The 144179-nt window shown below is 42.5% G+C and overlaps 4 protein-coding genes across 4 annotated transcripts; 1 reads left to right on the forward strand and 3 right to left on the reverse strand.

The window, feature by feature from the left end:
* Positions 1-5396: 5396 nt before the first annotated feature.
* Positions 5397-17209, reverse strand: LOC124281293. Its single transcript, XM_046717320.1, has 5 exons — positions 17090-17209; positions 15410-15463; positions 14662-14749; positions 13896-14072; positions 5397-5801 (listed from the first exon to the last, which is right to left on the reverse strand). Exons 1-5 carry the CDS (start codon positions 17114-17116, stop codon positions 5548-5550), a joined length of 600 nt encoding a protein of 199 aa, XP_046573276.1. The 5' UTR covers positions 17117-17209; the 3' UTR covers positions 5397-5547.
* A 6980-nt stretch (positions 17210-24189) lies between these two features.
* LOC124281247 lies at positions 24190-28653 on the reverse strand. Its single transcript, XM_046717274.1, has 5 exons — positions 28317-28653; positions 27921-28036; positions 26832-26901; positions 26476-26600; positions 24190-24282 (listed from the first exon to the last, which is right to left on the reverse strand). Exons 1-5 carry the CDS (start codon positions 28651-28653, stop codon positions 24190-24192), a joined length of 741 nt encoding a protein of 246 aa, XP_046573230.1.
* Positions 28654-35928: 7275 nt separating this feature from the next.
* On the reverse strand, positions 35929-81556 carry LOC124281248 (neurogenic locus notch homolog protein 2-like). Its single transcript, XM_046717275.1, has 18 exons — positions 81440-81556; positions 79748-79816; positions 77065-77152; positions 75744-75775; positions 75233-75320; positions 69484-69647; positions 69277-69358; positions 68429-68454; positions 67878-67965; positions 65588-65751; positions 65381-65462; positions 64873-64898; positions 64368-64455; positions 60528-60727; positions 41874-41955; positions 40999-41198; positions 40577-40658; positions 35929-36890 (listed from the first exon to the last, which is right to left on the reverse strand). Exons 1-18 carry the CDS (start codon positions 81554-81556, stop codon positions 36673-36675), a joined length of 1896 nt encoding a protein of 631 aa, XP_046573231.1. The 3' UTR covers positions 35929-36672.
* Positions 81557-107100: 25544 nt separating this feature from the next.
* Positions 107101-126266, forward strand: LOC124281249 (sodium-coupled monocarboxylate transporter 1-like). Its single transcript, XM_046717277.1, has 14 exons — positions 107101-107466; positions 108387-108438; positions 108710-108777; positions 109336-109490; positions 111556-111696; positions 115678-115807; positions 117123-117211; positions 117322-117437; positions 118014-118081; positions 119351-119437; positions 120214-120389; positions 124936-125036; positions 125462-125568; positions 125859-126266. Exons 1-14 carry the CDS (start codon positions 107101-107103, stop codon positions 125886-125888), a joined length of 1686 nt encoding a protein of 561 aa, XP_046573233.1. The 3' UTR covers positions 125889-126266.
* The last annotated feature ends 17913 nt before the right edge of the window (positions 126267-144179 follow it).

A 144179-nucleotide genomic window follows, 5' to 3' on the forward strand; every position in this document is an offset into this window, starting at 1 on the left:
CACAGTTTAATTCACCTGGACATCAGCTTTTCACTTTCCTATTTCTGCCCTTGAGAATGAGTGAACGAGTATTCACTTTTTATCATTTATGTGTTTGTCTATAACTATGTGTGTATGATTTGAAGTGTTCACGGGTATGGTTTGGGTCATACATGATATGTTACCCAGTCTTTCCATAGTATTTATATTTGTATATTTATTTGTATTTAGATGCAGTTGCTATAATCAACTGGTGCAGTCAGTCCGCGCCCCAGTACTAACCACAGGGTACGCTTATAAATATTGTTGTGTATTTATAAAAACTAGTCTTTATGTATATCATATGTATTCATAGTCAGTGTAGTTTATCCTTGAATGTATTTGATAAATGTATGAGTTGACTACATTATACCACGTCATCAGCTTGATTAAATGTGTGAATATATATGAATATAAATATTAATTGTGATTATGATTGTGATTGTAATGTACCTTTACATATGCATGTGTGTACATATCTATGTACTCATTGATGTGTATATGTTTCAGGGCGTTTGTTCTGACGTATACTCCGCCAATAAAGCCTTTAAACTTAAAACCCGACCTGTGTGTCATGACTGAACACCCCCGGTTACACATATGATTCTTAAAGACTCAAAGAGCACAGTTATGTCATGTAATTTCAACTTGAAACTAAAGAAACTAAAAACCTCCAAGTGTTAATATCAGTTATTGTATTAAAAGAAGGGCAGGCTTTCAAGTAAACATGGCCTAGGGGAAACACTAAATAATGTGTTTTGTCCTTGAATTCCTGTCCTTGTCCAGCAGGGAGTATTGGGGCTTCTGTTTACATTGTAATTCACAGCCGTTATAGAAAATCTGGGATATCTTCAACAATATTTCCTTGACCCGGGACAGTCATTATCCCAGAAGCAGAGATACCTAGGAGAACAGTGTGGGGCAGCGTCCGGACACTGGGGGGTGCACGGGCAGAGATACCTAGGAGGACAGTATGGGGCAGCGTCTGGACACTGGGGGGTGCACGGGCAGAGATACCTAGGAGGACAGTATGGGGCAGCGTCCGGACACTGGGGGATGCACGGGCAGAGATACCTAGGAGGACAGTATGGGGCAGCGTCTGGACACTGGGGGGTGCACGGGCAGAGATACCTAGGCGGACAGTATGGGGCAGCGTCCGGACACTGGGGGGTGCACGGGCAGAGATACCTAGGAGGACAGTATGGGGCAGCGTCTGGACACTGGGGGGTGCACGGGCAGAGATACCTAGGAGGACAGTATGGGGCAGCGTCCGGACACTGGGGGGTGCACGGGCAGAGATACCTAGGAGGACAGTATGGGGCAGCGTCCGGACACTGGGGGGTGCACGGGCACATGTCCACCACAACTTCTGGAGCCGCACACTCGCTCGGACAACGGTCACCACACCAGGGATTCAGTTTACAGTCGCAGAACTTGCCCCGTGCTTATCTGGAACCATACATGTGTCGCACACACTGACCAATTTTGAAGCAAGATGGTACAAACGGACAGGTCCGTCCTCACTCACCCCGCAGGGTCACAACTAGTTTACTCTGCGGTGTACAGATTACACAGAGCAGGATTGGTGGCTGAATGTTAGACTGAGCACAACACATTACCAGGAGATTCCAGAATAAATCCACAGACATACCTCGCAGGCACCGTCAACATGGACAGCGTAGTCAGCAGCAGCAACGTTAATACCTCGTCAACAACATAACACTGACGCTGACAGGTGTTATGGGGCGTGTTTTTTTGTAATTTGTAATATCACATTGATTAAGTGATACTTATTATGGGTCACAATGTTTAAACTATTGAGTGTGGGTTTTGGCTCGCATCTCGTATCATATATGTTTCATCATGCCGTGTGTTCCACATGATTCCATAAGACGATAATGGTGGAGCCTACCTTTGCTAGAATGCTCGAGAACTGTGTAAGATCTATATAAATGCTGGTTGTTGTGTTGTGCGACACGGACTTATCACATGACTGGATTTATGTACATCTGTCTACCATCGTCAGCATCGTCAAGACCGATCGTTCTTGCCTATTCGTCTACTGTCATTGTAAACAACCTTCAATCAGTATATCTGCTCTTACTGTAAAAGTCAAGACTCTGGTGAGTTAATATTTTAGATTTGTGACCCAATATTTTAGATTTGTGACCCAATATTTTAGATTTGTTACTCAATTGCATTGTACTAGAAATCTGTATTGTCATTCATTGTAGCTTGCTCATTGTTTGCTCAATATACACACATACACCCCCGGCAGCAATAGAGGCGGGCAATGTGCGACTTACAATAAGCAGGTCCATTTGCATGTGAGAAAAAATAAATCCTCAGAATTTCAAAGATTACCTATTCATTTCGTAATATGTTATTTTGGGATTACAAACCAAAATATTTTCAAGTTAAGTTGTATACATGTATATTTTGAGTTATGATCCGTGCAATATCAGTGTCTGGCAACTCGCGAAGTCACCTTGGAAATGTACGTTACCAGACTCTCTGACCTCTGAAAATACTCATTATCTATAGAAATAAATCAGAATCATATTGTAGTGCTTCAGTGGTTTTAATGCACTCACGGAAAGTCAATAAATGTAGAAAAAACACAAGGGTGAGGTAAGTAGTCAGCACAACATGAATACCTCACTCGAACATGGACAGAACAAAATATAGAACTTGATTATTCGAACTCCGAGGTTTAAAAACAAATAATGTCTCAATACTTAAAGACTTTTCGTGACCATCCGAGTATGGTGTTTGTTCCTATTTCGGATAAAAATAGATACAGTGGTAACACAATCTCTCATATAGGTCAATATTGAATAACAACTCAGAATAAATGTAACATACATTTTGTAAGTGCCAATGCTCTATCTATTGTGGTCTCCTACACGAGATGAATTGTTTGTCCTGTGACTAAAACACTTGTTTGTATTAGTGAGTAAGCAGACAACATAATTAACCTATGGATAGAAGCCTTTCCATTGAAACTGCCTTTTAAGTTACATGAAACGACCTACAGGGAAAGGAAAGAACAAGTAAACAAGTATTCTGTTAAACAACCCATCAATAAATTGCGGCAGTTCATGATTCACTTAACAGTCTAACACACAAATGAGGGATACATAAAACAAATAGAGAAATGCTCCTAGTTTGTGAAGTCAACAACTTAATCTGTTATATAACGTACATTTCAAATCCAGTTACTTTCCCCTGTTAATTTATTTTTGCCAAGTAAATACTATGGTAGCAATGAGGGGGCAACACAGGCTTGAAACCAACAGACAATTGTAAATTCCAACTTTAAAATGATAAAACAATGGGAACTAACAAGGTTTTCTGCCAAATACACGAGGTTTTCAGATGATAACGGACATTTCACTTGTAATTTTCAAACTTCTCTGCAACCAGGTTTAGGTCTCAATGACTCAGTTTGAACATACACTGTGACTTGCCACATGGTAGTGGTTCATGAACCTTGCACAAAACCTCTGTGCAACACTGTCTTCAGTTAGTGTCGTACAAACTGGTAACGTACGTTTCGGTCACGTACATTTCACATTGGATCAATTTATTCATTATCTCACCAGCTAACATCGACGAAACTTGTGATTCTGACAGTCCATGTAAGTTACATGAACATAATCAGCCTTACAAGATTGGTTAAATTATTCTTGAGAAGAAAACATCAGTAACGTACATTCCATTGTTATAATTACTCTCGGATTTGAATTTTTGTACACCGTATAACTGTATATAGCAGTTTTGAAATGATGTGAATTTGTGAATATCCTAAAAGAAATGACTGCCACCTTTATATCTGACAGACAAATGAGTCTGATAGATAGCTAATTTGGCTGTAAACGAATCGCAATGTGAGGGTAGCGGACATTGCTGCAAAGGTTGGGACATAGAAGAGCTGAAGTTTAACTTTGGAAGAAATTCATCAAGATTTAAAACAGTTGCTTGTATGTGAAGTGTACATGATGGTAATAAACGGAAACACTACAAGGAACTTTGAATGCAGCTACAGTAAGACCAGATCATAGTGAAGTTCGAGTACTTTCAGGCTGGGACAGTAACGTACATTTCATTTTCACATACTCAAAGCCTTATTTCAGAATGACTATTGTACTTGGGAAGCTGAATATTTTGGTTGAAGCTGCATAGATCAAACCCTTTATTTACCACACAACATCATGTAAAATAAGTTTATGTTTTTACATATGACAGTGAGACATCATTTGGACCTGCTTATGGGGTTTGAGTGTTGTGTGACATCCCCTACAAGTAACAGCGAGAACCGTCTGACATTACCAGCTGCTGAAGGCATGAGTTTATCTGTATGATTCTACCTCACATTTGCAAGTGGAAAGCTCCGGATCATAAATAACTGCTGTTTGCTACTTGCTTTTGGGAGTTGTGCATAGGCTCCTACCTGACACGACCACACGTGTAATTATCGACTGTCGGCTGGTGACTGGCGATGTTTCACAATCAGGTTTTGTCGTATCGAGTGTAGTCTCATCAGGAATCTGATAAACATGTCAAACAGGACAACTTATATACACGCTTCACACATAAATACAATGCCTGCTCAATGACAATCTTCATCCATGTGTTTCCCCATCTGCCGGCAGTTCTATGGACAGAAAGGGATGCACACGACTTGACCATCCCTAATCCTCCTCATCATCACTGTCTGCATCAGACGTTGAGGTGGAGGCGTTCTTGATGGAGGGCCTAGTTCCAACACATAACCATTTCTGGTGTCCCCGCCGTGATATTGCTGGAATATCGCTAAAAGCGGCGTAAAACCAAACTCATTCAGTCAGTCAGTCCAACACATAACAAACGTGTACACCAAGTTGTTGTCATTCGAGGTCAACACGAGGGTTCTTATCGTCATTAGTTTGCTGGTATATTCTGACCAATCAGGTAATAGCCGATGGGTGACATCCAAACATCTCTTGCAACAACCTCAGTGACATGCCAGCATTCCTCTTTGAATAATTGTCAAATGACGACCCACATTTGCTTCTTTACAGCGAAATCAATTTCCAAATTATTGAGCAGTAAGAATAGTTTACTGAAACGTGAAACCTTTCTTCGAAGTATGTGCATATCTAAAATTTAGAAAGGTAAAAATAATCACACAAACAAACATAATCATGACATGAATATAAATGCCTGTATGACATCATGGTTGTTGCGACACTTTGTCCATGTGTATACATCATATGTAAATACGCGTATGTAGGCAGATACACCGGGCTTGGTACACAGTACTAGGATCTGTACCCAATGTATGTTCTCGGATTGCCTTACACCGACCAGTGATCTGTTAAACACAATATTTTCGCTTTGAAGTCAAGACCAGTTTATTTATGATATGTGTTTCAAAATCAGCAAGACTGTAAGGGTATCAGATACAACGATTATAGCCTGAGATAATTCGTTCAATATTGATAGAGTTAAGTGGTTTGGTACAGTAATCTCGGTACAGCCCATGGTTTAATCTTCACACAGGCCCATGAGTCTATCCAGGAAGGAACACTCTCTCGTGAACCTGGCCAGCAGACACCCCCGCCTCCCACACTTGTCTGTGGAGCAGCACTTGGAGCCGGGGAGACAGTCGCTGTCCTGCTCACACCGGGGAACCATAAAGTCACAGAAGAAAGCAGGAAGGGGGAACGTCTTCGCACAATGACCGTTAAAGTTGCCGAATGGGTTGCTCGTCACAGGCGGTGTAGTGACAGGCCTGGGACCTGTGAAGGCAATATAGAATAATCAACGTCTTCTCCGATCAAAACATTGTATGTCGACTATGGTGATACCAAGCAGTGATACTTACGCGTGTACCTCCAAGGTGATTGTATGATAAATACATACAGGAGTGAATGTGTCTGATGTATACATACAGGTGTGAATGTGTCTGATGTATACATACAGGTGTGTATGTGTGTGTGTCTGATGTATACATACATGTGTGAATGTGTCTGATGTATACATACAGGGTGTGAATGTGTCTGATGTATACATACCAGGTGTGAATGTGTCTGATGTATACATACAGGTGTGAATGTGTCTGATGTATACATACCAGGTGTGTCTGATGTATACATACCAGGTGTGAATGTCTGATGTATACATACCAGGTGTGAATGTGTCTGATGTATACATACAGGTGTGTGTGTGTCTGATGTATACATACCAGGTGTGTGTGTGTGTCTGATGTATACATACCAGGTGTGAATGTGTCTGATGTATACATACCAGGTGTGAATGTGTCTGATGTATACATACAGGTGTGAATGTGTCTGATGTATACATGCAGGTGTGAATGTGTCTGATGTATACATACCAGGTGTGAATGTGTCTGATGTATACATACAGGTGTGAATGTGTCTGATGTATACGTACCAGGTGTGTGTGTGTCTGATGTATACATACCAGGTGTGAATGTGTCTGATGTATACATACAGGTGTGAATGTGTCTGATGTATACATACAGGTGTGTGTGTGTCTGATGTATACATACCAGGTGTGTGTGTGTCCTGATGTATACATACCAGGTGTGAATGTGTCTGATGTATACATACCAGGTGTGAATGTGTCTGATGTATACATACAGGTGTGAATGTGTCTGATGTATACATACAGGTGTGAATGTGTCTGATGTATACATGCAGGTGTGAATGTGTCTGATGTATACATACAGGTGTGTGTGTGTGTCTGATGTATACATACAGGTGTGAATGTGTCTGATGTATACATACAGGTGTGAATGTGTCTGATGTATACATACAGGTGTGAATGTGTCTGATGTATACATTCCAGGTGTGTGTGTGTGTGTGTCTCTGATGTATACATACCAGGTGTGAATGTGTCTGATGTATACATACAGGTGTGTGTGTGTCTGATGTATACATACAGGTGTGTGTGTGTGTCTGATGTATACATACCAGGTGTGAATGTGTCTGATGTATACATACCAGGTGTGAATGTGTCTGATGTATACATACAGGTGTGAATGTGTCTGATGTATACATGCAGGTGTGAATGGTGTATGTGTGTCTGTGAATGTCATGTGCATACATACCAGGTGTGAATGTGTCTGATGTATACATACAGGTGTGAATGTGTCTGATGTATACATACCAGGTGTGAATGTGTCTGATGTATACATACAGGTGTGAATGTGTCTGATGTATACATACCAGGTGTGAATGTGTCTGATGTATACATACAGGTGTGAATGTGTCTGATGTATACATACAGGTGTGAATGTGTCTGATGTATACATACAGGTGTGAATGTGTCTGATGTATACATACCAGGTGTGAATGTGTCTGATGTATACATACAGGTGTGAATGTGTCTGATGTATACATACAGGTGTGTGTCTGATGTATGTGTCTGATGTATACATACAGGTGTGAATGTGTCTGATGTATACATACCAGGTGTGTGTGTGTCTGTCTGATGTATATACATACATACAGGTGTGAATGTGTCTGATGTATACATACAGGTGTGAATGTGTCTGATGTATACATACAGGTGTGAATGTGTGTCTGATGTATACATACCAGGTGTGAATGTGTCTGATGTATACATACCAGGTGTGAATGTGTCTGATGTATACATACCAGGTGTGAATGTGTCTGATGTATACATACCAGTGTGAATGTGTCTGATGTATACATACAGGTGTGAATGTGTCTGATGTATACATACAGGTGTGAATGTGTGTCTGATGTATACATACCAGGTGTGTCTGATGTGCCATATGTGTGTCTGATGTATACATACAGGTGTGGTGTGAATGTCTGATGTATACATACCAGGTGTGAATGTGTCTGATGTATACATACAGGTGTGAATGTGTCTGATGTATACATAAGGTGTGAATGTGTCTGATGTATACATACAGGTGTGAATGTGTCTGATGTGTGTGAATGTGTCTGATGTATATACAGGTGTGTGTGTGTGTCTGATGTATACATACCAGGTGTGAATGTGTCTGATGTATACATACCAGGTGTGAATGTGTCTGATGTATACATACAGGTGTGAATGTGTCTGATGTATACATACCAGGTGTGAATGTGTCTGATGTATACATACAGGTGTGAATGTGTCTGATGTATACATATACCAGGTGTGTCTGTGTACATCTGATGTATACATACCAGATGTGTGTATGTGTCTGATGTATACATACAGGTGTGTGTGTCTGATGTATACATACCAGGTGTGAATGTGTCTGATGTATACATACCAGGTGTGAATGTGTCTGATGTATACATACAGGTGTGAATGTGTCTGATGTATACATACAGGTGTGAATGTGTCTGATGTATACATACAGGTGTGAATGTGTCTGATGTACATGTCTGATGTATACATGCAGGTACAATGTGTCTGATGTGTATGTGTCTGATGTATACATACCAGGTGTGTGTGTGTGTCTGATGTATACATACCAGGTGTGAATGTGTCTGATGTATACATACAGGTGTGAATGTGTCTGATGTATACATACCAGGTGTGTGTGTGTCTGATGTATACATACCAGGTGTGAATGTGTCTGATGTATACATACAGGTGTGAATGTGTCTGATGTATACATACAGGTGTGAATGTGTCTGATGTATACATACAGGTGTGTGAATGTGTCTGATGTATACATACAGGTGTGTAATGTGTCTGATGTATACATACCAGGTGTGAATGTGTCTGATGTATACATACCAGGTGTGTATACATACAGGTGTGAATGTGTCTGATGTATACATACCAGGTGTGAATGTGTCTGATGTATACATACAGGTGTGAATGTGTCTGATGTATACATACCAGGTGTGTGTGTGTCTGATGTATACATACAGGTGTGAATGTGTCTGATGTATACATACCAGGTGAATGTGTCCTGATGATACATACCAGTGTGTGTGTGTGGTATTGTGTCTGATGTATACATACCAGGTGTGAATGTGTCTGATGTATACATACCAGGTGTGAATGTGTCTGATCACACAGGTGGACCTGACACACAGGAACACACAGGAACTGACACATGTGGAATGTCTGACACAGAAACCTGATGGACAGCATGGACACACATGGAATCAAACCTGGAGACACCAGGAATGGACACAGGAACTGGATGTATACATGCAGGTGGAATGGAAACTGATCCCAGACACAGGAACTGACACACAGGTGGAATCAGACCTGACAGCCACACACAAACCTGACACACACACATGTGGACACATGGACAACCCATGGACACACAACTTGAGACAGACATGGACAAGACCCCAGGAACACACATGTGGAATCAGATGGACACACAGGACACATGGACACACACCTGACACACAAGGAATGGACACATGGACACAACTGGATGGACACACCCAGGTGGAATGAAACCTGACACACAAGGACACACACACACACACAACCTGACACCCCACACACACACAACCCGACACACACAGTGGAATGGCCAGACACAACTGATGGACACACACTGGACACACACAGTGGACACAACCTGACACACACCCAGGTGGATCAGGAAACCTGACACACAGGTGTGGACACACACCCAGATGGACACACACCTGACGGACAAGACAAGGACAAATGGATGGACAAGGAATGTAACTGGATGGACACATGTGGAAACGGATGGAACAGGAAATGGACAGAATACATGAATACACAGGTGGAATGGATGTATATAGTGGAATGGAACGGATGGGGACATAACGATAAATAAGGACAATATAAACGGATGGAGGAAAAATAAACATGGACAGAAAATGTATATGTGGAATGTTCTGGATGGGGAATGAATATATATGAATAAACTGAGGAGGTTCTGACAGCATGTGAATGGACTTAGACAAAATGAAAGAAAATGTATATAGGAATGGATAAATGGAATGGATATGGAATGGAAACTTGATGGGGAAGGCATGGTGGAATAAAGATGTATAAATGGATGGAGGCATACAGGTGGAAGGAAACATGGGGAAATAAATGAGTCTGGATGTATAGGAAAGATGTGGATGGGGGCATGAACGGTCCGACTGCACACACACATGCTAAACGTCCGACGTGACACACACACACACACAACCAGGTGCATTATCTTACACAACGTGAACGTGTCCTGGATGCATACACACAGGCGTGAATGTGTCCGAAGACACACACAGGCGTGGAATGTGTCCCAATGGCCACACGCAGGTGAATGTGGTCCGATGCATACTGCAACCAGGTGTGTGTGGTCCTGACACACACACCAGGGTGAATGTGTCCGATGTCTACACACAAAAATGTCCGATGTACACACACCAAGGTGGTGTGGCCTGACGTGACACACAACCAAGTCTAGTGCTGTCCTGATCACACACACCCAGGCGTGGGCGTCCGATCTTACACACAGGAGGGTGTGTCCCATGTCCCACAACCCATGAACGTCCTTGATGCATACACACAGGTGGCATGTCTGATGCATACACACACGCAAGTGAATGTGTCTGACACACACAGGGTGGAATGTGTCTGATGCATCACACATGGAATGTGTCCTGATGGCTCACACACAGATGTCCGATGTGGACATAACAGGTGTGGAGGTCCCATGGCCACACAACCAGTGAAATGGTCTGATCACACAACCAGGTGGAATGTGGATGGAATCAGGTCCCGGAGACACACCCACACATGGAGGGACCTGGACACACACACACACACACAGGTGGACACACCAGGACAGAGAATATGGACTGGACACAGACACACAAACGACACACGTGGAACCCACACACACATGGAAACCCAAGGACACACACTGAACCCGAGAACCTGAGACACCAGACAGAAACACATGGAATGGACAACTGACACAGAAACTGAAATGGAACATGGACACACAGATGAACTGGACACACACACACAGACCCATGTGGACAAACACAACAGACGTGGAAGCCCTGATGGGACACACACCTGATGGAAACCCAGGACAAGACACCTGACACACACATGGAAACCCATGGACACAGGTATACACAACCCCAGGTGGAGACATAATATCAGGAAACATGGACACATACATGGAATGAGAACACATGGATGGAGACACAGGAAAACTGATGGACACACAGATGGACCCACACACAGGAAACCTGACAGAACGGGACACACACAGGAATGGACACATGGAACTTGACACACATGGACACACAGGAACCGGACACACACACACACCTGGACACACACACAGGAACACAGGATGGACAAGGCACCCCAGGTGGACACATACACACACCGAGACACAGACAAACGGACACACACAACCCGAACTTGACAGACACAGACACACAGAGACACAGGAACAGGACAGGACCAGACACACACAGACGTGGACACAGGACAGACACATGGACAGACACACCACACACAGACACAGACACATGTGGAACAAGGACACACACACAGGAAACGGACACAGTATACATGTGAATGTGTCTGACAGGTGTGAATGTGTCTGATGTATACATACAGGTGTGAATGTGTCTGATGTATACATACCAGGTGTGAATGTGTCTGATGTATACATACAGGTGTGAATGTGTCTGATGTATACATACAGGTGTGAATGTGTCTGATGTATACATACAGGTGTGTGTGTCTGAGGTAGACATACAAGGAATGTGAATACAGTGTCTGTCTGATGTATACATACAGGTGTGTGTGTCTGAGGTAGACATACATGTTCTTTTTGTGTCAGATGTATACATACCAAGTGTGTGTGTGTCTGATGTATACATATAGATGTGTGTGTGTCTGATGTATACATACAGGTGTGAATGTGTCTGATGTATTCATACCACTAACTGACTGAGTTTAGTTTTAAGCCGCTTTTAGCAATATTCCAGCAATATCACGTTGGGGGACACCAGAAATGGGCTTCACACATTGTGCACATGTGGGGAAAACGAAACCGGGTCTTCGGCGTGACGAGCCAACGCTTTAACCACTAGGCTACCCCAACGCCCTGTATACATACCAGGTGTGGGCGTTTCTGATGTATACATACCAGGTGTGAGTGTGTCTGATGTATACATACCAGGTGTGGGTGTGTCTGATGTATACATAGAAGTGTGAATGTGTCTGATGTATACATGCAGGTGTGAATGTGTCTGATGTATACGTACCAGGTGTGTGTGTGTGTGTCTGATGTATACATAAAAGGTGTTAATGTGTCTGATGTATACATACAGGTGTGAATGTGTCTGATGTATACATACAGGTGTGAATGTGTCTGATGTATACATACAGGTGTGTGTGTGTCTGATGTATACATACCAGGTGTGTGTGTGTGTGTGTGTATGATGTTTATATAACAGGTGTGAATGTGTCTGATGTATACATACAGGTGTGAATGTGTCTGAAGTATACATACAGGTGTGAATGTGTCTAATGTATACATGCAGGTGTGAATGTGTCTGATGTATACATACCAGGTGTGAATGTGTCTAATGTATACATACAGGTGTGTGTGTCTGATGTATACATACCAGGCGTGTGGGTGTCTGATGTATACATACAGAAGTGAGTGTGTCTGATGTATATATACCAGATGTGAATGTGTCTGATGTATACATACAGGTGGGTATGTCTGATGTATACATACATGTGTGAATGTGTCTGATGTATACATACAGGTGTGAATGTGTCTGATGTATACATACTGATGGGTATGTCTGATGTATACATAACAGGTGTGTGTGTGTCTGATGTGTACATACCAGGTGTGTGTGTGTCTGATGTATACATATAGATGTGTGTGTGTGTCTGATGTATACATACAGGTGTGAATGTGTCTGATGTATTCATACCACTAACTGACTGAGTTTAGTTTTAAGCCGCTTTTAGCAATATTCCAGCAATATCACGTTGGGGGACACCAGAAATGGGCTTCACACATTGTGCACATGTGGGGAAAACGAAACCGGGTCTTCGGCGTGACGAGCCAACGCTTTAACCACTAGGCTACCCCAACGCCCTGTATACATACCAGGTGTGGGCGTTTCTGATGTATACATACCAGGTGTGAGTGTGTCTGATGTATACATACCAGTGGTGGGTGAGTCTGATGTATACATACCAGGTGTGAGTGTGTCTGATGTATACATACCAGGTGTGGGTGTGTCTGATGTATACATAGAAGTGTGAATGTGTACCTACAGTGGTTGGTGTGAGGGAGAGGTGGGTGTGAGGGAGCGTGTACCTACCAGTGGTGGGAGTGAGGAGGGGTGTGTGTACCTGGTGTACCTAGTGGTGGGTGTGAGGGAGGGTGTGAGTGGTGGGTGTACCTACCAGTGGTGGGTGTGAGGGAGGGTGTACCTACCAGTGGTGGGTGGTGGGTGTGAGAGGGAGTTGTACCTACCAGTGGTGGGTGTGAGAGGAGGACCCACCAGTGGTGGGTGTGAGGGGAGAGTGTACCCACCAGTGGTGGGTGTGGAGGGAGAGTGTACCTACCAGTGGTGGGTGTGAGGGAGCTTACCTACCAGTGGTGGGTGTGTACCTACGAGGGAACGTGTACCTACCAGTGGTGGGTGTGAGGGAGCGTGTGTGGTGGGTGTGGAGGGAGTGGTGGGGTGTGAGAGAGTTTACCTACCAGTGGTGGTGGCTGTGAGTGGGTGTGAGTGTACCTACCAGTGGTGGGTGTGAGGGAACGTGTGTGTACCTTCCAGTGGTGGCTGTGATGGAGTGTGGCTGTGATGGAGTGTGTACCTACCAGTGGTGGGTGTGACGGAGTGTGTACCTACCAAGAAATGGGTTCCAGCAGCAGAGGGACTGGATGTCTTGTATTTCGGTGCTGCACTCGGTGGTGTCAGGGCAAAGTTTCTGATCGTTACAGTACGGGGTGTTGTACGTCTGTCCACCTGTCTGCTCCAGCACTGGGCTGCCGTACCGACAGGCTCCGACAAGTCCCTGGCCACTTGCTGAAACAGACCCCAGGAGGAAACATGGGAAGACCTTCCCGCTATGTGACAAACACACCAGGTCATCATCACTTATCTCACAGCATGTATTGCATATTCTTTTATCAACGTTACCTTCGTACACAATGAACTTTTACAAGAGGTAGCCCAAGTTATTCTGTTTCGCTGGAGCTTCCATGTAAACTTCCTGTCTATGCAGACTTGAGTTTTATGGCTAGGACTCATACTGAAACAACACGGACTTATTCTCTGAAGTTCCAAGGTAACATTTATTTAACCTCTACTGACATCAGAAAACGCAAATTTATTCTACATTCGCTCATTTTATCACTCACTAATTTTATCACTCACTCACTCATTTTATCATTCATTTTATCACTCACAGACTCACTCACGCATTTTGTCACTCATTTTATCACTCATTTTATCACTCATTTTATCACTCATTTTATCACTCATTTTATCACTCACTCATTCACACACTCACTCATCTTATCACTCACTCATTTTATCACTTTGTATCACTCACTCACTCATTTTATCACTCACTCACTCACTCACTCACTCTATATGTATATCTGTCACTCACGGACACACTCTGGTTGTGGTGGGCACGGGCTGTCAGGTGCGCAGGACACGACGACAAGGCGACACTCATAGCCTGGCGTCTCACAGACCTGGATACAGACAGATAGTATTGCGAAACATCATACGTCGCCATAACAAACCTATAATCGTCACTATTTGTTCCTACTGTGTACAAAACAGACGAGCATGTGACAGGTGAAGCATATGTTGTCAGCCCATTCAAATGATGATAAAAGAATCGTGCACAGGTTCACCGAATAGCTTCAAACTTTGGGGAAAGTCTTTATCCCCACTGTAACGGGGCTGAACGTTTTATTGACTGATGGTGAAATGCGTGCAGAACGCATCCCAGTGTAGCCATTTTACACATCAGGTGAGTCACATGAAATGTAAGAGGAAGATCAGTGTAATATTGTTGATATCACAGCAATGCCTGCTGTACAAGTAGCCCGACTTTAACAAGCATGTAATAAACGCGGTCATAACTTGCTCGTAGTTCAGTAATCATCTCGGGATTAATTTGAAAATATAATTGCTACTTTAAAGATCAATCGCAAGTTTATATATTTGACTGCTACTCGCTAAATGGTGTGCGTGCGTGTATGTGTATGTGTGTGTGTGTGTGTGTGTGTGTGTGTGTGTTGAGTGAGTGAGTGAGTGAGTGAGTATGTGTGTGTGAGTGTGAGTGTGGTGTTGACCGCAGATGACCACGTGTAACCCAGCAGTGGCCCCTGAGCGGCCTCACTCACATGTCCAGTGCAGGGATCCGACGTCTGCGTCAATACTGAGCTGACCATGCAAGCCTGAAAGTAAAGAAAACGTCGTGTTAGGTATGTCAGGTGTTGGTCGACGTATGGACATGCAGTATATACAGACACACGCACGTCTAACCTAAAACATACAGCAAGCATGTCGACCTACACACACGTGTAACCTAAAACATACAGCAACCACGTCGACCTACACACACATGTAACCTCAAACATACAGGCACGTCGACCTACACACACGTGTAACCTAAAACATACAACAAGCATGTCGACCTACACACACGTGTAACCTAAAACATACAGCAACCACGTCGACCTACACACACGTGTAACCTAAAACATACAGGCACGTCGACCTACACACACGTGTAACCTGAAACATACAACAAACATCTCGACCTACACACACGTGTAACCTAAAACATACAGGCACGTCGACCTACACACACGTGTAACCTGAAACATACAACAAGCATCTCGACCAATACAGACGTGTAACCTAAAACATACAGGCACGTCGACCTACACACACGTGTAACCTAAAACATACAGGCACGTCGACCTACACACACGTGTAACCTGAAACATACAACAAGCATCTCGACCAATACACACGTGTAACCTAAAACATACAGGCACGTCGACCTACACACACGTGTAACCTGAAACATACAACAAGCATCTCGACCTACACACACGTGTAACCTAAAACATACAGGCACGTCGACCTACACACACGTGTAACCTAAAACATACAACAAGCATGTCGACCTACACACACGCGTAACCTAAGACATGCAATAAGCATGTCGACCTACACACACGTGTAACCTGTAACACGCAACAAGCACGTAGACCTACACACACGTGTAACCTAAAACATGCAACAAGCATGTCGACCTACACCGACGTGTAACCTGTAACACGCAACAACCACGTCGACCAAAACACACGTGTAACCTAAAACATACAGGCATCGTCGACCTACACCCACACGTGTAACCTAAAACATACAGGCACGCCGACCTACACACACACGTGTAACCTGAAACATACAACAAGCATCTCGACCAATACACACGTGTAACCTAAAACATACAGGCACGTCGACCTACACACACGTGTAACCTAAAACATACAACAAGCATGTCGACCTACACACACGTGTAACCTGTAACACGCAACAAGCACGTAGACCTACACACACGTGTAACCTAAAACATACAGGCACGTCGACCTACACACACGTGTAACCTGAAACATACAACAAGCTTGTCGACCTGACACAAAAAAGTTCTTATTTCTGGAAAATCTGTCGTTACTCATTGTAGATGCATACCGTATTTATTTGTTATTCTATTGTCATGAATGTACGTGGGGAATATCTGTACACAACCTCCAATAAACCATCTAATTACATGGCATCTCAAATGGGTAACAGTTGAAAACAAACATCTGTATATAAATATTGATGATTCATTAAGATATTTCAGGTGAGTGAATATTGCCTCACTCTGTCGTGCTATTCAAAACAGAATGTCGTTTCAATATATTGCTGATACATTAAGCTAACATAAATGTCAAGTGAACTTTAACTCCGAAACCCCTTTCCACACACCACACACATCCTACACGTCTTTATCAAAGTGAGATACTCACGAAGATACAAGCTCTCAAGAACGTCATATTCGCAATGAGACATCCACTGGTTTGTTGAAACCTTCGACGTGTTCATGTAGGGCCCCAGTAACACCACACACGGTGTGCCTGGTAGGGGCGGAGACTGCGCCCTGACGCTGGATGATCAGCCAGGGTATGTACGGAATGGGTTGTGTGTTGACTTAGTTGGGCTGGTCGGGAGCATGTGAAAGAACTGTACACTTAAAAGTCACTCGAATTTCAACCTTTACCTCAGACCCCCCACCCATCCCTCCACCCAGCCTCCGTGTTAACAGTGGTGGAGACCTGGGGCACCTGTACCGAATATTTCGCTGTGTGTCCCTCACACACTCAAACATCTAAGATATATCATTTCAAGTTTATTTGTATGTAAACATATTAGTGCCACATACAGAAGGACCAGACTGGGTGCTGTATCAGAGGTCAGATACAAAAGAAGTGACACTCCAAACTGGGTATAAATAACGTACAAATTAACTATCGGTTGCACGTATTTAGGTTGTCTGTCCAGATTGGAATAAGTCATTTATGACGATGTTGTATTGGCCACAGAAGGTATAGACAAGGGTATGTGTTGAAAGGTGAGAGCCTTCCATTCTCATCACGTCCCATCTCCGAAACAACAACGTTCATGGCCTGCTTCCCAAGGCTGAATCACAACCGATAAACATACTCAGAAGCATGACATTTTTTAGCCACTGCAGTCCCCATAGAGGACGTCCACCAGTAACGACCCCACGCACCTGCAACAAAGGTTCCAGCCAGCAACCCTTACAGTCCATACCATACCTGGCAACAGAGGTGTTCCTGCGAGAACAGTTCAACGACGTTTAAGCATCACTGCAAGACGTCCCAGTCCTTCGACTAATTCTGACGCCAGACCATCGACATGGAAGTCTCCAGAGGAGCAGACAACACTTGTACGTGAGTGGAGAAGAGTTCTCAGCGCCGATGAGTCGGTGAGTCCCTTGTCATTGTTCAGGGAGCTGACTGCTGGACGTGTGTCTACAGGCCTACAAATGACGTTACATCACGTCGTACACGACCTTGTCCGAATCCTCCAACAACGCTGCAGGAACTCCGTCATCTCCTACCTCAGATATGTTAATAGTTACCATATTCTTGCTTGGGTCAGTGCTGGTAACAGAGGTCCCCACGGTCCCTTGTGAGATTTTCTGCTTCCAAGTTAGTAGCTGTATACCCGTTTCCATAGTAAGGTGTGACCGAGTGAACCAAGCAAAGGAGGGTGTGACTGTGAGTATCTACCAGGAAAGGGTGTGACTGTGAGTATCTAACAGGAAAGGGTGTGACTGTGAGTATCTAGCAGGAAAGTGTGTGACTGTGAGTATCTACCAGGAAAGGGTGTGACTGTGAGTATCTACCAGGAAAGGGTGTGACTGTGAGTATCTACCAGGAAAGGGTGTGACTGTGAGTATCTACCAGGAAAGGGTGTGACTGTGAGTATCTACCAGGAAAGGGTGTGACTGTGAGTATCTACCAGTGACTGAAAGTACCAGTGTGACTGTGAGTATCTACCAGGAAAGGGTGTGACTGTGAGTATCTACCAGGAAAGGTGAGTATCTGTGTGAGTGAGTATCTACCAGACTGTGAGTATCTACCAGGAAAAGGGTGTGACTGTTGAGTATCTAGCAAAGGGTGTGGTCTGTGAGGGAGGGTGTGAGTATCTACTGTGAGTGAGTATCTACCAGGAAAGGGTGTGACTGTGGAAAGGTATCTACCAGGAGGAAGGGTGTGTGAGTATGTGAGCATCTACCAGGAAAGGGGTGTGACTGTGAGTATCTACCAGGAAAGGGTGTGACTATGAGTATCTACCAGGAACTGTGAGGGTGTGACTAGGATGAGTATCTACCAGGAAATCTACCAGGAAAGGGTGTGACTGTGAGTATCTTCCAGGAAAGGGTGTTACTAGGAGTATCTACCAGGAAAGGGTGTGACTGTGAGTATCTACCAGGAAAGGGTGTGACTGTGAGTATCTACCAGGAAAGGGTGTGACTGTGAGTATCTACCAGGAAAGGGTGTGACTGTGAGTATCTGCCAGGAAAGGGTGTGACTGTGAGTATCTAGCAGGAAAGGGTGTGAATGTGAGTATCTTCCAGGAAAGGGTGTTACTAGGAGTATCTACCAGGAAAGGGTGTGACTGTGAGTATCTACCAGGAAAGGGTGTGACTGTGAGTATCTACCAGGAAAGGGTGTGACTGTGAGTATCTACCAGGAAAGGGTGTGACTGTGGATATCTACCAATCAATGGTTTATAGCAACACATGTTCTGGTGGTCCAGCTGTACGATGTTGCACTCAGTGTCCTCAGGGGTACCACGTGTAACAATGGGAGGTGGAGTAAGTTACACTCTAGTCAACACTGGGCTGCCGAACCTGCTGGCCGTCGTCCTACACACTCCTGAGACACAGCGGCAAGTTGTCGACCTACACACGTGTGTCGCCAAGTTGGAGTTGTTGTGAAAGCTGTTGTATTTCCAGACATCCCTTCTCCACGATTATATACCGGAAATTGCACGGATACGTCCATATTGCCTCGTGGGAAGCGAATGTTTGGTACTTCAGTCTCCTCTCCCCCAAGTGAATGGTACCTCCTTTTCCTCTCCTCCAGTTTATGGTACCTCCCTTTCCTCTGCCCCAGTGTATGGTACCGCCCTTTCCTCTCCCCCAGTGTATGGTACCTCCCTACTCTCTCCTCCAGTGTATGGTACCTCCCTTTCCTCTTCCCCAGTGTATGGTACAGCCCTTTCCACCACCCCACTGTATGGTACCTCCATTTCCTCTCCTCCAGTGTATGGTACCTCACAATCCTCTCCCCCAGTGTATGTTACCGCCCTTTCCTCTCCCCCAGTGTATGGTACAGCCCTTTCCTCTCCCCAGTGTATGGTACCTCCCTCTCCCCTCCCCCAGTGTATGGTACCGCCCTTTCCTCTCCCCCAGTGTATGGTACCGCCCTTTCCTCTCCCCCAGTGTATGGTACCTCCCTTTCCTCTCCCCCAGTGTATGGTACCGCCCTTTCCTCTCCCCCAGTGTATGGTACCGCCCTTTCCTCTCCCCAGTGTATGGTACCGCCCTTTCCTCTCCCCCAGTGTATGGTACAGCCCTTTCCTCTCCCCAGTGTATGGTACCTCCCTATCCTCTCTCCTCCAGTGTATGGTACCCTCACAATCCTCTCCCCAGTGTATGGTACCTCCCTCTCCTCTCCCCCAGTGTATGTTACTGCCCTTTCCTCTCACCCAGTGTATGGTACCTCCCTCTCCTCTCTTCCCCATTGTATGGCACTTTCCTCTCCCTCTCTCCCCCAGTGTATGGTACCGCCCTTTCCTCTCCCCCAGTTTATTGTACCTCTCTACCCTCTCCTCCAGTGTATGGTACCTCCATTTCCTCTACCCCAGTGTATGGTACCGCTCTTTCCTCTCATTCAGTTTAAGGTACTTCCATTTCCTCTACCCCAGTGTATGGTACCGCTCTTTCCTCTCATTCAGTTTATGGTACTTCCCTTTCCTCTCTCCCCAGTGTATGGTATCGCCCTTTCCCCCCCCAGTGTATGGGAGAGATTTGGAGGTACTGATACACTGGGGAGAGGGCTTGAGGAGGAGTACCATACACTGGGGAGAGGGATACACTGGGGAGGTACCTCACCTGAGGGAGAGGAGGTAGGTCCATACACTGGGGGAGAGGAGAGGAAATACCACACTGGGGTGAGAGGAGGTTAGTGTACATCAGTGCTTCCCTCTTTCCTCTCCCCCCAGTGTATGGCACCTACAATCCACTGCTGAAGAGAATGGTGCTCTCCTCTCCTCTCCTCTACATCTGTATGCTTCCCTTTCCTCTCCAGCAGTGTATGGTGCCTCCCTTTCCTCTCTCCCCAGTGTATGGTGGTCCCTCTCCTCTCCCCCCAGTGTATGGTACCTCCCTCTCCTCTCTCCCCAGTGTATGGTACCTCCCTTTCCTCTCTCCCCCAGTGTATGGTACCTCCCTCTCTCCTCTCTCCCCCAGTGTATGGTACTTTCCTCTCCTCTCCCCCAGTGTATGGTGCCTCCCTCTCCTCTCCCCAGTGTATGGTGCTTTCCCTTTCCTCTCCCCCCAGTGTATGGTACTTCTCTCTCCTCTCCCCAGTGTATGGTACTTTCCCTCTCCTCCTCCCCCCATTGTATGGTACCTCTCCTCTCCTCTCCCCCAGTGTATGGTACTTTCCTCTCCTCTCCCCCAGTGTATGGTACTTTCCTCTCCTCTCCCCCAGTGTATGGTACTTTCCTCTCCTCTCCCCAGTGTATGGTACTTTCCTCTCCTCTCCTCTCCCCCAGTGTATGGTACTTCCCTCTCCTCTCCCCCAGTGTATGGTACTTTCCTCTTCTCTCCCCCAGTGTATGGTACTTTCCTCTCTTCTCCCCCAGTGTATGGTACCTCCCTCTCCCCAGTGTCTCCCCAGTGTATGGTACTCTCCCTCTTCCTCTCTCCCCCCAGTGTATGGTACCTTCCCTCTCCTCTCCCCCAGTGTATGGTACTTTCCTCTCCTCTCCCCCCAGTGTATGGTACCTCCCTCCTCTCTCCCCCAGTGTATGGTACTTTTCCTCTCCTCTCTCCCCAGTGTATGGTACTTCCCCTCTCCTCTCCCCCAGTGTATGGTACTTTTCCTCTCCTCTCCCCCAGTGTATGGTGCTTTCCTCTGTGTGTACTCTCTCCCCCAGTGTATGGTACTCCTCCTCCCCCAGTGTATGGTACTTCCTCCTCCTCTCCCCAGTGTATGGTACTTCCCTCTCCTCTCCCCAGTGTGTGGTACTTTTCCTCCTCTCCCCCCAGTGTGTGGTGGCTCCTCTCCTCTCCCCCAGTGTGTCCCCTCTCCCCTCTCCCCAGTGTGGTACTTTCCTCTCTCTCTCCCCCAGTGTATGGTACCTTTCCTCTCCTCTCCCCCAGTGTATGGTACTTTCCTCTCCTCTGTATGGTACTCCCTCTTCCTCTCCCCCAGTGTATGGTACCTCCCCTCCTCTCCCCCAGTGTATGGTGCTTTCCTCCCTCCTCTCCCCAGTGTATGGTACTTTCCTCTCCTCTCCCCCAGTGTATGGTACTTCCCTCTCTTCTCCCCCAGTGTATGGTACTTTCCTCTCCTCTCCCCCAGTGTATGGTACCTCCTCTCCTCTCCCCCAGTGTATGGTACTTTCCTCTCCTCTCTCCCCCAGTGTATGGTACTTTCCTCTCCTCCCCCAGTGTATGGTACTTCCCCTCTCTCTCTCCCCCAGTGTATGGTACTTCCCTCTCCTCTCTCCTCTCCTCTCCCCAGTGTATGGTACTTTCCTCCCCTCTCCCCAGTGTATGGTACCTCTCCTCTCCTCCCTCCTCCTCTCCCCAGTGTATGGTGCTTTCCTCTCCTCTCCCCCAGTGTATGGTACTTTCCTCTCCTCTCCCCCAGTGTATGGTACTTTCCTCTCCTCTCCCCCAGTGTATGGTACTTTCCTCTTCTCCCCCAGTGTATGGTACTTTCCTCTCCTCTCCCCCAGTGTATGGTACTTTCCTCTCCTCTCCCCAGTGTATGGTACTTTCCTCTCTCCTCTCCCCAGTGTATGGTACTTTCCTCTCCTCTCCCCCAGTGTATGGTACTTTCCTCCTCTCCTCTCCCCAGTGTATGGTACTTCCCTCTCTCTCCCCCAGTGTATGGTACTTTCCTCTCCTCTCCCCAGTGTATGGTACTTTCCTCTCTCTCTCCCCAGTGTATGGTGCTTTTTCCTCTCTCCCTCCTCCCTCTCCCCAGTGTATGGTACTTTCCTCTCCTCTCCCCCAGTGTATGGTACTTTTCCTCTCTCCTCCCCCAGTGTATGGTACTTCCCTCTCCTCCCCCCAGTGTATGGTACTTTTCCTCTCTCTCTCCCCAGTGTATGGTACTTCCCTCTCCTCTCCCCAGTGTATGTATGGTATTTTCCTCTCTCTCTCCCCAGTGTATGGTATTTTCCTCTTCTCCCCAGTGTATGGTACTTTCCTCTCCTCTCCCCCCAGTGTATGGTGCTTTTCTCTCCTCTCCCCCAGTATGGTGCCTCCCTCTCTCTCCCCCAGTGTATGGTATTTTCCTCTCTCCTTCTCCCCAGTGTATGGTGTTTCCTCCCCTCTCCTCTCCTCTCCCCCAGTGTATGGTACTTTCCTCTTCTCTCCCCCAGTGTATGGTACTTTCCTCTCCTCTCCTCTCCCCAGTGGATGGTACTTTCCTCTCCTCTCCCCCAGTGTATGGTATTTTCCTCTCTTCTCCCCCAGTGTATGGTACTTCCCTCTCCTTCCCCCCTCTTCAATCACCTCATTACATGTCATATAGTTAACAAGGAATATCGGCATGAAAATACTGATGATTCATGGAAAATATTTCAGGTGGATAATTGAAAATTGCCTAACGTCGCAACCCAAGTTATTCAGCTATTGTGGCAATTCATCGTCAGTTCAAGATCTATCATTGACACGCCCATCTAGACGGGAGTTACTCACCAGGATCCAAGGTTCAAGAACTGTGTATGCGCAATGAGACTTCCACGGGTTTGTTTGAGACGTGTGACGTGTTAGTGCTAGTGTAAACGGTCAGTAGAAGACCCGGACAGTGTGATTAGTCGGTTTTTGTCACTCACGGAAATGGGCTATGTGGGTTGTTTTGGTCGGGTCAGGCTTTAGCAAACCTTGACCTTTGAGTGAACACGAAACTTATATGTCACCCGAACTTCTACAAACACTCACCTTTACTGCGGACTCCCTTCAACAGTATTTGCTGTCAGAACACGTGGCTACCATAGCCAAGAGTTTTTCTACATAATACTTTCCACTGTCGTTCCTGGGATCGTACATACATTTATTGTAAACACGTTTCCGGACGGCAGTCTTTACTGGGATGATGGCTTGTGTTTAATGTAAACTTGTCTTTTAGAATTTAGTGAGATGTTTAACAGTTGTTCATATAATTACGACAAGACAACAATTATTTCTTAAGCCTCCGAGAAAATCCACATTTCAAGGATACTATCGACAAGGTATCTGGTGGAATGGTAGTGTATGTTGAAGAACGATGGATGTCTGCAAACATGAGTCGGGCTAGTAGATCAGTATCTGGTCTGTCCGCCATGTTGAGCTGGGCATGCACGACACCTTGAAGGCATCTATCGCCATTCCACAGGAAGAACTACCCTAAAGGTGCGTTCACACGTTGCAACTAGTTGTATAAAACTTGTGGCATGCAACAAATTTCACAGTGTGAACAGGGGAGTTGGACAGATTTTTGTTGCATGCAACAAGTTGCAAGCGAGTTGCAAGGAATAGAACTTGCTCTATTTCCATGCGACAAGTTGTACGGTTCTGGCCAATCAGATCGCGTTTCGTAGTCACGTGATATTTACGCAGACATCAAACATGGCGATACCACAACAACGGAAGACACAACAACGCCAGAAAAATGTTAAAGAAAAATTGACCTCAGCAACCATGACATTGAAAGGTTTATTTCATACTACCATTCCCACGAGTGTCTTTGGAATGTGTGTAGTTCGTTTTATTCAAAACGTGAACACAGACAGGCCGCCTACGTTTCCATTTCCGAACTGATGAACGGTGTTATGACAGGTGAGTGACAGAAATATATTCGACGTGCTTCTATTTGATAAACTAATCTTACTTCTTTGCTTAACAAATTTAGTATGACTTTACCTAAATTTGGTCATGAAGCATCGCCCACATTATCATCGATGGCGAACCAGAGTCACGATCCATAATCTCGATCATTCATCTGAAAGTGAAGTTCAAAACAACCAAAACACAAACATTGAACCACAGCCTGCTATCAGTACAAATTTAGGCAATTTAGAAGCATTGTTGATGTTTTTTTGGTAAATAAAACATATGTACAATATGAAAAGATCCATTTATAAAGGTTTCATTTTATTATAATAACGCAACATTTTACCGAAAACATTGACCGAGTATCTGTCAGTTTACGTGGTTCTCGCAGAATGACCTATATTTGGTGAGGCTTTCAACCGGGGCTAATTAGTTGGTCTTGAATATTTACATTAAATGTTTATTCTAAATTTATTTCTTGTTCATGTTTAATCATGTTAAGTAAATTGGTTTTAAATATGAACATAAGATAACTGGATATTCTTCTGACTGTTTTTCAACCAATGATGACGTTTAAGCCTATAAATTTTCTATAAAAGACGTTTTCCTATTAAACTTAACTATTTTTGAGTATTAACATGATGTATAGCTCCCACCCCCAAAAAACACACAGACAAATCTGAATTTTAATCAACGATAAAAGTGCCTCTGAATCTTTTGGGCAAAAAGTGCTATATATGTATTATTATTATTTTAAAGTTTAACATTTTAGTGATATTTTTATCAGTAGTAGTTGAGCATTACAGCAATATTCATTGGAACATCTACAGTATTTTACATTATCATGATTATTGGAGATCTGTCAGCATGGTCAGGGTAAAAAGTGAAAATATGCATATTTTTGAGGTTACACAAATGTTTGCATTAAAGTATACATTTATCATGATTATATGTCAAATGAAAACATTTTAATTTCATTTTTTTCATTATAGCGGATCAGATCCCAGTTAAGATTTCTGCTCTGCGGACCTACTATTGCAAGGAACTAAGGAAGGAAACCCTCTCCCGGAAAAGTGGGGCTGGTCGAGATGATATCTATGAGTCTACCTGGGAATGGTTTAAGCTGTTGGATCCTTTTCTTAGAAGCCAGGTTCATTAAAAAACAACTATAAGTAACTTGGTTAGTATTGTAAGAATGTAAACTTTTAATAAACCATGTACATCCATTGGTATGGATAGATATATATTACAAAATTTTATTAATTACATAAAACAAGTTACTGTCAGCATTGACATAAGCTGAACATGAATAAAACAAATAATTAGTGCCATTTTACTGTATTGGACTTGGAAAATAGCTGCAGGTATGGCTGAAAATAGCTTGTTCCATATGAACACTTCATTTGACTTCATGCATAGAATCAGACAATGTGATCCCACTGCCAATCAACTTGGCCATTAGAACAGAAATAATCTGCAAATTCTTCCCTAATCTGCCTTGCATTATCGGCACTCCTGTTGCCACCCTGTTGAAGTAGTGATTGGGGCCTGCTTCCATTATCCAGTGGAAAAACTTCTGTTTCTGTGTATTTTTTGTCTTTTGTTGTACACAGAAAGTTGTGTAGAGCAATACATGCAAGAACAACCTTTGTACATGTCTCAGGTGTTAATGATAAGCTCCTTTGAAATACTCCAAAGCGGTTGGTCAGTATACCAAAAGCATTTTTCTGATACACGTCTGGCTCTGGAAAGTCTGTAATTGAATACTTTCCTCTCCATAACTAAGTCCCGGTGGGGATATGGCTTCATGATGTTATCTTTTAGTGGAAAGGCATCGTCCCCAACAATCACATAGGGAGTATCAAGACATCTTCCAGGCAATGGCTTTGGACCTGGAATTTTCAAGGAGTTACTGTTCAGTGCCTGATTCAGTGATGAATTGGTAAATATACCTGCATCACATGACCTACCATTTGCACCAACATCTACATACACAAATCTGTAGTTAGAATCAACAAGAGCTAGGAGTACAATGCTAAACAAGTTTTTATAGTTGTAGTAGAGTGATCCTGATTTGGCAGGTGATTTTATAGATATATGCTTTCCATCCAAAGCACCAATACAGTGTGGAAACTGCCACTTCTCCTCAAATCCCTCTGCAACTTGCAGCCATTCTTCTTCTGACTGTGGCACCTGAAATCAATTTTAAATATTTTAAAAATATATTTTTCGAAATAATACCATATACTTACACTACCAATTTTATCTGACAGGAAACTAACATACTGTCAACTGAGCAGGATGGACCCAGTCAAGTGGAACAAGTGGTTCAAGAGGAGGAAAATGTGGAACCAGACAATGCACAGGCTGAAACCATGGATTGTACTCCACCACCCCCATCTAAAAGAAAGCGACAGGACAGTGTTCTCCTCCAAGTTTTGGCTACTCTTAAGTCAATTGAAAACAGAAGATCACAAAGTGAAAATAATGGAGAACTATGTTTTGCCAAATATTTGGCATCAGAGATGGCCCGAGTTTCCAATCTAAGTAAAAGGAATGAATTGAAAATTAAAGTTCAACAACTTATTTTTGAATATCAAAATGAAGAATAAGATTTTATATGTATTATGCACATGCCATCTGTCCTTAATGATAACTCATTGAGATAATTATATGAAGCTTGACTTGAAATCCTAATATATGCAAAGAATATGTATTTCAGGTCAGCTGCAAAGCTTTTTCCCAAGACATTTGTCAGCCAGTTTAAATAATAAATTATAATTTCCTGTTATTAAGGCTTTTCTGTTGTACTTCAGTGTGAGTGGTGTTCAAATATCATTGGGAGTGTGTTAGCTTTGTTACAGTAATTTATGTAGATTTTTACACCAAGTGATGCAAACCGATTCATTACAAAGCCCTACAGGTGAAAACTTAAGTTATATAATATTATGTTTACACAAGAGTGCTTTGAGATGATGAGTATTAATATTATTATTTCAATAAATCACATGGGATTTATTCGTTTTCCTCATAATGCTTGGACATCTGAAAAAAAGTCATGAAGTCATAATAACAACGTTTACACAGAACTACAGAAGTTAAACCTATAAGTAAATACACATTGTGTTTCATTACAGCTTATTGATTTATTTAGTCATCGTTTAAACATGGGGACAAAATATCAAGAATTCAAGTGTTGACATGCACCTCACCTTCAGAAAGTCCTTCTTGAGAGTTTCATAAATTGCCACACACACTTGAGGGACGAAATTGCAAATTGTGTTCTTTGGTACCCGATACAAGAATTCTAGAGACTTGTAACTGTCACCTAAATAAAAAGAAAACACAGATGATTCTTTCTGAATAATCAAAAAGTTATTGAGCGTATACATGTGGCACACCTTCGGGAGCCTCATACAACTCTTTACAGGGTTAGGGACAGCGGCTTTGCACTCAAGCATTTGGTGCTAACGCAGTCAGGAGTGGTTGGTTTATTTATAGATTGCCACGCTTATTGACAAACACAAAACAGCTGATCGACAAACAGTAGTTGATCTGTGTGATACATTAACTATAATTCATGAAATTATGACTGTTCATAGCCCTACCTGTGGCCAAATATCGAAGTGTGATGGCGAGTTTTTCTCCAGGGGGTATAGAATCACGCATGGGTGTATCAGCTTTGGTTATCATCGGTGACACTCTGCCCAGCAGTTGATCAAAACTCTCTCTGTCCATGCGTAAAAAATTGACAAAACTTTTTGTGTCCTCAGCTTCAAGTTCCCTCATTAAAGCTTTATAAGCTCCTAGATCACTTCGTCTTGCAATCCAGGGACGGACCCAGCACGAACGGTCAGCTTTGCCATGGTTAAAATCAACGAGCATTGCGACAACCGCCGCTTCCAGAACATCGTCATCACTGTCGCTGTTGTATAGGGACGCCATGACCGTATGCTAGTTTCTACAGTGCGTTAACAACATGTAAAACGAGATCTCACGATACCGAAAATTGTATACAACTTGGCCTGTGTGTGAACGCAACTCAAGACGTGCAACTTGTTGTATGCAACATGTTGTAACAAACTAGTTGCAACGTGTGAACGCACCTTAAGCTGGCCCATGTTGAAGTTTGCTGGACCTTTACGCTCTCCTCCCACGAACACACCAGACATGTTGGAGACATGTCACGGCAGTTAGAGGGTTGGTTATATAGCCGTGGGCCATCTAGTTGGACATACTCATTGACGATTTGAGCACGATGTATTGTTGAAAATTACTGCACATAATTCTGGCGACTGACACGACAGGACGCGCAGTTCGTCCCCATTGCGCTGTCCCCACGCGTCTCTTTCAATAGTCAGATTGTGTCATGTGTGATACAGCTCCAACCCAACCCGTTTGATGTTTCCTCTCCCACAGTCAAGAACATACACTTCAGTGTGTCCAGCATTCGGGGAAGCCGGGACAGTGGAACATCTGAGTTAGCAAACACTTCAGAAAGACCATATACTTCAATGTGGCCAGCATTCGGGGAAGCCGGAACAGTGGAACATCTGAGTTAGCAAACACTTCAGAAAGACCATACACTTCAATGTGGCCAGCATTCGGGGAAGCTGGGACAGTGGAACATCTGAGTTAGCAAACACTTCAGAAAGACCATACACTTCAATGTGGCCAGCATTCGGGGAAGCCGGGACAGTGGAACATCTGAGTTAGCAAACACTTCAGAAAGACCATACACTTCAATGTGGCCAGCATTCGGGGAAGCCGGGACAGTGGAACATCCGAGTTAGCAAACACTTCAGAAAGACCATACATTTGAATGTGGCCAGCATTCGGGGAAGCCGGGACAGTGGAACATCTGATTTAGCAAACACTTCAATGTGGCCAGCATTCGGGTAAGCCCGGACAGTGGAACATCTGAGTTAGCAAACATTTCAATGTGGCCAGCATTCGGGGAAGCCGGAACAGTGGAACATCTGAGTTAGCAAACACTTCAATGTGGCCTGCATTCGGGGAAGCCGCGACAGTGGAACATCTGAGTTAGCAAACACTTCAATGTGGCCAGCATTCGGGAAAGCCGGGACAGTGGAACATCTGAGTTAGCAAACACTTCAGAAGGACCATACACTTCAATGTGGCCAGCATTCGGGGAAGCCGGGACAGTGGAACATCTGAGTTAGCAAACATTTCAATGTGGCCAGCATTCGGGGAAGCCGGAACAGTGGAACATCTGAGTTAGCAAACACTTCAATGTGGCCAGCATTCGGGGAAGCCGGGACAGTGGAACATCTGAGTTAGCAAACACTTCAATGTGGCCAGCATTCGGGGAAGCCGGGACAGTGGAACATCTGAGTTAGCAAACACTTCAGAAAGACCATACACTTCAATGTGGCCAGCATTCGGGGAAGCCGGAACAGTGGAACATCTGAGTTAGCAAACACTTCAATGTGGCCAGCATTCGGGGAAGCCGGGACAGTGGAACATCTGAGTTAGCAAACACTTCAGAAAGACCATACACTTCAATGTGGCCAGCATTCGGGAAGCCGGAACAGTGGAACATCTGAGTTAGCAAACACTTCAATGTGGCCAGCATTCGGGGAAGCCGGGACAGTGGAACATCTGAGTTAGCAAACACTTCAATGTGGCCAGCATTCGGGGAAGCCGGGACAGTGGAACATCTGAGTTAGCAAACACATCAGAAAGACCATACACTTCAATGTGGCCAGCATTCGGGGAAGCCGGGACAGTGGAACATCTGAGTTAGCAAACATTTCAATGTGGCCAGCATTCGGGGAAGCCGGGACAGTGGAACATCCGAGTTAGCAAACACTTCAATGTGGCCAGCATTCGGGGAAGCCGGGACAGTGGAACATCTGAGTTAGCAAACACTTCAGAAAGACCATACACTTCAATGTGGCCAGCATTCGGGAAGCTGGGACAGTGGAACATCTGAGTTAGCAAACACTTCAGAAAGACCATACACTTCAATGTGGCCAGCATTCGGGGAAGCCGGGACAGTGGAACATCTGAGTTAGCAAACACTTCAGAAAGACCATACACTTCAATGTGGCCAGCATTCGGGGAAGCCGGGACAGTGGAACATCTGAGTTAGCAAACACTTCAGAAAGACCATACATTTGAATGTGGCCAGCATTCGGGAAGCCGGGACAGTGGAACATCTGATTTAGCAAACACTTCAATGTGGCCAGCATTCGGGTAAGCCCGACAGTGGAACATCTGAGTTAGCAAACACTTCAATGTGGCCAGCATTCGGGAAGCCGGAACAGTGGAACATCTGAGTTAGCAAACACTTCAATGTGGCCTGCATTCGGGGAAGCGGGACAGTGGAACATCTGAGTTAGCAAACACTTCAATGTGGCCAGCATTCGGGGAAGCCGGGACAGTGGAACATCTGAGTTAGCAAACACTTCAGAAAGACCATACACTTCAATGTGGCCAGCATTCGGGGAAGCTGGGACAGTGGAACATCTGATTTAGCAAACACTTCAATGTGGCCAGCATTCGGGGAAGCCGGGACAGTGGAACATCTGAGTTAGCAAACATTTCAATGTGGCCAGCATTTGGGGAAGCCGGAACAGTGGAACATCTCAGTTAGCAAACACTTCAATGTGGCCAGCATTCGGGGAAGCAGGGACAGTGGAACATCTGAGTTAGCAAACACTTCAATGTGGCCTGCATTCGGGGAAGCCGGGACAGTGGAACATCTGAGTTAGCAAACACTTCAATGTGGCCAGCATTCGGGGAAGCCGGGACAGTGGAACATCTGAGTTAGCAAACACTTCAGAAAGACCATACACTTCAATGTGGCCAGCATTCGGGGAAGCCGGGACAGTGGAACATCTGAGTTAGCAAACACTTCAGAAAGACCATACACTTCAATGTGGCCAGCATTCGGGGAAGCCGGAACAGTGGAACATCTGAGTTAGCAAACACTTCAATGTGGCCAGCATTCGGGGAAGCCGGGACAGTGGAACATCTGAGTTAGCAAACACTTCAATGTGGCCAGCATTCGGGGAAGCCGGGACAGTGGAACATCTGAGTTAGCAAACACTTCAGAAAGACCATACACTTCAATGTGGCCAGCATTCGGGGAAGCTGGGACAGTGGAACATCTGATTTAGCAAACACTTCAATGTGGCCAGCATTCGGGGAAGCCGGGACAGTGGAACATCTGAGTTAGCAAACATTTCAATGTGGCCAGCATTCGGGGAAGCCGGAACAGTGGAACATCTGAGTTAGCAAACACTTCAATGTGGCCAGCATTCGGGGAAGCCGGGACAGTGGAACATCTGAGTTAGCAAACACTTCAGAAAGACCATACACTTCAATGTGGCCAGCATTCGGGGAAGCCGGGACAGTGGAACATCTGAGTTAGCAAACACTTCAGAAAGACCATACTCGCTTCAATGTGGCCAGCATTCGGGGAAGCCGGAACAGTGGAACATCTGAGTTAGCAAACACTTCAATGTGGCCAGCATTCGGGGAAGCCGGGACAGTGGAACATCTGAGTTAGCAAACACTTCAATGTGGCCAGCATTCGGGGAAGCCGGGACAGTGGAACATCTGAGTTAGCAAACACTTCAGAAAGACCATACACTTCAATGTGGCCAGCATTCGGGAAGCCGGGACAGTGGAACATCTGAGTTAGCAAACACTTCAGAAAGACCATACACTTCAATGTGGCCAGCATTCGGGAAGCCGGAACAGTGGAACATCTGAGTTAGCAAACACTTCAATGTGGCCAGCATTCGGGGAAGCCGGGACAGTGGAACATCTGAGTTAGCAAACACTTCAGAAAGACCATACACTTCAATGTGGCCAGCATTCGGGGAAGCCGGAACAGTGGAACATCTGAGTTAGCAAACACTTCAATGTGGCCCAGCATTCGGGGAAGCCGGGACAGTGGAACATCTGAGTTAGCAAACACTTCAATGTGGCCAGCATTCGGGGAAGCCGGGACAGTGGAACATCTGAGTTAGCAAACACATCAGAAAGACCATACACTTCAATGTGGCCAGCATTCGGGGAAGCCGGGACAGTGGAACATCTGAGTTAGCAAACATTTCAATGTGGCCAGCATTCGGGGAAGCCGGGACAGTGGAACATCCGAGTTAGCAAACACTTCAATGTGGCCAGCATTCGGGGAAGCCGGGACAGTGGAACATCTGAGTTAGCAAACACTTCAGAAAGACCATACACTTCAATGTGGCCAGCATTCGGGGAAGCTGGGACAGTGGAACATCTGAGTTAGCAAACACTTCAGAAAGACCATACACTTCAATGTGGCCAGCATTCGGGGAAGCCGGGACAGTGGAACATCTGAGTTAGCAAACACTTCAGAAAGACCATACACTTCAATGTGGCCAGCATTCGGGGAAGCCGGGACAGTGGAACATCCGAGTTAGCAAACACTTCAGAAAGACCATACATTTGAATGTGGCCAGCATTCGGGGAAGCCGGGACAGTGGAACATCTGATTTAGCAAACACTTCAATGTGGCCAGCATTCGGGTAAGCCCGGACAGTGGAACATCTGAGTTAGCAAACACTTCAATGTGGCCAGCATTCGGGGAAGCCGGAACAGTGGAACATCTGAGTTAGCAAACACTTCAATGTGGCCTGCATTCGGGGAAGCCGGGACAGTGGAACATCTGAGTTAGCAAACACTTCAATGTGGCCAGCATTCGGGGAAGCCGGGACAGTGGAACATCTGAGTTAGCAAACACTTCAGAAAGACCATACACTTCAATGTGGCCAGCATTCGGGGAAGCTGGGACAGTGGAACATCTGATTTAGCAAACACTTCAATGTGGCCAGCATTCGGGGAAGCCGGGACAGTGGAACATCTGAGTTAGCAAACATTTCAATGTGGCCAGCATTCGGGGAAGCCGGAACAGTGGAACATCTGAGTTAGCAAACACTTCAATGTGGCCAGCATTCGGGGAAGCCGGGACAGTGGAACATCTGAGTTAGCAAACACTTCAATGTGGCCTGCATTCGGGAAGCCGGGACAGTGGAACATCTGAGTTAGCAAACACTTCAATGTGGCCAGCATTCGGGAAGCCGGGACAGTGGAACATCTGAGTTAGCAAACACTTCAGAAAGACCATACACTTCAATGTGGCCAGCATTCGGGGAAGCCGGGACAGTGGAACATCTGAGTTAGCAAACACTTCAGAAAGACCATACACTTCAATGTGGCCAGCATTCGGGGAAGCCGGAACAGTGGAACATCTGAGTTAGCAAACACTTCAATGTGGCCAGCATTCGGGGAAGCCGGGACAGTGGAACATCTGAGTTAGCAAACACTTCAATGTGGCCAGCATTCGGGGAAGCCGGGACAGTGGAACATCTGAGTTAGCAAACACTTCAGAAAGACCATACACTTCAATGTGGCCAGCATTCGGGGAAGCCGGGACAGTGGAACATCTGAGTTAGCAAACACTTCAATGTGGCCAGCATTCGGGGAAGCCGGGACAGTGGAACATCTGAGTTAGCAAACACTTCAGAAAGACCATACACTTCAATGTGGCCAGCATTCGGGGAAGCCGGGACAGTGGAACATCTGAGTTAGCAAACACTTCAGAAAGACCATACACTTCAATGTGGCCAGCATTCGGGGAAGCCGGGACAGTGGAACATCTGAGATAGCAAACACTTCAATGTGGCCAGCATTTGGGGAAGCCGGGACAGTGGAACATCTGAGCAAACACTTAGCAAACATTTCAATGTGGCCAGCATTCGGGGAAGCCGGGACAGTGGAACATCTGAGTTAGCAAACACTTCAATGTATACTTCAATGTGGCCAGCATTCGGGGAAGCCGGGACAGTGGAACATCTGAGTTAGCAAACACTTCAGAAAGACCATACACTTCAATGTGGCCAGCATTCGGGGAAGCCGGGACAGTGGAACATCTGAGTTAGCAAACACTTCAGAAAGACCATACACTTCAATGTGGCCAGCATTCGGGGAAGCCGGGACAGTGGAACATCTGAGATAGCAAACACTTCAATGTGGCCAGCATTTGGGGAAGCCGGGACAGTGGAACATCTGAGTTAGCAAACATTTCAATGTGGCCAGCATTCGGGGAAGCCGGGACAGTGGAACATCTGAGTTAGCAAACACTTCAATGTGGCCAGCATTCGGGGAAGCCGGGACAGTGGAACATCTGAGTTAGCAAACACTTCAATGTGGCCAGCATTCGGGGAAGCCGGGACAGTGGAACATCTGAGTTAGCAAACACTTCAGAAAGACCATACACTTCAATGTGGCCAGCATTCGGGGAAGCCGGGACAGTGGAACATCTGAGTTAGCAAACACTTCAGAAAGAACATACATTGTCATTTCTTGTGATATTACTTTCTCCTCGTACGTTGCCTGGGGTTCATATCTGTGACTCTCTGATCATTTACACATGCACCTTGGTACCAAGTACTTAAGTACGTAACTGTTTAACAGGGACTGGAAAAAACAGCTTATATCCAGGACTGAATTTCTCTCTTGTGAATCTTTGTCATAATGTACTTTCATTTTGTCCTGGGATTCTCATAATCACATATTGCATCTTCACACGCTGCCGAAAGCCTCGAAATGAGGAAACACCTCCATCGAAATCATGTCAGACAATTACACAGAAGCAAAGTCTGTTGAACTAACTAACTAACTGAGTTTGGTTTTACGCCGCTTTTAGCAATATTCCAGCAACATCACGGCGGGGGACACCAGAAATGGGCTTCACACATTGTACCCATGTGGGGATTCGAACCCGGGTCTTCGGCGTGACGAGCCAACGCTTTAACCATTAGGCTACCCCACCGCTCCAAAGTCTGTTGAAACTTCCTAAAGCTCCCTGATATTCAGGATGATGCTCACTACATATAACCCGAGCTGGGCCTAACGGATGTATAGACTGATGGAAAACACCTGGCGTGACATTAGTACCCTGATCTGACTGGTCGGAGGAGCACGTTACCATGGATTCAAATGGTGCGTATGCAAAACGTCATCGACGAAAGCAGGAGACGAAGGACACTGCAGCAATGGTGCAAGCGACAACTTAGTTTAACGAGTGCTGTCGGCAAAGTATTAGTGAGTAGCCTTTGACAGATGTCATGTGACGTGAATAAAAATATAATGATTATACCAGGAGGTAGATCGCCTGAAAGAGTTAAAACCGGCATATAACAAGGCGGAAACTGTCGACAGAGTGCCACTTTATTCGTCATTGAAAACGGTAAAATAAAACAAAATATATAAAAATATATGTAGAATAATCTTCATCATTCTCCACACAATGTAACAAGTAACAACACAAGATAGGTTGGTCCGGCCCAGATCTAGTAGCGAGGCAGGTGTTCAGGGCGTCAGGTGTAGGTGGCACCGATAGGTGTCGGGGGCATGTCTCACAGATAGGTGTTAGCGACAGGTGTCGGTGGACATGTCTCATAGATAGGTGTTAGCGACAGGTGTCGGTGGACATGTCTCATAGATAGGTGTTACCGACAGGTGTCGGTGGACATGTCTCACAGATAGGTGTTAGCGACAGGTGTCGGTGGACATGTCTCACAGATAGGTGTTAGCGACAGGTGTAGGGGATTGGTGTTTGTAGAACTGTTGCAGATCAATACATAATTGTGTAGGACTGTTTTAGTGCAATGTGGGACAGAATATTGGTATTGTTTGGGCCTCGATAATAGACTGACGGTGTTACTAACATTACACTTCTCAGTTCGTCAGATGTTCAACAAGTGGTTGTCTTGAAAGCACAACGTCCTCAGATCATTGTTCAGCAATAGTAGGAGCTAATATTTCAATTCAGTGAAATCTCTGACGCTATACCACATACTGGTAAACGCTAAACATGACACACCCTGACATACATGTCATCTTCCTCCATATGCTATTGTTCTCCCAACTTGTCTTCAAATAACTGTCTTGTCACTACCATCCACCAATATCTCTATACAACTCAGGATGCAGACATGCCCGTCTCCTGCAGCCACTGGCGAAGCAGCACTTGGTACCGGATGGACAGTGGCTGTCGGTGTTGCAGTGTTGTAAGAAGACGTCACAGAAGAGCCACATCATGGGGAAACTTCGGGGGCATCTGCCCGGCCTCGTGGTGGTTGCAACGGGAACAGGAGTTGTAGGAACAGGGCCTAGGAGAAGAAGGAAGTTGTCGGTTAGCAACTCAACTTGACATGATACCACGCTATGGGGAATATATATATCACAGTTATCCTGACACGATGCTTTAGAGCTAATAGTTCAGGAAAGAGATAAAAGTCACCAGAATACTGGGTATTTTTCTCAACGCAATGTTGGAATGGTGGCTCTAATAAACACCTGGAACGTAATCGTTATATTTCTGGCTGGTTCCGGGGTGCAGGGGGACTTGAATCTTTACTTGGTACCTTGGAGTAGAGCAATGTGTATATCGACTTGCTATAAGGGATATGGAAGGTATGGCAACTTAGTACTATGGTATAGGGGAAGACGTATATCGACTTGCTATGAAGGTATATGGAAAGTATGGCAACTTAGTACTAGGTACAGGGGAAGATGTATATCGACTTGCTATGAAGGTATATGGAAGGTATGGCAACTTGGTACTAGGTATAGGGGAAGACGTATATCGACTTGCTATGAAGGTATATGGAAGGTATGGCAACTTAGTACTAGGTATAGGGGAAGACGTATATCGACTTGCTATGAAGGTATATGGAAGGTATGGCAACTTAGTACTAGGTATAGGGAAGACGTATATCGACTTGCTATGAAGGTATATGGAAGGTATGGCAACTTAGTACTAGGTATAGGGGAAGACGTATATTAGACTTGGGGAAGACTATGAAGGGTATATGGAAGGTATGGCAACTTGGTACTAGGTATAGGGAAGACGTATATCGACTTGCTATGAAGGTATATGGAAGGTATGGCAAGTTAGTACTATGGTATAGGGAAGACGTATATCGACTTGCTATGATATGGAATATGGAAGGTATGGCAACTTAGTACTAGGTATGGCAAGTTACAGGGGAAGACGTATATCGACTTGCTTTGAAGGTATATGGAAGGTAAGGCAACTTAGTACTAGGTATAGGGGAAGACGTATATCGACTTGCTATAAGGGATATGGAAGGTATGGCAAGTTAGTACTATGGTATAGGGGAAGACGTATATCGACTTGCTATGAAGGTATATGAAAGGTATGGCAACTTAGTACTAGGTACAGGGGAAGACGTATATCGACTTGCTATGAAGGTATATGGAAGGTATGGCAACTTATTACTAGGTACAGGGGAAGACGTATATCGACTTGCTATGAAGGTATATGGAAGGTATGGCAACTTAGTACTAGGTACAGGGGAAGACGTATATCGACTTGCTATAAGGGATATGGAAGGTATGGCAAGTTAGTACTATGGTATAGGGGAAGACGTATATCGACTTGCTATGAAGGTATATGGAAGGTATGGCAACTTAGTACTAGGTACAGGGGAAGACGTATATCGACTTGCTATGAAGGTATATGGAAGGTATGGCAACTTAGTACTAGGTATAGGGGAAGACGTATATCGACTTGCTATAAGGGATATGGAAGGTATGGCAAGTTAGTACTATGGTATAGGGGAAGACGTATATCGACTTGCTATGAAGGTATATGGAAGGTATGGCAACTTAGTACTAGGTACAGGGGAAGACGTATATCGACTTGCTATGAAGGTATATGGAAGGTATGGCAACTTATTACTAGGTATAGGGGAAGACGTATATCGACTTGCTATAAGGGATATGGAATATGGAAGGTATGGCAACTTAGTACTAGGTATACTTGCTATGGATAGAAGGTATAGACTATATCGACTATAAGGGATATGGAAGGTATGGCAACTTAGTACTATGGTATAGGGGAAGACGTATGTCGACTTGCTATGAAGGTATATGGAAGGTATGGCAACTTGGTACTAGGTATAGGGGAAGACGTATATCGACTTGCTATGAAGGTATATGGAAGGTATGGCAACTTAGTACTAGGTACAGGGGAAGACGTATATCGACTTGCTATGAAGGTATATGGAAGGTATGGCAACTTAGTACTAGGTATAGGGGAAGACGTATATCGACTTGCTACGTAGGTATATGGAAGGTATGGCAACTTAGTACTAGGTATAGGGGAAGACGTATATCGACTTGCTATAAGGGATATGGAAGGTATGGTAAGTTAGTACTATGGTATAAGGGAGGACGTATATCATTAAATGATACTGTGTGACCACAGTACAATAATGATTGACCGTTAGGTGATACTGTATGACCACAGTGTAATAATGATTGACCGTGTAATGATACTGTATGACCACAGTACAATAATGATTGACCGTTAGGTGATACTGTATGACCACAGTGTAATAATGATTGACCGTGTAATGATAATGTATGACCACAGTACAATAATGATTGACCGTTAGGTGATACTGTATGACCACAGTGTAATAATGATTGACCGTGTAATGATACTGTATGACCACAGTACAATAATGATTGACCGTTAGGTGATACTGTATGACCACAGTGTAATAATGATTGACCGTGTAATGATACTGTATGACCACAGTGTAATAATGATTGAACGTTATGTGATACTGTATGACCACATTGTAATAATGACTGACCGTTAGGTGATACTGTAAAGCCAGAGTGTAATAATGATTGAACGTTAGGTGATATTGTATGACCACAGTGTAATAACGATTGACCGTTAGGTGATACTGTATGACCACAATGTAATAATGATTGACCGTGTAATGATACTGTATGACCACAGTGTAATAATGATTGAACGTTATGTGATACTGTATGACCACATTGTAATAATGACTGACCGTTAGGTGATACTGTAAAACCAGAGTGTAATAATGATTGAACGTTAGGTGATATTGTATGACCACAGTGTAATAATGATTGACCGTCAGGTGATACTGTATGATCACAGTGTAATCATGATTGGCCGTTAGGTGATATTGTATGACAAAAGTGTAATAATGATTGACCGATAAATGATACTGTATGACCACGGTGTAATAATGATTGGTCGTTAGGTGATATTGTATGACCACAGTGTAATAATGATTGACCGTCAAATGATACTGTATGACCACAGTACAATAATGATTGACCGTTTGGTGATATTGTATGACCACATTGTAATAATGATTGACCATTAGGTGATACTGTATGACCACTATATAATGCTGTTTGACCATTATGTGATACCGTATGGCCACTGTGTAATGCTGTTTGACCATTATGTGACACTGTATGGCCACTATATAATTCTGTTTGACCACTATGTAATGCTGTTATTATCTGATACTGTATGGCCAATATATAATGCTGTTAGACCATTATGTGATACTGTATGGCCACTATGTAATGCTGTTAGACCATTATGTGATACTGTATGACCACAATGTAATAATGTTTGACCATTATGTGACACTGTATGGCCACTATGTAATGCTGTTTGACCATTATGTGATACTGTATGACCACAATGTAATAATGTTAGACCATTATGTGATACTGTATGGCCACAATGTAATGCTGTTAGACCATTATGTGACACTGTATGGCCACTATGTAATGCTGTTAGACCATTATGTGATACTGTATGACCACAATGTAATAATGTTTGACCATTATGTGATACTGTATGACCACAATGTAATAATGTTAGACCATTATGTGATACTGTATGACCACAATGTAATAATGTTAGACCATTATGTGACACTGTATGGCCACTATGTAATGCTAATATGAAAGGTGTGTGTGTACTTACCGACGCACGTGACTATGGGGTCACAGGGTGCACGGAAGCACTGTACTTGCTGCACCTGGCACTTCAAGCCTCTTGCACACCTCTGAAATGTGCAACACCATGAGTTAGATATTAATGACATCACAGTTAAGTTCAAATATGCCTTTCAAACCGATACTGCCCCGATGTTGTTGTTTTTTCTACATGTGCTTATCTTCCAAACTACTAAGTACAAGTGGATCGAAAACGTTCAGAAGTCATTGTCCTTATGTCAGTTATGTCCGAATCCACTTTTGATAAGGCTGCAAACATAAGCCATAACCCACCCACCAAGTCCCAGACATTTCTACCCTATTCTCTACTTCTACCCCTACCCTTCAGTTGCAATCAAACCTGCGAAAACACACAAAACCTTGAAAATATGCAAATAAGAGCTTGCTCACAATTGTCGCGCAAGGGTCGGAGGGCGGAGTCGGCACGGTTGCCACGGCAGCAGTAGGGATGGTGCAGACGCTGCCACAGCCGTTACTGCAACATTTCCTGTTGCCGTTACAGTCGAAGTCCGTCTCGCATTCCGTGATGCAGATCCCCACACCATTCACTCTTGGACACTCGCCAGACTTCCCTCTTAACGTAGTGTCTCCTGCAACACACAGGCACACTTCAGTGCTCAGTAACAAGCGTACGTGTATGTTGGCGCGTTTGAGTTCGTGTGCGTGTGCATTTGTGTGTGTGTGTGTGTGTGCGCGCGCGTGTGCGGGCGTGTGCGCGCAGGCGCGTTTTGAGTTCATGTACCATTATGTGATACCGTATGACCACTATGTAATGCTGTTTGATCATTATGTGATATTTTATAACCACTGCGTAATATTGTTTGACCCTAAGGTGATACTGTATCACCACTATGTAATGCTGTTTGACCAGTATGTGATACTGTATGGCCACTATGTAGTGCTGTTTGACCATTACGTGACACTGTATGACCACTATGTAATGCTGTTTGACCATTAAGTGACACTGTATGGCCATTATGTAATGCTGTTTGACCATTACGTGACACTGTATGGCCACTATGTAATGCTGTTTGACCATTACGTGACACTGTATGACCACTATGTAATGCTGTTTGACCATTACGTGACACTGTATGGCCACTATGTAATGCTGTTTGACCATTACGTGACACTGTATGACCACTATGTAATGCTGTTTGACCATTAAGTGATACTGTATGGCCACTATGTAATGCTGTTTGACCATTACGTGACACTGTATGGCCACTATGAAATGTTAATATGAAAGGTGTGTGTGTACCCACCGACGCACGTGACTATGGGGTCACAGGGTGCACGAAAGCACTGCACCTGCTGAACATGGCACTTCAAGCCTCTTGCACACCTCTGAAATGTGCAACGCCATCAGTTAGTACTTCATAAAGACATCACAATTATGTTGAAATATGTTTTCAAACCGATACTGCCCAGATGTTACCACATCAACATTTGTTCAGATTCCAAAGGTGCCTAAAACACAAAAATAAACACACGAAAAATGAAAATATGCAAATAAGAGCTTGCTCACAATTGTCGCGCAAGGGTCGGAGGGCGGAGTCGGCACGGTTGCCACGGCAGCAGTAGGGATGGTGCAGACGCTGCCACAGCCGTTACTGCAACACTTCCTGTTGCCGTTACAGTCGAAGTCCGTCTCGCATTCCGTGATGCAGATCCCCACACCAGTCACTCTTGGACACTCGCCAGACTTCCCTGTTAACGTAGTGTCTCCTGCAACACACGGGCACACTTCAGTGCTCAGTAACAAGCGTACGTGTATGTTGGCGCGTTTGAGTTCGTGTGCGTGTGTGTGTACGTGTGTGCGTGTGCGTGTGCGTGTGCATTAATTAACTTTAGACTCCTAGGACCGACATGTACAGATGCACAGTGCCGACATGTACAGTGAGTGAGTGAGTGAGTGGCGGGAATGCGAGGTTGCGGAAGGAGAGATACCTACTGACACAGACAGCTTCACGTCGACAAGGGGGTACCTGGCAGCTGACCTCTCGGCTCTCACAGTAGTGACCTTCCGGACACAGCGCCGCCTACAGACAACAACACAGGTCACAGTTCATCTAAACATGTCACTAGTCTTCGTATGAACAAAACATTCTATCTTGTAAAATTCCCTTCACTGGCATGAAGCAGGGTCGGTACCAACGAAACATTTTCCATTGTCATGAGAAATATCTGCCAAGTCGATTGTGCGAGTTCGACTTTCGTTAAATGGATGATTACCGCCCCATCAGTGGCACTTATCACACACACATGCAAGGGCAAGCCAAACGTGCTCCTGAATAAACACGAGAACATATATGGCTCAATCCCAAACACAAAATTGCGCTGGACATAATTTTCGTCAATGATACGTCAAATATGGAAATAGCCTCTAAATGTCTACAATAAAACCTTTTGATAAGCAACGGTCGCATAGTGTTCTTGGACGTCTTGAAATGAAGAACCTTCTCAATTGTAGCTCAAACGTTGAGAATTGTAAGTCCAACAAAGTCTGAAGTAGCGGATTTATTGTTCGACATGAAGACATTGCGTAGGTGAGACTTCAAATCTGGACATATCATCCCGTGGCTACACTAATAGTTTGTGAAGACATCACTGTGACACTGAGTGTTGTGACCTTGACCTATGATCTGAGCAACAGTCCTTTGGTAGTCTGTAGTGTCTTGGGGAGGAATAACAGAAGTGCATGAATCATGACATACTCACTATACAAGGGTTGGGCAACACGGGCGGGGTGACGTCTGAAACAGGAGAGACAATAGCTGCATCATATGGGATTACAACCATCATGTAATAAGGTGGTGAGGTGAGGTGAAGTTGGGTTTAACGTCGTGCTTGAGAATATTTCGCTCATATGACGACGTGCATGCGTGTGTATGTGAATGTGCGGCTGCTTGTACTAGCCCAGACTTAAGCTGGTTTTATAGTGCTAGCCCACTGAGATACCATGCCGCAGTGAAGCATGAATACCCCACCCAGACACATTATACTGACTCCGAGCCGACCGGTCCTTGTTGTTCCCATTAATGCGGAGCGCCAGGCAGGGACCAACAAGTACCATATTTTAACGTCTTTTGGTATGACGCGGTCGGGGATCGAACCCGCGACCTTCCGCTCTCCGGGCGGACGCTCTTACCACTACACTACGGTGGCGGTCCAGCATGTAATAAGACAAGAGGCACTCACACGTCTCCGGAAAGTATCAAGATTCAGCTGCTGACTCACCTCTGGGCGTCCAGCAGCACGTGGTCTGTGTGTCCATTACCTCAAAGTTACAGGTGGTCTGACTGGGGCAGTCTCGGTCGGACAGACAAGACAGGGCGGACAGGTTCCTGGCCAGCACGGGGTCGCCATAGCGACAGCTGCTCACTCTTAGTCTGGGTTCTGAGAAAATGGAAGTTACACGATGATACAGTTGCAGCCCTGTTGGAGGTACATACCTGTTACACTTACGTGTTACAGATACGTTACATTACATCATGTTACGAATACATCACGTCACAGTAATATTTATCACAGATCTGCTCATCACAACAGAGGGTGTTGTGGGATATGGAGGTAGCTACATACGTGTACACACGGGTTCTGGCGGGCATGTTGTACAGCCGGTCTGCACGAGACGGCATTCCTGTCCTGGAGCACATCCTTGACCCTACAATACAAGGCACATATCTTTACAGTATATTGACACTGTTTGGAATACAAGGTGCAAACATTTACCGTGAACTCGACAGAGTCGGGATTTGCCTCTTTCGAATGTGAGATATAGGGTTTGACTGCACTATACTTGAAAAATGATGGTGGCTGATTTTTAACCGTTTTTAACCGAGATATCATCTCCTCCTCGGGGATAAACTAGCAGAAAGCGACACGATGTAGGCCTTAAAATTTGCTTGCAACTTTAGCCCGACTACTTGAAACACACCAAATGTCAGTTGCCTGAATCGATGACCGTGGCAGAAGAAAAGCTGATTCTCATAGCTGGCAGAGATGTCACATTATACAGTTATAGACACAATCAGCAGGGGTGGGCGATAATACCGGTTAACCGGTATATTTTTCGCGAACTGGTTCTCCCGATACAATCGGTAATTTTCGTGATGTAGTCAAAACTACTAATAACATTTGTATTTCCTTTATATATACAGTATATCATTATACATGAATAGTTTTGAGAATGTTTATTGTTCATATGATTGCATTTGCGAGACTTTCAAACCATATATATAAAAAATAGATTGGTATCAGCAAACCAAAATGTCGGACGCCGCTGCAAACGCTTTTTCTAGAGTTCCAAAGTTTAGAGCGAAGTCTTCAGTTTGGAAACATTTTCAATTGATCTCTTGTACAATCACATCTGAGCCCTGACAGTGGCCAGTGGCATTGTTTCAAAAGAGAGGAAACAGTTATTTAATTACCTTAAACCATGTGTGATACTTTCCCAATATATTGCAATACGTATTGCAATACGTACTGCAATACGCCAACACATATCACAATATATCGCAATACAATAATGTTGGCAATACCCAACCCTAACCATCAGTTGTGAAGCGGATCATTCTTAGCCTGGATTATCAGCCTATTTAGAAGGTTAAACCACCTATGCAATGAAAGGAATATTGCCATCATTGTCTTTGATGCTTTTATCACTGCTTTTGGATTAAACTGTCATTAAATTTGAGTTGATACTCAATTTTGTATTATCACTGTTATACCTTTGCAGTAATAAGCATTAATTTGTAAAGCTAGTTTTGATTTTAGAATACAATGTTAATTACATTCCACCTTATTGCTTCACACCGGGTTCTTTTACGGTCTGATTCCCGGTTCACGTTTCCCGTAACACAAGTACAACGGTTGTAAACAACGTGCTGGTAGAGAACGTGGCTAGTTGCTGGGTCATCCCAGTCTACATCCCGCTCAGTGTAACAACGTCTCGGGCAGATCTTATCTTGCTCTTAACCCGACCTGATCAAGCAAGTCCACAACACTTACCTGACATCAGTGTCGTTTATAGTTTAATTAGTGATGGCTATACCGAATACTCCGACCTGTATAAAGTATGGTAATGTATGATTCACTGCTGGGGAGTGGAAACGGAAATATGTAAATGAATATTATACAGCCTCGCTTAGTGAAGCATTGTGATTGGTTTGTTGTCATATTGCTGACTTCTGATTGGTTAGATATAACACACACCTCTGCCTCTTTCTGCCTGCAAGGATCTCTGTACTGTTGCTGGGCAACCGCTGTCAGCGCGAGACACACCTGAAAGGATAACGTCATTACAAGTTCAGTAGAACACACCTCAACAGATACAATGACTCGGTATAGTTGTGTGTTGTATGTGTTTGTGTGTGTGTTGTGTATCGTCACACACATCAATAATCAGGTCTGTGTGTGTGTGACATGTTGGGTACAGTCAAAATACCCACAGAACTAAACATCACAACATCCACGTCAACTAAACAACTGTATGACGCATCTACCAAACAATGTCGTCATCAACCAAACAATGTCGTCATCAACCAAACAATGTCGTCATCGACAAAAACAATGTCGTCACCAACCAAACAATGTCGTCATCGACAAAACAATGCTCTTGGACGTCATAAAACCCTGCGTCGATGTGCAGATGTAGCAGGAAGACGACGGGGACGTTTATAGAAGTGTCTTCGTGTAAATTCAGATTCATGTAACATTTGAAGAGATAGTACAGGCCGGCAGTTGTGTGATTAAAATCAAATAGTCTTGTTCTTAGTTTTGTCCGCAGTTACGAATCTTTTGAAAGATGTTTGCTGGTGGGATGTCATAAACATTTATTTTGTCTACGGAAATAACGTCGGTGTCATAATTGGCGCTGGTCCATGGACACGCACTGACTAAAGACAAATCTGTTCGGGATACTAGCTCACTCCCTTTGAAAAGATAGCGTTTTAGTAACTGAAATACGATATCTTTTCGACACTCATATCTTTCAAATACATTTAATCAGGTTTATTTTGTAAGATGTGCAGTAGTAATAGAAATGAAGATGAAGTCCACTTCCTGTTTGACTATGACAGATATGCAACATTACAAAGGTTAATCAGGTTTAACTCGACGCTGGAACATACGCCCCGGCCGACTGAATGACACCTTCCTAGCAGTGCCTGGTGTTACCACCTGACTGGTGTCCCGTATGTCAGCCAGAGGCGTTACTGTGACGGAAGCAGGAACAACGTCTCCGTCATCAGTAGACGGGAGTGTCAGCCCATAATCCCTGTAATTGTGACAGGAGTGACTGACACAATCCCCCATGTTCTTTATAGATTAAACTTCAAGTATTCCAGCTCACATTTACCGTTGTTTTGTACGAATACACATACGGTGGGAGGCTACAGATTCTGACAGACTTCAAGACGAACCAGTAGGTGTTATACGTCATACACAAACACACTACAGCAACATTCAGCAACAATATCATACAGTAATAGCGTGTACATGTTGTATGCTGACGTTAACCAAGTGATGGCCCGAGCTAACTTCTAGGGCTTCATCCTAATACTACACACATCACGCGCATCTCACTCAATAAACCACGATATACTGACCAGCAAGGTAGATACTGTTATAAAGCCCATGCTGAAGATGATACTGTCCACTAGTTTCCTTGACGGCTGACCACAGTTTGTTGTATGTCATGTACTCACGACATTTATAGGGCGGCACAGCTGACGTCACACACGACCAATGAGGGTCACTGACGTACATGTCACTGGAGGTCATAAAGGGCAAATCTCAACTAAGACACCAGGATGTTCTGGACTGATAGTTTGGTGCGGCTAGTTGACTAGCGCTAGTAGCCTGTGTTACACAGTAAACACGTTGTTGACGACAACCCTGCAGTAGGAGGCCGCATACACACACGTCGGGGTCTGACACTCTGGGTGAACGGCTTCCTGACAGCCCGGCCCTCCTGTCTGGTGAGAACATACCTCTCTATATCACGTACAGATTGGATGAAAACAACAGATTAGGATATGGACATGTTCCGTGGTGTAACTCATTATTCAAAATAATTATCCAGCTCAGTTGTGAAACCGATAAAGTGTCTTCATGTTACCGTTAACACTTACAAAAATAAACAACGTTCAACCGTGTCGACTCTCTATACAACCGTCATGCTAAGTACAACCTTGTTTTCACGATATTGTAGAGGGTTGATTGAAAAGTTTCTAGTCTCACTTGGAACTTGGTAATCGTGAACGCTGTTATTGTGGTCGTTACATGTATACAGACAAATACTTGAGAAAATTACTACGCTGTAAAGATTCAGTAAGACAAGCAATGATCCTTGCAAGAAAGCAATGTGCTCAAAACAACATACCTTAACGTCCACAACAAACGAATCGAAACATAGACAATGTTTAGTGGGTTTACTGAAACATCACGTGACCGACGATTCACTAGCTACCCAAGGGGCTGTATTCCTCTTTGCTGAAGTACCTCAAGTGTAAGATATATAGCACGGTAGCACAGTGCTGTTTTCAGATGGGCACAGGTGGGAAGTGGTTTCCACGTGCACGTGCTGGTCTTGACTGTGAGATGAGACATGCACTCGCTGGCGCTCTATCCAAATACTATATAGTATGACCAGAAATTATTGAGAATTTAAGGAATATGTTTAATTGGATTTCTAGTATAAACAACCTTGACTAGCTATCAAGTACTTGGTTTCATTCAAGAGAGACAACTCCGTTAATCCTTTTTCATTAGTTTGTGAAGAGTTATCCCCTTTGTTTACTTGCTAGCAGACGACATTTTCAGTGATCCTCAGTATGGATGATTTAGAGAAGAGGAAGTTGATTTTAGAGTATTATAACAAGGACATCAGATCAGCTAAAGTGATTTCAAGTAGAACAGGCATCCCTTTGTCCACTGTTTATCGTGTTTTGAAAAATATTGCAAATGGATATGGCATTGAGCACCAGGGTGGCCCAGAAAATTGATTGTCGGTGACAGGAGGCGGCTTGGTATTCTTGTTTCTAAAAACAAACGAAGGAGTTTAGAAAACTTAAGGCTGGATATGATTGATAGAGGAACTGTGGCTGTCTGTAAGGAGACAATTGGAACTGAGCTGCATGCAATGGGTTGGCAGAAAAGTCGAGGAATTCCATCACCGATCATGAAACCTGAACAAAAGGAGCGAAGGTTGAACTGGTGCTTACAGCATAAAATTTTTAACTGGGACAATGTGATACGGAAATTTAACAAAGTTTTTGTCAACTTTTTAAATCACTAAAATATAGTAATGTTGAATGTGACGCTATGGACACTTTATTTACAAAACTGAAGAGAAACAGGACCACGGCATGTTGACAAGAAATCCTATTTGGTCGAACGAGGGACCACATTGTGTAGAATTGCAAGCCTGACACTGAGAAGTATGGACATAAGTTTGAAGCTTACTACAATAGGGGGTTGATGCACTACATCCTGATATCAAATTTTCAAGATTAGACTCATAGTGACGAAAAACAATTATGTACCAAAGTCTATTTGTCTCCCCTCGCCGCCATCTTTGACGATTTGTATGCCGTTTCGGGATGCTATGAATGCCGTTTTGTACGCTCGGCGACCGTTCTCGCGCGCTCTTGTAGCTGATACGCGAGTTTTGTTTCCATTTCAAACGATTTGTCTTCCATTACAGATGTATTGTTTCGGTTTTAGAGGATATTGTTGCAGTTTTGGATGTTTTTGTTCTGTTTTGGTGCATATGAGATCAGTTTTGATGATTTGTTCACCGTTTCCATGGTATGGTAGGCCTGAATATATGCACCTCGAGAACAGCAGCAGGTGAGAACACAATCGGGTCAATGATGCCACCATCGCGCGATGACAACAGCATAAGTTGGAATACAACAAAGGTTGGAATACAACAAAGGCTGAAATACAACAAAGGTTGGAATGAAGTACCAAGAGTACAAACGTTACCAAGACGTTAGTAGCCTCAAGCAGTTATTGACACAGGGCAAACCTAATGTTCAAAATACGACAAGGATGTCGGTATCCACTGCGCCATCAAATAAAGTTTCTTGTTTGTTTCAGGTTTACCCAAGGATTTTTATATCTTTTACCCAGCTGTTTACGTTCCTGGCCAATTGGAGATGTAGGAAGAAGTGGTGTGTTATATGTCGATATATAGATGTAGGAAGAAGTGGTGTGTTATATGTCGATATATAGATGCATCGTGTACATCATTTGGGCGGGGAATGATATTGGCTGACTGTTTACATAATCTCCAATCACGGCTGTGTTAACACAGTTAACACAATTAACATAGATCATCACTACCACCTGTAGCCGTCTATCATTGTTGTGTTAACACAATTAACATAGATCATCACTACCCCCTGTATCCGTCTATCATTGTTGTGTTAACACAATTAACATAGATCATCACTACCACCTGTAGCCGTCTATCATTGTTGTGTTAACACAATTAACATAGATCATCACTACCCCCTGTATCCGTCTATCATTGTTGTGTTAACACAATTAACATAGATCATCACTACCCCCTGTATCCGTCTATCATTGTTGTGTTAACACAATTAACATAGATCATCACTACCACCTGTAGCCGTCTATCATTGTTGTGTTAACACGTTTTAACTTATATCTGTTATCGTCTGTTACAGCTTTTATAACATATCTTACGGGGTTCGAGCCAACACCTGTCTCTGTACACCACAAGTGATTAAACAGCATGTTAGTTTGTACCTGTCGTTCGTTTTGCTTTATAATTGTCCCCAGAGTTGCGGTTGTACTGACGTGACGCCTCTATATTTGCCAGCCATTTCATTGATATTTTCGCTAGCACTTCACCTTTTCCAGCGGGGCTGATCGAATCATGGGTCCCTAAATATGTGGATATTAACAATATTTTGAGGAAATATTCATGGAATTATTTTTGGGAACAAGCGGTTGATACGTGTGTGCAAATAATCTGTGAATCGTAAAAGATAAACTCACTCAAATACGTCCCTGCTGTTTTAACCAATGGAGTGCCATTTCTAAAGTTTCAGTACTATTCTTTCTAAAGGACGTATCTAAATATTTGCCAGGTCATTAAGGTTAGGAATATAATATTAAAGTAAATATATACTGTTACTGCACAAACACCTCATTGTTAACAAAAGAACAGATGAAGAATGTCGCCCTATACTTCAGGATTGTGTTTATACAATGTCCGACGTGCGAGTGACAGAGAGAAGCCATTAGCGGCCTGACGTCTTGACACCACGACTACCGCGGTAACGACCAGGGGTTGCACGGTGAACATTCCTCACTACTCACAGCAGAATGTCCCGGGTTTACGCATGAGTAACCTGCGGTGACCTTACCTGTTAGCTATTGGTTGAATACCGTGACGTCACGGTAAACATGGACGAATGACAACGCTGGGCCGTCACAGACATTCTTCTCACATCCGCAGATGACGCCTGCATCACGTAAATATGGCAACTAATAGGCGGGGAAGGCTGTGGTCGTCGTATGTCGTGACGTCTTCACAATAAACGCAGTAGTATTAGTAATAAGTAGAGCTACTCTGAAACAACAACTTATATTAACTTCTTTGAGGGGTATTTAGAAGTTGGATTCATGGATGAACTCTCTGTTTATTACAGTTTTTGACGTTTCGATGCAGCATATTGTTATCCTTCCTTCACAACACATAATGTCTTATGTTTCACTTTACTATTTGTTTTCGTTCCGAACCAATCCTCAGACAATCTGTATCCAGCAGCCATATGATGTACGTTACACTACGGTTGTGCACGTAGCAAGGCTGTACCAGGAGAATGTGGAAACATGGAAGCAAATGTCATCTGAAGTCTGAGATGTCTGAGAAAACAGTATGTGAAATGCTTTAAAACATTTAGACAAGAAGTAATTGTTCCCCTCCTTGGGAATATTTTTATGGCTGGCCAAATCAAAACAAGGTAATTTGTTCAAGAACTTTTGAACAGCGTTAATGTGCTACACTAGCTCGCGTTAGATTCCCCTGATGTTTCACTGAACAAGTCTGGGATCAAATGAACGGGTGTTTATGCAAAATGTCCTGTTTACACCAATCAGAATTTGTTCCTTGTGATAGTTAGGAGATAAACATCCTGTGTTGGAAGATCAGAGGTATATAACGACATTATAATAGCTGGGAATTGGATTTCATACTGAACGCGTAGCGTGAGACCCGGGTTTGATTTCGCACATGGCTACAATGTGTGAAGCCCATTCCTGGTGTCCCCGCTGTGATATTGCTGGAATATATGAAAACAAATCACTGCACATGAAAACCATTTCAGTGTGATTGAGTTAATATTTATCGTCACATCGGCAATATTGCAGCCGTGGGACACCAGAAATGGGCTTCACATATTTCCATGTGAGGAATCGAACCCGGGTCTTCGGCGTAACAAAAATCTTGGCCTTGATAAGGTGAGTCACCCCATACAGAATTCTCATTGGTCACTTCGACACCTCATGTAATAAAACAATCAATACGAGGCTTCCATAGAATGTGAGATATGTATCTGCACGTTATGTGCAGTTAGTACTTTTCATCAAAATACCCTCCCGTGCGCCTGTACGTCTCACACCTAGTGTCAGTTAACTGCCCAGTGTGATCAGTGGAGTGTCCCTAGGTGTCCCTAGGTGGCATCGATACAATTTCACATGCCCGGAGCGGCCACTCCCGGTGTGTCCCTCAGTGGTCATCGATACAATTTCACATGCCCGGAGCGATCTTCAATCATGCTTAGCTTCTACTATGCCTTGGGGCTTGGCATCACCGGATCCTGTTAGAAGTTTCTTGCGCTCCTCTTCATCAAGCCGTGGTATACTGGTCAGTTCATCACGAGCTCTTTTCCTCATTATGTCCTCGATGGCAGTTACTGCAGTCTTCCCTGTATCTGCCGAATTCATTCAGATATTTCATGGGAATATTGCCTATCTGGGTTCTGACATATAATCTTCTGTGCCATATTTGTTGGCAACTACTTTTCAAACGTTGCGATAATATTGGCGTAAATAACCGTTGATTGTGAGAACCAGAGTTAGAGAGCAAATAAAGGTGTTGTGATCTTAGTTACCCAATTCGTCTTTGCTTGATTGTCTTAGAAATATAATATATCGAAACACTCATTAAACGTAGCCAGTGTTTGAAAGGCGCTATCATTGCAGTTGTCTATAGAGAAAATCTGATACATTCACCCAAACACGACTTGATGTACATTGTTTAACATTCTATAACTAGTTACACACATACACATGAACTTTGTCAACTTCTTCTGGAATGCCCATATGTCGGACCCATACAATAACAGAGGTGTATATCTTTCGAACGATTGGGTCGATACACCGCCTCAGCGTGATGACGATAATCGCCACGTCACACACGATAAACAACAAACACGTCACTCAAGACATACAACAAACACGTCACTCAAGACATACAACAAACACGTCATACAAGACAAACAACAAACACGTCACTCAAGACATACAACAAACACGTCACTCAAGATATTCAACAAACACGTCACACAAGACATACAACAAATACGCCACTCAAAACACATAACAAACACGTAACTCAAGACACACAACAAACACATCACACACGATACATAACAAACACGTCATACAAGACATACAACAAACACGTCACTCAAAACACATAACAACCACTCCACACAATACAAACAACAAACAAGTCACTGACGATACATAACAAACACGTCACACACGATACACAACAGACACGCCATACAAGACAAACAACAAACACGTCACTCAAGACACACAACAAACACGTCACAAAAGACACACAACAAACACGTCATACAAGACAAACAACAAACACGTCACACAAGACAAACAACAAACACGTCATACAAGACACACAACAAACACGTCATATAAGACATACAACAAACACGTCACACAAGACACACAACAAACACGTCACTCAAGATACACAACAAACACGTCACACAAGACACACAACAAACACGTCACACACGATACACAGCAACACGTCATACAAGATAAACAACAAACACGTCACACAAGACACACAACAAACACGTCACACACGATACACAGCAAACACATCATACAAGACAAACAACAAACAAACACGTCACACAGGTTATACACGACAAACAACAAACTCGTCACACAAGACATACAAGACATCCGTTGGTTTGTGGTAGACCTACGACGTGTTGATGTCAATGCAAAAGGTCAGCAGACGGACGGCACCAAGAGTGTATTTTGTTACTGGCGGTTTTTGCTACATCACTCAAGACACACAACAAACACGTCGTACAAGACGCACGACAGACACGTCACACAAGACATACAACAAACACGTCACTCAAAACACATAACAAACACGTCACACAAGACAAACAACAAACACGTCATACAAGACAAACAACAAACACGTCACACAAGACACAACAAACACGTCGTACAAGACGCACAACAGACACGTCACACAAGACATACAACAAATACGTCATACAAGACACACAACAAACACGTCATACAAGACACACAACAAACACGCCATACAAGACGCACAACAAACACGTCACACAAGACACACAACAAACACGTCACTCAATACACACAACAAAACACGTCATACAAGACAAACAACAAACACGTCACTCAAGATACACAACAAACACGTCACTCAAAACAAACACGTCATAACAAACACGTCACACAAGACAAACAACAAACACGTCATACAAGACAAACAACAAACACGTCATACAAGACGCACAACAAACACGTCATACAAGACACACAACAAACACGTCATACAAGACACATAACAAACACGCTAAACAAGACAAACAACAAAAACGTCATACAAGATACACAACAAACACGTCACTCAAGACATACAACAAACACGTCACTCAAGACACACAGCAAACACGTCATACAAGACAAACAACAGACACGTCACACAAGACATACAACAAACACGTCACTCAAAACATATAACAAACACGTCACTCAAGACAAACAACAAACACGTCATACAAGACAAACAACAAACACGTCATACAAGACACACAGCAAACACGTCATACAAGACACACAACAAACACGTCATACAAGACATACAACAAAAACGTCAAACAAGATACACAACAAACACGTCATACAAGACAAACAACAAACACGTCATACAAGACACACAGCAAACACGTCATACAAGACACACAACAAACACGTCATACAAGACACACAACTACAGTTTTGTAGTTTGTTCATTCCATTTATCATCTTTTTCTCGAACATACAAAACCCATTTTAACAGCACCTCGCACAAACTACACCTCCTTGTGAAAGTCAGATACTGACCAGGATCCAAGCTTTTAAGAACATCATACTCGCTTTCAGACATCCGTTGGTTTGTGGCAGACCTACGACGTGTTGGTGCCAATGCAAGAGGTCAGTAGACGGACGGCACCAAGAGTCGCCAGCAGAGTGTATTTTGTTACTGGCGGTTTTTGCTACATACAGAATGAACTGTGTGTGTGCATTTAGTCAGCTCCGGCTGGGGCAGCCTTTGGCCTTTGAAAGAACTCTGCACTCATATGTCATTCTAATTTCCACAAACACGCAACTTTACTTCGGACGTCTTTCGCCAGTGGTCGCTGCACATGGTGTTCGGGCACCACAGTCAGTGGTATTTCTACATAACTTACCATTGCGGTCAGTGTACACTCGAACAATAATCTAATTGTTGCAATGCTGACTACAGCGCAAGAATGTCTTTATCTGTTGTCCAACACTTCTGATGTGTGGCATATTTATCTTCTATAACAAACAAGATGATCATAATCTGATACATATTCATGCAACAGGACAGGTCCACCGATGCCACGGGTATCTACGACTTGGAAACCAGGAACGCTCCTGAGGATGTCTCCACGTTTCTCAACAGAATCCCGACATGTGCTGCCCAAACAAAAGCGTATCAGTGAGAATATCAGGTTCTGCTCCAGCTGGTTCTGAAGATGCTTCAGGAATTTCGTCAGAGATTTACAATCGACTTAGCTTTAAGCAGCGATATTTTATGGACGTGGAAAGGGTTTTATCGCTTCTGTTGTAGATATTGCAGTGAGCCAGGACATATCATTTCTGAGTGGAGAAACTTCACTTTAAAACACAGTCATTCACCCCCCAATAGAGTACTTGTGAATGTGAAGTCCCAGCCTTGTTGTGGTTTACGTGATACAGAGTAAGACTTTGTCGACCAGATGCTTGATGGGCATTTTAGAAGTTGGATGGTAACATAACAACATATGATATGGATTTACAACTTCTTTATTATTTACAACACGACGTTTCTGGCCTACTTGTTGCCCCTTGATCAGGTAAATGACAGGATATGATTTGCAAGCATAATGTATAGTGCGTAGAGGAGACCATTGACATTATACTAAAGAAGATGTAAATCCATGCTGTTTGTTGTTATCTTTGTCGGCCAGTCATCAAAGATGTCTGTTGTAAGAGAGGAGTACTGATCTTTCGTGAGTAAGGGTTTTGTGTCAACTGAAGGTGACAGTGTTAAGTCCGTTACTGTTGTGATGGAATCTGGTGGCCTTCGCGCTCTGCCGTGTGGTGATATTTGACACTTGCGTCAAGTGCTTGTTGTTTGGTCATGTTGACCTGTGTGGGCTTTTCAGCATTTGTTTTGCAGAACGAACTTCTTTATGACTAAACGCCGTGGATTGTTGGTTTCACACAGTGTTAAACAATATATAGTATTCCCAGAAATTATTGAGAAGGTTGTTTCGGCAAATATATAATACACGTATATATCTATAGAAGTTTTACTTGAAATGAGATATGATTCTCTTACAGCCTAAGTGTCTTTTCAGTACTTTGTGAGACCTCCTTACCCTGCAATACACGACTGAATGCGCCCAGGTACACTACCGATCAAAGTTTGTAGGAAATCATGCGATAGCGTATCCCAATATTCGACCACTTTTTCCTTCATATCCTCAATATTTCTGAGCCCTTTTAGGTTAAATCTGTCCTTCATTAGTCTCCACACATTCTCAATAGGGTTTGTGCTGTAGCTGGGCCAGTCTAAAACTTGAACATTTTCGTCCGACAACCAATATAATGTGTAGCCCGCAGTGTGTTTTGGGTCGTTATCATGCTGGAAAATCCCATTATCTTCATACAGTGTTCGTGCCGTTGGAAGGAGGTGACCATGTAAGATGTCAACATATCGTTCCTTCGTCATATTCCCAGTGACAATACACAACGGCGTCACTCAACGTGATGATATTCCACTCGACATGTGTAATTTCGGGCTATGTTTTGTTGGGGCGTTGGTAGATAGGTTTCACGGTATCTCTTGTCCAAATTTTCACACAGTTTGGAAAAAACAGACAGAACGTTCAACACAAAGAAAACATTATCCCAATCTTGATTTTCGTTAGCCCCACATCAGTTTAAACGTCTTTCTTTTTTTTTACCTTTCATCAATAATGATGGAATTCCGCGCTTTTTCACCCAGTTTAGTCTTTGTAATTCTTGTCTAATGGTTCATTACATTTCCTAGGACCTCCTCTATTAATCGTCTCATTCCTGACATCCTCAACGCTTATCAATTGTCCGCTACTCACAATCTGACCACGTCGCCGGCGATCCGTAGTACTGAACTTCCTTGGCCTCCCTGTCCCTGTCTTGTGCTCAATCCCAACTCCTGACTGAATATTCTTCAAAGTTCTGTATAATATGGACAGAGGAATGTCATGTCTACTAGCTAACTCTTTTGCAATTAGTCACGCCCCTTTCAAACTCATCTAGAACCAGCCTTTTGTTCTCTTCTGCTGTCACACCTGCCATGTCAACAAAGGAAGCCGTCTGCTACACCAGGGGGAGATAACTCTTGATGTAATAAGGCTCATTCTTAAGACTACAAGAGTTGCCTACCATATTGAGTACCTTACTTCGTAATCTAACATCCATTTAAAAAATTCTATTAACAGTATTAGGAAACAAAGATGTTCAACTGTATATACCTGTGAAAACTGTATATACAATGTCATATAACAGACGTTATATGATGTCGGAGTATGCTTACGATATATGTAGTTTTGAAGTGGGCGTTGTTTCGGTATATATCGTTGTTGGAGTGAGACAGGTGGCTGTCACAGAACAGGTTTCCTCAAGATCTGTTTCCTCCTTTGTGCACTCGACCGACTACAATATCACGACTTTACCCACTCTGAAGTACACTCAACAGATTCCTCTTCTCTGTGGCCAAATTGTTTGCACATGTGTCAACAGCATGGTTTTATAATTGTAATGAGGGTTGGTAGGAGGCTGCTTGCAACATTTTGTGCTGTATGTAATCCGAGGGGAAGAAACTTATTGTGACAGATAGGAGTCACCTGGGATGGCCTACCGGTTCCCAGCTGTATAACGAGTCTTGGCAGCGACAACCATTGCTGTCGATGAGCTGTCACTTCTCCATCTCGTTCCTACAATTGATCAACCGTGTGAGGTTCTGTTCGTATTTGAAAAGGTCCTTCAATGGGAAATATTTTGGGACGTTTTTGTCTCTAATGTTACTAAAATCTAAAATCCAAAATACAGTCGAACCCAATGATTTGCTCTTGACATTCTGTAATTTTGACAGAATTTAAAGTAAACAACATGCAACGTTTTGCTTCGTTACTGGGTGTAAGGGATTTATTGCCCCACCCAGACATTTGTTTATATATACCAAGACCTCGTGAACCAATCACATTCCAACAATCTGACATAGAGACACGACGACAGGACAGATACCAGTGCGATCTGTTGTTGCTTTGTATCAGAACTGTATAACACGGCGTGGAATGGCAACAGATTGCCAGTTTATTCAACTGTTGACCGGAACAAGGAAAATAAAACAAGACTGAACAATTAACTTGAAATAATCTTCACCGTTGATATATCTTCAGATCATAACAACAAACACCAGATCTTCTCGATTCGATGGATATGTTGTCTTCAAACCAATAAGTATTAACAAGAAACATGATATTTCCATTTGTTTCAGTAAAACTCGGACACCATACTACATACTACGCTAGACGATAGGTTTATTGTTCTCCGAGCTTGTCTTCAAATAGCTGTCTTGTCACCACCATCCACCAATGCGTCTATTCATCTGAGGACGCAGACATGCCCGTCTCCTGCAGCCACTGGCGAAGCAGCACTTGGTGCCGGATGGACAGTCGTTGTCGGTGTTGCAGCGCCACAGGAAGAAGTCGCAGAGGAACCATAGCATGGGGAATCTTCGGGGGCATCTGGCCGGCCTCGTGGTGGTGGCAACGGGAACAGGAGTTGTAGGAACAGGGCCTAGGAGAAGAAGGAAGTTGTCGGTTAGCAACTCAACTTGACATGATACCACGTTATGGGGAATATGTATATCACAGTTATTCTGACACGATGCTTAAGAGCTAATAGTTCACGAAAGAGATAAAAGTCACCAGAATACTGGGTACTTTTCTCAACGTAATGTTGGAATGGTGGCTGTAATAAACACCTGGAACGTAATCGCTATATTTCTGGCTGGTTCCGGGGTGCAGGGGAACTTGAATCTTTACTTGGTACCTTGGAATAGAGGAATACGTATATCGACTTGCTATGAAGGTATATGGAAAGTATCGCAACTTAGTACTATGGTATAAGGGAAGACGTATGGAGGCTCGGTATGTTGTGAAGTGAAGGCCTATGGCGATTTGGTATTCGCGAACATCGACTTTCTCTTATGGTGTAGGGTAACCACTTATTCCGCTTACATGATATGGCGATGTAAATGAAAGCGGATCTGCACATCACATAACGGTTTGACCGTTAAATGATACTGTATGACCACAGTGTAATAATGATTGATCGCTATGTGATACTGAATGACCACAGTGTAATAATGATTGACCGTTAAATGATACCGTATGACCACAGTGTAATAATGATTGATTGCTATGTGATACTGTATGACCACAGTGTAATAATGATTGACCGTTAAATGATACTGTATGACCACAGTGTAAGAACGATTGACCGTTAAATGATACCGTATGACCACAGTGTAATAATGATTGACCGTTAGGTGATACTGTATGACCACAATGTAATAATGTTAGACCATTATGTGATACTGTATGACCACAATGTAATAATGTTAGACCATTATGTGATACTGTATAACCACAATGTAATAATGTTAGACCATTATGTGATACTGTATGACCACAATGTAATAATGTTAGACCATTATGTGATACTGTATGACCACAATGTAATAATGTTAGACCATTATGTGATACTGTATGACCACAATGTAATAATGTTAGACCATTCCCAACTGATACTGTATGGCCACTATGTACCTACCGACACACGTGACTATGGGGTCACACGGTGCACGGAAGCACTGCACTTGCTGCACCTGGCACTTCAAGCCTCTTGCACACCTCTGAAATGTGCAACACCATGAGTTAGATATTAATGACATCACAGTTAAGTTCAAATATGCCTTTCAAACCGATACTGCCCCGATGTTGTTGTTTTTTCTACATGTGCTTATCTTCCAAACTACTAAGTACAAGTGGATCGAAAACGTTCAGAAGTCATTGTCCTTATGTCAGTTATGTCCGAATACACTTTTGATAAGGCTGCAAACATAACCCATAACCCACCCACCCAGTCCCAGACATTTCTACCCTATTCTCTACTTCTACCCCTTCAGTTGCAGTCAAAAGTGCGAAAACTAACAAAAACAAAAGAAAATATGCAAATAATAGCTTGCTCACAATTCTCGCGCAAGGGTCGGAGGGCGGAGTCGGCACGGTTGCCACGGCAGCAGTAGGGATGGTGCAGACGCTGCCACAGCCGTTACTGCAACACTTCCTGTTGCCGTTACAGTCGAAGTCCGTCTCGCATTCCGTGATGCAGATCCCCGCACCAGTCACTCTTGGACACTCGCCAGACTTCCCTGTTAACGTAGTGTCTCCTGCAACACACCGGCACACTTCAGTGCTCAGTAACAAGGGTACGTGTATGTTGGCGCGTTTGTGTTCCTGTGCGTGTGCATTTGTGTGTGTGTGCGTGCGTGCGTGCGTGCGTGTGCGCGCGTAGGCGCGTTTTGAGTTCATGTACCGTTAAGTGACACTGTATGCCCACTATGTGATGCTGTATGGCCACTATGTAATGCTGTTTGACCATTACGTGACACTGTATGGCCACTATGTAATGCTGTTTGACCATTACGTGACACTGTATGGCCACTATGTAATGCTGTTTGACCATTATGACACTGTATGGCCACTATGTAATGATTACGTGACACTGTATGGTTTGACCATTATGTGATTCTATGGCCACTATGTAATGCTGTTTGACCATTACGTGACACTGTATGGCCACTATGTAATGCTGTTTGACCATTACGTGACACTGTATGGCCACTATGTAATGCTGTTTGACCATTATGTGATTCCGTATGGCCACTATGTAATGCTGTTTGACCATTATGATACTGATACTTACGTGACACTTACGTATGGCCACTATGTAATGCTGTTTGACCATTATGTGATACTGTATGGCCACTATGTAATGCTGTTTGACCATTATGTGATACTGTATGGCCACTATGTAATGCTGTTTGACCATTATGTGACACTGTATGGCCACTATGTAATGCTGTTTGACCATTATGTGATACTGTATGGCCACTATGTAATGCTGTTTGACCATTATGTGATACTGTATGGCCACTATGTAATGCCATGTTTGACCATTATGCTGTTTGACCATTACGTGACACTGTATGGCCACTATGTAATGCTGTTTGACCATTATGTGATACTGTATGACCACTATGTAATGCTGTTTGACCATTATGTGATACTGTATGGCCACTATGTAATGCTGTTTGACCATTATGTGACACTGTATGGCCACTATGTAATGCTGTTTGACCATTATGTGATACTGTATGGCCACTATGTAATGCTGTTTGACCATTATGTGATACTGTATGGCCACTATGTAATGCTGTTGACCATTATGTGATACTGTATGGCCACTATGTAATGCTGTTTGACCATTACGTGACACTGTATGGCCACTATGTAATGCTGTTTGACCATTATGTGATACTGTATGGCCACTATGTAATGCTGTTGACCATTATGTGACACTGTATAACCACTATGTAATGCTGTTTGACCATTATGTGACACTGTTTGGACACTATGTAATGCTGTTTGACCATTACGTGACACTGTATGGCCACTCAACATGACATGCTATGACATGATTGGGAATATACTAGTATACTGAACATCATTGAAAACGCACCAGTCTAAAATTATCCATATTTTCATCAAGATGGATTTCAGCATGACAATGATCAATGAATATAACTAACATGAAGTCGAAGGGCATGTCCAGTTGAAAAAAATGCTTTAGAAACAAATTCCTGTCCGCAGCATGACTCTTAATTCTAAAATGCATCAATATGCAGCCACGCCATGAAAAAAGCGCGAATTTCATTCTGAAATCATACTGACTGTGGCGTTAAAAGCAGGTGTATGAGAACCAATTCTCATTGCTTCACTAACGATTGTTAAACGAGGACAGAGATGCCGAGGTTAACACCTCACGAAAGAGAACGTGCACTATAGTTTGGCATGAAATGCACGTGGACCCGTTTTTTTGTAAATATCTCTTCATCCAATGATCCAATCGATCTCAAACTGTGCAAAGACAACCTAATCACATTGTAAATCAATGATTTTATGCATTTGTTTAGCATCATCTGAATAAGCTTTCATGATGACAGCTAGAAGTAGTCAATGTGAATGATCCAAACGGTCTATCACTGTGCAGTGCATAGGTAACTATCATGAACTGCACGTGCATTTACCTTTATGACCCAACACTGCCGCTGTTACAGGTCATTGGCTCCCTCCCTCTGCAAACATTCTGCGTTCTGCTGTTTATTTTGTTGACAGTTACATAGACAGATTCTTTAATACAAATGCATAAAATCGGTGATTTACAATGTGATTAGGTTGTCTGACAAAACATCCACTTGCACAGTTTGAGATCGATTGGGACATTGGATGAAGAGATATTTACAAATAACCGGGTCCACATGCATTTCATGCCAAACTATAGGCAAGATTCAGGTTGGCACCAGCAGCAGGACATTGCTCGACAACTTGGACTTGGCCACTCCACCATCGTTAGGCTTCATAGACGACATCAGTAGACAGGCAGCACCCGTGACCTTCAATGACCTTGGCAACAAGGTGTTACGACGCTTCATCAGGATCGCCATATTGACCTTGTCCATATCAGTGATTGAACACTGCCGACTGGCAGGACTGCTGCACTAGTTCAAGGTTGACGTGGGGGTTATCAGCGCTGACTCCATGCGACGCCGTCTACACGCTACAGGGCTCCATGCTCGACGTCCTTACGTTGGACCAATTCTGACTGACAGACACCGTAATGAGCGTATACAATGGGCTAGCAGGCATTGTCAGTAAAGGTTACAACAATGGCATGGTGTCGTAGTCACTGACGAGTCTTCATCTACGTAATGCTGACGGCCGATTACGTATTTGGCGTAGACGTGGTGAACGTTATGCTAATGAGTGTGTGGTTTAGACAGACCTTGGTCATGGTGGGAGTAGTCATGGACTCTGGGGTGAGAATAAATTCTTCTGAACAATCGTATCTGTCTTCAGTCACAGGACTGCCTTCATGTCTGTCAAGGGTGAGTTAATGCCCTTTATTACCGTAAGCAGATTCTTCCGAATCACATCGTATCTGTCTTCAGTAAAAGACTTTCGCGGCGACAACAAATGCGAAGAACTATGTCCACTGGCTACCTTGGGTTAAGGGAATACATATCACCAGTTAATACCTCGTCGGAACGTCAGATAGCGATGTGAAGGGACAAGGATATGCACTGTAGAGCAACGTCAGCTACTGATATGACGGGGAACTACATTCCATTACTTACTGTCAGGAACGTCAGGTACCGATATGACGGGGAAAGGATCTACATTCCATTACTTACTGCATTGTAGAGGAACGTCAGGTACCGATATGACGGGGAAAGGATCTACATTCCATTACTTACTGCATTGTAGAGGAACGTCAGGTACCGATATGACGGGGAAAGGATCTACATTCCATTACTTACTGCATTGTAGAGGAACGTCAGGTACCGATATGACGGGGAAAGGATCTACATTCCATTACTTACTGCATTGTAGAGCAACGTCAGGTACCGATATGACGGGGAAAGGATCTGCACTCCATTACTTACTGCATTGTAGAGGTCAGGTACGATATGACGGGGAAGGTCTGCATTGATTGTATGACGAAGGATCTTACACTCCATTACTTACTGCATTGTAGAGGAACGTCAGGTACCGATATGACGGGGAAGGGATCTGCACTCCATTACTTACTGCATTGTAGAGCAACGTCAGGTATTGATATGACGGGGAAGGGATCTGCACTCCATTACTTACTGCATTGTAGAGGAACGTCAGGTACCGATATGACGGGGAAAGGATCTGCACTCCATTAGGAGAAAGGGGGAGGAGGGGAGAGTAAGGGTCACTTACGGACACAGACAGCTTCACGCCGGCAAGGGGGTTCCTCGCAACTGACCTCTCGGTTCTCACAGTGGTAGCCTGCCGAACACCGCGCCGCCTACAGACAGAACAACACAGGTCACAGTTCATCTGACCAGGTCAACACCAGAGATTTCTGGGTATATACGGCGTGATTACCAGCCTCCGTATTAACAGAGCATTATACATTCCAGATGTGAAATCTGTGCCAACAACAAGGTTGATTGTACTAATACGACATTATCAGCAATGTGGTGAGCAAACACATGCAAGGGCAAGCCAATTGTTCTCCTGAGAATATATGGCTCAAACCCAAAACAGGAAATTGCGTGGGACAAAATTTTCGTCAATGATTCGACAATACTGGACATGACCTCTACATGTCTACCAAAACACATTTAAAAAAACAACGATCATATGGCGCGTTGTAAAATGTAAAGCCACCAAAGGCTGAAGCAGTAGATATATTGCTCCACATACACCCTGGCATACTCACTATACAAGGGTTGGCCAGGATTGCGTCTGAAATAGGATAGACACAATAACTATTCCATTTACAAATAACAATCAACATCTTCCTTCATCAACTCGAGTTGATTTACCAAATCTTTTCCCTCATCATTTACACACCTCAATCCTCTCTTTGCTAAGGGTGTCTGCATGGGTGATCCTCTCTGTCACATCAACCATCTACATGTAACTGATGTACTACCAGGTTGGAGGAAACTGTATGCCGCATATCAAACACGAGTAACAATGTTTTTGTATGATTCTCTTTTCGACCATTGCCATTGGCATTAACCATACATTTGTGGCTGTAATCACATTAATATATACATAATACATCGTGATATCGTGATGTCCGTACTACACAGTGACGTGTACAAATATTACCACTTTACATTGTAGCATACACTTCTAGTGAGAGAGCTTAGTTAAACCAGCGTGCGATCCCGTTAGACAAACAACTCCGTTAGATGTCTGCATCGTTTTGTTCCAGTTACCTTCACAAATTGCTTCGCGTGGACATGGCGCTCTGAAGCAGACGACTTCCTGCACCCTACACACCTGGTTCAGGCCACACGTCTGGAACATAGTGAACAAATCTCAGTCTGTCCCGACTGCACGTCTGTGTTCAGTTACACGCCTTCTATGTGACCTATCTTCAGTCAGTGAATTTAACTATTATTTTATATGCAAAATCAACCTACTTTATTTTGACATGGGTCCAGTAGGACAGGGTTCTGGCAGGTGTGTCCACACCCATTGCTACAACACTTCTGACTTCCGGGACAACTTGAGTCGGTACTGCAACGTTCCACACATGTGCCGACCACACCCTCGGTGCTGGGACACGACCCGTCCTTGTCAATCTCTGGCAACAAGGCTTGACATATTACTGGTCATACATCTGATGATAGCAGCTTAACACATACAGGTACAACAATCAGGTGGCCATGCATACACATATTACTGGTCATACATCTGATGATAGCAGCTTAACACATACAGGTACAACAATCGGGTGGCCCTGCATACACATATTACTGGTCATACATCTGATGATAGCAGCTTAACACATACAGGTACAACAATCAGGTGGCCATGCATACACATATTACTGGTCATACATCTGATGATAGCAGCGCAACACATATGGGAACAACAATCAGGTGGCCATGCATACACATATTACTTGTCATACATCTGATGATAGCAGTGTAACATATACATGTACAACAATCCGGTGGCCATGCAAAGACACATTACTGGTCATACATCTGATGATAGCAGTGTAACACATACAGGTACAACAATCAGGTGGCCATGCAAACACACATTACTGGTCATACATCTGATGATGGCAGTGTGAACACATATAGGAACAACAATCAGGTGGCCATGCATACACATATTACTGGTCATACATCTGATGATAGCAGCTGAACACATAAAAGGACAACAATCAGGTGGCCATGCATACGCACATTACTGGTCATACATCTGATGATAGCAGTGTAACACATACAGGTACACCAATCAGGTGGCCATGCATACACACATTACTGGTCATACATCTGATGATAGCAGCTTAACACATACAGGTATAACAATCAGGTGGCCATGCATACACATATTACCAGTCATACATCTGATGATAGCAGCTTAACACATAACGGTAGAACAATCAGGTGGCCATGCATACACATATTACTGGTCATAAATCTGATGATAGCAGTGTAACACATATAGGTACAACAATCAGGTGGCCATGCATGCAGTACGTTACACCCCAGAACACCCAGAACAGAACTACGTCTCCTGTAGATCTCACAATAACGTTACAGGAAGGCTGTGCTTGAATTTGCATATATATATATGTGTGTCAGTGGTTAAAACACTTCAGTGATCTGATACTTTATGACGATTTTGTACAGTAACTATGTGATACTAAACAGCTACTTCGTGACACTGTATGACACATTTCTGATGCAGTGTGACAATGTGTGACAATTACGTGATTACGCCCCAAAAGTGATACTGTCTGAAACTATGTGACATGTGTGACACCTATTCGATATGTGTGACAACTACTTGATACTGTGTGACAACTACTTGAGACTGTGTGACAACTACTTGATACTGTGTGACAACTACTTGATACTGTGTGACACCTATTTGATACTGTGTGACAACCACTTGTTACTTTATTACAAACACGTGATACTTTGTGACAACTACTTCATAATATGTTACAACTGTGTGTGTTTTGTTGTTTTTGTATGTGTATTATGTTGTTTGTATGTGTATTTGTGTGTATGTGTGACTATATTTTGTTTGTATTTGTGTGTATGTGTGTGTTATGGTGGACGGGTCAGTGACATATGAAATGTCACGACCATTTTCCATGATGGTCCCAGGTAAAGCGGGACTCGACCTGATGGAACGTGATAGAGAAATGATTATCGACTTGGTATTGCGGTGTGGGGGAAGAACTATGTCCACTGGCTACCTTGGGTTAAAGGAATATATATCACCAGTTAATACCTCGTCGGAACGTCAGATAGCGATGTGAAGGGACAAGGATCTGAACTGTAGAGGAACGTCAGGTACTGATATGACGGGGAAAGGATCTGCATTCCATTACTGCTGCATTGTAGAGGAACGTCAGGTACCGATATGACGGGGGAAAGGATCTGCATTCCATTACTTACTTCACTGTAGAGGAACGTCAGGTACCGATATGACGGGAAAAGGATCTGCATTCCATATACTAACTGCATTGTAGAGGAACGTCAGGTACCGATATGACGGGGAAAGGATCTGCATTCCATTACTTACTGCATTGTAGAGGAACGTCAGGTACCGATATGACGGGGAAAGGATCTGCATTCCATTACTAACTGCACTGTAGAGGAACGTCAGGTACCGATATGACGGGGAAAAGATCTGCATTCCATTAGGAGAAAGGGGGAGGAAGGGAGAGTTAGGGTTACTTACGGACACAGACAGCTTCACGCCGGCAAGGGGGTTCCTCGCAACTGACCTCTCGGTTCTCACAGTGGTAGCCTTTCGCACACCGCGCCGCCTACAGACAGAACAACACAGGTCACAGTTCATCTGACCAGGTCAACACCAGAGATTTCTGGGTATATATGGCATGATTACCAGCCTCCGTATTAACAGAGCATTATACATTCCAGATGTGAAATCTATGCCAACAACAAGGTTGATTGTACTAATACGACATTGTCAGCAATGTGGTGAGCAAACACATGCAAGGGCAAGCCAATTGTTCTCCTGAGAATATATGGCTCAAACCCAAAACAGGAAATTGCGTGGGACAAAATTTTCGTCAATGATTCGACAATACTGGACATGACCTCTACATGTCTACCAAAACACCTTTCAAAAAGCAACGATCATATGGCGCGTTTGGGTGTCATGGAAGGAAGAATATTCTCACTTGAACCTCAAGCGTTGTAAAATGTAAAGTCACCAAAGGCTGAAGCAGTAGATATATTGCTCCACATACACCCTGGCATACTCACTATACAAGGGTTGGCCAGGATTGCGTCTGAAATAGGATAGACACAATAACTATTCCATTTACAAATAACAATCAACATCTTCCTTCATCAACTCGAGTTGATTTACCAAATCTTTTCCCTCATCATTTACACACCTCAATCCTCTCTTTGCTAAGGGTGTCTGCACGGGTGATCCTCTCTGTCACATCAACCATCTACAGGTAACTGATGTACTACCAGGTTGGAGGAAACTGTATGCCGCATATCAAACACGAGTAACAATGTTTTTGTATGATTCTCTTTTCGACCATTGCCATTAACAGTGTTGTAAATTCCCAAAAATTTCAGCCAGACAACTGGTCTGGTAACTCTCAAAAAGTTACCAGACCGGCTGGAAAGTTGCCAGTCCAGAATTTTATGGATTAAGAAAAATAAAAAGAAGTTTACTAATAAGAGGAGGGCACTGTTTAATATCAGGTTATTGTCACAATAACACGTTTTCAAATGTTTTTCAGTCGAGGCTTTAGTCATTATATACATTACAAAATTACACTGATTTTACAGCCAGACCATCGGGCGTGCAACTTTGTAAAAACTGACCGTCCGGTCGCAAAACAGACCGTCCCGGACGGTCGGGCAGGTGGGAGTTTGCAACGCTGCCATTAACCATACATTTGTGGCTGTAATCACATTAATATATACATAATACATCGTGATATCGTGATGTCCGTACTACACAGTGACGTGTACAAATATTACCACTTTACATTGTAGCATACACTTCTAGTGAGAGAGCTTAGTTAAACCAGCGTGCGATCCCGTTAGACAAACAACTCCGTTAGATGTCTGCATCGTTTTGTTCCAGTTACCTTCACAAATTGCTTCGCGTGGACATGGCGCTCTGAAGCAGACGACTTCCTGCACCCTACACACCTGGTTCAGGCCACACGTCTGGAACATAGTGAACAAATCTCAGTCTGTCCCGACTGCACGTCTGTGTTCAGTTACACGCCTTCTATGTGACCTATCTTCATTCAGTGAATTTAACTATTATTTTATATGCAAAATCAACCTACTTTATTTTGACATGGGTCCAGTAGGACAGGGTTCTGGCAGGTGTGTCCACACCCATTGCTACAACACTTCTGACTTCCGGGACAACTTGAGTCGGTACTGCAACGTTCCACACATGTGCCGACCACACCCTCGGTGCTGGGACACGACCCGTCCTTGTCAATCTCTGGCAACAAGGCTTGACATATTACTGGTCATACATCTGATGATAGCAGCTTAACACATACAGGTACAACAATCAGGTGGCCCTGCATACACATATTACTGGTCATACATCTGATGATAGCAGTGTAACAAATACAGGTACAACAATCAGGTGACCATGCATACACATATTACTGGTCATACATCTGATGAAAACAGCTTAACACGTACAGGTGGCCATGCATACACACATTACTGGTCATACATCTGATGTTAGCAGCTTAACACATACAGGTAAAAAAATCAGGTTGCCCTGCATACACATATTACTGGTCATACATCTGATGATGGCAGTGTAACACATATAGGAACAACAATCAGGTTGGCCATGCATACACATATTACTGGTAAAACATCTGATGATAGCAGCTTAACACATACAGGTACAACAATCAGGTGGCCATGCATACACATATTACTGGTCATACATCTGATGATAGCAGCTAAACATATAAAGGTAAAATAATCAGGTGGCCATGCATACACACATTACTGGTCATACATCTGATGAGAGCAGTGTAAAACATACAGGAACAACAATCAGGTGGCCATGCATACACACATTACCGATCATACATCTGATGATAGCAGTGTTACACATATAGGTACAACAATCAGGTGGCCATGCATACACACATTACTGGTCATACATCTGATGATAGCAGCTTAACACATACAGGAAGAAAAATCTGGAGGAACATGCATACACATATCACTGGTCATACATCTGATGATAGCAGTCACGTTACATATACATACATCTGATGATAGCAACAATCACGTGGTGACCATACATACACACATTACTGGTCATACATCTGATGATAGCAGTGTTACACATACAGGTACAACAATCACATGGCCATGCATACACATATATACTGGTCATACATCTGATGATAACAGCATCTGAACACATACAGGTACAACAATCAGGTTGCCATGCATACACACATTACTGGTCATACATCTGATGATAGCAGTGTAACACATACAGGAACAACAATCAGGTTGCCATGCATACACACATTACTGGTCATACATCTGATGATAGCAGCTTAACACATACAGGTACAACAATCAGGTGGCCATGCATACACATATTACTGGTCATACATCTGATGATAGCAGCTTAACACATACAGGAACAAAAATCAGGTGGCCATGCATACACACATTACTGGTCATACATCTAATGTTAGCAGCATTATACACATACAGGTACAACAATCAGGTGGCCATTACACATTACTGGTAAATGCATACACATATTACTTACTGGTCATACATCTGATGATAGCAGTGTGACACATACAGGTACAACACAGGTGGCCATGCATACACATATTACTGGTCATACATCTGATGAAAGCAGCTTAACAGATACAGGAACAACAATCACGTTTCTATGCATACACATATCACTGGTTATACATCTGATGATAGCAGCTTAACACATACAGGAACAACAATCAGGTTTCTATGCATTCGCATATCACTGGTCATACATCTGATGATAGCAGTGTTACACATACAGGTACAACAATTACGTTGCCATGCATACACACATTACTGGTCATACATCTGATGATAGCAGTATGACACATACAGATACAACAATCAGGTGGCCATGCATACACACATTACTGGTCATACATCTGATGATAGCAGCTAAACATATATAGGTACAACAATCAGGTGGCCATGCATACACATATTACTGGTCATACATCTGATGATAGCAGTGTAAACACATATAGGAACAACAATCAGGTGGCCATGCATACACACATTACTGGTCATACATCTGATGATAGCAGTGTAACACATACAGGAACAACAATCAGGTGGCCATGCATTCACCCATTACTGGTCATACATCTGATGATAGCACTGTTACACATATAGGTACAACAATCAGTTGGTCCATGCATACACATCACTGGTCATACATCTGATGATAGCAGCTTATCAAATACAGGAACAACAATCAGGTGGCCATTCATACACACATTACTGGTCATACATCTGATGATAGCAGCTTAACAAATACAGGAACAACAATCAGGTGGCCATGCATATACACATTACTGGTCATATATCTGATGATAGCACCTTAACACATACAGGTTACAACAATCTGGTGGCCATGCATACACACATTACTGGTCATACATCTGATGATAGCACCTTAACACATACAGGAACAACAATCAGGTGGCCATGCATACACACATTACTGGTCATACATCTGATGATAGCACCTTAACACATACAGGAACAACAATCAGGTGGCCATGCATATACATGCTATTACTGGTCATACATCTGATGATAGCAGTGTAACACATACAGGTACAACAATCAGGGGCCATGCATACATATATTACAAATCATACATCTGATGATATCAGCTTAACACATACAGGAGCAACAATCAGGTGGCCATGCTTACACATATCACTGGTCATACATCTGATGATAGCACCTTAAGAGATACAGGAACAACAGTCACGTGGCCATGCATACACATATCACTGGTCATACATCTGATGATAGCAGTATAACACATACAGGTACAACAATCAGGTGGCCATGCATACACATATTACTGGTCATACATCTGATGAAAGCAGCTTAACAGATACATTAACAACAGTCACGTTTCTATGCATACACATATCACTGGTTATACATCTGATGATAGCAGCTTAACACATACAGGAACAACAATCAGGTTTCTATGCATTCGCATATCACTGGTCATACATCTGATGATAGCAGTGTTACACATACAGGTACAACAATTACGTTGCCATGCATACACACATTACTGGTCTTACATCTGATGATAGCAGTATGACACATACAGGAACAACAATCAGGTGGCCATGCATACACACATTACTGGTCATACATCTGATGATAGCAGTGTTACACATACAGGTACAACAATCACGTGGCCATGCATACACACATAACTGGTCATACATCTGATGATAGCAGCTTAACACATATAGGTACAACAATCAGGTGGCCATGCATACACATATTACTGGTCATACATCTGATGATAGCAGCTAAACACATATAGGAACAACAATCAGGTGGCCATGCATACACACATTATTGGTCATACATCTGATGAGAGCAGTGTAAAACATACATGAACAACAATCAGGTGGCCATGCATTCACCCATTACCAGTCATACATCTGATGATAGCAGTGTTACACATATAGGTACAACAATCAGTTGGCCATGCATACACACATCACTGGTCATACATCTGATGATAGCAGCTTATCACATACAGGAACAACAATCAGGTGGCCATGCATACACATATTACTGGTCATACATCTGATGATAGCAGCTTATCAAATACAGGAACAACAATCAGGTGGCCATGCATATACACATTACTGGTCATACATCTGATGATAGCACCTTAACACATACAGGTACAACAATCAGGTGGCCATGCATACACACATTACTGGTCATACATCTGATGATAGCAGTGTAACACATACAGGTACAACAATCAGGTGGCCATGCATACACACATTACTGGTCATACATCTGATGATAGCAGTGTTAACACATACAGGAACAACAATCAGGTGGCCATGCTTACACATATTACTGGTCATACATCTGATGATAGCACCTTAACACATACAGGAACAACAATCAGGTGGCCATGCATACACACATTACTGGTCATACATCTGATGAAAGCAGCTTAACAGATACAGGAACAACAGTCACGTGGCCATGCATACACATATCACTGGTTATACATCTGATGATAGCAGTGTTACACATACAGGTACAACAATCAGGTGGCCATGCATACACATATTACTGGTCATACATCTGATGATAGCAGTATAACACATAAAGGTACAACAATCAGGTGGCCATGCATACACATATTACTGGTCATACATCTGATGATAGCAGCTTAACAGATACAGGAACAACAGTCACGTGGCCATGCATACACATATCACTGGTTATACATCTGATGATAGCAGTGTTACACATACAGGTACAACAATCAGGTGGCCATGCATACACATATTACTGGTCATACATCTGATGATCTGAGCTTAACAGATACAGTAACAACAATCACGTGGCCATGCATACACATATTACTGATTATACATCTGATGATAGCAGTATAACACATACAGGTACAACAATCAGGTGGCCATGCATACATATTACTGGTCATACATCTGATGATAGCAGCTTAACATATACAGCTACACAACAATCAGGTGGCCATGCATACACACATATTACTGGTCATACATCTGATGATAGCAGTGTAACACATACAGGTACAACAATCAGGTGGCCATGCATACACATATTACTGGTCATACATCTGATGATAGCAGCTTAACACATATAGGTACAACAATCAGGTGGCCATGCATACACATATTACTGGTCATACATCTGATGATAGCAGCTAAACACATATAGGTACAACAATCAGGTGGCCATGCATACACATATACTGGTCATACATCTGATGATAGCAGTGTAACACATACAGGTACAACAATCAGGTGGCCATGAATACACATTTCACCGGTCATACATCTGATGATAGCAGCTTAACACATATAGGTACAACAATCAGGTGGCCATGCATACACACATTACTGGTCATACATCTGATGATAGCAGCTTAACACATACAGGTACAACAATCAGGTGGCCATGCATACACATATTACTGGTCATACATCTGATGATAGCAGCTTAACACATATAGGTACAACAATCAGGTGGCCATGCATGCTGTACGTGACACCCCAGAACACCCAGAACAGAACAACGTCTCCTGTAGATCTCGCAATAACGTTACAAGAAGGCTGTGCTTGAATTCGCATGTATATATATGTGTCAGTTGTTAAAACACTTCAGTGATCTGATACTTTATGACGATTTTGTACAGTAACTATGTGATACTAAACAGCTACTTCGTGACACTGTATGACACATTTCTGATGCAGTGTGACAATGTGTGACAATTACGTGATTACGCCCAAAAAGTGATACTGTCTGAAACTCTGAAACTATGTGATATGTGTGACACCTATTTGATGCTGTGTGACAACTACTTGATACTGTGTGACACCTACTTGATACTGTGTGACACCTATTTGATACTGTGTGACAACCACTTGTTACTTTCTTACAAACACGTGAGACAACTACTTCATACTATGTGACAACTATGTGTGTTTTGTTGTTCTTGTATGTGTATTACGTTGTTTGTATGGGTATTTATGTGTATGTGTGACTATATTTTGTTTGTATTTGTGTGTATGTGTGTGTTATGGTGGACGGGCCAGTGACATGGTAGGTCCCAACTTGGAATCACCCAGCCCTCGCTGTAGCTCCTCCCTCCGTCGTGTGACTCTTCCTTGAATACCCTCTTCCGTCTTACGCTCTATGCATGTGCACGTGCGTGTGCGTGTGTGTGTGTGTGTTGGACTTGGAGGATGGAAGGCTACTTACGGACACAGACAGCTTCACGTCGACAAGGGGGTTCCTCGCAACTGACCTCTCGGTTCTCACAGTAGTGGCCTTGCAAACACAGCGCCGCCTACAGACATAACAACACAGGTCACAGTTCATCTGCACACGTCAGAGTAGAGGTGTTTGTGTACACAGCACACGAGATTCCTAGCTCTCGTGTCAACAGATCATTCTATACCTGTAGTATCAAGAAGCAGTGTTGTTAGTTGTCGAACTAAACGCAACAAAACCTTGCCAAAAAAGCATGAGGGAGGTGAATGTATGCTGCCCCACCGGTGACCTCTGACAAAATACATGATAAATCAAGGCAATTGTTCACCTAAATGAGCACGCGAACATATGGTTAAAGTCAAATAAGAGCAACAGTCGCGTGGCACTCTCTGAAGTCTGGGCAGAAATAACTACCTCCATTGTACGTCAAAGCTGAAATGTTTAACCAATACAGGAGCAGCAAGACTATATCTCGGCATCAAGCATGGCATATACTCACTATACAGGGGTTGGTCAACACGGGGGAGGTGGCTGAAACAGGAACGATAACTACATCATTCAGGTTACAACCAACATCTTCAACATGAGCTGATCGACGAAAACATGTTGTGCTCTTCATTCACACACCACAACCCAGCCCCGGTACAAACAGTCTGTACAGGCCAGACGGACATACAGTGGGTAACCACAAAGATACCCAACTGCCCACCTGGATTTAAAGCAATGATATATTAGAGATAAACAATAACAATAGTGAGGGTAAACCGCAAACCGAAAATAGTAATACGCCACACCACAAAGGGGCATGCTATAAGAGCACAACAGTATTACCCCGGATAACCCTGTATGTAAGGCGCTAAAGTTCCAGTCATATGACTTATCCCACCGGGTACCCATTTTCTGCTGGGCGAACAGAGGCATTTTTAACAAACTCACTTGCCTAAAGTGAGACCACTAACATGTGTTTCGTTGTGGAAACTGGAAACTCTCAGGAGTCAAGCTGCCAAACACGGTCATCCATCCATGGACATCCGCGCCCAGCGTTGCTTAATTCCACCTGGTTTGTGTATCTATCCCGGTCTACACCCGGTAACATGAATCGGTTTAAGCTGCATCTATCCCTCTACACCCGGTAACATGAGTCAGTTTTAACTGCATCTATCCCTCTACACCCGGTAACATGAGTCAGTTTTAACTGCATCTATCCCTCTACATCCGGTAACATGAGTCGGTTTTAACTGCATCTATCCCTCTACATCCGGTAACATGAGTTTTAAGTTTTAACTGCACCCATCCCTCTACACCCGGTAACATGAGTCGGTTTTAGCTGCACCTACATCCCTCTACACCCGGTTACATGAGTCAGTTTTGAGTCGGTGCATCTATCCCTCTACACCCGGTAACATGAATCGGTTTTAGCTGCACCCATCCCTCTACACCCGGTAACATGAGTAAGTTTTAGCTGCATCTATCCCTCTACACCCGGTAACATGAGTCGGTTTTAGCTGCATCTATCCCTCTACACCCGGTAATATGAGTCAGTTTTAGCTGCATCTATCCCTCTACACCCGGTAACATTAGTCGGTTTAAGCTGCATCTATCCCTCTACACCCGGTAACATGAGTAAGTTTTAACTGCATCTATCCCTCTACACCCGGTAACATTAGTCGGTTTTAGCTCCACCCACCCCTCTACACCCGGTAACATGAGTCAGGTGTAGATGAACCCATCTGTCTCCACCGCCAACATGATTCTGTGTTAGTTCTACCCGCCAAAGAGGGTAACATGTTTACAATCTGAGGTGGTGAAATATTACATACGTATACACTGGGGTTTGGGTGGACATGGCAACGTGTCACAGGCGGTCTGCACGAGGCGACATTCCTCACCAGGACTGCATCCTCTACCCTACAATACAAGGTGCATATATTGACATGATGTTGACAGGATACCGACGCTGCCTTGAATACAAGGGTCATGTAAACACAGGCTATTGATAAGATATTGACACTGTGTTAAATACAAGGCGCATATATTGACATGATATTGACAGGATACTGACGCTGCCTTGAATACAAGGGTCATGTAAACACAGGCTATTGATAAGATATTGACACTGTGTTAAATACAAGGTGCATATATTGACATGATGTTGACAGGATACTGAACGCTGCCTTGAATACAAGGGCAGTAAATACAGGCTATTGATAAGATATTGACACTGTGTTAAATACAAGGTGCATGTATTGACATGTTGTTGACAGGATACTGACGCTGCCTTGAATACGAGGTGCATGTATTGTCAGGATATTGATACTGTGATGAATACAAGGTGCATGTATTGACATGATATTGACACTGTGATGAATACAAGGTGCATGTATTGACGGATATTGATACTTGATGAATACAAGGTGCATGTATTGACAGGATATTGATACTGTGATGAATACAAGGTGCATGTATTGTCAGGATATTGATACTGTGATGAATACAAGGTGCATGTATTGTCAGGATATTGATACTGTGATGAATACAAGGTGCATGTATTGTCAGGATATTGACACTGTGATGAAATACAAGGTGCATGTATTGACAGGATATTGACACTGTGATACAAGATATACAAGGTGCATGTATTGTATTGTCAGGATATTGACACTGTGATGAATACAAGGTGCATGTATTGACAGGATATTGATACTGTGATTAAATACAAGGTGCATGTATTGTCAGGATATTGACACTGTGATGAATACAAGGTGCATGTATTGACAGGATATTGACACTGTGATGAATACAAGGTGCATGTATTGTCAGGATATTGATACTGTGATGAATACAAAGGTGCATGTATATTGGTGCATGTGATTATATTGACACTGTGATTACAAGATATATTGACAGGATGACTACAAGGTGCATGTATTGTCAGGATATTGACACTGTGATGAATACAAGGTGCATGTATTGACAGGATATTGACACTGTGATGAATACAAGGTGCATATATTGACAGGATATTGACACTGTGATGAATACAAGGTGCAAGGTTGACATATACTGACACTGACAGGATATTGACACTGTGATGAATACAAGGTGCATGTATTGACAGGATATTGACACTGTGTTAAATACAAGGTGCATGTATTGACAGGATATTGACACTGTGTTAAATACAAGGTGCATGTATTGACAGGATATTGACACTGTGTTAAATACAAGGTGTGTGTATTGACAGGATATTGACACTGTGATGAATACAAGGTGCATATATTGACAGGATATTGACACTGTGTTAAATACAAGGTGTGTGTATTGACAGGATATTGACACTGTGTTAAATACAAGGTGTGTGTATTGACAGGATATTGACACTGTTAGGCACGTTGGCGCTTGTCGACTTCCAAAGTGAGACAGTACAATAACCCGGAAACACATAACCAAAGGATTTTAACAAGTATACCTAACAAGATATAGGAAAAACACGTTGTACAATTTACATGTGTAGCATGAAATTAACACGGTTTAGAATTGCCATGAACTGACTGTAAAGTAACAGCAACACACACAGGAGTGGAGATGCAGTGGCAGTGCAGGTACAGTATGGCATTACATGCAATGAGGTGCATCGAGAGGCCGTATCTTGACAGTGGGTAAATGTTAACTTATCTTACATCAACTGGTAATGTCAAACATCCTCTGTGACACCACCGTGTAAACACTAGGAAGTATGGTAAGGGATTCCGGAACCATACCATGAGTTCCTCAATGCTGGGTATTTGACATATTTGAATTGTAAATGACGTCTAACTTTGTTAGATATGCTTGAAAACGACGGCGGTGGTTGTATTTCGATTCAAGCGGCCACCGCAGTACTACTTCCTCATCTATGATGGACTGAATAAAACTATGCAAACATTAAAGTTTGCTTGCGACTTTAAGCCGCCTACTTGCAAAACACTTAGACCGTGTGGAGGGATGAACTGGCACACCCTGTACTGACAGGCCACAAAGCTTGAGCTACCACTCACAGAAAGTCTGTGAATATGTGGATACAAATAACTGAGGCCTTACAATGTTCGGATATATACCTGTTACAGGAAATAGACGTGATGTGAACAGACAAATATACTTGTTACAGGAAATAGACGTGATGTGAACAGACAAATATACCTGTTCCAGGAAATATACGTGATGTGAACAGACAAATATACCAGTTCCAGGAAATATACGTGATGTTAACAGACAACTTTACACTGACACTCTTTTGTCGTGAGTTCTGTGTTCAAAGTGAACTTTGCGATCCGTCAGATTTCACTCGGGTTACATTGCGCTAGACATGACCGATCAATGTATAATATGGTAATTTAAGATTCATTAATTAGGAGAGAAAACGGAATTATTAAAATGAATATCACGCATTCTCAGTGAGTGGACCATTGTGATTGGTTTTGTTGTCATATTGCTGACTTCTGATTGGCTCAGCCTGGCACTTACCTCAGCCTCTTGCTGTCTGCAAGGGTCACTGAGTTGTTGCTGTGCAGCCACTGTCAGCGCTAGACACACCTGGAAAGGTAATAGACTATTACTGAAATATGGAACACAGCTCAGCCGATACTACGTATACATTCGTTATTCCGCGGCAGAGAATATGTAGACCCGCTCCACAAGCCTTCCATGTCGAGTTGATGACTCTACGAGTTAACGATCCGCTGCTGATACCGATGCTCATGGTGGGCACACAAAATATCAAGTATGTGATGTTGCTTCCTGACTCCTACTTTCTTTTGGACTATCGTATTTGTGACCTCAATGGCATGGACATTACATGTCTTGTACTGCCGCCTTCGTAAGAACACAATTAAAGTATTCATAATTTGTCACTGTTGTATATTTTCAAATGTTAAAAGCGTTTGAACGATGCACAGTTTCTAAAATGGCTGGTATATATCGTCCCAGATCAAATATAAACGTTTAGTTTGAAAACTTTATAGCCGTAGCTGTATGCTACTTCCAGATTCAGGAGATAACCATCATGTGTTGCCCAATGCCCGGATGTTATTGAGTATATATTTGAAGCACGGGAATTCATTTGGAAGCGACGGCGTTAGCCGGAGGTTTCAAATGAAATATTCCCGTGCTTCAAATACTCAATTTACTCTAGTTACAGTTGTGCAGCTATCTGGCATTGTTTTACAAATAGCTAACATTGCCATGCATGGTTTTTCTTCAATGCTTTTTCACTGACCAAACAAACCAAAACAACCGATTAATAACACATAAACCTCTTCCAGGAACTTACTCCATAGTCGTTCTTCTAGTCACTTGTCACAGGAGACACATCCGTTAATTGCGCTGATGGATGAAACTTGTACATGGTTCAAAATGTGGACACATTATCTTTTTGCATCCATTAAAAACGATACAAAATACCTTTACGACATATATTCATATCAAAGTTCATATATCCTTCACAAAATATATCACAAACATCATTATTTCTGCTACATTCGCTATAACCAAACCACCTTGCTTAAATGACTAATTGCACACTACTTGCAACAACAATCAGTTATAAACGGATTTAGTGAGAGCGGATGTATACCACACAAACATACAGCCAAGCTGGCTGCAGGTTCACGTGGACCAAGTGGTGTTACATAGCATTTATACCACAACATGCTATCGATAATTGAAAAAGTGTTCACTGAAACACTGGCTGGAAGACTACAGTGGTCCAGTGACAATGGTATTACACATGAAAATCAAACTGGATTCAGGAAAGGACGTTATGCAACTGCAGACAAAATCAGGAATCATCTGTCAAAGTCGGGTGAACGATTCTTTGCTTTTTATCATATTTCTAAAAGTTTATGACCGTGTTCAATATTCACATTTATAACATTTGAGTTGAGAGAGAGAGCGAGACCCAGAAAAGAGTATAGGGACACTTGCACTTTCGCACATACACACACGCACTCACTACAGTGTTCCTGTCACTCAGCATTAGACAATGATTTACTGACCGTCAAAGTAGAGGCTCTGATGAAGCCCATGCTGAAGACGACTGCGACCACAGGTTTGTATGACGGACACTTTACAACAGACGATTCTAACAGTACACCAAGTACTTCTGTTCGCTCTACCTGCACTTCTCCCACGTTTATAGGGGTGGCCTGCACAGCTCACGTCGTACACGGCCAATGAGAGACTGACATTCACGTCGCTGTAGGTCAAGGGGCCATTCTCAACTATGACATTTGGATCTTCTTGAATGGAGGTTTTGTCCTGGTAGTTGACAAGCATTTATACCCTGTGGGGTAGCGTATACACGGTGTTGACGACCGACTCTGGTCTATGTACCCGGGACCTGACGCCCGAGATTACCAGCCTCATGACATTGTCAGTACAGGCTAGTTGTGTGTGTGCGTGCGTGCGTGCGTGCGTGCGTTTGTGCGTGCGTACGTGCTTGGATGACAACAGGACACAATACTGTCTTGTACAATGGTGTAAGTGATAATACAAAATAATTATCCTCATCCACTGTGACACCGATGGAAGTGTCACTTTGTCTTCATGTCGTCATTAACACTAACAAACACAATAACAGTATTCAATCATGTCGTCTCACAAACTGTCATGCTCGTTTGTTCACACGATTATATTCGAGGATTGGCTGAAATGTTTTAGTCCCATATGATTAAATAACAATGAAACATTGGTTAGCCAAGTGGTCAACCCCACAGCATGCACCGTTACACATTGTCTTACAGACATATTCACGAGGACTTGTGTCAGCTAAGTAAATTGTTTCGATCTGAAATTTCAGTAAAAGGGGCACAAATCATCACACAGAAACAATTCCATCAATATGACTCTATCATAATGTACTCTCCTCAACAAACGACTGGAAAGAGACTGTTAACGGAAAATACTGAAGCACCATGTGACCCGTGATTCACTGCATCTACTGCGCTTTGCAGAAAGACACCCAGTTACCAAAATAATATAGTATACAGCGCTTTATTGTTTTTAGATGTACACAGTATTTACCAGATGTGACCATGGTTACATTTTTGGTGAAGTACACGAAGAGAAAATATGTACATCTTCAAGGAGCATCCTCCTGAAAGTCACTGCATAAACCCTCAGCACCTTCTGTATCCCAGATGTGTTACATCCAATGCGGAGTGTTGGAAGTGTTTTCATTGCGCAGCGATCACTGCCAAATACTCTTGTAGTCCAAGTGTGATTTGAATGAAAATTACAATACAATGGTGCCTTAGCTGACGAAAATGTGCCCATCTTAGAATGTACAGTTTATTAACCTTTGCATGAAACGGTGTGCAGATACACATCTCCTGTCATCTTCCTACGAAGATGTCACTGTTACACGCATTCCTTCTACGTGAGGCTTGTAATTCTCACTCTACCTTTGAGTGTAGCCATGGAGAAGAGAGAACAACTACATCGAGGAAGAAATACAATTTGCTTACTTTATTGACCGCTTACATTTATACGATGTACATTTGGATCTCTGTGCACAGTGAAGCAGGTTCCCCACTGTACACTCGATACATGCATTGCCAGTCGCTGAGAAAGTACTTCAACAACACATACATGTTTTCTAACTGTATTATGCATCAACAAACATGCCCTGTACAGCGTCAACAGAGTAGCAATGGTTAAGACAATAAAGTCAGTGATGATAATATTGACCAAGCAACAATGGGAGGCTTCCAAAAGAGGCCTAAGTTCCATAGTGTGGCGTGAGCCAAGTACTTGACACTAAGTATACTGGAGGCAGAAATAGCTTAACTCGTCACAGATAGACATCATCTTGGCATCTTCTGCAGGTAGGTTAGAGGTGATGGGAAAGTCCACCATCAGCACCAACAGGTAGTTATGCCAGCAGTGTACCGCCAGTTACTTCATCTCCTTATATTTAACATTGACTGATCGAACATGAGACGTGATTCTTACCTTCATTCAGCGGACATTTGTAGATATTGATAGAGTGTGGCCGGAAACCAGGGACAGAGGCTCTCGCGAGGCTCTCACTCCCGCCGGCCATGTAGTATGTTCGGTCACATAATATTATATATACATGTGACAAATTAGATTTCAATAATCTCAGAATACGGTGTAAGCGACTGACTAGATTTGATAGGCTTTCCAATATAGGGAGTGTTTGTCTCAAATACGCCTCACATCAATGTTTATAATGTGGAAGTCAGTAAAACATCGATGTTTATAATGTGGAAGTCAGTAAAACATCGATGTTTATAATGTCTGACTGACTGAGTTTGGTTTTACGCCGCTTTTAGTGTTTATAATGTGGAAGTCAGTAAAACATAAATGTTTATAATGTGGAAGTCAGTAAAACATCGATGTTTATAATGTGGAAGTCAGTAAAACATCGATGTTTATAATGTTGAAGTCAGTAAAACATCAATGTTTATAATGTGGAAGTCAGTAAAACATCAATGTTTATAATGTGGAAGTCAGTAAAAACCAATGTTTATAATGTGGAAGTCAGTAAAACATCAGTGTTTATAATGTGGAAGTCAGTAAAACATCAGTGTTTATAATGTGGAAGTCAGTAAAACATGTGTAAAGCAAATTCAACACTGAACTCATCACGTCAAGAATGAGACGCAGTCTCACCATAAAGGTGCTGTGTTTATGTAGATAGATGGACGGACGGACGGATGGATGGATGCACGTCGTGAAGTTTGCTTTACATTTTCTCCCTGAGCTGCGGGTGTACTGACGTTTAACCTCCATATTTTCCAGCGGAACTGAATGTATTAGGGGACTTTATATAAATGTTTTAAGAAATTATTTCAAGGAAATAATTTTGAACATCTGTTTTTGCATGTTGTATGTGGCATCAGCTGTCACCTATAAACGATGAACACACTCCAACTCTCACTCGTTTGAGGCCATACACCAACAGTTCCATTCCTGGAGCTTCATCACGTCTGTTTCTACAACGGTCTTTTCTTAATACTTATCAGTGCCATTTCGGAATATAAAAGCAAACTAAACATATATAGCTATTATTTGTACATGCACGTCATCGGTAACTGAGTGCGGCGTTAAATAACAAATAAACAAACATTGTTAAATCATGAACAGTGGATGTCGCCGATGCTTCAGTATTCTGTTCAGGCAAGATAAGAGTGAGTGAGTGAGTTTAGTTTTACGCCGCTTTTAGCAATATTCCAGCAATATCACGGCGGGGGACACCAGAAATGGGCTTCACACATAGTACCCATGTGGGGAATCGAACCCGGGTTTTCAGCATGACGAGCCAACGCTTTAACCTTGGCTACCCCGCAGCCCCGGGCAAGATAAGTAGAGTGAGTGACAGGGAGAAGCTAATAACGGATTGAGAACTTTTTCCCGCGACGACAACGACAAAGCCCAGGGTTTACACTGTACAAATACAATTCCCGACTAATTACTGCTGAAGTTCCGGGTTTACGTATGAGTAACCTTAGGTGACCTTGTCTGTTAGCCATTGGTTGAAAACCGTGACGTCACGGTAACCATGGGCGAATCACAAGACATGGACGGCCATTGACATTCTTCCCACATATCAACAGATGACGACAGCCGGACGTAACGGTGGGGTGGTGGGGGACGTGCTACACAATTGTTCACCTGGAACAACTGGGGTATATGGGATCAGTCAGGAAAGGGACTTGCACCGGAATAATTCATATGTATAAAGAAACAGGGATGCCTACCTCTTTTTTGAATGGTTTACCGCCATCCAAAACATGTCATGTTGCAATCAGACATCGCCAAGTTTGGTATATGGATGAAGTATTGAGAGGCAAATTAGACGCAATCAGCTATCAGTTTACAAACAGCTGGACTCAACACAAAGTGATGCTGTGAATTTCTATCAGTGTTCGATATTCGCGTCCACGGTCTGTATTGCAGTTTTATAGTGGCGTTTTGACGTGAACGACTTGTGCCCAATACATTAGACCGTTTATGTCAACAAAATATGCTTCAAAACTTTATAAACAAAACAGTGGGTTCACTGGAACGGAAGCATCTGTACAGAGACCGGGACATCCTGGAAGGAGGCAGGAGAGGCACCTCGTTAACCTCGATCTGTTCAAGCTCTAGGACGTGACCTTTATAGCATCCAGTGTACACTGTAGTGAAAGCGAAGCAATACGAACCTTACTGCGGTCTGCTGGCCCCAGACGAGCAGATTCAGTCTTTTATTCCATCTTTCATGGCCGTAGACGTGTTCCGGAAGGCAAACTGAAGGTTTTAAAGATGCCACTGCGGTTGCTCATAGTGGAGGTTCCATTCTGATGTCAGGCGGCAGATTAGCGACGGACGGATGGTCAGCGACGGACGGATGGTCAGCGACGGACGGATGGTCAGCGACGGACGGATCGTCAGTGCACAATCTAACAAGATTTTAACCCCATTGTGGTGAGATAGGACGCAGTGAACGTGAGGGGTTCGACCTCCCCCACCCCCTCTCCCCAAGACGGCATTGAAATTAATGCTGCCGTATTGCCGGAGCGCACCAGCCCACCAGTGCTATCATGAAACTGCTCCCAACTACCTCAATGAGTTGGTGACCAAAGAGAGCCTTACGATCAGCTGATCAACATATATTGGTCGTCCCAAGACGTAAACTAAACGCCTTTGGTTTCCGCTCCTTTAGTTGCCAGCTGCCACGCGAACTCAGACAAACAACATCCATTGATTCCTTCCAATGTGCCTTAAAAACACTTCTCTGTAGAAAATACTACACTGACTAACAAACATACAAACCTCAAAAGATTCAACTATTTTATGTACAAATGTTTTATGTCTTGTAGCCCTCCAATCACCTTTATATGTAGCGCTTTGAGCATACATTTTTGTATGGAATCCAGCGCGGTATATATACACATAATTATTATTATTACTTTCTGTACTGTTGCCTTTTCCTAACCTCACCGTTATCATTGCGCTATTTACTGATTACTGACAGCTTGCAGCAGTTTGTAGTAAGCCTCTGTTGTCAACAAGCCGCGGAAACGAGCGCAAACCGATGAATAGAAATACCACCTTCAATGTCAATCAATGAAGTTTGAAGATAACGTCGATATCTTGCAATTTATTCCCATGTCACATCACGACATATTTCAGAAGGAAACAAAAGTCTTTCGAACTTAGAAGACAAACTAAATCAAGATCTATCTCGGAAAAGCAAAATAATTGAAGAAAAAAATAAACATATTCAGGACTTAAATCAGCGCTTACAAGATTCAGAAGCTAGAAGGGCTGAATTAAGAGCGGAAATCAAGCTGAGTTCCCAAGACAACAAGATATTGAAAGATAAAGTCCATGACCTTGAAGACAAAATCATTCGCCTTAACTATCAGGTGGACAATAAACTCAAATCGATCAGTAGTAAGCTGGATAACGTTGGTAAGCAGAAGTCAACGTATGCGAGTATTGTTAAATCACCAGTATCATCGTACAATTCTGGCAAACAGAACACTGACACTCCAGCTTCACCTGTAACCATCACTGACTCATCCAGTAACACTCGTACCTGTGCTGTGAACAGTACTGAACAGAACTGTAATAATGGTACAACCGATACCGTGTCTACTCAAACCACCAACAGCTGTAAGGAGACTGTGTCAAATAAGAGCGTTAACAGTGCCAGTGACAGAAACAATATTCTCACAAACAAACAGTCTAACATGGTTGATCTCTCCGACAGGGATAAACTGAGGAAGTACTATGCAGATAATGACCACGGTCTTGTGTTTCAAGGGGACATGGATATGACCCAAGAAGTACAGCCTCATCATCCTGTACAACATACAGCACAAGCTCACCACACTCTCCAGGATCAACGCGCAGACAAACCACAGACAACTACAACATACCAGATAAAATCCCTGGCGAAAACCTACTCTACGCTGGAAGGTGTACCAAGGATAAAGACTAAACGTGTAGTCTTATCTAACATCAAGGCCGATAAACCGTTTGACAGTGTGAAACAGCTCATTCACGACTATGCACATGCTCGCTATGTGCGTGTGACGTACACAAGACTGCTACTCAAGCGCTCATACTATGACGGAACAGATACCTACACAGTGCCGGTCAATATGGCGTGTGACGACTACACTGGTGATATGAACGATAACTTCTGGCCAGCTGACATCACATGTCGTGACTATGAACAACGACAGAGGAAACGGGATAATTATGGGCAATATAGTGATAATGGATATTCATATCAAAATGAGTAAGTTTCTCCTTGTTTCCCTATATATCATGGCTTTAAGCTTAATATCATGGAATATTCGTGGCTTAACACATGATTGTCAAGATATTGTCAATAATATTCCAGATGATGTTGATATTGTTGCTGTGCAAGAACATTGGCTCAATCCAGATAATGTCCGCAGTCTCAATGATATTAATGGTTTTTCATTCATTTCATCTATATGTAACAAAACAACTTCTTCTCGAGGTGCTGGCGGTGTTGCCATACTGCGTAACAATAAGTCCACCTGGAGGCTGCGCAGAATTGCAACCAAGACAGAACTTTTTGTTGCTGTAGTTGTATATGCACATGGATATCCTGATATGTATGTAATATCTTCCCGACTACCTTCTACTAATGTTCTGCTCTCTGTGTATGTAGATGCAGTTGAACAACTCTTTGATATGTATGATATCCTTAGTCAAAAGGGTGATACTTTTATACTGGGTGACCTCAATGCAGATATCTGTAAAAACATATTATCCCCACGTGATAGTGTGCTTTATAACTATATCACAGAACGGCATCTTATACATGCTGTTAGTACATTACGCAACCATGGGCCTGACCATACATTTAGAAGTAAGGACAGCAGATTTAAATCGCTCATTGATTACATACTCCTCCCGTCACACCTGGCCGATCAGCTTGCCTATTGTTGTGTAAGGGATGATTGTAGCTACGCTGTATCTGACCATTACCCATGTCTTGTTACTGTATCTAGACAACAGGAACATGTACGCAAATCTGATAGCCTCTATTTTCCAAAATGGCATAAAGCTGACCAATGTGACATTAACGTATACAGCGAGGAGAGTTCCTGACTTCTCTCAGAAATTACTATCCCCCCTCATCCCCTTCCTCCCCATGAAATTGAATCATACACATGTAATGTTATAAATGCTTTACAATCGGCCAGTTCCCGGTGTATTCCTTCGGGTGTTTTTAAAGCACATTTAAAGCCATACTGGAAATCAGACGGACTAAACGATTTGCATTACAATATGCGTGTAGCTAGACGCGAGTGGTTGGTTGATGGTAAACCAAGGACAGGTAACTCGCCTTTGTATATTAATTACAAATCAGCTAAGCGGGAATTTAGACGATTACATCGTAAGTCTAAACGGAAACAGCGGTCAGACTTAAGTAGCGAATTAGAAAGGTGTTCCGTTGCTGATATAGGTACTTTCTTTAAATCAGTTCGCAAAATGAGGCGACAGAGTCCAGTTGTTAAAGAGCTAGTATTTAGTGATAAATGTGCAAACACAGCAGAAGATATTTGTGAACTATGGGGTGATTACTTTGCAGATCTCGCCAAACCTCATTACTCTCCATTATTTGATAGCAACTTTCTAATAACAGTTGACAGGAAGGTTAGAAATATAAGCCAGAAACAATCCTCATGCAAAAAAGATACTTTATGTAAACATATTGAAAGTGATGAAGTAAAGGAACATATCAGTAATCTCCACAAAAATAAATCCCCTGGCCCGGACTGTATTCACAATGAACATCTTATTTATGCTGGTGATGACATCGTAAATACATTAACGGCACTTTTTAACTCTTTTTTAGGATCTGCATATGTCCCTAGCACTTTCAGAAGCGGTGTAATTATCCCAATATATAAAGGTAAAAAGGCGAAAAATGATCCAAAAAATTATAGAGGAATAACTCTAACTTCTTGTATTGGTTAACCTTTTAAAAATTCTTATTGGCTAGACTAGAAATCTGGGTACAAGAATACATACCCTCATTTCCAGACAAGCTCCAATTTGGGTTTAGAAAGGAACATGGAGCAACCACTTCAGTCTTTACTCTAAACGAAAGCTTATCATATTATCTAAGCAGAGGTTCTCCAGTTTATACAGCCTTTATGGACAATGAGAAGGCGTTTGATCGCATATGGCATAATGGACTCTTTTTAAAGCTACATCAAATGGGTATAAAGGGCAAAATGTGGCAGCTCCTATATCAAAGTTATACATCAAGCTCTGCTTTTGTGCAATATTGTGGTCTGAGATCAAATGAATATGTTATCAAGCAAGGTGTTGGGCAAGGTAGAGTCTTGTCTTCCTGGTTTTTCCTTGTTTTTATTAATGATTTGATATGTGAACTTAGAGATTTGAACAATGGCATTTGTGTAAGTGGCATTAATATCCCATGTATTCTACTGGCTGACGACACAACACTTGCTTCCACCTCTCCAAAAGGTCTTCAATCATCACTTGATACTATTTATAGCTATGCTTGTAAGTGGCGTCTAACGTATAACGGTTCTAAAAGCAAATATAAGAAACGTCTGGGTAATTATTCTTTCAAATTTGGTGATTCAGAAATACCAATAAGTGATTGTGTTAAGTATGGAGGCATTTTACTTTCGTCTGATCTATCCCCAAAATCTAGAGTATATTCATACTGCCAGAAAGCACGACAATCTGTAAATTCTCTAAAAAGTCTTGGTTTAAATGGTAAAGATCTCCACCCTACTTCTTCTGTTAAAATATGGAAAAGAATGATACTTCCAACGAGCTTTTACGGTTGTGAACTTTTACCCATTCTTCGAGGTAAAGATTATGACTTGGTAGAAAGTACACAGAGATATTTTGCCAGATGCATTCAGGGTTTCGGTAAGCGCTTTTCCTCTGCTTCAGTGCTAGGTAACCTTGGATTGTGGAGCATGGATGGTTATATAGATAAATGTAGACTATTATTTCTCGGCAAGCTGTGCAACAGCAAGTGTAACTCTTCATTTAAGGATATTTTCTGTGTACATTTAGCCACCTTTCAAAACAGAACAGCTGTCTTAGACAGTATATGTGACACACTTATTCAAACCAGTTTAAAATACAATCTCTTCAATTATCTTAGTGACTATCTCGATTTTGGAAGGTTTCCATGTAAATCGTCATGGCGAAGAATAACTATTAATTGCATAAATAGATCTGAAACTGAACGATGGATTTCTCACGTTTGTGTAAGGCACGATATGAATAGATATCGCTTGACCCACAATTTCTTTGGTGTACATAGATTGTATTGTTTGATGTATTTTTTACCCACAGTTTAAAGATTTATTACAGTTTTGTGTACAAATCAGCTCAAGGGGAAAATTCTCAAAACATTGTGAACTCTGCAAAAGATATTGTAATGATTATGACGGCCATATAATTTTACACTGTGAACACTATATGTACAGCAGAAATAATTTCTTTTCAAAACTTATAGATCTCTTTGATGTGGATGTTTATGTACAAATAGAATTATTATCTGAAGATGAAATGTTATCACTATTTTCTGGGGGTGAACTACTAGTTACTAACGATATTGATGAAATGTCATGGAGATGTATGATTGTCCTCTTCTGTAAATACCTATATTCCTTGCTTCCCTCACTAAACTGTGCATTCTAGACCTTTCATCTTTTCTTTGTACATATATATGACTATATGAATGTGTTGTGAATATATTGCTGTGATTATGTTGCTGTAAATATTTCATGTACATGTTTATAATGATCTTCGGAATATAATCTGGAGGAAATAAAGAGATTCATTCATTCATTCATTCATTCATTCATTCATTCATTCATTCATTCATTCATTCATTCATTCATTCATTCATTCATTCATTCATAACTCGAATACTGATCAAAGATGCGTTCGACTCGACTGGCTCACTCAATTACTTGTGTGACAAACAAATATATGTTTATGGCGCATGTAAAAGGGAATGATAAGTGTCAGTATTTGTGATTTTACGAATGTTTCAAGAACATAGCATGACGGATCGACGGATCTGACCATGTATCTTCATTAATAAGGTGAAAGTGATGTGCTGAATGTAACTGCCCAGTCCCTTCAGTTACCAATAAGACATTATGTTGATCAAACTGACCATGTATCTTCATTAATAAGGTGAAAGTGATGTGCTGAATGTAACTGCCCAGTCCCTTCAGTTACCAATAAGACATTATGTTGATCAAACTGACCATGTATCTTCATTAATAAGGTGAAAGTGATGTGCTGAATGTAACTGCCCAGTCCCTTCAGTTACCAATAAGACATTATGTTGATCAAACTGACCATGTATCTTCATTAATAAGGTGAAAGTGATGTGCTGAATGTAACTGCCCAGTCCCTTCAGTTACCAATAAGACATTATGTTGATCAAACTGACCATGTATATTCATTAATAAGGTGAAAGTGATGTGCTGAATGTAACTGCCCAGTCCCTTCAGTTACCAATAAGACATTATGTTGATCAAACTGACCATGTATCTTCATTAATAAGGTGAAAGTGATGTGCTGAATGTAACTGCCCAGTCCCTTCAGTTACCAATAAGACATTATGTTGATCAAACTGACCATGTATCTTCATTAATAAGGTGAAAGTGATGTGCTGAATGTAACTGCCCAGTCCCTTCAGTTACCAATAAGACATTATGTTGATCAAACTGACCATGTATCTTCATTAAAAACGTGAACAAGCAAACAAATCTTTGTTTATATTTTATTCTTGATCAGATCATAATTTCAGTGAATATGTATAATGAATCAGTGTAGATTTCAGCAAATATTCATAATCCCCGACGGAATCACTAAATATGCATAAATTATGGCAAAATCTGTAAATATACATATATATTTATTTACTGATCATACATATTTACTGATTATGCAGATTTACTGATCATACATATTTACTGATTATGCAGATTTACTGATCATACAGATTTACTGATCATATAGATTTCCTGATTATACTGATTTACTGATCATACAGATTTACTGATCATACAGATTTCCTGATCATACAGATTTACTGATTATACAGATTTACTGATTATGCAGATTTACTGATTATACTGATTTACTGATTATGCAGATTTACTGATTATACAGATTTACTGATTATACAGATTTACGGATTATACTGATTTACTGATTATACAGATTTACGGATTATACAGATTTCCTGATTATACAGATTTACTGATCATACATAACATATACACCTAGAAATAACATCGCACAAAACATCTCCCCTTAGAAACAGTCATATCATTCTTTTCGAAATTTTCGTAGTTAAGCATTCCAGAGTATCATAGATTGTCCCCTACATGAAATGATCACACCAAAGAACGGAGCAGCTGGCTGTTGGAAACTGGAAATCCGGCCTCCTGACATACTGTGATGTGGGGAGTTTTTGTCACTCTTAATCTGTATGCATGGATCCAAATACATGTATGAGACATTGTTTGTCTCCTTATTTCCAGGACAGGTGGGTAACTCAGTGGGAGGGAATTGACTCCTCCGAAATGGACTTACCGCCTTAGTCATTTAAATACACTATCATGTGACTCGAGCTAAGGTCCAAACCATCACAGTGTAATGAGACAAGTCGAGGCGAGTAAGACCCTCAAAACGTGTATTTGGTACGTCTGGAGACCCGCTGTATCAAACACATATCCAAGTTATTTTTGTTGTCAAAGTTATGGGTCATCCGGTGTAAGGAATGCAGTAGAAAGTGTTTAGATTTGTTATTATTCTCTTTTGCTATGAACAAGGTCATTAACATTGGTCATGACCCTGAGATCTTCAGATCCACGAATTACACGATCAGTATGAAGACTTAAGCGAAGTAATAGGGACCTCAAACCGAAATGTTGCCCTTTTCACACCTGGTCATGATCAGTTCCCTGACAACCGCTAACCAAATACCGCTGGTGTTGACGTCACTATACCAAAATGTTTTAATGTCACAATATGCAGCTTCACAATTAGTTGGAGTTTTATTTTCTTCTTATGGACAACTTCAAAAACAAAACGTTATGTTGGAAAGTAAATTTATCGAAAACAGCTACATGAATTGTTTTGTTAAATATAGCACACCTAACTAACATAACGAGGATGACTGTGGTGGCAACATGGGCCCCGTGTCAGTGTAATTAGAAGATCTACCCCTTCTGGTATCGAATATAATACAGCGTGAGATAGGCAACATCTGGGCTATAAATCATTGCGTGGTATTTCCCAGTGTTTTCAGTGGTGATTTCCTCACCTTTTGTCCAGTAGAACATGTCTGAAAAGGTATTTTCTCGTGCAATGACGCTGTATATTTATTTGAACGTGGTCGATGTTTATGCATGTCCGGATTAAACTGATTGCAAAGCTGTTATTGAGAACTTTAGCGGCGTTATTTCAACCGAATTATTCAATTTAGTGTGACCTAAGCAATGACGATAAATGAATATAATAGCCGACCCGCTGTGAATATGCCACGAATATACCGTGGGACGCGCGAGATTGGACCAACTAGGAATATAAACAATATTAAACATAGCCGTAAATACTGGACCTGCCGGTTTAGCTCTATCTGACCAGTACAATAAGACATACTAGTCTTGGCTTGTGTCCGATGCTTGTTATTAGGTCTAATATAGGTAGGTCCAGTAAATAAGATACTAGTTAACTCTATCTGACCAGTACAATATAGTTAACTCTACTGATACAATAAGACATACTAGTCTTGGCTTGTGTCCGATGCTTGTTATCAGGTAGGTCTAATATAGTTAACTCTATCTGACCAGTACAATAAGACATACTAGTCTTGGCTTGTGTCCGATGCTTGTTATCAGGTAGGTCTAATATAGTTAACTCTATCTGGCCAGTACAATAAGACATACTAGTCTTGGCTTGTGTCCGATGCTTGTTATAAGGTAGGTCTACTATAGTTAACTCTATCTGACCAGTACAATAAGACATACTAGTCTTGGCTTATCTGTGTCCTTGATGCTTGTTATCAGGTAGGTCTACTATAGTTAACTCTATCTGACCAGTACAATAAGACATACTAGTCTTGGCTTGTGTCCGATGCTTGTTATCAGGTAGGTCTACTATAGTTAACTCTATCTGGCCACCAGTCTTGGCTTGTGTCAATAAGACATACTAGTCTTGGCTTGTGTCCGATGCTTGTTATCAGGTAGGTCTACTATAGTTAAATGCGGTCGGTTAGTCTGTAATGTTTACAATTTCCAAATCACCTATAACGTCAAACATATTTCTAAAACTTTGTTCAGTCTTTTGAAACTCTGCTTTTATACACGTGTACATACTTCAAAATGTACACAAAATTTTCATTCGAATCATTTCAATGTACTCTGTAGAAGCACATGCCTGTAGTTTTTATTCACTGATCATTGTGTCCGTTTACAATGCATGAGTAGTAAGTACTTACCTTTCTATGCAAATTACGTCCTTGATATGTTGTCGCGAACACTTGTTGTCATCACTGACTTTCAGTGGTCTATGTATATAGGTTTCAGAGACAAACAGCCACAGATCCGTCTGAAGACTGGTTATTATCTGAAATGTTTTCATTTCGCCTGTCGTGCAATCACTGAACAGGCTGCTCTGTTGTTGAAATGTACGTAGACAGAAAATCTCACGACTTGATAAAATCTTGACCTCGAGCTCGTGCTCGATAGCAAGTCCTGGGTTTCCTTTCAGACGTGAGGACCAGCGGTTCCGTGAATGACATATTTTCTACCTGGATGTCCAGCCTAGGCTTATTTTGGACGTTTGTCCATTATTGCTGATATCAGAAATATTGCAAATGTTGTTTGATTTTGTGCTGTCATTATATTTACACTGCCGCAGAATTTTAAACGGCTTCTCTTTTGTGTCCGCCGTTTGTAATTATTTTGCAGTGAGTTGTATAGATTTGTAAACTTTGGTAATTTATGATATAAGTGTACATTGTATGTTATTTCTTTGATGATTATTTGTTTCTCATTGGATTACTTTGAGATTACATTTCAGGATTAACATATTGTTTCAGTTTGGAAATCAATGCATAACATAGCAGCACGGCCACACAGCAGTCATGCCTCAGAACCTATGCAGTCCGGGTTAGAACCAACCAAGTCATGCTTGTCGTAAGAGGAGACTAACGGGATCGGGTGGTCAGGCTCGCTGACTTAGTTGACACATGTCATCGGTTCCCAATTGCGTAGATCGACGTTCATGCTGTTGATCACTGGATTGTCTGGTCCAGACTCGATTATTTACAGACCGCCGCCATATAGCTGGAATATTGCTGAGTGCGGCGTAAAACAAGAAACAAATCATCCCTCAGACCTGATACACGCGACACGTGCAGTGACGGCCGGCGGGTGGACTTGGTGCGACTGGCTAACTGAACAGCATGTGATCCCCAGCTCGTAGAACGACGTGACTGTTCGGTTCGTCACCTCTCTTGTCTATTGAACAAGCACCGAACAACATGCCCCAAGCTGCAAACAACCGGTCATAAACTGGGACTTCAAAGGGCAATGTAAAGGTACAGAGAGAAGGTTGCAACAAAATACCACATACCTCGTGGCTGAGGTGTTGCAGGAAAGAACAACTTGATGTATTGTCTGATGTATGGTGCTGTAATTAAAACACCGTGCGTGACACATAATGTATCAGATATAGAAATAAAGGATAGGCTCAGTGTCAGGGTTCTGAGGAAACTGTTAACATGTCGTTACTCAACCTAGTTTAGAACAGTTCCCTATAGCATTCATCCCGGAATCAAGGTTACGCGTCCTCCAATAAGATGGAGAGGACGATGAATGATTCCACTACAGCATAGAATGTGTGTCACTTGTCACTGGCATACAGGGGGCCGGTCACTTGCCCGCTAAAGTGTAGAGGCGTGTCACTTGTACACTAAGGCGTAGAGGCGTGTATCTTGTCCACTAAGGTTTCGAAGGCGTGTCACTTGTACACTAAAGTGTAGAGGCGTGTCACTTGTACACTAAAGTGTAGAGGAGTGTCACTTGTACACTAAAGTGTAGAGGCGTGTCACTTGTCCACTAAGGTGTAGAGGCGTGTATCTTGTCCACTAAGGTTCCGAAGGCGTGTCACTTGTACACTAAAGTGTAGAGGCGTGTCACTTGTACACTAAAGTGTAGAGGCGTGTCACTTGTACACTAAAGTGTAGAGGCGTGTCACTTGTCCACTGAGGTGTAGAGGCGAGTCACTTGTCCACTAAGGTTCCGAAGACGTGTCACTTGTACACTAAAGTGTAGAGGCGTGTCACTTGTTCACGAAAGTGTAGAAGCGTGTCACTTGTCCTCTAAGGTGTAGAGGCGTGTCACTTGTCCACAATGGTGTAGAGGCGTGTCACTTGTCCACTAAGGTGTAGAGGCGTGTCACTTGTCCACTAAGGTTTAGAAAGCGTGTCACTTGTCCAGTAAGGTGTAGAGGCGTGTCACTTGTCCTCTGAGGTGTAGAGGCGTGTCACTTGTCCAATAAAGTGTAGAGGCGTGTCACTTGCCCACTAAGGTGTAGAGGCGTGTCACTTGTCCACTAAGGTTTAGACTGACTGACTGACTGAGTTTTGTTTTACGCCGCTTTTAGCAATATTCAAGCAATATCACGGCGGGGGACACCAGAAATGGGCTTCACTCATTGTACTCATGTGGGGATTCGAACCCGGGTCTTCGGCGTGATGAGCCAACGCTTTAACCATTAGGCTACCCCACCGCCCCTCTAAGGTTTAAAAGGCGTGCTACTTGTGCGCTATGGTTCACAAGGCGTGTCACTTATGCGCTATGGTTGACAAACGTGTCACTTTCCCACTAAGGTGTAGAGGCATGATACTTGTCCACTAAGTTGCAAGAGACGTGTCTCTTGTCCACTAAGGTTTAGAAGGCGTATCACTTGCCACATTGGTGTAGAGGCGTGTCTCTTGTCCACCAAGGTTTAGAAGGCGTGCTACTTGCCCACTAAGGTTTAGAAGGCGTGTCACTTTTTCATTAAGGTGTAAAGGCGTGTCACTTGTCCACCAAGGTTTGGAAGGCGTGTTACGTGTACACTAAGGTGTAGAGGCGTGTCACTTGTTCACAAAGGCATAGAAGGCATGTCACTTGTTTACTAAGGTTTACTTGTCCACTAAGGTGAAGAAGTGTGTCGCTTATATTCAGCACGCGTTTTCCCCCTTACATACAGGACGTACGCGTGTTACTTGTACAAGCAAACAATGCACCTGTCTGACCTTCACCTTCATATCAAAAATGACATGCACATGTGCAAGGCCGTCTTAGGTAACCGTGATACACCATGCCAAACTGAAGACGTTACACGATGCCAAACTGAGGACGTTCCATTCACGGGAAGGACTTATTTTCAAGACTTAGCATAGTAAGTGTATACTTTCTGTCATTTCTTTATGAAAAATGTGTACCTTGTTGAGATTCAAGGGAAGGGTCGCTGGCAATATGCATGTTAAGTCGGGGTCAGTTCTATCTTTGGTTGGAAGTATTGTTCTGACTGGCTGCTTGTTTCTGGGGATGGTCGAGGTGTTTCCCGCATCACATGCAGCTTGCTTTGTCAACACGCTGATGTCAGATGTTGATGTCAGTTGCGACATTGCCTGTATTATTTGATTCAAGGCAATTCTGGCAACTACATGTGTTGTCCCTGACCGCCATACCACGTGGTACAGCGGACATGCCTACAGGCATGACACATACATTGGTAATGTCAACCAGAGAATGGGACAGTTTCAGAGCTAAATGTTAGACACAGCAATAGGGTACATGTACAGTTATATGTTCGTCATGTTCGGCAGCATCGAGGAGGTTAAAACGTGTATTCTACATGTACCTCTAGCATTAAGGAGGTTAAGACGTGTGTTCTACATGTACTTATAGCAACGAAGGCGTTAAGACGTGTGTTCTACATGTTCTTATTAAGGCAAAGAGGTTAAGACGTGTGTTCTACATGTTCTTATAAAGGCAAAGAGGTTAAGACGTGTGCTCTACGTGTACCTCTAGCATTAAGGTTAAGACGTTTGTTCTACATGTAGTTATAGCAACGAAGGCGTTAAGACATGCATTGTACATGTACCTCTATCATTAAGGTTAAGACTTGTGTTCTACATGTACCTCTATCATTAAGGTTAAGACTTGTGTTCTACATGTACCTCTATCATTAAGGTTAAGTCGTGTGTTCTACATGTACTTATAGCAACGAAGGGGTTAAGACGTGTACTGTACATGTACCTCTATCATTAAGGTTAAGACGTGTGTTCTACATGTACTTATAGCAACGAAGGGGTTAAGACGTGTATTGTACATGTACCTCTATCATTAAGGTTAAGACGTGTACTGTACATGTACCTCTATCATTAAGGTTAAGTCGTGTGTTCTACATGTACTTATAGCAACGAAGGGGTTAAGACGTGTATTGTACATGTACCTCTAGCATTAAGGAGGTTAAGACGTGTGTTCTACATGTACTTATAGCAACGAAGGGGTTAAGACGTGTACTGTACATGTACCTCTATCATTAAGGTTAAGACGTGTGTTCTACATGTACTTATAGCAACGAAGGGGTTAAGACGTGTATTGTACATGTACCTCTAGCATTAAGGAGGTTAAGACGTGTGTTCTACATGTACTTATAGCAGCGAAGGGGTTAAGACGTGTACTGTACATGTACCTCTATCATTAAGGTTAAGTCGTGTGTTCTACATGTACTTATAGCAACGAAGGGGTTAAGACGTGTATTGTACATGTACCTCTAGCATTAAGGAGGTTAAGACGTGTGTTCTACATGTACTTATAGCAACGAAGGGGTTAAGACGTGTACTGTACATGTACCTCTATCATTAAGGTTAAGACGTGTACTGTACATGTACCTCTATCATTAAGGTTAAGACGTGTACTGTACATGTACCTCTATCATTAAGGTTAAGACGTGTGTTCTTCATTTTCTTATAAAGGCAAAGAGGTTAAGTCGTGTGTTCTTCGTGTACATCTAGCGTTAAGGTTAAGAAAAAAAATTTGAATGCCATACAGGCGCCAACGGTGTGACGTAATGTGTTCTATGTTTACTGGAGGCATAATTCGGTCAATTGAAATGGGCTGAAAGGACACAGGGAGACAGGAGGAACATACTCCGCGCACCGCGCTGTCGAACATTCCCTGGATGGAGCTGTCAACCCGAATATCTCATAACAAATGTCTGAATACAACTACAGTCATAGAATGCACATTATACGCCGTGTTTTCTGGGTCTATTGTGCTTCCAACGTTCGCACGTTACGCGTGTGGCCATATATATGTTTCTGCAGCTGTGCGAGTCCACTGGCGGTTTGACAAGCCCTACAGGTATTTGCCGTCGTCTTCAGTACAGCGACCCCGACACGGGGCACACTGATCCACGGTAGACATCGTTGTGCCGGTATTAGGTCCGATACACCAAGTACATGGCGTGCGATACTGATCAAAATGGGATGAAAATAACATATGAGATCACTTGTCCATGTTGGAATGCATGTTGATTGAATGTGAGTGTATTTATAGTGTACGTGTGTTGCTTGCCTGACACACGTGCCCGCATCCCTACTCGGTGGTACTTCTCACAGTGCGCGTGAACGAGAAAACCTACATTCACAGACATTTTACACACGGGATACTGAGTCGCAGATCGTCGTCAAGGATTATTAAAGCTTACAGTTTCATACTAACTTTGACCATTCAAATCTGTAGCCGTTTGTGACCAGCTGGGGTCATCACTAATTTTCACAGATCCAATTAAACTACAATTAGTACATATATCGTGTTTTGTCCCTATTGGGAAACACGGACTGGTTATTCTCCAGTATTGATGTGTTATATACTGACTGACTCTAAGTATTGATGTGTTATATACTGACTGACTATAAGTAATATAAATGACTGACATTGATGTTATATAATGACTTACTATAAGTATTGATGTGTTATATAATGACTGACTATAAGTATTGATGTGTTATATATATAATGACTGACTATAAGTATTGATGTGTTATATAATGACTGACTATAATGTGTTATATAATGGCTTAAGTATTGATGGCATCTCTCAGTAACAAGTAAGTCAAAGTGTGGTATAAAACGATTGGTACAGGAAGCAGTCATATTCGATAACCCATACAGGGCCACAGTTTCATAAATAAATTGGACCGAGACATACAGATAATACACGATGTGCACCAGGAAGTTTAACCCTGTGTTTGGATGCATCGTGTCAGAATCGTTGCACACCAATAAATATAAAACAATTTATAATGTTATAGGTTTTTTAGCAGCGTATTTGTTGTACGACTTGTGACTTACATATCAGCGTACGATAAAATCTGTTCCGTTATCATAAGTGATTTAAGCAATAACATTGTCCATTGTAGGATTATATTTGTTAAAATGTTACATCGGTTTAATGCAATACGTCGATAACGTCTGGGTTAAAATTTCCTGAGCCAAACAGGAAACTTCCGTCTTGGGTAAAGCGGATCCCTTCTCCATAATGTGTTCATGTGTGTTGGTGTGCAAGTCACTCTAAGCAAAAACTGTGTTTACTGACGCTTGCTTACAAATCCAGTTTGTGCATTTTAAGCAGATATCCAACCGTCTGAAGGTCTGGAGAAGTATGAATACATTACATGTTGTACAGAGACCTACTCTCCTTTCTGTTTCCACTGCCCCATTGGTTAATTGAAGAATTTAATCCTAAAAAGACATGGACATACATGGACATATACTGACGTTTTATGGTAGCCTTTGCACATTACATGTAGTTTTGATCAGCATACAGTGCAAACAGTATAAAACAAATAACCTTAGATAATGAAGGATCAAAGGCGTATGTACGTCTTTGTGAAGGATCTATCAATACGATAACATGTTTCAAAATAACGGGACGCCCATCTTTACCTCACTCAGTAAAATATGCAAATATGATTCTGGGGAACAAAAGTCGCCACCTGCGGCGTTACACAATGATCACTTAGTCACTATTAAGATATGGTTATGTTGAATTTTTACAATGCGAGCATGAAAGGAAAGCGACATACGGTTGGTGACGTTCTAATGCCCGTTGCAGCTTTGCAGTTCCTTAGTCCTGTCAAAATAACAAGAACGTGCATTAGAATACATTTTGTTCAAATGTGGGTTTGGAAACCCGATGACCCCCAAGTTGACAAGTGGGTTCAACAATTGTACACCTTCTTGTTCTGCATTTACTGGGACACATTTTATGTATTGTCCACTTGTCCAAGAAAAAATGAGTGACGCATGGTAGGCAAAGACACCAAAGTTGTTTTGTACTGACAGTTCATGAAGCTACAAGAGGTCCAAAGTGTTAGCTTACAATAACACAGTCATCTGAATGATTTTGCTGTGACGACCAGTTGTATAATTCAGCCTACAAGACAACACCATGCTGACGCTCACAACACACAACACATGTGTTTACCTAAGAATACAGTGGCACACATTTTCAAATCAGCGTTTTGTTTGGTTTAAATGGTCAAGCATTGGAAAGCAAACGGAAATGGAAAAGTAGAACGGGGAAATATGTTATAACTTTGTGGACGTGTAGACATGTTTCTAGTGCAGTAAACGGTTTTACCTTCGTAAACGGTTCTAGTGTAGTAAACGGTAGTAGTGCAGTAAACGGTTCTAGTGTAGTAAACGGTTCTAGTGCAGTAAACTGTTCTAGTGCAGTAAACGGTGGTAGTGCAGTAAACGGTGCTAGTGTAGTAAACGGTAGTAGTGCAGTAAACGGTTCTAGTGCAGTCAGCGGTTCTAGTGCAGTAAACGGTTCTAGTGCAGTAAAAGCAGTTTCTGTTGTAAACGGTAGTAAACGGTAGTAGTGCAGTAAACGGTTCTAGTGCAGTAAACGGTAGTAGTGCAGTAAACGGTTCTAGTGCAGTAAGCGGTTCTAGTGCAGTAAACGGTTCTAGTGCAGTAAACGGTAGTAGTGCAGTAAACGGTTCTAGTGTAGTAAACGGTTCTAGTGCAGTAAGCGGTTCTAGTGTAGTAAACGGTAGTAGTGCAGTAAACGGTTCTACTGTAGTGCAGTAAACGGTAGTAGTGCAGTAAACGGTTCTAGTGCAGTAAACGGTTCTAGTGCAGTAAACGGTTCTAGTGCAGTAAACGGTAGTAGTGCAGTAAACGGTTCTAGTGCAGTAAACGGTTCTAGTGCAGTAAACGGTGGTAGTGCAGTAAACGGTGGTAGTGCAGTAAACGGTTCTAGTGTAAACAGTAAACGGTTCTAGTGCATTAAACGGTAGTAGTGCAGTAAACGGTTCTAGTGCAGTAAACGGTTGTAGTGCAGTAAATGGCAGTAGTGTAGTAAACGGTCCTAGTGCAGTAAACGGTTCTAGTGCAGTAAACTGTTCCAGTGCATTAAACGGTGGTAGTGCAGTAAACTGTTCTAGTGCAGTAAACGGTTCTAGTGCACTAAACGTTGCTAGTGCAGTAAACGGTGCTAGTGCAGTAAACGGTTCTAGTGCAGTAAACGGTTCTAGTGCAGTAAACGGTTCTAGTGCAGTAAACGGTAGTAGTGCAGTAAACGGTTCTAGTGCAGTAAACGGTTCTAGTGCAGTAAACGGTTCTAGTGCAGTAAACGGTTCTAGTGCAGTAAATGGCAGTAGTGTAGTAAACGGTCCTAGTGCAGTAAACGGTTCTAGTGCAGTAAACGGTTCCAGTGCATTAAACGGTTCTAGTGCAGTAAACTGTTCTAGTGCATTAAACGGTGCTAGTGCAGTAAACGGTTCTAGTGCAGTAAACGTTTGTAGTGCAGTAAACGGTCCTAGTGCAGCAAACGGTTGTAGTGCAGTAAACGGTTCTAGTGCAGTAAACGGTTCTACCTTAGTAAACGGTTCTAATGCAGTAAACGGTTCTAGTGCAGTAAATGGCAGTAGTGCAGTAAACGGTCCTAGTGCAGTAAACGGTTCTAGTGCAGTAAACAGTTCCAGTGCATTAAACGGTGGTAGTGCAGTAAACTGTTCTAGTGCAATAAACGGTGGTAGTGCAGTAAACGGTTCTACCTTAGTAAAACGGTTCTAGTGTAGTAAACGGTAGTAGTGCAGTAAACGGTTCTAGTGCAGGAAACGGTCCTAGTGCAGTAAACGGTTCTAGTGCAGTAAACTGTTCTAGTGCAGTAAACGGTGGTAGTGCAGTAAACGGTTCTAGTGAAGTAAACGGTTCTAGTGTAGTAAACGGTTCTAGTGCAGTAAACAGTAGTAGTGCAGTAAACGGTTCTAGTGTAGTAAACGGTTCTAGTGCAGTAAACGGTTCTAGTGTAGTAAACGGTAGTAGTGCAGTAAACGGTTCTACTGGAGTAAGCGGTTCTAGTGCAGTAAACGGTTCTAGTGTAGTAAACGGTAGTAGTGCAGTAAACGGTTCTAGTGTAGTAAACGGTTCTAGTGCAGTAAGCGGTTCTAGTGTAGTAAACGGTAGTAGTGCAGTAAACTGTTCTACTGTAGTAAACGGTAGTAGTGCAGTAAACGGTTCTAGTGCAGTAAGCGGTTCTAGTGCAGTAAACGGTAGTAGTGTAGTAAACGGTTCTAGTGCAGTAAACGGTTCTAGTGCAGTAAACGGTGGTAGTGCAGTAAACGGTAGTAGTGCAGTAAACGGTTCTAGTGCATTAAACGGTAGTAGTGCAGTAAACGGTTCTAGTGTAGTAAACGGTAGTAGTGCAGTAAACGGTAGTAGTGCAGTAAACGGTTCTAGTGCAGTAAACGGTTCTAGTGCAGTAAACGGTAGTAGTGCAGTAAACGGTTCTAGTGCAGTATACGGTTCTAGTGCAGTAAACGGTTCTACCTTAGTAAACGGTTCTAGTGCTGTAAACGGTAGTAGTGCAGTAAACGGTTCTAGTGTAGTAAACGGTCCTAGTGCAGTAAACGGTTCTAGTGCAGTAAACTGTTCTAGTGTAGTAAACGGTGGTAGTGTAGTAAACTGTTCTAGTGCAGTAAACTGTTCCAGTGCAGTAAACGGTTCTAGTGCAGTTAACTGTTCCAGTGCAGTAAACGGTGCTAGTGCAGTAAACGGTTCTAGTACAGTAAACGGTAGTAGTGCAGTAAACTGTTCCAGTGCACTAAACGGTTCTAGTGCAGTAAACGATCCTAGTGCAGTAAACGGTCCTAGTGCAGTAAACGGTGCTAATGCAGTAAACAGTAATAGTACAGTAGACCCTGTTAGTGCAGTAAACCCTGTTAGTGCAGTAAACTGTTCCAGTGCATTAAACGGTGCTTGTGCAAAGAACGGTGGTAGTGCAGTAAACGGTTCTAGTGCAGTAAACGGTGGTATTGCAGTAAACGGTTTTAGTGCAGTAAACGGTGGTAGTGCAGTAAACAGTAATAGTGCAGTAAACGTTTCTAGGGCAAAAAACAGTCGTAGTGCAGAAAACGGTTCTAGAACAGTAAACGGTACTAGTTTAGTTTTGTGAAAGTGCTGTTTTATTATTCAGAGAAATTAGGCGTTAAAATTAGACGACCCAAAGTAAGCAAAGTATCCGGTTTTCTTGACATACAAATATCATCAAACTATATATAAACAAATTGAAATATTCCAGTACAGACTCAGACGCAAACACAGACACATATACAAGCGCAGACACATACAATAGTGGTTTATGAGACAAGCATTATTTCACCACCAGCACCATATGTCTATTACGTAAGGAGGCCGCTGAGTCATTAACATAGTCTAAACAGGTATGAAGGGGTGAACGAAAATAGGTAACAATTTCTCAAAATGCATAGCATCTACCTGTCTACCTTCACAGATTATTTTACACCACCAATAGAATATATTTCAAACATAATAATAATTATATATGTATAACTGGATTGTCTTTACAATTTTGATACTGATTCTCTAGTTTTCTGGACTTTACTCTCATTTCTCGTGCATAATAGATAAAACGAGCTAGATTGGTAATGTCTTCACTTTTCTTCTTTGATTGGCATTCTTTGCTTGGCATTCTAGAAGTTGAGGAGATGAAGAATGAGGACTATTTTTATGAATATACAACTTCTTTATTCTGCATAGGCGACGTTTCGACGTCGATTCTACTGTCGTATTCAAGCAAGTGGTACATGAGAAGTAATAGATGAAGGATGAGGCGAAAATGAGTTGTTTATACAGTAGAAGAGTTGATAACAAAAGGGATCATGTACAATGGTTGAGTTGGGTTACATGAAATTAATTCAGCTAGTCTTCAGTTTTGTTTTGTTTAAGGATATTGCTAAAAGATGTCAGATCAACTGGCAAATTGCTATTCATAAATTTATCCGAAGTTCTTCATAAGCGGACATTTCAACAAATAGTGATATTCATCTTCTAAATCTACTTTACATACAGGACGATTTGCCACCTTCCTACGTTATTCTTTAATAAGAATGGAATTTATATTCTAAATTGGAGGACAGATACACCCTTGGCTCAAGGAGACTCTTATATTCTATATATAGCTTATAACGTGAACTGTTTTCAATAGTTGATGTCTAATTGTGGTACAATATGCTAATCAAGCCGTCTTTAAATATGAGGATAAAAAGCACACTGATCTCGACAGCTTGTGGAAGCCAGACAAATCCAAAGCCGTGTGAGCAAAGTATATGACGGATCTCAGACGCCCATGTGTGGTACCCAGCGGCGTCTAGTTAATACAACATATTATATGCCTTTTTCGGAATGGTCGAGAACTAGAACCAATGTTTCATCGTAAGAACATTGGAGAATATATAAACTGGAAATCCACCACATTCTTCATAGAGGATCGCATTTGGTGTTTGCGGACCGACATTTAAGAATATTTTACATGCTGGTAAGTGATTTTCTTTCATTGCAATCATATCTTTTAACACACACACACACGCCAGTTTTCCTTGGCAGCTACTTTTCCACCTCTCCTAATACCTAGAACTTTATTTTTTAGAGTTGTTTAAATTTACAGTTAATCTCCACTTATCTCCATACGATTCTAAAGTGTCCAGCTGGCACTGAAGACCACCAGTAGTATCGGACAGAGGAATTACGTCATCCGCAGATAACAACATTAACATTTCAACTACCTCTGGAAACAATTGGATTCCACGTTTACCATAATTTTATTTTATATCAATAAAAACAAGGTATGACTTTTCCCTTTTTCTTCACAGATTTTTCCCGATGATAGCATACAATGTGAAGATATGGTCAACAAGTGAATAGCCCTGCCGAAATCCAGCTTGATATTTAAAAACTTTCTTCCATAACATTTGCCCATTTGTTAGTCCTTCATTTAAAGAATAAATCCTTCGATAATTATCGGGGTTATGTACATCGCCCTTTTCGTGCAAATCAACTGTAATTGCTTTCTCCACATTACAGTATGTCACGTCAAAATGACCAGAATTATTAATGAACCTGTGGCAAGTACAATAGAGACTCATCATTTGTCAAATGGCCCATCATTGAAAGGTGCTTATAACGATACCCCTGTTTCAAGAATAGATACTTCTGGAAAACGTATTAACGACAAGGCACGTCATTAGTACAGTTATGAAAACACGATGACACACGTTGTATTTTTCCATGTCGTATGGGTCGTCGTTACAACGTGTTCACAATAATAACCAGCTACAGAGCATGAACTTGTTTCTGTATGCAGGTTAAACTAATGTTATAAACCGAACTAACTGATTTTGTATGGTTTGTTCAGGAACCATCATGGCGACACCGTACAGCATCCAGACCGGGGAGGCCAAGACTCTCGGTGTGTCGGACTTCCTCGTGTGTGGAGCCTCCCTCGCCTTCACCCTGGGTATAGGGCTGGCATTTGCCATAAAGAGCAGGAAAAGCCAGGACCCGTCAGAATTCCTCGTGGCCGGAAGGAGTATGGGCGTACTTCCGGTAACCTTGTCCTTGGTTGTCACGTTCATTTCAGCGTTGACCTTATTAGGATTACCCACTGAGACGTACATCCACAGCACCATGTTCTGGTGGTTGGCCCTGGCTATGCTGGTCGCAGTGGCAGGTTCAGCTCACATCTTCAACCCGGTCCTGCATAATCTCGGCATAACAAGCGCTTACGAGGTAAAAACACATGCAGTATTTTGATACAAAAAGTGGATATATTAAATTATGCAAAATATGTATCATGATACATGTAGTGTCGAAATGGCATGTTTATTTAAAATATTTAAACGATATTTCACTTCAAACTGAAATGGCATCATAAAATATCAGTTCATGCCGTGAGTACGTTCTGGGCGCGTCTATGACATATTTCAGACTGAATATTGAGAAGCTATACATACCATTGTACCGTCTATGCTAATCACTGCGCCATTTCTGGTGTCCCCCGCCGTGATGTTGCTGGAATATTGCTAAAAACGGCGTAAAACCAAACTCAGTCAGTCAGTCAGTCTAATCACTGCACACGTCGTCGCAAATAGTTGCACATTGCTGATGCAAAAGCCACTCACTCACTCCACTGTAACAAATGAAGTCGGTCCATACCCGAAGATGAACATAAGATCTATGATACGTTAACATGTTGTAGATTTTCTCGACGTTAAAAGTTAAACGTTTCCATTTCAGTATATGGAACTGCGATTTGGGGCGACTGTGAGACTGATCGTGTCCTTCTGCTGGTTGTTTCAAACTGTAAGTTGTGACGATTGAACGTGGCGTGGTGTGGTGGTGTGGTGGTGTGGTGGTGTGTGGCGTGGCGTGGCGTGGCGTGGCGTGGCGTGGCGTGGCGTGGCGTGGCGTGGCGTGGCGTGGCGTGGCGTGGCGTGGCGTAGTGGTATGTGGTGTGGTGTGGTGTGGTGTGGTGTGGTGTGGTGTTTGTGGTTGTGTGGTTGTGTGTTTATAGATTTTTGGAGGATAAATAATGTTTCAATCAAATGTAATGCATTTTCTTCTAGGAAATGTTTCTATTTCGGGCTGATACTAGAACCGAGGCTAACGTTGAGAAATGACAATGGAAATATGTTCCACTTGATTTTCAGATGTTCTATTTAGGCAGTGTGCTGTACGCCCCATCGCTTGCATTGAAAACATGTAAGTAACTGTGGTTACCTTTGTATCCTAATGCAGCATACAGGTAAGTCGATACCTCTAAACGGATTCATTATACGTACAGTCTTAATGAGGATACCTTGTGCTATAGGTTGCAAACACACGCACGCACACGTATACGTACGTGCAGACGCAGACGCACACAAGAAGTGAAGTGAGAGAAATGCGGTTACTAGAGTCACCTGTGAGGTCTCAGTTCTGGGCTGTCAGCAATGGTATGCACGTGTTTACATTCCTTCTGTAACTGTTTCAGTTTCTGGTCTGGACATGTGGGTGTCTATACTGTCGGTGGGCTGCCTGGTCACTCTCTACACGTCAGTGGTAAGATACGCCTCATGTACGTATGTGTTAATGGACATACGTGTTTACGTAAAAGCGTAATGTTATGACTGAAGTTGCGCCTGTAAGTGTGAAAGTTACTGCCTGTGTATGTCTGTGTGAGTGTTCCAATTATCAGATGTTGACGAAATTGTTGAAACACACGAGCCCCTTTGGTGTTGACAAACCTAGCAATATTCCGGATTAGCCAGTTTCTCTGCGCAGGGAACTGCTACGCCATTGGCCTGATGTGTGTGTGTGTGTGTGTGTGTGTGTGTGTGTGTGTGTGTGTGTGTGTGTGTGTGTGTGTGTGTGTGTGTGTGTGTGTGTGTGTGTGTGTGTGTGTGTGTGTGTGTGTTTATGTCTTAGTGTATCTGTGTGTCTCTGTGGATCGCAGGCAATGGTGTCGATGACATTTGTCAATCCGGTTTCGCCATTCGATGTAGGGGTAGGGTTTTATATATATATATGCAGACGCCATGTTTACATGCTTTTCTTCACTACTGAACCAATGTGAAGTTCTTTGTTCTTTCCATCCGTCTTGTGTATATATTTTGTCAGGGAGGAATGAAGGCTGTTCTGTGGACCGACAGTTTCCAGGCTGTCATCATATTGGTTGGCCTCCTGTCTGTGGTGATCCAAGGATCAATCGTGGTGGGAGGGTTCGGAAGGGCGTGGGAGGTTGCCAGCCAACACTCCAGGATAAACTTCCAAGAGTAAATACACTAGTGATTTCTACTTGATCAGAAGGCGGTAGATGCAGCAGCAGAACACCTGCCTCAGACGTGCATAATGGCGTGGGATTGGATATGGAGACTAGAGATTTTTACAATTTCAAATTTTCAAATTTTCTTAAACTTTAGTATAAGGTAAAATTAAGGTCGGAATTCAAAATTAACAACTGCATTTCCCGGTTCATCGATAACTTGACTGTGTGGTTGGTTTACAAGTCACTGTCACATGGCAGGAGTATTGCTGTGTGACGTCGGAGTGTGTATAATATTATTTACTCTTTCCAGCAAATTGTGCCTATGGCGGGTTTTACCAGTAAGGCAGGAGAACATGCTTACTCTGGATGTCATCACTAATGTCCACTGATCCCCGTCATTTTACAGCTAGTTGCCCCTACCTTTATTTTAAATAATTAACTGGACAATATATGCAGATGGGTGTTTTGTTTCTATATTTTCGGGGAGGAGTGAAGGGATTCTCGTGTGATGATAATTTGTAGATATTCAGGAAGACATGACGATATTGGCCACTGCAAATGACATGTAAATAATAGCGACTAAACACTTTTCATATTCATAGGAAATGCCTACTAAAGCAGTGTGGTATGTACAATTCCGGCTGTATCAGGATCATGTGTTCGTGAATCACTATCAGATAGTAATGATATAGGGTGTTTGTGCATCCTGCTCACCGGTAGTTCAAAATGCAAAATGTCGTCAACTGTTCATCTAAAAAAACACGGGACCGAAAGAATATAATACATATAACATTCAACAAAAGTGGCAATTTGTAATCAATCGGGAATAAAACCGGAGGCTGTTTGGAAGGACTCCACCTCAAAAAGTAGTACATAACTGTAATTCCACTAAATTATTACCTGAAGACACTGACAGATTATTGGGTCTCCAGTCTGCTTAACTAGTTCAAATCCCAACATTCCATTATACTGTTTCCATTCTGTCCAATACTACTTGTATTAAAGGTGTTCTTTCATGAGCACTTCAACACTCCATTGCAATATTAAACGTCCGTTTCTATAAGACATCCCTCTAAAACGTGTATGTTTATGACAGTTATATATGTCATCCACCTCTTGGCCGTACGCCTGTCTGATTTATCCTTCCCAGTTTATCCTCTGATCGTTATCTATTTACATATGGAAGGAAGACATGAGCCGGTTCTCGCCTCTGGATAGGGTTACATTATGTCTGCCTGTCAGTACACGGTGCCATCCAGCATGCATTCTGTAACGAGTAGTTGGTACTGAGGTTTTATATTGGTTGAAACTGTCATTACCTGGGTACACCGAGGAATACAAACATGGTGCTGGTTGTAGCAGAGTATTCTGTTCGGAGATTACAGCAATGATGACGTCACTATGTCGTTGGGCAGTAAACCTATCTAATGAGTAAATACATTCACAGACGATTTGACCTAGTTTTTAAAAAGCGGAGAAGGAAGGTAAGCCCGACTCAGATGTCGATTCTATATCAATGTCTTCTTGACAGTGTTATGTAAAAACGTCCACATCCTGTCGCGATACCTCCCTGGCAGTGACAGCCTGACACCGTACATCATTTAGAAAACAACACTCTCTGTTGCTACGTGAAGAAACACATCTATTCACTTTTCTCTTTTTCAGTTGTGCATTCCGCCAATGACAACATCGCGCACTGACTTAACCCTGTCAGACCGACATTAAACAGGTTTATCTTCTTTTGCCCATTTCGTGGCACACACTTCGAGAGCATCCTAAGATCTTAAGGGTGTGACACCTACTGGAAGCAGGTTGTTCGCTGTAAGGGCGGAACTGACCAAAGTTGTTGTCAAACTTAGAGAGGTCAGCTGTGATTGTATGACAACCAGTTGCATAAAGCAATGTAGTGCCCTTAGCAGCCACAGGTACCTAAATCACCATCCACACATTCCAAAACTTGAACAAATTCAAACTTGCAAAGTTCAATTTCAACTCGTGTCAGAATTCATGTTTCTTGATCGATTCTTCCACGAACCTACACACAGTCTGATGCTCACTCGGTGATGTTACAGATTCAGCGTTGACCCCCGCACCCGCCTCTCCTTCTGGTCAGTGGTGGTGGGTGGCGGCACCACGTGGATGGCCTACTACTCCGTCAACCAATGCCAGATACAGCGGGTGTTCGCCTGCCCATCACTGAAGGAAGCACAAATGTAGGATATCAACCAGGGTATTGTACGTGTGTCTTATTAGCCCAGTTGGGAATATGTGTGGGCGTCAAACGAGGCAGTGATTGATATTGTTTGGTACAGACAGACAGACAGACATATTGTTTATAATAAGTCTCACCTCATTTACAGAAATTAAAACAATATAAAATAAAAACATAAGATGAGCCACCATTAAAAGGATTATGAGAGACTATTTACACATAAAATTATACAGAATATAAATATAATGATATATGATATAATAAAATTTACATATGTTAACAGACTAATGTTAAAGTTGGCGGCGTCGTTCCTTTAAAACATCAGAGCAGGTCTTGGCTGTTAATTTACTTAAAATGGACTAGACATTATAAACAAAAACTTTTCCACATCTGTAAAATTGATAAAGTTATTGTCTAGAAATTGGCACTTATCCAGCAAACATTTTGTAATAGACTATAGGACACAATACAAGTACATGTATTTCATCTTCAACAACATTCAAACAATTACAACACACCCTCTCATCCACAGGCATATTACTAAAACGTCCAGTTTCTATTGGTAAGGGGCAACACCGCATCTGAACATAGCTAAAGCCCTTCTGTGTCCTCGTGGTATGTGTTCTGTAACATAATGCTCTGCTCCATAGTCTATCTTAAAGGCTCTGTATAATCGAAGTTTATTACCTCCCTTGCCATCTCGACCAGTCGGACAATCTATTTTCTTTTTCTATTCATTAAAACATTTTTCGTGTACTGCTTCCTGGACTGTGTGCACAATTTCCTTCCTCCGTAATCCATTATCAACTTCTGTCAAATCAGTCAAGTCTAGTGATGACAGTTGCAGGTGTAAGCGCTTTATCCAGTTTGTTTTCTTTCTTGAAGCCATCTGTTTTGTCCAGTTAAACATCTTATAAGTCAGTCTGTCTGTGTTTAAGCAATGAAGTCAAGTGTACATTCTCATGAGAGAGCCCCAGAGTTTCACTGGTGTAGGTGTCCATCCCATGTCTCCTGTCACTGCAGCGTTGGGGATAGATTTCCGCACTCCCGTATATAATTTCATAGCTCTGTTTTGTACAGTCGTTGCGTATGTACAGTTTGAGGTCCCCCAAATCGCTGCTTCGTAGTCAACTGTCGACCAGACCATGGCGTCAAAGAGTTTCCTGTATGTGGGGTAGTGCATACCGCCCATGGACTTGAATTTAGAAATCAGTAGACCCAGCGCTCGACCTGCTGAACTAGCTACAACCTTGGCCAACCTTGCGTAGTCTAAGTGTTCTGTTATCAATATGCCTAAATAACAGTAACTGTCTATTGACGTAGGACCACACTGAAAAGCACAAGTCGTTCTTGGCATATTTACAGGTCTACAGTGTAGAACTTTTGATTTATCCGAGTTTACAGTCATGAAATTGTCATCACACCAGTTATGTAAAATGGTTAAAAGTACTTTTAGGTCCTCTTCATCTTCAGCTAACAGGACCAGATCGTCTGCATAAGCTAGCACAGTCAGTGTTTCGTCAATAAACTTCACACCAATATTGAAACTGTTTATGGTAGTTATCAAATCATTGATGTAAACGTTGAATAACAGAGGGGAGAGAAGGCATCCTTGTTTAAGCCCACACTTGACGTTAAACCATTCAGTCATATTTCCATTTATTCTGACACAACTCTTCACACTCTTGTAAAGGGAGATAATAGCTTCATACATCTTTACAAAGATTCCAAGATCAGACAGTTTTTTCCACAATATAGACCTATCAATATTATCATAAGCCTTTGTAAAATCTATGAATGCTAAAAACTTCGATTTCTTTAAAGATTTACGAGTTTCCACTATGGATATGAGTGATGATATATGTTCTACTGTGGACCTGCCCCTCCCTGGTTTCTGTATACTTGTACAGTCTTGTATTCAGCACCGAACAGTACAGTTTATAGCTTGAATTTGTCAAGGAGATACCTCTGTATGATAAAGGGTCATATTTATCAGCACATGATGACTTCGGGATAGGATTGATGATACTCATAGCCCATTCACTCGGTTTTTTCCCACTAGCAAAACACGTGTTAAAATGTTTATGTAAAAACTTTATACTGGTATTATTTTTCAAAATCTCAACAGGTATGTTGTCACATCCTGGTGATTTCCCTTTCCTCGCTGATAGCACAACTTCATTCACTTCATCCAACGTGAAGGGGTTATTGAGCCGAGATGTATAGTCGTCTGCGTCGGTTACCTCCCTTGGCTCCTGTGCAGAAATGAAAACCACATCAGAGTTACCGTTATTTAACAGATTACTGTAACTGTCTTTCCATGTATTCAACACGGTTTCCTGGTCCCCAGACAAAGTACCATCAGGAAGTCTCACCTCAGTTGGAATAATGTGAATTCTGTTAAAACCAACTCCAACTTTTCTTATCTTTTTCCAAAACTCATTTTTATTTTCCTCACAGAGATTTTCCAATCCTTATAAACTATCTTTGTTGTAGCGTCGTTTACATCGTTTAGTTTCTTTATCAAAAACAGTCCTCTTCTTGGCATACAACTCTCTTAACTTCCGTTTGCGAACGTTATTACATCTGCACCATTCACTTTCAGCTCTACACAGTTTCAGTCCACCAAGCTTTCTTCCACAACTACTTTCTCTTATTTGGTCCCCAGATGAATGTCACATGTTTTTGTGGCAGCGTTGACTCGATTTCCTGCTCAACTGTAGTTAGGAAGTTAGTATAGGCTACATCCACATCCGATTGTTCACAGAGTGACAACTCCAACTTGGATATAGTGTCATTAAGAATCTGTACACACAATGTAGAGTCTAAAAAGGATTCAGGCACACATGTGACGTCATATCTCACACATGACACACTGGGCTGAGTACTGTTACCTATGTCATCCAGGTTCCAACGATGAAGTTCGGGGGGAATTTCCATGTTCCATGTCAGTTCGGAATGGTCTAATTTAGTAATAGCCTGTGCACTCACAAATCCCACACAGTTAGCTGACTCAACTAAATCACATACCGGTGTAACACCAGAATTAGAAATACGATTAAAATCTTCATATGCACATAAACAATAGTCAACGACAGAGTCCCCATTGCCTGAAATACAAGTAAAATCATTTTTTTCATTTTTTCTCCCATTTACCATACAAAAATTTGAATTTATCAAAAATCAGCTAAAAGATGTCCATAACGGTTTTTCGTCGCATCAATAACTTCTCTGCTTGGAAGCGAGTCCACACCCTCAATGTGATCTAGGACGTCGCCACATCTGCTGTTTAGATCACCACATATATAACCAATATTATACACATGGTACTCAGATATCTGAGTGAGGAGATTGTCATAAAAATCAGATGCATCAATATTTCTTGTAGAATACTCTGGGGTTAAATAACACACACAGATGCAAAATAAACATGTACTGTCAGAACATTCGATGGATGGGAGATAAATATATCCTACGTCACACAATGGAGATTCGGGTCGACGTGGTCAATCATCGGCCCATAGTGCGGTTAGATGGCCCGATGTCGCCAATCACTGCATATCCGCCACATGCCCAAAACAAGCATTTTAGCTGAAAAAATGAACGACCTTTGGTCAGCTGTTGTACAGTGTTCTATGTTGTACAGTGCAATGTGTCTGAACTACCTTTGGTTGGCTGCTGTCGTAAGTCTGCGTTGTATGTTGTACAGTGTAGTGTTGCTGAACGGCGTTTGGTTGGTTGTTATAGTCAACCTGTGTGATATGTTGTACAGGGCAATGTGGCGGACGGCCTGAGCCTAGCAGTTGTACTCAATCTGTGTTGCATGTTGTACTGTCGCACTCAATGGGTGTTGTATGTTGTACTGTTGCAGTGAATGTTTGTTGTATGGTGTACTGTTGTACTCAATGTGTGTTGTACTGTTGTACTCAATGTGTGTTGTATGTTGTACTGTTGTACTCAATGTGTGTTGTATGTTGTACAGGGCAATGTGGCTGAACGGCCTGGGCCTTGCGGTTGTAGTGAGTCTGTGTTGTATGATCGGCGTGCTGCTGTTCGCCTTCTACGAGGAATGTGATCCACTACAGTTTAACCTGGTCGGAAGAACAGACGAGGTGAGGACATGCCACACTTCTATACATCCCCATACGCTGGTGTAAATGGTGTTACGAATGTTCAGAAGTGTTGGGCATTAGCATCAGTCTGTGTCGCTGTTTGTTGTTGGATTTGTTGTGACTATTCGACTTGGCATTTGTTACCATGAACTTATCCTAAGTGAATTAGAGAATGTAAGTAATGGATACACTGAGATTGTTATTCTGTTGTGTTTCCGTATTACAAATATCATATTGCAGAATGCCAATATGTAAATATGAAACGTGTATATATGTATTCATGATATGCGATACTTACAATGCGCAACTATCTGATGATTGCATTACGTTGTCATATATTATGGTTCCTAAAGCAGTCAGTGTTAAAGACGTATTCTTCACTAAATCAACATTGGATCATGATTGGTTAAAATAATATAATTCGTCTGGTAATTTGAGAAAAGATTTTGGTCAGAGCTTGTGTACAGTAGAAGCTGTATAATCCGACACTCACTGGGGCATGTCGGATTATACAGCGTGTCGGATTAATTCATTGTCTCCTTGCTTGAATACTTTTCAAACACGTACATACATTGTAACTCGCTTATATCATGCCGGGACTTAACGTCAGCAACACATTCAGTGTCTACTGAAGCACTCTCACCGCTAACTTTAAACTGCTTTTATCGAGTTATTAGTTCTAGAAAGAGCTGAACTCTCTTTGTGTATCAACAAGTACAACGCATTCAAAATGTACAACTCCTTGTCTTTTTTTTAATGTCGTTACTGACAGTCAATGACAGTTTGAATTCTTCAACCTTGATACGTAAAACCATTGGTGCTAGGAGCCTCAGATTTAACCTCCCTTTACAAAATATAAGTTTAATGCGATGATGAGTTTCCGCATGGAAACAACAAGGTGAGTCAAAGTGTTGTGCCAAGTACTAATACCAATATACATGCCCTTTACAAATACAATTACATATATTAGTACAACAGCCAATACACTGGTCTACATGTCTGATACCAAACCTATAGTACGGTAATATGACGGTATCATGACGTGTTTGTTTAGTCCATAAACCGATGTTATGATGCGCTTATATGTCGGTTTATAAACCGATGTCATGAGGTGGTGAAGCAGGGTGTTTATAAACCAGAGTCACGATATGCTTGCGTCGTGTGTTGAGGTACCATTGTGGTGGCATGCCACCTATCTCAGAACATTGTTTGAATATTCATATTTCTGTTTTAGGCGGGCCTGTTGTGGTCAAAAGATTGATGGAAAAACGTAATCTTTAGCAAACACTTTACACGGATGGTTCATGCATTTCAGTTGGTTCCTCTGTTTGTGATGGACATCTTGGGACATCTGCCAGGTCTACCTGGAATCTTCCTATCCTGCGTCTTCAGTGGCTGCCTCAGGTATGACATTACCACTCCATCAGTTTGCCAGTATTCAGTGTGGCCTCTATCAACATCCATAGCTGTTACACATCCGTGTAGACTGACCCCCACTTGTATTGTTACTGTAGCACCCTGTCCTCCGGCATCAACGCCCTGTCCGGGGTCCTCCTCCAGGACTTCATCAGACCTCACTGCGCCCGTAACATCAGCAGCATCACAGCGACCGTCATCACCAAGCTGTCAGGTGAGTGGCACATGTCAGAGTACCACGTTGGGCGGACGTCCACGACGTCCCGATCCAGGTCTTGTATGTTGGAGAACACAATATTACCGTAGGCCATATGCTGTGTATGTTCTCGCTAACTTCAGTGATGCATGGCATCATATGCCAATCACCGTGTCGATGCTCCTGCCATCAATCTTGTGATTGTCTCGATTGTTTACAGATATTTCATAGATTGTATAATGCAGTAATAAACAACAAACAAACAAATTTAAAAAGTGTCAACTGCAGTAGATTCCGATGTAAACAAGAGTAATGAATATCCATGACAGCAGAAACAAAGACGCATATCCATTTTACGCAAGAGCAACTAGCCTCTTTAAAATCAGCAGCAGGCATACAACATTCGTATAAAACAGTATGAATCGTCAATCGTCACGAAATAAAATAGTGAGACATAAACTGGCCATGAGCAACATCACTTCATCTCCGCCCACATCACTAGCAAGGATAACAAGCGTCATATATGAAGAGCAAGTGGTCGTAGAGTAATTGATGTGCAATGTCTACTGTGTGTCCAACTTTTGTGTGTTTCAGCTGCAGTGTGTGGGTTTGCGTGCATCGGACTTGCCTTTCTCGCCGGTAACTTTGGCAACATGTTACAGGTGAGTATTAGATCATCCCTGGGTCCGTCCCGAAGTTCCCGACAACAGCACAACGTGTAGTTGGAAGACGAGGTTAGTTTGCGATCAACCTTACTTTATCAGTCGTGTCCAGTTCGTGTTACACAGTATGGACGGGTAGTGTCGGTCTCTTTGACAACATTGGTAGTTAGATCCCTCGGTTCCAGATAATGTCACGTGGTGTAGATGAGTAAGGTAACTATGAAATCATATTGCTGAGATCACTCGTTTCTAGTCAGACGCACACGGAGTGGCTGTTAAGTGTAGGTCTCTATGAGATTATCCGTACTTAGATCGGCGTCATACCTTGTGTTGACCAAGTACAGGTTCCTATTGGTATCACCTGGTGTAGACCGGAAGTATAGGTTCCTGTTAGCGTCACCTGGTGTAGAACGGAAGTACAGGTTCCTGGTAGCGACACCTTGTGTAGACCGGAAGTACAGGTTCCTGTTAGTTTCACCTGGTATAGACCGGAAGTATAGGTTCCTGTTAGCGTAACCTGGTGTAGACCGGAAGTACAGGTTCCTGTTAGTGTCACCTGGTGTAGATCGGAAGAACAGGTTCCTGTTAGTGTCACCTGGTATAGACCGGAAGTATAGGTTCCTGTAGCGTCACCTGTTCCTGTACAGGTTCGTCACCTGGTGTAGACCGGAAGTACAGGTTCCTGTTAGTGTCACCTGGTGTAGACCGGAAGTACAGGTTCCTGTTAGTGTCACCTGGTGTAGACCGGAAGTACAGGTTCCTGTTAGTGTCACCTGGTGTAGACCGGAAGTACAGGTTCCTGTTAGTGTCACCTGGTGTAGACCGGAAGTACAGGTTCCTGGTAGCGTCACCTGGTGTAGACCGGAAGTACAGGTTCCTGTTAGTGTCACCTGGTGTAGACCGGAAGTACAGGTTCCTGTGTAGCGTCACCTGTTAGCGTCACCTGGTGTAGACCGGAAGTACAGGTTCCTGGTAGCGTCACCTGGTGTAGACCGGAAGTACAGGTTCCTGGTAGCGTCACCTGGTGTAGACCGGAAGTACAGGTTCCTGTTAGCGTCACATGGTGTATAGTGAAGTACAGGTTTGTGAGATGATCTGTAGTGAGATCGCTCGGTTCAGATTCGTGTTATATTGTGTAGAGGGCAAGTACAGGAAACTGTGAGATCATCCTGCTGATTGGAGAATGTAACAGTGTCTTTCAGTGAATCATTGGGTTTAATATGAATGGTGATTGTGGAACAATGTTCCACTAACCTGTGTGTGTTTCAGCTTTCCTACATAATCATGAGTGTATTCGACGGACCTGTGTTTGGAGTCTTCATCCTGGGAATGTTCTTCCCGAGAGCCAATAAATGGGTGAGTTCAACTTCAAAGGGTATCATCAGATTCAATGCGTTGTTTTCCACCAAGGTAAAGAATTACATGTGGATTACATACCTTGAACATATTGACAGTACAAATGTTGCAGTGGATTGTAGTGCTATGAAAAGTGTAACACTGAATCAAAAGCATGGCCTGTCCAGTACAACAATAGGTATGTAGTGTGCCACGTGTTGATTCCCAAGTTAAAGCAAATACAGCATTTTACTGGAAATAACAGTAAAAGGTTAAAAAAAGTATTTGGGTGTGAGACCAACACATGTTTTCTTAGATTAAATAAGTTCACAAATCAAGCCACAACAAAGGGATTTATATTTGCAGGACTAATGCAACAGCAGTGATTAGAGCAATAAAGACAGAGATGGTAATGTATACCTCACTGCAACAATAGAAAGTCTTAACTTCAAAATATACTAAGCTGAGTATCCACACGATGATCTCCACACGATGCTGCTCCCTGCGTCACTGGACTGTCTAAATATCTATCTAAATATAGCACAAATCTAAATATAGCACAAGTCTAAATACAGAACAAGTCTAAATATAGCACGTCTAAATGTAGCACAAGTCTAAATATAGCACAAGTCTAAATATAGCATAAGACTAAATATAGCACAAGTCTAAATACAGCACAAGCCTAAATATAGCACGTTTAAATGTAGCACAAGTCTAAATACTGACATGTCTTGACTATCATGTTTTTGGAATATCGGCTATATCACTCTGTTATGACATGGGTGTTTGTGTCACAGGGGGCTATCTGTGGCTATATGGCCAGCCTTGCCTTCACGACGTGGATCTCTGTCGGAGCATATGTCAATGGCGTCACAGGCCCAAGATTACCCTTGTCTGTTCATGGCTGCAACTGGAACGTTACCAACACCACGATGCCAACTACCACCTTGCCCCACACAGCGTCTCCTGAAGAGTAGGTGTACTTCATCTTTGATTCATTACTTAGAGAATAACCAACGAGGTACGAGTGATTACGGGAAATATGCCCGAGCTGAAGTAATGTTCACAGTGCCGAGCCTTGGCGAGTTGAAGTAATGTTCACAGTGCCGAGCCTTGGCGAGTTGAAGTAATCTTCACAGTGTCGAGCCTTGGCGAGTTGAAGTAACCTTCACAGTGTCGAGCCTTGGCGAGTTGAAGTAATGTTCAGTGTCGAGCCTTGGCGAGTTGAAGGAATGGTCACACTGTCGAGCCTTGGCGAGGAGGCACTGAACATTATTTTAACGAGGGCATATTTCCCGTAATGACTCGTACCGAGTTGGTTATTCTATTTATTACACATAATGTAATTTAAAAAGAAGAACCACGAAATAAAAAAACACCTGGAGACAGACTTGTGGCCTCAAACAGCTGATTCGTATTCCTGCGCGTATTAAATTCCAGCGGTAATAACATTACTACGCTATGGAAAATAGTACCATGTAATATCGCTTTAAAATACAACAAAATATTTTTTAGGGAATAATTTATTAACATTTGTTAATATGATAAAATCGATCTTTTAAGTGCAACATCACTGAACGTAATAACAGCTAAAACGTTATTTGATAAAGTCAGTGCGCCGGAACATCGTTCATTCACGACTGACGTGTGTCTAGTGACGGGCTGACGGTGTAGTGTTGAAACACACTTTGGCAAAAACCTGTCAGCTTGGAGGAAAGTCAACGGTTAAAAGTTAGGAAATCTTAAAGACAACCATTCCACGAATTCATCTAGAAAAGGTTTTCTGTCAACAAACCCAACAGGTTTAAAGATTAAACAACATATTGTTCTGTGGAAGGCGTGTTACAGTCACGCCATTGGTCCCAGTACAGTACAGCAGTTCCAAGAAGGATAACTCTAGTCGGAATCCAAGTCAATGTCAGTTTCTGCATCGGAGACTGGGACAAACCTCTCGGATTGATTACGAATGCGTGGATAAAAAAATCCTTTAGCACTGATTCCAATAGGAAAGAAGCTGTTTTCTGGTTCGATAGCATGGACGCCGTGGCAGATCGACTCACTTGTCACACTTGAGGTAACGCCTTTACTCAGTATCTTGCTAATTCTATTTCCCCGAATTCAGTTTTAACAGTGTTAACAAACAGGTTGTACGAATTCAAGGGCTGTAATATTCTTATCAGTCTTCGTATTAGGGTTAGTGATCGGGGTTAGCCTAATGGCGGCCATGTTTGTTTACAATGCAAACGATTGTTTTGGTTTTTTCAAGGTTATTTATTTAAAAAAGACTACTATTTATAACGCAATTTTATTGCAAATAATGATGTCTAATAAAAAGAGTATTCATATTCTTTAACTTTTATGTCTTCTTTTTTAAATCTCGGAATGTGTGAGTACAGCACGTTCTAATTATCAATGAAACGTTGTCAATGAACTTGAATCATGAAAAGTAGTTCCGTCAACCAATCATAGTTCTTCCCTGCTTAGCTGACAAATCAACGTTGACAATCACTGAAAAGCACATGTGCGATTATCACTAAATCACCTGTGTATCCTAGCCCGAATGGGTAATAAGTATAGGTTAGCGACCCTCTGAGGGGTGATATGGATTTCAACGCTCGAGGCGCAGCCGAGAGCGTTGAATCCATATCACCCCGCAGAGGTGTGTCGCTAACCGTCATACACTATGTGGACTACACTTTTCACTTGCGTGGTAGATGACTTACCTTTTTCCTAATGGTATCGTCCATATATCGCCCCTAGGTAGATATCAAACCAATTAAATGTACTCTGTGTGCTCGTGATTGCGAACATTCGTCAAAACGTAACCTGTCCATGCCATGATCTCTAACGACCATGTGCACGCTTTTTCCGAGCATATCAATGCAGTTGTGTGTGTACTTAGTGAACCTGGGTGACAGTCGTTGGCAAACATTACTAGTAGGATCATGCTTTCTGACGAGTCTGATGAAGAATTAGTTCATGCGTCCCAAGTCATAGAGTCCCAGCTTGGTATAGAAAAAACTGCAACAGGTGAGCGTTTTGTTGAAGCGAATGATGATGAAGTTTCAAATCGTGCATTGGAGGTTATACCTACAAACACTCAACGCCGAGACAAATTTGCTGTTAACACTTTTCAAGCATGGCTATAGCTATGAACAATCGCCGAAGTTCACACAGAAAGTTAACCTGCACATTAGAAAGCATGTCAGAACAAGAACTGGGGAATTTCATGTCTAAATTTGTCGTTGAGGTTCGGAAGCAAAACGGGGAGCCTTACCCACCAAAAACACTGCTGCAATTAGTAATGGGGATCCAGTCTCAAATTAAACTACAAATCAAGAGAAATGTGCATTTTCTACAAAAAATGAAGCCTTCGAAGAATTTCACCAGGTTCTTGATGGGGAAATGAAACGATTAACACGTCGTGGTCTGGGTCAGGAAGTTAAAAAAGCCGAACCATTCACAGAACGGGAGGAAGAGTGTCCGTGGAAGTCAAAACAATCAGGAGATCACAATCCAAGGGTACTGTTGCATACAATTCTGTATTTGAATGGAAAGAATTTCAGCTTACGTAGTGGTCAGGAGCACAGGCAACTGAAATATGTGAACTCGCAGATTTCTCTCAGGAAAGATAACACAGGGCGAGAATAGTTGTTTTATCGAGAAGACTATTCCAAAACTGTACAAGGTGGGCTACAACATAGGAAACTCAACCCGAAAGAAGTCAAACACTACCCGAGTTTGAATCCAGAGAGATGTCACGTAAGGCTCTATAACAAGTACCTCTCCCTCTGCCTTACCGACGGCCATGATGATGCCTTTTATCTCCAGGTTTTGCAGTCGCCCACAGACAAATGCTGGTAAAAACCTTTCAGCTATATCTAACATATACATGTAAAGATTATCACTTACTGTTATTAATTATGATTTAGGAAGTAATGTTGCCCAGTACTATTCTATACTGTTTTGGTTTAAGTACTAGTATTAAATTGTATTACAAAATAGTACTTTCGAATTCGTACCTATTAATTTAGTAGTAATTATCTAATTATGATTTGCATATATATAATTTAAGTAACTAATTTAGAGAAAAATATTTTAAATTGACAGTCGAGTGTGTTAAACATAATTACCAGAGAAAGTAACGTCAGAATCGATCAAGTCATGTGATGTTCCATTGTTAAACTTTCGCCCGAGTTGGTATGTCCTTAATAAATGTCTGTGATTGGAAACTTCTGTCATTTCTTCCAGTATTTTGCTAATGTTACTAAAATGCGTATTTTCAGGTACAGTAGGCAGCCCTTAGGACATAACACGCTGCAGAAGATTGTTCCCGAGATGTGTGCCAGGGCGGGTATTCAAGGTTATAAAACCAATCACTCGCTACGTGCTACAACGGCTACAAGACTATACAATGCTGGTGTAAGTGAACAGCTCATTATGGAGCGTACTGGTCACAGAAGTGTTAGAGGTTATGTTATACTGAATATTCTATAACTCCAAAAGCCGATTTTAAAGTACAAAAATGAATAATTTACCGTGAAGGTAAAATGCAGTCTTTTTAAATGTTTCAATATAAAATATATATGTAAAATATGTAACAGATGTGTAACAGGTAAGTTTTAACTTTTATAAATTGTCTCTTTTTTCAAAATAGGGGTCCGTAGTTACACGAGGACGAGCGAGGAGCAGGAGAGTATGGTCAGTGATATTCTTAATACCGACCCTGTTTCTTCTGATAAGGATTCTGAGCTGACTGCAGTAACCGAGACAGTAACTAAAGAAGCCGCCCAGATGGGTAGGAACACTGCCCCTGAAACATCAACTATTGCGGTACCTCGGTCCGCATGTCCAGAGCTTAGATTCGAGAACTGTGTTGTCAATTTAGTTATGAAGTGAACACTGACAATAAATAAAATGTAACACATTGTGTTTTCTTTCCTAATTTGTTGTGTGTTGCGGTTAGGACTCTTTCCACAGTATTAAAGTGCTGAATTTTTCTTTATTAGTTTGAACACTTCCAATACACGTGCCGGGGTTACTATATGGAGATTACTTCTTACGTGCCTTAAGTTTCGAAAATTCCATCCTTCGTCTCCAACGGCTATCTTACAGAGGGAATTTTCGAATATTGAGCATTATTCGAAAATTCCCGATGTTCGATATCGAGTGAAGATACCTACGATTCCGAGGCGAAGCCGAGGAAAAGTGAGGTATCTGCACGAGAACACATCTTATTTGTATACAGCGGTGAAAACAAATATACCTCCACATAGTAACCTCCGCACGTGAGGTTTTGGTGTAGCTATGGAAAAAATCAACCTGTTGAAACAATGGAGATATCATACCCTAGTGGTGTATTCGTTGTTATTCACCATTGTGGTGATACGGGGCAGGTGACGCATGCTAATTAAAGTGGTGTTAACCGTTTGATACATGTTGATTTCATCTGGATCAGCAGCTGCCTCCACCGTACTGAAAGTGTGACCTGTAAATGCTATATGTACTGTTTGTTTCAGGGACAATTACCTCAGCATCTACCGATTGTCATTTTTGTACTACACGGCGTCTGGGGCCATTGTCAACGTTACCGTAGGCGTGGTCGTGAGTCTAATCACAGGTACAACGCCAGTGGTTTGAAAGCCAAGAATGGGTAGCGTTTCAGAAGTCCATTAATAATACTTACAACACATAGAATACTGTCTAAATATATTCACATAGGAGTCTCACAGAGATCTTTATTTGTAATGACTGACAAACCCAACCGACAGTAACGTCTGATTTGGACAGAACGCTGTTGAGTTTACATCATTGTTACAATAGGAGCATTATGGTTTGGACAGAACGCTGTTGAGTTTTCGTCATTGTTACAATAGGAGCATTATGGTTTGGAGTGAAAAAATGAAATTATCGGATTATCTTTCCACGATTAAAAGCTAACAGGCCACGGCTGAAGACTCCACCCTTCAGGACAAAGGCCTATTTGCCAACAGCACTGAATTACCTACAGCATCAGTTACAACCCTCTGTTACCTCTCCCTTTAGGATATTGGCACCCAGTTTCCACAGACCCTGAACTAATCACCCCGATCGTCAACTACCTGTACAAGTGTCGGCAGAAGAAACCTGACAATACAGCTGCCGTGAGAGAGGTAGGGGACGACTCGGGGGCACTGTGCAACTTGTACCTGATTGGCGTCAAGACTGGCTATATGTAACACTAGTTAAATACAAGTATCACTTTGACTTCCTGCAGCTGTTACCTGTCAATAAAGGTAAATAAAGAAAACCTGATCAGCTAATTGACAAATAGACACGTCCACATAGGCACCATGTTATCTTGGTATAGCTGGACTCCGGGAGAAACCAGGCATATTACTCCATATTAACTTCGTGCTGAACACATGTACAGTCAAACTGATTGTATGTTCCTGTTCTATAGATCCACGGAACAAGCACGGAACTGGTTTAGTCCAAGACAAATTGTGGAACCAGCGTTGGACTGAAGTAAAGGCGTCAAGAAAATATGAAAAAGCCCCAAACACACTTTTGTCATTTTTAAAGGCAGTTAGAGTCTGGACCACATATTTCTAATGACTGTAATTGATGACATAGATGAAATACAATGATTGTTGTATCACATTCTCTTCACTGGTTTAAAAAGGAATCGGCCATCGCCTCCACCTCCCGAATATTCAATGTCAGTGTATTCCTGCTCATAACACCTGAAACCTGTCCCCGTTACTCTGATCAATATCCAATCAATGACTAATCAATAACTAATCAATGACAATATGTGTGTACATATCAAGGAGAAGCAACAAGCACGTGTTATTGTAAATCAACTTTATGGGAATTTTTTAAAATAAAAATGTTAATTTATTGCGTTCACTTGGTTGATAGTTTTCCACGTCAGTCCAGAGACTCTTTATCCGGCATTATCTTCTGGTCACAAACTAAATCGTAAACATATATATTGATATGTGTGCTACTTTAAACTCCAGTGGGATGTACGTAATAACTCAACTGTTGCAAACACAATCAATTGCATTCTTAAAACTTGGAACTGATCACCAATCAAATTCTTTTCCATTTTCATTCCTAGCTGTTTACTACTTGCCATACACCCACCAACACCTCCCCCACTCCAAGGCTTGTTACCCTTCTACCGTAAGTGCCTGCCCTCGTACATTTCTTTCATAATTTACTTCAACGACACATGTATATACTTCGTCTGTAAAAGATAAACCACACACCTATTTTCTGTAGTAGTCATACGGACATGTTCCACATACCGGTTACGTACGCCGAGACTGTGAGACCACCCTGAAGACTGACCGCAGACGGGCAGTTGCTATACGTCTAATTCTGTTCAGTTTTGCTCTCGACTGTCCTTGACACTAGTTACAACGCATCCACTGCAATGAAGCAACAACTATTTATATCATGGCAGATAGAGCAAACAGCCTCACAAAACACCAACTACAATATAACATCCAGATAAAACGAAATATAGTCTACAGACACAACGTAAAATAACTATATATTCTACAGAGACCAGAGACATGAACTAAAGCCTCTCTACCCACATTGTACTGTTTAGGCATGAATATGTTGTATGGTGTAGAAGAGTTTCGATCAATACGTGACGTAATGTAAGTGGTAACAGATACATCCAAGCTGTAACAAAACCATGTAATCATGCACATCCTAGGGCTGGTCCACAGATACAGCATCTCGGGATAAGGTTTCCAGTTATCTTGAAGCTGCTGCTGCAGAGGTAAGACTTACATCCAGTTTTATTCTACATTCGCTAAAAGTTATTTGTAGAGATAATAATCTTACCAGCACAGTAATAATGTACTCCATATCATTAAGTCGGGCTTGAATGTTTACAATCCATTCCCATTTCCATTCTATCAAAATATTTCAACCAGAAATTATTGAGAATTTAAAGATTGTATTTTTTTTTTCCACTCATTACTCACGTATTAAATGTGAATATTAGCAGAACATAACTCCAGATTCAAAGACAGGTGAACAGTTAGTATTTTGTCAAGTCACCATGGGCAGTTATGCAGGCTTCAATGCGGCGGGCATACTACTGATCAAAGAAGTTAGAAAGTCGTGGTCCATGCTGTCCCACTATCGGACCATCTCTTCTTTCATTTCAGCAATATTTGTCAGATTTTTCTTATTGACACTTTCCTTCATAAGTCCCGAAACATTTTCTATTGGATTTAGGTCAGGGCTATAGCTTGGCCAATCTAATAATGTCATATTTTGGGTCCGAAACCAGGCCTGTGAATGCTTTGAACGATGTTTTGAGTCGTTGTCCTGCTGGAAAATCCAAAAATTTCCCTAGAACACGTGAGCAGATGGAAGTAACTGTCCCTCGAGAATATCTGTGTACCGCTCATTGTTCATATTTTCCTTCAAATACACAGAGGGGCGTTGCCCCTAACACAGATATGCCACCCCACACGTTAAATTTCGGACTGTACTTTGGGCGCTGATACAAAGGTTTATCAGTTTGTTTGGTCCAGAATTTCAGTGTCTTAGGAAACAGCCACACAGAACTTTCATCTGAGAAAATCACATTGTCCCAGTTAAAATTTCTATGCTGTAAGCACCAGTTTAACCTTCGCTCCTTTTGTTCAGGTTTCATGATCGGTGATGGAATTCCTCGACTTTTCTGCCAAACCATTGCATGCAGATCAGTTCTTATTGTCTCCTTACAGACAGCCACAGTTCCTCTATCAATCATATCCAACCTTACGTTTTCTAAACTCCTTCGTTTGTTTTTAGAAACAAGAACACCAAGCCGCCTCCTGTCACCGACAGTCAATTTTCTGGGCCTACCTGCGCCTCCCTTGTGCTCAATGCCATATCCACTTGCAACATTTTTCAAAATACGATAAACAGTGGACAAACGGATGCCTGTTCTACTTGAAATCACTTTAGCTGATCTGATGTCCTTGTTATAATACTCTAAAATCAACTTCCTCTTCTCTAAATCATCCATACTGAGGATCACTGAAAATGTCGTCCGCTAGCAAGTAAACAAAGGGAGATAACTCTTCACAAACTAATGAAAAAGGATTAACGGAGTTGTCTCTCTTGAAAGAAACCAAGCACTTGATAGCTGGTCAAGGTTGTTTATACTAGAAATCCAATTAAACATATTCCTAAAATTCTCAATAATTTCTGGTCATACTATACCTCTATCCCACACCTCTATCAGGAACTCGGGGAAAGTAATTCCTTGTCACATTTGACATTTGTTAATACCAGTGATGACCAAGGATATCCATATGTCCATCTTCCAAGGTTCAAAACGTTTACTAATCAAACAAATGTTTTATTCCCTTATTGGTAGCATCTACGTATCGTCTGGGGTAAGAATATACAGACAAGATGTAGGCATCCCCATGGCACCAATTGTGCTCCCCTCTATGCGGATCTGTTTCTTTATACAAATACATCAGGTTGTCCCAGGGTGGCAAAGACAAACAACGTACTTTGGCCATGAAGTTTATCTTAGGCTTCTGGTATATCGGCGATCTAATATCGTTCAATAACCAGCAACGAGCCACTTCACTTCAAATGGTTACCCACTTGAAGTCAGGGGCGTAGGAACGGTTTTCAGAGCGGGGGAGCTAATCTGTGAAAAGTATTGAAAATCAAAATGAAATGGTAATTATGGTAAGGTAGATATGGTCCCGTCTTGAAAAAGTAAGCCCCCGCAAGACCCCCTGTTCCTACGCCCCTGTGAATTGGAGATCAACGACACACGTTAGACATTTTGATCTAGGCATGAAGTTTCTGTCTGACAGCCATCTCACCACAAGGCTGTATGACAAAAGGGATGATCAACTTTCCAATAGTCAACTCTCCCTTCACGTCCAGCAATATTCAAACAGCTCCAGCCTTAGGTTTTAAAATGGAACTTTGAAGGTACCATCGAGCATGCTCGCTTTACCAAGATTCCATATGACTCTTTCTCAGAAGTTATTCCATCATGATTACAACATTCAAGGCCTCAGTCCTTTCAAACACCGCCTTTATGGAATACATGTGACAAACATCATGTCCGATGCAATTCCCTATTTTACCTGGACCAAACGTTCCCAATGTCTTTGTATGTTTATGACGGGTACCACCAGTAGGGCAGGATACATTCACCTTTACCAGGTTTACGCGAACATGTGGTGTCATCATTTTCGCACGCTCTGTCATCGTATCGCACTATATCAATCACTGGATTGTCTTGTCCAGGTTCGATTAAAATACAGACTGCCGTCGTACACATACTCTTTTATAGTTGGACGTGTACAATGGACTGGTTTTAGAGGAAATGTCTTATAGATATGAAACCGTTTTGTCGCTTTCATGAACTAAATGGTTATGCATGCTTATGAACAAAACGCTGTGTCTGAGCACCTGTATTCTAGAAGTATTCCTGAAGCTGCAGTTAGTTCAGATACCTTTCTCATAAACTTATAATCGTTAGTTTCAAAAGCCAGTATGCCTAAGAAACCGTTAGTAACAGCGTTACTTGTTAGACAACACTGGGGTGAAGACTATGATTGAAAGACCCGTAGAGATCCATGTTAGAATTCAGTTGTCCATGCTAGTCGTAAGAGGCGACTAACGGGATCAAGTGGTCAGGCTCGCTGACTTGGTTGACACATGTCATCGTATCCTAATTACGTAAAACGATGCTCATGGTATTGATCACTGGATTGTTTCGTCCAAACTCGATTATTTACAGACCGCTAGGGTATAGCTGGGATATTGCTGAGTGGCGTTAAACAACAAACCAAGCAACTAACTATGATTACAGGGTGGTGTAAACTATGATTACAGTGTGGTGTAAACTATGATTACAGGGTGGTGTAAACTATGATTACAGGGTGGTGTAAACTATGATTACAGGGTGGTGTAAACTATGATTACAGGGTGGTGTAAACTATGATTACAGGGTGGTGTAAACTATGATTACAGGGTGGTGTAAACTATGATTACAGGGTGGTGTAAACTATGATTACAGGGTGGTGTAAACTATGATTACAGGGTGGTGTAAACTATGATTACAGGGTGGTGTAAACTAGGATTACAGGGTGGTGTAAACTAGGATTACAGGGTGGTGTAAACTATGATTACAGGTGGTGTAAACTATGATTACAGGGTGGTGTAAACTATGATTACAGTGTGGTGTAAACTATGATTACAGGGTGGTGTAAACTATGATTACAAACTAGGATTACAGGGTGGTGTAAACTATGATTACAGTGTGGTGTAAACTATGATTACAGGGTGGTGTAAACTATGATTACAGGGTGGTGTAAACTATGATTACAGGGTGGTGTAAACTATGATTACAGGGTGGTGTAAACTATGATTACAGGGTGGTGTAAACTATGATTACAGGGTGGTGTAAACTATGATTACAGGGTGGTGTAAACTATGATCAGAAAGGGGTGCTATACTGTGACCACAGGCAAGTTCATCTTTCTGAGGTGTATAACAGTCTGAACACATGGATAAGAAACAGAAGCAAATACTGAGGCTCGATGAGGATCAGGGTCTGGAATATACCCTGATGGAAGACAACGGCTTGTGGCCTTGTTGGTCCTTACATAAGTATAACATATAGATGATAAGTGTTTTTTCCATGAAACGGGATACGCATATTAAACGCAATGATATTATTCTCTATGTGTTTTTACATGTATCCTATTTCATACATTACCAAGTATATAGGCTGGTGGCTTGGAATACAATAGACGTTAAGGGTACAAGTGGTAGTTGGATGATAATGTCAGAGAGGAAATTATCTTGGATGTAATTTACAGCACACATATTTTAAGTGTTGATTCAGATGTTAAATGCGGTCAACTCAGAAACTCTGCAATCAACGTACATAACACAGGTTTAACTGTGTCACAGCCTGATATGTTGGCTGATTATATTCATGTATTTGTATGTGTCATTATGTAACGAATGTTATGATGGAGGACTTTATTTTTTCATGAAAATAAAAAAAACCAAAAAACAAAACGTACATAACACTATATCTATGACCCAATCCACACGAAACAATGATTACATTCGCGTAAGGCAATATGCTGACTCAATATATGCGGCAGAAACACAATACACAGTGTACTCACGACTGTCCAGTGTATGTCACAGTCGAATACCGTCAATGTCGAACATGTTCCGAGAATCCAGGAAACAGTTAGGTCTACCTTCTTATTATTATCAGTTTTATACAACCACGGAAGGTCACATTGTGTGAGAGCTTCACTCAGTTTGAAGTTGATCTGAGACAAGGCTACAACACTGGTGCCATACAGCAGCACATCGAGTGAAGGGGAAAGTTACTGTGTATGACTGACTACCATTGGAAGTCATAAATACACGCAAACACCACACAATATACTGATGTCAAGTAAGCCTGACTTTATCGTGTCAATGTCAAAACATGTCCTCTGTAAAGGTCATCTCAGTCTAAAAATGGCATCTGACTCAATAAGCAGTGATTGACACTTGACCATGTCACTTCATGTTGGACACAAGGTTGTAGAGGAAGGTTTGTGGGCAGTCAGGCCAGTGGTGTCATGTCATCCTATACATGCTGGAATGACGATAGATTTAGTCGGGTGGCAATGTTCTGCTGACGAATGGAATTTAAAACCACAATGCAACACATGTAAGTCCAATGTCCAGTTTATCCACGCTATAACATTACCACACCATGGACTTAGTTTTAAGCAAAGGACCAACACAGTCAACGATGACCCTCTTGCAATGTGCTTCAGTGTGCTGGAATGTGCTTCAGTGTGCTGGAATGTGCTTCAGTGTGCTGGAATGTGCTTCAGTGTGCTGGAATGTGCTTCAGTGGTGTGCCTCGTAGTTTCTGATGTGGTTTGCAAACCATTCACCAAGCCAAAATTCAGCTACACCGCGTTGCAAACTTTGCCAAAGGAAAGGGGACAAAATGTTGTCACAAAATTTTAAAAATCGATCGGAATTGGATGAACCGTCTGATAAAGAAGACATTTATCATCAGTAGGTGCTTATGGTGGTCCCAATCTCACAATCACAACGTTTTTCTTGAAATAGTAGCAAACTGGAACCTTATCAGATTTTAATTCTTCCGACATTTTCCCTGGTAGTACATGCCAGAACAGTGTCTTAAAATAGACCAAGTACAAATATAGTGAGTGAGTGGGTTTACGCCGCTTTTAGCAATATTCCAGCAATATCACGGCGGGGAATAAGAAATGGGCTTCATACATTGTACCCATGTGGAGAATTGTTCCCGGGTCTACAAAGCTGCCCTTTACTGAATATCACATTACAATGTATACTGAACCACAAAAGTAACGTCACACCGATAGAGGTTTCTTAATGCGCAAACATTAATTCGCTCTAATTAACAATCAAAGCGGAGAATTGAGTTCAAACTTGACAGTTATGGCTAACATATTCTCGGGAATCACATTTAGAGTTAACACAAACAAAACCACCAAAAATGGTTCTATTAGGCTACCTAACAGTCAGTATCATGTGTGGCCTCCGTGGCCATAGATGAAAGTGTTGCATCGTCTGTACATGGAATGAATTCGCTGGTTGATGAAGGCCATAGGAATTTGAGTCCATACTCTGCGAAATGCCTGATCGAGTCCAGCCGCAGCTTTGGTTGGAGGTCATTCAGTCTTCCTTGTATCTCGTCCTAAAGGTTTTCTGTTGGACTAAAAACCGAACTGAGTGCAGGCCATTGTAGGGTTTGAATGCCATATTCACTATACTCTCCCTCTGCCATCGGGTGTCGAAACACAACTTCGGCTCTCGACAGAAAAAGAACACAGTTCTCCATTGTCGATAACGCCAATTTCAATGCTTAGTTGCCCATTGCAGTCGGGTTTGTAGGAGGACGAGCGGTGAGGACAGGACCACGATATGGTCTGTGACAGCAGAAGTTTCTTCCGCGCAAATGTCGACACACTGTATCAAAACTAATGGGTCTGTTGTGAATCCTATTGGTATGGCGAAGGGTTCCTGCCGATGGTAGCACACAATCTGTCGGTCTTGACGTTGTGATCTTACTTGGATGCTGTTAGTGGCCTGATTCTGCTCCTGCAGTAGTTAGATTGTCCTATAATAACATTAAAATGATTGGCTACCCTTTGTGCAGTCTGGCGAAAACTGCAATTGTCCCAGAGCTTTGTTCCTCTGATCTCTCGTAAGTCGTGGCATGGCGATTGTGTCAAAACAAGAATGATTTCAGGCAAGTTTGGGACTCACTTTCATTGGTAGGGTTGCCACGGTATGCACGTGCAGTTTCATTTTCCCTTTTACCACGTCTGCCGTTTTAGGTGCGTTTGGTCTGTTTGCTTTTTCGTCAGAAAACACACTTATGTTGGTTATAACTGTCAATGTATACTAGGCACATAAAGCAACTGTGCATACAAGAATTTAAAATCTAAATTTATCAAACCTGTGTAGACACATAAGGATTTAAACTCAGAGATTGGTGACATGTTTCCAACATGCATGCACGTGCCACGTTCCGTGACGTCAGTGGGTTCGTCCTTGAGACGTGCAATACGTTGTTACACGTGCATTCCGTTAAAGAGAAACAGAGCAAATGAATGCCACACAATACTGTCACTTTGGAAAGCTCAACCCCTGCCCTGCCCTTGCGATCGTTCAAAAAATTAAACGGCTATTGAAACGCATAGCATGCCAAGGCTCACGTCTGCACAACGTCATGAAGCCATTTGGATGGTCAGTGGGGGAATGTCTCAACGACAAGTGGCTGCACATTTCCACTGCCACCGGAACACCATTTCTGCACTGGTGAGACGCTACCAGAACACAAATGACGTCATCGATCGGCCACGTTCTGGACGTCCACGTGTAACAACGCCAAGACAGGACAGATGGATAAGGGTGACCCATCTTCGCCACACGTTTCAGACTGCAGTGATGACTGCCCGAACCATCCTAGGACTTCGCCGTATCCACCCCAACACAGTCCGACAACGTTTACGTCATCACGGCATCAGACCACGACGTCCCGCCATACGACCTATCCTGACACAACGTCATCGACAAGCTCGCCGAATGTGGTGCCGAAATCATGTCGGCAGACCCTTGTTTTGGTCGAGAAATGTTGTTTTCACAGATGAGTCCAGGTTTAACATTTCCCATAGTGATGGACGTCAACGTGCCTATAGACGCGTGGGAGAACGTTATGCAAAGGCCTGTGTCTTGGAGAGGAATCGCTTTGGTGGTGGTTCCGTGATGATTTGGGGTGGAATAACAGCACGCCAAAGAACTCCTTTGGTGATTGCTCAGGGCAACTTAACTGGTGTGGGCTACAGGGATCAGATTCTTCGACCTGTGGCAATTCCTTTTCTGCAAGGTCATGGCCCTGGGTTAACATTCCAACAGGACAATGCCCGCCCTCATACGGCAAGGGTTGCTATGGATTTCTTGCAACACCACAACGTTGACTTACTGCCTTGGCCTGCAAATTCACCGGATCTCTCCCCGATAGAGCATGTTTGGGACAAGATGGATCGACGTCTACGCCGTCTTCCTCATCCGCCAGATAACGTCCTTGACCTTGCAACAGATCTTGAGAGAATCTGGCGTGACATCCCACAAGCCTTCCTTGCACGTTTGATAGGCTCTATGCGTCGTCGATGCACTGCTGTTCTCAATGCCGATGGTGGACATACCCATTATTGAGCTTGTGACATGGTCGTTTGACCCCTGTCCCGCTTGTGGACTCGTGACGTCATTGTGATTGACTTTTCAATTAAAATTCTCCCGACTTGTTATGGTCTTATGATCCCTCCATTAAAGTTTATATGTACCTTTGACATTGTTATCGTACTTATCAACTGGGATAATATTTTGACAATACACAGTTTCTTTATGTGGCTAGTATAGATTGAAAACATGTTAACAAAAGGGCACAGTCATTTTATAAACACCACCTTGTAAGAACAAAATTTTGCATTTGGTTTTCAAAGGTGACGCTACTTTTGCGGTTGAGTATATAACACGTGGGATATTGTAACCCATTGACTATCGCTGATACATTACAGCTTACAGCCGCATATGTTGCCGTGCACTAACACGAACCGCGAGCATGACATATTCTATCTTCTGTTTTGTTAATGTTTTATTGATTGTCAAGTTAACGCTCTTCTCCTGATATCTGACACTTCACAAAGTAAAGACCCACACTAAACGTGATGGTAAACCTGGTCAAGGAGAACATCTTGGTATCATCATAGTGATTCATAAACACATTATCACGTTATAGTCGAACATGTACAATCCACTAATTCTAGCGAGAATGGGGAGGGTTTTGTCACTTTATGTAAGGAACTCGCAGTGTGCAAATAGTCGAATTACTGCTTCTCATGGAAACTTTCGTTGATCAGTGACCAACAACATATCCTGACGAGGAGAATCTTATCGCTCCCCCGCTCTCTCACTCACTCACTCACGCACTCACTCCATTCAGCCAGTATTGGGAAGGATGGCTGGATGGCAGATATTTTTTAAATAGACCAGGGATGAATTGTAAACAGTCGGATGAGTTGTCCGACTTTGTGATTCCTGCTATAATATCAGGTCATGAGGGAGGTTTATTACACTTACTTGTTATAGATCAACTATATCATCGGGATATTCTCTCCGCTCAAACCACCTGGACAACCCAATCTGTGTGTATGCCGTGTGATATATTCCTGACACAGTGGGGTGGACACACAAGCAAGTAGACTGAACTACGTCTGTGTAGATCTTACCTCCAGGATAGCGAACAGGCACCTGGACAGACAGCACACAGGCAGACGGTTGGGCAGACAGAAAGGTAGATTGGATCTTCCTTAGCAGACAGCGCACAGGCAGACAATTGGGCAGACAGAAAGGTAGGTGGATCTTCCTTAGCAGACAGCGCACAGGCAGACGGTTGGGCACACAGAAAGGTAGGTGGATCTTCCTTAGCAGACAGCGCACAGGCAGACGGTTGGGCACACAGAAAGGTAGGTGGATCTTCCTTAGCAGACAGCGCACAGGCAGACGGTTGGGCACACAGAAAGGTAGGTGGATCTTCCTTAGCAGACAGCGCACAGGCAGACGGTTGGGCACACAGAAAGGTAGGTGGATCTTCCTTAGCAGACAGCGTACAGGCAGACGGTTGGGCAGACAGAAAGGTAGGTGGATCTTCCTTAGCAGACAGCGCGTACAGGCAGACGGTTGGGCAGACAGAAAGGTAGGTGGATCTTCCTTAGCAGACAGCGTACAGGCAGACGGTTGGGCAGACAGAAAGGTAGGTGGATCTTCCTTAGCAGACAGCGCACAGGCAGACGGTTGGGCAGACAGAAAGGTAGGTGGATCTTCCTTAGCAGACAGCGCACAGGCAGACGGTTGGGCAGACAGAAAGGTAGGTGGATCTTCCTTAGCAGACAGCGCACAGGCAGACGGTTGGGAACAACAGACAGAAAGGTAGGTGGATCTTCCTTAGCAGACAGCACATAGGCAATAAAATTGGCAGACAGAAAGGTAGGTGGATCTTCCTTAGCAGACAGCACACAGGCAGACGGTTGGGCACACAGAAAGGTAGGTGGATCTTCCTTAGCAGACAGCGCACAGGCAGACGGCTTGGCAGACAGAAAGGTAGGTGGATCTTCCTTAGCAGGGTCTTAAGCAGTGAGCCTACACACAGACAATTAGGCAGACAGAACGGTAGTTAACGACGGTAAGAAACGTTTTGTAGGTTGATTGTCATTATTATTACAGGTTTCATCCTAATTTATGTGCAGCTGATATATTTGCATTTTACGGGACGTGAATAACTATTGCCCCATTCAGTAACCAGGATCTGCCCTACTTCAGCATGTAGTGAGAACCAATTCCGCCAGTCGTGAATAGTTGTTTCTACACACAAGGCAGTCGACAGGTTAGTATTTGATGATATATCAATATGATCACTCATGCACTGTGCATCCGTATTGACGTTTGGAAATATACACCTCCCTGTCAGCAATAGAGAGTCGATGACGTTTCACAGTTTTTTGTAACTCCGCTTATATTCGTTTGTTGAAACTTTGAGGTGTTATCTCAAAAGAATTTTGTTTCGTCCTATTTTAGAATGCAATAAAGAGATTTGACCGTTATCACTAGTGAGTCAGTGTAGCCTCACTGGTTTAAGGGAACGATAGATCTATAGCTGCTAAAACATCAGCATTGAACGCCACCTTCCGGCGTTACGTGGCATGTCTACAAGCGCATTGACCGAGATCATCCGGGTGTTCCTACAGGATTACATGAAAGTTTGGCTGAATGCATCGTCAGCAATACCCCCGCTGGATGTGCTGTTTCTGTTTCTCGGCTACCCGGATGGGTTTCAGTCTGGCGTAGATGGTTCAGTGGCACACACTACACTTGTGTGGGGATTCCAATCCTCTTCTCTGGTTTACAGGAGTGCAAAAGCCTAATTCTAACACTTTTGCAGCATAAAATAGTTTTCCAGCGACATTTCTCGTTATGTTGTCGGTGCTTGGGAGTATTTTCTCGATATTTCAATTATTTCTCGTTACAATATTATTTTCTTGTTGTTTCAAGTATGTTTTTCGTTACTTTGATTAATTTCTAGTTGCTTCCAGTTTCTTTCACAAAATTGAAATTTCGACTATTTACACGTTGCTTTGGATTTTTTTCCGTTACGTCAATTATTTTTTTTACTTCGATTAATTTCTCGTTGCTTCGAGTAGTTTAAAAATACCCATTAAAGTTCCAGTATTACAAAGAAACTTGAAGTAACGATAAAATATTTGAAATTAAACAAAATTTAAAGTTATTGAAAGAACGCAAAATATGCCATGCTACAAAAGTAGCAGCATTATGTTTGCGTTGAGGAGAGCGCTTTAACCTTCCCTTTATAGGAATTTCTGCTCTGAAGCAGTACATGGTAGGTACAATGTCACAAGGTGATGTGTTTGTACTGCACTGATCACAACATGGTTCACCGAGTAGGTTGAGGTTAGTTACACCGAAATACAAATCAGTTGATGGGGGACGCATTCATACATCACATTCATCATCGTCATGCACATCACATGAACGGAACGTGACTGGACTAGGGTTAAACCATACAGTATTAGCGGAATGTTCTTCCGTGGTGATCAAACAACGCAAGCTAATATCTGAAAATATAATGATGTAAACATGCGTTTATGTCTCGAGTAGAAAAGTATTTCAAAGGGGACATCACTGGATATTCCACTGGAGTTGAATGAAACGGTTTGGTTTGGTGGTTGTTTAACTCCGAACTCAGCAATATTCCAGCTACATGTATATGGCCGCAGTCTGTAAATCGAGTCTGGTCCAGACAATCCAGTGGTCAAGACCATGAGCATCAATCTATGCAAATAGGATACGATGACATGTGTAAGCCCAGTCAGCGAGCCTGAACACCCGATCCCGTTAGTCGTCTCTTACGGCAAGCATGGGTTACTGAAAACCAATTCTAACCCGGATCTTCACGGGTCTTAAATGAAACGAAACTACAGACAAACAATATATTCAGTGTCTTATCCGGCTAAAATTTGAAATCTTAATTGTGCTTGAAAAGTTAGAAAAGTAGGCAGCAAACAGCATAGGCGGAAGCTATTGGGATATTGATTGTCAGACAAATAGTGCTGACTATTGGAAAGAGCTCATTCTTGTCCTACTATCATCTGTATATAGATGGCTGTTGGATCTCTGGCGTTTTGCGTTGTTTTCATATAGAAAAACGAATCTGTCTGAACTTCTTACCATTTTGCATGTTGAGAACATATAGAGAAACTTATCTGTGCCTGGTAATGTTACTTACATTTAAAGCATTAATTCCTTTGTGTCCCAAGGTCAAGGAGGTGAACCAGAACCTCAAGAAGCTGATCAGGAGCGGGGCGTGTCCAGCTTACAGCAGATGAGAATAACTCCGGCCTGAAGTATATGTCACGGTACCCATCTTATAACTGGATATCCTAAACACTTCTACTGACATTGCTGATACGTTGGCGTTTGCTTTTCTGAGGCTTACAGTAACTCCAGAATCGCGTGTGTGCTCGTCCAGAACCAGTGACGAACTTGTAGTCAGTGGATAGCCATAGGACGACCAGGGTCTCGTTCCACAAAGCGATCGTAGCGCTAAGGTGACTCCCATACTTCAACATAGACTTACGACAGTCGTAGCGCTACGATCAGTTTGAAGAACGGGGCCCAGGAAGCATTGGCAGTATGGTACATGCTCACCAATGAATGCATAGATTTGATTTCGGCGTTATTATGCGTGTCAGTAAAAATATACTCTCAAAAAACAGAAACGCATTGGTGTATTTTCACGAATTTAATCTGCTAACTTTAAAGGGAGATAACACGAGTAATTCTGGGTCCGGTGCAGCCAGATTTCACAGTATACAAGATGACAATAAGGTCTGTTACCATGTACAGCGTAAACAACGTTTAAGAAATGAAGGCGTCCGCTCCCAGTTGGGCCTTGTCTTCAAGCTCTGTTGTGGCCACCATGAACCCCAAAACCTGCTCTGCACCATCTCAGTATGGACTCAACCTAGTGGAATTCTGGCCCATTCCGCTTGCAATGCCTTCGACCGTTGATCTTATGTCTGGGGCGCCGGTTAACGTTCACATAGGTCGCCCCACAAATGCTCGATGGGATTGAGGTCGGGCGATTTGGAAGGCCATGTAATGTTCTCATCCTGAGGATACTGAAGAGAGGTATGTGCTTTGTGAGTTCTGGTGTTATCTGGCTGAAACAACTCCCTCTGGTGGTCAATCATCGGAAACATGTTAAGATTTCGTCACTGCACCGAATAGCAGTAAAATTGCCCTGAATGCGCACACAGTTAGGTTTCTGCGTGTATGATATTTCTCCCCACATCATGACACTACCTCAACCATATCGATCAACCCGGGCGACACAATTCTTGGCAAAACGTTCATTTCTATGTCGAAAGATTCCAGAATGGAACGTTATTGCACCACTGGAACCATGTAGTCGTCGCAGCACAGGGCCAAAATAGATTCTTCTGACTCGAAAACCACATTCCCGCAAACGATTACGAATGGTTTGAGCCAACACTCTCCTCAAACCAGGCACTGCACTTGCAGTTTCAGTTGCTGTGACAGTTGGATTCCGCAAATGATGTACCCGGATGTACTAATCCTCGGTAATGCGAGGTCTACCACTTCGAGGTCGATCTTGCGTCGAATTGGTTTCTGGATATCGGTTCCATAAACGACTAATGGTGCTCTGGTGAACATTGAGATGACGGGAAAAGGTAGACTGAGACGCCCAGTGGGAATGTTTCGATCTACCACGGCGAGTAGCGGCATAACGATATTCATTTATTATAAAAAGAATTGTAATGACAACTATTTTCCATGAGATTTGACACTATCGAATGTAAACGCGCATTAAAGTTTCCGAAGATGCATTTTTGCTCTGCGCATTCGTTCCATGTAAACAAACCAGGACTATAATAGCGAAATCATACCAAACAAACACACATTTGGAAAATAGTTGAAATTCCATATATCAATATTACATATCCGTTTCTTTTTCGGGAGAGTATACCAGGTGCATATCTCTGTGTACCAGTGTGAGTCCTTGGTGGCATTGTGACTTGTGCCTGTGTGTCTCAGTGTGTGTCTGTGTGTCACAGTGCGTTTCAGTGTGTGCCTGTGTGTCTCGGTGTCTGTCTGTGTGTGTCTCAGTGTGTGCCTGTTTGTCTCAGTGTGTGTCTGCGTGTCTCAGTGTGTTCCTGTGTGTCTCAGTGTGTGTCTGCGTATCTCAGTGTGTGCCTGTGTGTCTCGGTGTGTGCCTGTGTGTCTCGGTGTGTGTCTGCGTATCTCAGTGTGTGCCTGTGTGTCTCGGTGTGTGCCTGTGTGTCTCAGTGTGTGTCTGCGTGTCTCAGTGTGGGCCTGTGTGTCTCAGTGTGTACCTGTTTGTCTCAGTGTGTGCCTGTGTGTCTCAGTGTGTTCCTTTGTGTCTCAGTGTGTGTCTCGGTGTGTGTCTGCGTATCTCAGTGTGCCTGTGTGTCTCGGTGTGTGCCTGTGTGTCTCAGTGTGTGTCTGCGTGTCTCAGTGTGTTCCTGTGTGTCTCAGTGTGGGCCTGTGTGTCTCAGTGTGTGCCTGTTTGTCTCAGTGTGTGCCTGTTTGTCTCAGTGTGTGTCTGCGTGTCTCGGTGTGTGCCTGCGTGTCTCAGTGTGTGCCTGTTTGTCTCTGTGTGTGTCTGTGTGTCTCAGTGTGTGTCTGCGTGTCTCAGTGTGTGCCTGTTTGTCTCAGCGTGTGTCTGCGTATCTCAGTGTGTGCCTGTGTGTCTCGGTGTGTGCCTGTGTGTCTCGGTGTGTGTCTGCGTATCTCAGTGTGTGCCTGTGTGTCTCGGTGTGTGCCTGTGTGTCTCAGTGTGTGTCTGCGTGTCTCATTGTGGGCCTGTGTGTCTCAGTGTGTGCCTGTTTGTCTCAGTGTGTGCCTGTGTAACTCAGTGTGTGTCTGCGTGTCTCAGTGTGGGCCTGTGTGTCTCAGTGTGTGCCTGTTTGTCTCAGTGTGTGCCTGTGTGTCTCAGTGTGTGTCTCAGTGTGGGCCTGTGTGTCTCAGTGTGTGCCTGTTTGTCTCAGTGTGTTCCTTTGTGTCTCAGTGTGTGTCTCGGTGTGTGCCTGTGTGTCTCGGTGTGTGTCTGCGTGTCTCAGTGTGTTCCTGTGTGTCTCAGTGTGGGCCTGTGTGTCTCAGTGTGGGCCTGTGTGTCTCAGTGTGGGCCTGTGTGTCTCAGTGTGTGTCTTTGCAAATGCTGATTTATCTTGATACGGTCTGATTACATGTTAGTTTTAGTCCATAACTCCGCGAAAAAGTCCATAAATTGCACCCATAAAGCACCCTGTTGGAGTGACGGACTGACGAGAGGTATTGGACGTTAAACATAACCACTGAAAATGACAGGGATTATATATACATAATCCCTGGTTTTACATATTCATTTTAACATATAAACACTGGATTACAATTCAGAAGCCAGTAATGGCGATGTTGTTTCACTGATATTCTTACCAAGCAAGATTTACTGAGTATCGGTATCAGCACTCACACAACGCACGAGTGATTCCTTTAGTCTTGGTTGAGAGGGAGTTGCAGTGTTGGGCTCTGCAGTTCTAACATCTTCGACATATCCGGATATTGAGGTCTGTGATTAACCTAGATTCATACCTGTTCGTACCAAACACACAGAGCCTTCAGATTGCTGTCACCCAGACCACACATACCTCAGTAAGACACAATAAGATTCAGGCTGCAGTGAGCTTCGTTTAGCTAATATTTGGGAAATTAGTCTATTTACATTGCACATCTGGAAAGCACATCTGAGAACTCAGTCACGTTGCATATCACGTACACGTCACATTGATATGGGCATCATTTTGTATGTGTTTCACGGAGCCACCAAATTCTAATCATGGGTCGGTCGGTCGGGGGAAAAAAAGAAAAAAGAAATTAATAAAGACTGTATTGACTCGTTGACTCATTGACTGTAATTCGTATTACAATTTTGGACTTGTGGCAGCAACTGATAAGATATACATTTTATATGACGAGACAGTACGTTTAAGGTTCGAGTCGGCGGTGTTGGAATGAAGAAGTCTTTTGGGGTCCGGCAATAAAATTAGAAGGGTCGGTCGGTCGATTAGAAACACAAAAAATACGAATGCTGCCCTACATGTGAAACACGTGTGCCTCATTGTTAGGAGGTTAGATCTGTCCAGCATATCGTCAGAACACTAACTCAGAAAAGGTTGATCGTCTTGTATGCAGTTTAGAGGAAAGCAAATGGTCATTCAGACATCACCAGTAATGGCAACATTCTTCTTTACATAATTACTTGAAATATGCATTTTGATATGTAATATAAAAGAGGGAAAACATTTGTTTGAACGTGTTACTTATTATGAATTGTGTTTTCATTTTAACATCAAATCGGCGCCATAAAGAAGCAGTATGGAGACGGCGTACAGCACCCAGACTGGAGAGACAAAGACCCTGGGGGTGGTGGACTTTGTTGTGTTTGCCAGCACACTTTCTGTCATGTTATTTATTGGACTATATTTTGCAATGAAAAGCAAGAAGGATCACGATCCAGCTGAATATCTGGTGGCAGGAAGAAGTATGGGGGTACTTCCGGTATCCTTGTCCTTGGCTGTGACGTTCCTCTCGTCCATGACCTTGCTAGGACTTCCGGCAGAAATCTACAACTACACCACGATGTTCTGGTGGCTGGCTCTGGGGATGGTGCTGGCAGTGGCGGGAGCTGCCCACGTGTTCAACCCTGTGCTGTACAACATCGGGATCACCAGCGTGTACGAGGTAATGCATGACACATCCCTCCGTCTTTTTGTATATATAAATTGTTTTGCATAAAAAAGAACTAACCAAATACGATCTAAATACCATTCTTGCCATTATATTTCAGTACATTGAAATGCGATTCGGAAGAACAGTGAGGTCATTTATCACCATCGGCTGGTTATGTCAAACTGTGAGTTGTTTACGAGCCATAAATAGGACAATTAGAGTGTGTGTTTATTTATGAGCATGCGTGTCAACATGTATTTGTGATATTTAACTTTCAAAAGTTACTCGATGATCAAGTATTTCCTGAGGTATGGAAGTTTCAATT

The sequence above is a fragment of the Haliotis rubra genome, unplaced genomic scaffold (assembly GCF_003918875.1).
Source record: "Haliotis rubra isolate DU_JTF1 unplaced genomic scaffold, ASM391887v1 Scf281, whole genome shotgun sequence".
Taxonomy (NCBI): domain Eukaryota; kingdom Metazoa; phylum Mollusca; class Gastropoda; order Lepetellida; family Haliotidae; genus Haliotis; species Haliotis rubra.

What these genes read in the sequence shown, in the direction of transcription:
- LOC124281249 (XM_046717277.1), top strand. Translation starts at nt 107,101, where the DNA reads ATGGCGACACCGTACAGCATCCAGACCGGGGAGGCCAAGACTCTCGGT. An exon ending in ATCGCTTGCATTGAAAACAT is followed by an intron (nt 108,439 to 108,709) that starts GTAAGTAACTGT and finishes TAACTGTTTCAG; the next exon opens with TTTCTGGTCTGGACATGTGG. An exon ending in TCACTCTCTACACGTCAGTG is followed by an intron (nt 108,778 to 109,335) that starts GTAAGATACGCC and finishes ATATTTTGTCAG; the next exon opens with GGAGGAATGAAGGCTGTTCT.
- LOC124281247 (XM_046717274.1), bottom strand. Translation starts at nt 28,653, where the DNA reads ATGGCGTCCCTATACAACAGCGACAGTGATGACGATGTTCTGGAAGCG. An exon ending in ACTTCGATATTTGGCCACAG is followed by an intron (nt 28,037 to 28,316) that starts GTAGGGCTATGA and finishes CTTTTTATTTAG; the next exon opens with GTGACAGTTACAAGTCTCTA. An exon ending in GAAGTGGCAGTTTCCACACT is followed by an intron (nt 26,601 to 26,831) that starts GTATTGGTGCTT and finishes TGAAAATTCCAG; the next exon opens with GTCCAAAGCCATTGCCTGGA.
- LOC124281248 (XM_046717275.1), bottom strand. Translation starts at nt 81,556, where the DNA reads ATGCTTGTCAACTACCAGGACAAAACCTCCATTCAAGAAGATCCAAAT. An exon ending in ACCCAAACCCCAGTGTATAC is followed by an intron (nt 75,776 to 77,064) that starts GTATGTAATATT and finishes TTCCTGTTTCAG; the next exon opens with CCACCTCCCCCGTGTTGACC. An exon ending in CCCCATAGTCACGTGCGTCG is followed by an intron (nt 41,199 to 41,873) that starts GTGGGTACACAC and finishes TGTGTGTTGCAG; the next exon opens with GAGACACTACGTTAAGAGGG.
- LOC124281293 (XM_046717320.1), bottom strand. Translation starts at nt 17,116, where the DNA reads ATGACGTTCTTGAGAGCTTGTATCTTC. An exon ending in ACCACAACCAGAGTGTGTCC is followed by an intron (nt 14,073 to 14,661) that starts GTGAGTGACAGA and finishes GGTCTGTTTCAG; the next exon opens with CAAGTGGCCAGGGACTTGTC. An exon ending in CTGCTGGAACCCATTTCTTG is followed by an intron (nt 5,802 to 13,895) that starts GTAGGTACACAC and finishes TTGCCTTCACAG; the next exon opens with GTCCCAGGCCTGTCACTACA.